General features: G+C 44.1%; 12 protein-coding genes and 2 non-coding genes across 22 annotated transcripts in view; 6 read left to right on the top strand and 8 right to left on the bottom strand.

Annotated features, from left to right (window-relative positions):
- The window catches only part of LOC141968179 (argininosuccinate lyase-like), a 9,445-nt gene extending 6,965 nt beyond the window's left edge, over nt 1-2,480 (top strand). For both annotated transcript variants that reach the window (XM_074922594.1, XM_074922595.1), the window contains exons 12-17: nt 373-457; nt 610-669; nt 942-1,025; nt 1,294-1,374; nt 1,621-1,727; nt 2,239-2,480. In XM_074922594.1, the coding sequence (XP_074778695.1) occupies nt 373-457; nt 610-669; nt 942-1,025; nt 1,294-1,374; nt 1,621-1,727; nt 2,239-2,389 (568 nt within the window). In that variant the 3' untranslated portion in view covers nt 2,390-2,480. The remainder of the gene's footprint in view (nt 1-372; nt 458-609; nt 670-941; nt 1,026-1,293; nt 1,375-1,620; nt 1,728-2,238) is intronic.
- A 1,603-nt stretch (nt 2,481-4,083) lies between these two features.
- GUSB (glucuronidase beta) lies at nt 4,084-17,619 on the top strand. Its single transcript, XM_074922914.1, has 12 exons — nt 4,084-4,308; nt 5,989-6,177; nt 6,636-6,817; nt 7,342-7,484; nt 8,000-8,187; nt 9,090-9,242; nt 9,979-10,157; nt 10,555-10,701; nt 11,867-11,951; nt 13,506-13,682; nt 14,241-14,376; nt 15,618-17,619. Exons 1-12 carry the CDS (start codon nt 4,084-4,086, stop codon nt 15,773-15,775), a joined length of 1,962 nt encoding a protein of 653 aa, XP_074779015.1. The 3' UTR covers nt 15,776-17,619.
- Nucleotides 17,620-18,137: 518 nt separating this feature from the next.
- On the bottom strand, nt 18,138-38,343 carry VKORC1L1 (vitamin K epoxide reductase complex subunit 1 like 1). The gene is made up of 3 exons (XM_074922944.1): nt 38,137-38,343; nt 24,599-24,708; nt 18,138-23,885 (listed from the first exon to the last, which is right to left on the bottom strand). Exons 1-3 carry the CDS (start codon nt 38,328-38,330, stop codon nt 23,659-23,661), a joined length of 531 nt encoding a protein of 176 aa, XP_074779045.1. The 5' UTR covers nt 38,331-38,343; the 3' UTR covers nt 18,138-23,658.
- Nucleotides 38,344-41,858: 3,515 nt separating this feature from the next.
- Nucleotides 41,859-44,264, top strand: CHCHD2 (coiled-coil-helix-coiled-coil-helix domain containing 2). Its single transcript, XM_074922712.1, has 4 exons — nt 41,859-42,028; nt 42,525-42,771; nt 43,347-43,503; nt 43,947-44,264. The coding sequence occupies exons 1-4, from the start codon at nt 41,979-41,981 to the stop codon at nt 43,955-43,957; spliced, it is 465 nt and encodes a 154-aa protein (XP_074778813.1). The 5' UTR covers nt 41,859-41,978; the 3' UTR covers nt 43,958-44,264.
- Nucleotides 44,265-45,692: 1,428 nt separating this feature from the next.
- PHKG1 (phosphorylase kinase catalytic subunit gamma 1) lies at nt 45,693-53,455 on the top strand. Its single transcript, XM_074922788.1, has 10 exons — nt 45,693-46,084; nt 48,478-48,611; nt 48,901-49,076; nt 49,379-49,433; nt 50,047-50,112; nt 50,332-50,495; nt 51,082-51,172; nt 52,158-52,311; nt 52,402-52,527; nt 53,141-53,455. The coding sequence occupies exons 2-10, from the start codon at nt 48,529-48,531 to the stop codon at nt 53,390-53,392; spliced, it is 1,167 nt and encodes a 388-aa protein (XP_074778889.1). The 5' UTR covers nt 45,693-46,084; nt 48,478-48,528; the 3' UTR covers nt 53,393-53,455.
- Nucleotides 53,456-54,223: 768 nt separating this feature from the next.
- On the bottom strand, nt 54,224-59,557 carry SUMF2 (sulfatase modifying factor 2). 4 transcript variants are annotated; one of them, XM_074922792.1, is made up of 9 exons: nt 59,498-59,557; nt 58,718-58,874; nt 57,620-57,734; nt 56,983-57,027; nt 56,617-56,767; nt 56,010-56,065; nt 55,488-55,572; nt 54,818-54,983; nt 54,224-54,462 (listed from the first exon to the last, which is right to left on the bottom strand). In XM_074922792.1, exons 2-9 carry the CDS (start codon nt 58,852-58,854, stop codon nt 54,357-54,359), a joined length of 861 nt encoding a protein of 286 aa, XP_074778893.1. In that variant the 5' UTR covers nt 58,855-58,874; nt 59,498-59,557; the 3' UTR covers nt 54,224-54,356. The 4 variants fall into 4 exon arrangements, with proteins under 4 accessions (XP_074778893.1, XP_074778890.1, XP_074778891.1 ...); XM_074922789.1 differs by lacking the exon at nt 59,498-59,557 and adding an exon at nt 59,250-59,431; XM_074922790.1 differs by lacking the exon at nt 59,498-59,557 and adding an exon at nt 59,245-59,430.
- Nucleotides 59,558-60,656: 1,099 nt separating this feature from the next.
- On the bottom strand, nt 60,657-67,594 carry LOC141968403 (T-complex protein 1 subunit zeta). Of its 3 annotated transcripts, XM_074923027.1 has the most exons (14): nt 67,421-67,594; nt 67,055-67,118; nt 65,862-65,996; nt 65,049-65,222; nt 64,791-64,894; nt 64,009-64,119; nt 63,510-63,669; nt 63,165-63,247; nt 62,656-62,752; nt 62,085-62,232; nt 61,630-61,763; nt 61,411-61,513; nt 61,186-61,258; nt 60,657-61,013 (listed from the first exon to the last, which is right to left on the bottom strand). In XM_074923027.1, exons 1-14 carry the CDS (start codon nt 67,552-67,554, stop codon nt 60,941-60,943), a joined length of 1,593 nt encoding a protein of 530 aa, XP_074779128.1. In that variant the 5' UTR covers nt 67,555-67,594; the 3' UTR covers nt 60,657-60,940. The 3 variants fall into 3 exon arrangements, with proteins under 3 accessions (XP_074779128.1, XP_074779131.1, XP_074779129.1); XM_074923030.1 differs by lacking the exon at nt 65,862-65,996; XM_074923028.1 differs by lacking the exon at nt 64,009-64,119.
- LOC141968524 (small nucleolar RNA SNORA15) lies at nt 64,261-64,396 on the bottom strand. The gene has a single exon (XR_012634888.1). It is a non-coding gene; the product is annotated as a small nucleolar RNA SNORA15 (small nucleolar RNA).
- On the bottom strand, nt 65,384-65,515 carry LOC141968525 (small nucleolar RNA SNORA22). The gene has a single exon (XR_012634889.1). It is a non-coding gene; the product is annotated as a small nucleolar RNA SNORA22 (small nucleolar RNA).
- A 3,977-nt stretch (nt 67,595-71,571) lies between the features above and the next one.
- Nucleotides 71,572-82,852, top strand: PSPH (phosphoserine phosphatase). Of its 2 annotated transcripts, XM_074923199.1 has the most exons (6): nt 71,572-71,876; nt 77,808-77,966; nt 78,657-78,791; nt 80,259-80,404; nt 81,182-81,330; nt 82,668-82,852. In XM_074923199.1, exons 2-6 carry the CDS (start codon nt 77,827-77,829, stop codon nt 82,776-82,778), a joined length of 681 nt encoding a protein of 226 aa, XP_074779300.1. In that variant the 5' UTR covers nt 71,572-71,876; nt 77,808-77,826; the 3' UTR covers nt 82,779-82,852. The 2 variants fall into 2 exon arrangements, with proteins under 2 accessions (XP_074779300.1, XP_074779299.1); XM_074923198.1 differs by lacking the exon at nt 71,572-71,876 and having other exon boundaries at nt 77,703-77,966.
- A 3,750-nt stretch (nt 82,853-86,602) lies between these two features.
- On the bottom strand, nt 86,603-101,961 carry NIPSNAP2 (nipsnap homolog 2). The gene is made up of 10 exons (XM_074923197.1): nt 101,825-101,961; nt 97,246-97,385; nt 97,122-97,167; nt 94,275-94,369; nt 92,233-92,303; nt 91,692-91,832; nt 91,242-91,273; nt 89,916-90,010; nt 88,999-89,082; nt 86,603-88,197 (listed from the first exon to the last, which is right to left on the bottom strand). The coding sequence occupies exons 1-10, from the start codon at nt 101,908-101,910 to the stop codon at nt 88,133-88,135; spliced, it is 855 nt and encodes a 284-aa protein (XP_074779298.1). The 5' UTR covers nt 101,911-101,961; the 3' UTR covers nt 86,603-88,132.
- Nucleotides 101,962-102,121: 160 nt separating this feature from the next.
- On the bottom strand, nt 102,122-107,649 carry MRPS17 (mitochondrial ribosomal protein S17). Of its 2 annotated transcripts, none has more exons than XM_074923105.1 (3): nt 107,586-107,649; nt 106,181-106,327; nt 102,122-104,914 (listed from the first exon to the last, which is right to left on the bottom strand). In XM_074923105.1, the coding sequence occupies exons 2-3, from the start codon at nt 106,301-106,303 to the stop codon at nt 104,624-104,626; spliced, it is 414 nt and encodes a 137-aa protein (XP_074779206.1). In that variant the 5' UTR covers nt 106,304-106,327; nt 107,586-107,649; the 3' UTR covers nt 102,122-104,623. The 2 variants fall into 2 exon arrangements, with proteins under 2 accessions (XP_074779206.1, XP_074779207.1); XM_074923106.1 differs by lacking the exon at nt 107,586-107,649 and adding an exon at nt 107,187-107,206.
- A 1,405-nt stretch (nt 107,650-109,054) lies between these two features.
- LOC141968197 (merlin-like) lies at nt 109,055-131,651 on the top strand. Its single transcript, XM_074922635.1, has 19 exons — nt 109,055-109,156; nt 112,205-112,453; nt 113,950-114,067; nt 115,782-115,907; nt 116,233-116,355; nt 120,015-120,098; nt 120,844-120,912; nt 121,133-121,215; nt 122,451-122,526; nt 122,969-123,106; nt 124,803-124,877; nt 125,655-125,768; nt 126,216-126,338; nt 126,907-127,124; nt 128,021-128,123; nt 128,830-128,957; nt 129,558-129,708; nt 130,391-130,600; nt 131,616-131,651. Exons 2-19 carry the CDS (start codon nt 112,446-112,448, stop codon nt 131,649-131,651), a joined length of 1,983 nt encoding a protein of 660 aa, XP_074778736.1. The 5' UTR covers nt 109,055-109,156; nt 112,205-112,445.
- Nucleotides 131,652-135,463: 3,812 nt separating this feature from the next.
- Nucleotides 135,464-136,635, bottom strand: LOC141968347 (C-C motif chemokine 13-like). The gene is made up of 3 exons (XM_074922934.1): nt 136,550-136,635; nt 135,937-136,054; nt 135,464-135,563 (listed from the first exon to the last, which is right to left on the bottom strand). Exons 1-3 carry the CDS (start codon nt 136,620-136,622, stop codon nt 135,464-135,466), a joined length of 291 nt encoding a protein of 96 aa, XP_074779035.1. The 5' UTR covers nt 136,623-136,635.
- Nucleotides 136,636-137,252: the final 617 nt, after the last annotated feature.

Raw genomic sequence — 137,252 nt, forward strand, 5'->3', positions numbered from 1 at the left:
CTGACACAGCATTAAGATTTTGGCAGAAAGGCAGCCTTAGGGTGAATATCCCTCAGCCACAATCACTTATTTCTGATTCTGGTAACTCAACCAAGTCTGAACTCAGCAGACACTCCTCCCCAGCAGCTGCTGGCAGAGAGAACTTCCTCTTCTGCTGGGAAAGCCTGCCAAAGCCCGCCCTTGGCTACCCAGGGTTGCAGCCCTGGCAGATTTCCTGTCTCTCAGGGAGGCACAGCCACACTCTCTGAGCTCACAGCAGCGGTCCAAAATCAACACATCAGTTTTGGAGGGCTGGGTCAGTCTGCTGCATGACCCGTGTCTGTGTGGACTGGGGTCTTGCTCACTGTTACACTCCACACACCTTTCTTTCAGCACTGGCAGCAGCCTGATGCCTCAGAAGAAGAATCCTGATAGCCTGGAACTGATCCGCAGCAAAGCTGGACGCGTGTTTGGACGGGTGAGCCCGCAAAAGAAAGAAGCGTGATGGGGAAGCTGCTCCTACCGGGGATGAAGAATGTTCCTCCTCCTTGGCCCCTGTAAAGCCTTAAGCTCTGCCGGGGCAGTGTGCTTCTCTTCCTGTAACTAACTGCCTCCCGTTTCTCTCTGCAGTTGGCTGCTATTCTCATGGTTCTCAAAGGACTTCCAAGTACCTACAACAAGGATCTGCAGGTAAAACAGGTCTCAGTTTTCACACCATCCCTCTGAGCAGACACCGCCATCTTCTGCTCTTGAGCAGTCTTCCACCACCTCTCCCTGCACAGCCCCTGCTTGGGTGCAGGATGCAGGGAAGGGGCTGAGGCACGGCGTGCTGCCGCTGACACCCCGGCCGAAGCAGGAGCCCCTGGACGATGCCGGCTCTGCTGGCTGGGCTGCTCAAGCCGGTGGGTTTTTGGGATGCATCAGGTTGTCTTACGGCAATTTCCATCCCTGTTCTAACGCAGGAGGACAAGGAGGCCGTCTTTGATGTTGTGGACACCCTGAATGCTGTGCTCCAGGTTGCCACTGGAGTGATTTCTACCCTCCAGGTAAGGCTCCAGCCTCTCACTATTGAACACGGTTGGGGTGCACGTTCTGTGAGTAACACAGTAAAAGGGCTCTAGACTTGTCCTTAGATGAAGACCCTTCAGTGGCTCACCCATGTTTCTCATTAAGGTCTCCAGTGTCAGCTGTTCAGGGGGTCAGAGTGTCCTTTCAGAGGCAGTTCCCTTCCAGATGAAGCCCCTCACTGTGACCACTAACATGTTCCCAAGGAGAAGGTGGTGATAATGTCTCCCCCTGACTCTCCTTCTGCAGATCAACAAGGAGAACATGGAGAAGGCACTGAGCCCTGAGATGCTGTCTACTGACCTGGCTCTCTACTTGGTTCGTAAAGGAGTAAGTATCAGAGGGTCATTTGGATCTGTGATTCCTTTGGATGCAGAATACTGCTCAGTGAGGGCCTGAGATGAGGCCTTCTGTTCTGTCCCCAGGTGATGATCATTCTGGGTCAACAAACCTGGATACACATGACATTGCCCTAAGTGAAAACAAGCCAACCAAAAAGACAGCACATCCATTTTTTCCTTTGAAAAACACCCCAGTTGCCTGGTCACTGACTGCGGCCTCTGCTTCTCACTGCAGATGCCATTCAGACAAGCCCACGTTGCCTCTGGGAAGGCCGTCCACCTCGCCGAGTCTAAAGGTGTCACCATCAATAATCTCACCCTGGAGGACCTGAAGAGCATCAGGTTCGTATCACTATTATTGTGCCATCACTTCCCTCAACAGGCAGGTATCGGCCTCCCTTTGTATGGGGCTCCTCCTGGTGCCCTTCCCCAAAATGCCTGGGCCGGACAGCACCCCAAAATCCTCCTGGCCTGAATATCAATGCTGCTACTGCTGGGCCTGAAAGCACTAAAGGGGGACAACATCACTGCCATCAGCTCCAGCAGGGCCTGGGCACCAGCTCTTGGGAGAGACTGCAAGAAACTCACACCCTGGCCTGGAGGCACCAGCCCTCCAGAGTGAGTTTGCCTCCAAACTTCCTCAGGTTTCCCTTGGAGCTGACTCTTTGCTTGGCCACAAGCAGCTACTGTCAGGCACCAGAAGTGCAGAAGCAGGGCTGCAGGAGGCTCTTCCCCTTGGAAAAAGGCTCCGTCTCCACTCCCGCCCCCCGCCCCGTCTCTGCAGGCAGTGAGCATGTAAAGTCAGCCAACAGCACCCAGCACTCACTGACACCCCCTCTCTTTGCCTCCCCAGCCCCCTGATCGGCAGCGACGTCTCCCAGGTCTTCAATGTTGTCAACAGCGTGGAGCAGTACACGGCCATGGGCGGTACCGCCAAGAGCAGCGTGACTGCCCAGATCGAGCAGCTCAGGGAGCTGCTGAAGAAGCTGAAGGAACAAGCCTAGAGGGGAGGGGATAGCCCATGGATGCAATACTGCATGCCTATCACACTAATCTGAAGTTAATAAACACTGGGGTGTATGTAGTTCACTGAAACTCCTGTTTTGTGTATTTCTTCGTAGGGGCAAGATTGAGCTGGGCTTCCTCAGCCCTTGTGAGGCTTGGGGAAATGTTCACTGATGTGTGAACCTGGCTTAGGAGCTGGTTATGCAGTGTCAAGTTGTAGGGGCCTAGTAGTTAGAGAGCAGCAGGTATGTCAGTGCATGTGGTGATGGAGGCTCGTGTGTGTCCACAGAGAGACACCCTGTGTAACACACACCACATCCCCAGCTACCACTGCCCTCCTCCTAGGACTGTGTTTCCCTGCCTGCCTGCTGACAGGAAAAAAAGTCTCCTCTCCTCCTGGCACTGGAACTTGCATAGCTTTAGGCAGGACTTGGTCTGCAGGTCAACCCACAGGTCATCCCTACCCATCACAAAACCACCTTTGGCTCTGGTTTATGCTGAAGCACAGCCTTGCATGGTCCCAGGTCCAGCTCTTTCCTCTGTGGGACAGGTATTCTGATTTGCCTCCGAGCTAACTGGGACAGAGTATTTAAAAAAAATAATCCCTCTCATTGTATTGCTGTTGCCATCTTCCCTTCTGTCCTTACAGAAGTAAAATCAGAACAAAGACCAAGAAAAATCTTACTCGAGCAATGAAGTATCAGGAACTTCCTGAGTCCCCTACTGCTTTCTGTCATGTTTCTTTGGTTTAGTACATTTGTGCCACCTTCCAGCTAAGTTAGCTGGGGCAGGACCATCAGTTATGTACACTTAATTCAGGTGGAGATGTGACAGCAACAGCCCACACCAACAGATGCAGAAGAAAGTATTATCTCCTCCTCCCCAGTTCATAGCTCTTTTTTTCCTCACATAACCTTTTTTCCTTTTTTCTCATTCCTGTCAGTACCTTGACATGTCTCAGCTGACCAGACTTCCACTGTTCAGCATCTTGGGGGCCAGTGCTGTGTAACGTGGAGGCCTGCTGACTGAAAAGAGAAGGTGGTTTTAGGAGATTATCACATCTCAGTCTCTCGGTTAAATAAATAGTTCATGGTCACCAGTACTCCCCATTTGACCATCGACCTTTCCGATATGTGTCGCCAAGCCTTTCACTGATCTGCAATTGAACTAAGCTGTTGCTTCTGTAATTGAATTAGGTGGAGCAGGACTGACAGGAGCTGATTGTGCATGGAGGTGTGTGTTCTCATCCGGGACACAGACACAGGCTACAAACACGTGTACTGTAACATTCAGATCGGTCTGATGGCATTTCCTTCCTCCCTTGCCCCTGTGATAGTTTTCTCTGTCCTGCTTTATTCCTCACGAAGTCTGAGGGATGTGTTTTGAACAGAAAATGTTATCATGCTTCACGGAGGAGTCCAGAGGTGGTTTTCTAACGCAGAGATCGCTATCGGTGCTCTCTGCCACTTGCAAAAACTTCTTGTCCTCCCGCTTCAACAGGTGACTCTGAAAAGAAATAAAAGTAAGTAATCAAATGAATGAATGAATGAAGAAACAAACGCCCGATGCCCAGCACAGCCCAGCCTCTGCCCGAGCGTCCCCGGCGGTGACCGGCCGCCCCCCGCCGCCGCCCCGCTCGGCCCCTCCCGCCGCGGCGGGACCGCCCCGCGGCCGGGCACTGCCCACAACCAAGATGGCGGCGGGCGCGTCTGGCGGCGGGGCGGGCCGCGGCGTGGCGGGGGGCTGCCGCCTGCTCCTGCTGCTGGCGGCGGGCGCGGCGGGCGGCATGCTCTACCCCCGGGACACCCCCTCCCGGGAGCGGAAGGACCTCGGCGGCCTCTGGAGCTTCCGCGCCGATTTCTCTCCGGGCAGGGACGCCGGCTTCGTGCAGCGCTGGTACCGGCAGCCGCTCCGGCAGGTACCGCGGGGCCGGGAGCGGGGCGCGGGCAGGGGCTGCCGCTTCCCCGGGGCGGGGCGGCGCGGCAGCGGGGCGCTCCCCCCCGGGAAGGGCCCTCCTGCAAGCCCGGCTGCCCTTCTGCCCCGGGAGCACCGCTCCCCCTTCCCCCCCGCCGCAGCCTTGCGGGGCGGCGGCTCTTCGCCCCTTCCCCGCCCCCCGCGAAGCGTCTCACCGCGGTGCGGAGGTTTTTCTTCAGAGGCTTCGAGTTACCGGCCAGGCTCCGACTATCCCGCTTCTGCGCTAAAGCCCGAACGGCTCTGCGTGAGCCGCAGGGACCTTTCGCTGCGGGGGAACCCCCGCGCTGCGGCAGCAAGGCTGCCTCTGCACGGCGGTTAGCATAAACCAAAACACGCCTGCAAAGGGCGCTCTTCAGTTATTTGTTCCGAAGTAGCTGAGCGCACATAAACAAGTTGTAGTGGAACCGAAATCCGTTAGGAAATTAACACCGTTACCTAAAAGAAAGAAGTGATGTATTCTATGCATAAAATGTCTGTGTCCGTCTTTTCTGGTTTAGCCCTTTGGCCGGTTTTTTTTTTTGGCCGAATTATGGAAGAAGAGCTGACAGGTGCTGCGCTGCTAGAAGTTTTGCAAAAAGAGACCAGAGCAGAGGAATCCTGGAATATCCCCCCCCGCAAGGGGAGACTTAGATGTGTACGTTCAACCTACTTTAGACATCAGAGAATCCCTCTGAAGGAGATGCACATTATGGCCATCCCAGTCAAGGTTTATCCTCTATCAGATACTAGAAACTCCACTTCACCGTCCAAGGATTTCCCTGCTAGGGTTTTCTGATGTCTAATAAGGATGCTGAGTTCCTCTGCAGTGCGGGTACAGTTCAGTGCTGAGTCAGCCACGCACGTGATGCTCACCCCTGGGTGCTCAGACCTTCCTCGTTCCGCTCTCTGTGGAAAGGCTTCCCTAGGAAAGGGGAAGCTGCTGCAGCACTTCGTTTGTTCAACATCACGAGCACAGGAGGTGCTAAAAATGAACAGCTCTGCTTTGCAATATCATCCGGTTACCTCAGTGTTAAATGTATTACAACGCTGCCAGCCTCTATTCCTTATATTAAAAATAAGCAAGTGAATTGACTCTATTGTAATCCGAAGGAGTCTCTGTTGCTTTCAGGGAGTGGGAAAGGTTGGACTCATCCCAGACAGTCTCCACGGACCTACCCTGGAGGATATGGCCCAAAATGTCCATGACTCTTGTCACCCTTCTTCTACAGCTCTGACACCACAACACCAAACAGCTAGAGCTGTGCAGGAAAAACTACAGTTTGTGGGAAGTCCCAGGCTGAAACACAATGACCTGGGCATTTAGTTTTTTCCCCCTCACTTTTCTGATTCTGCTATATCAGAGCCATTAATAAAATCAGGAGAGGAAAAAGATAAGAGCAGCTTCTTCCTGTAGGAACAGGCAGGTTCCTGGGCCTGGTCTTAAGCAGGACTTTGTATAGGACCTGTGACATACCACGCCAGTTTCTAAACAGGTTTTTCCAAGTATTTCTGCTTGGCAGAGGGATTGTAGGACTGTCAGTGGAAGGGGACACCTCCAGCAGTACAGGTTGGACAGCCAAGATGTAAAATTGCTTTTTTTATAATAAATGATCTGTTCCCTCCCTTTCTGTGCAATTCCTGCCAGACCGGTCCTGTGATTGACATGCCAGTGCCTGCCAGCTTCAACGATATCACTCAAGACCCCAGCTTGGAGAACTACATCGGCTGGGTTTGGTATGAGAAAGAGGTGCAGCTTCCTCTCCGCTGGCTTCAGGATGACCTCAACACCAGAGTGGTGCTCCGTTTTGGTAGTGCCCATTACTACTCCATTGTGGTATGTTGCACAGGAGATTGTCCGTGTGTTTCCAAAATCCTGCTGCGCTAAAATCTGTCCTGTGACTTCTTCAGCAAACACATCTCTGCCTAGATTTTTTATCCGGTTGCTATTTTCTTAACGCTTGGCTAGTTTCCTCGAGTCAAGAACTTGGCCAGGCTTCCCAAGCCTCTCTTTTCTGATCCTCCAGTATCAGGACTAGTAACTAAAACATTTCCTTGCTACAGGATCTGCCAAAAACAATGTCTCTCAGTGACACTTGCTTGTACGTGACCCAGACCTAGCTCCCAGTTATGGAAGGGCTGCTAGGTTGATCCCTCAAGGAGTAAGAGCCCAGGAGGTTCGGTGTTACTGGGAATCCTGACTGCCCTTTGCTGGGCTCCTTCCCTTCTCCCTGCTATGCTTGCTACAAAAACCCAGTAACTGCTGCTTGGGCTCACAGGTGTCTTTTCTTGCAGTGGGTCAATGGAGTGCAAGTCATGGAGCATGAGGGGGGTCACCTCCCTTTTGAAGCAGATATAAGCAGCGTCATCCAGGGCAGTCCAGGGATCCCCTGCCGCATCACTGTCGCGCTCAACAACACTCTGACACCCCATACTCTGCCTCCGGGGTCAATTCAGTACATGAATGACAAAACAAGGTGAGTTGCTAAAGCTCTGCGCTGCTGAGCTTATCCCAGGGATGAGAGAATGGGAATTTATTCAGCTACTGGTTCATAAGACCCTCCAAGCAACTTACAAATCATGGGATTGTATTTATGGTGAAACTCATCAGCTGAGCAGGGAGGAGTTCGAGTTTTGGTGCCATGAGGAATCTGCACTGAGTTATTGCGTCTGTTTTATACGCAGGACGCTGAGGTTAAGTAATTCACCAAGTTGTATCAATGGCAGATTTGAGAAGCTTGAATTCAGCTGGAAACTGCAAGTACCAGCTATCCTAAAGGATCAGACCTCTTCAGACACTAGATGTTTGTTGAGTGGTAGTCCCCTTCGGTGTAGCAGCAGTAGCACTACTGAAAGATAGATCCATCCTGTTATAAAGACTATTTTACCAGCTGGCATCTATTATTACATGACTATTTTACATTGCTAGCATCCATATGCTGCCTTTAGTCCTTGTGTAATGAAGCATAATGCAGCCATTTCTCCTGTCTTGCTCACTCAGGTATCCCAAGAACTATTTTGTACAGAACATCAGGTTTGATTTCTTTAATTATGCTGGAATCCATCGCCCGGTTGTGCTTTACACCACTCCTTCTGTCTACATAGATGATATTACTGTGACAACTACTTCATCAGAGAGTGTTGGTAGGTCCAGAACAATTACAGCAGCTACCTCAGGCCCCAAATGGAGATGACAAGGGCAGCAGAAAAAATATCCTGCAAAAGTCTGATTGAATTTGTTTCATAGTGGCTTTCTCTTCAACCTGAGCTGTTCTGTTGCACAGCTCAGCAGCTGCAAGAATATGGTAAAGAGTTCAGAAGCAATAAGAAAAAAAGTGCTTGCAGGAGACTGCTGTTGAAGTGAAAGGATGATCAGGTGTTTCTCGAAGTAGAATTTCTCAGTAAGGGCAACCTTCCTGCCACTTAAAGCAGGATTATCTCTAAGAAACAGAGTTTTGTGACACACAAATCTTTCTGGAAACTCCTGGACCTCAAGACAGACAGGTTGTTCTTCTTACATTCAATTCATGCCACTCCGTTGTTGTTCTACATCTCCCTCAAATTTTAATGCTGCTGTATGTGAAAACCCTTCAACATTTCTTGCATATATTTTTTCCTTTGCAGCAGTCTCTGATTGTCTTTTGTTTCCTTTGAACCAGCAATGGTGCAATACCAGGTGTCGGTTGTTGGCAGCACACACTATTCCTTGTCCCTGAGTTTACGTGACCAAGAGGGGAAGGTGGTTGCTACAGGCGATGGGCCAAGTGGAGAGCTAAAAGTTCTGAACCCAAATCTTTGGTGGCCTTATCTGATGCACGAGAACCCTGGATACCGCTATTCCTTAGAGGTAACAGTGACATTTCCTTTCTGTGTGCATTCCATCTGACGGTCTAATAGAGTTAAGGAACTGCCACATGGCCCATCCTCCCTACTCATCTTCTCTCACGGATCCTGCTCAGGCAACCAGAGTGGCATTGCTAATTATGCAGTAATCAAATCAAGCTTTGACAGCTTCCCGGGTGCTGAACTGAAAGGCTGTCAGCGAGAAGAAAGGCACGCCTGGAGCACGTGCATGCACTCCAGGATGCTTGCCTTTCACATTTAGGGTCAATCCATCCCCTGCAAAGGACTGTTTGAGACAGTACAGGGGAGGAGGTATTGTGAAAGCTGAGAGTAGAGTCTCTGAGGAGCAGGCTGCTAACCTCTTCCACATGCTTTGCTATGCGGTGAGCTTTCTTCCCACTCCCAAGACAAGAGTTCAGCTTCAGTAGCACGAGCCTGGAAGACTGTGAGTTAAGGATGCGTAGTGACGTTTAGGTGCAAAAATCAGGGCAGATGAGCTGCTGTGAGTTTCCAGGGGCTCAGGTTCATATCTCTTGTGAGCAGATGACATTTCAGTCATTGCCAGGTATCAAGGTGCAGGGTGGGAGAGGTGTACTGCTGTCTTGCCTAGGGGGATGAAACGGCATGAATGAGTAATGGGAAAAGACACCGAAGCTCTTGGGGTGAACAAGTCCCAGAAGGGTCATCCAGGGTTCATTTCCCATCCTTCAGCCTCCCCAGCTTGGATTTCTATTTTCTGTTAAGTCAGACCTTGCTCCTTTCCTGAGGACCACAAGAGGTGGCTGGAGGAGCAGGGCTAGGAAATGGATGGGAGGTCAAGGTAGCCCTTACAGACGAGGGCAAGGGAGGACCGGGCATCCTTGCAAAGCCCATCATGTCACTTGTGTCTCCCCCTTGAAAATCCAGGTGAAAATGCAGGCACAGGCAAACGGGGCATTGCTGGAGGATGTGTACACACTCCCGGTCGGCATCCGCACCGTCCATGTCACCAGCACCCAGTTCCTCATCAACGGCAGGCCCTTCTACTTCCATGGCGTCAACAAGCACGAAGATGCAGATGTAAGTGTGTGGTACCCACAGTGAGGGCCCTAGTGACACCTGGCTTCATGCTGCTGAGGCAGCACTCACTCTTGACTCCCCTCTCCACTCCAAGGGGCCGTTTCCTCACACCCTTCTCACAAGCTGGGAGCTGTTGCGGGGAGCTGGGGTGAACTTCTGACAGCATTAAAGGGACACTATGCCCAGCCTTGCTATAGTCGTAACATCCCTCTCAGGGCTCACGGGCAAGCCCGTGTTTGCTGGCAGAGGAGCTAAAATGACCCTCCGGCCATTGCTTCCATCAGAAATAGCAGCGCTCAGGTTCCCCACGCTGGAAAATGCTGGGAACAAAGTCTGTGGGGGGGAGGTCTGAGCGGTGGCAGAGCTGCAGGCTGAGCTGCTCTGTCCCTGCCCACGCTGCCTGCCAGGCCACTCGCCTCAGGAGCAGCGGGCACGGGCTCTCCTCACAGGCAGAGTCCTGCAGGTCCAGGATCCTCCTTCACCCTGTCCTCCCCAGCCCACTTCATGGGTAACACCAGAGGGAGGGAGAGGGAGGCACCTCTCCGAAATGCCGGGCAGCAGCAGCGCCAGCAGAAAGGCAGACACTGCTCGGAGAGGTGGAGCAGTCAGCTAGGAAGGGTACCCGAGGCTGGAAACGCTCTGGGAGTGAGCAGGGAAGCGGTGGTGCCCCGCTAAGGGGTGAGGAGAAGCCTCAGCCCGGCAGTGTGACAGGGTGCCATGTCTCTCTCCCCCCCAGATCCGTGGCAAAGGCTTCGACTGGCCCCTGGTCATGAAGGACTTCAACCTGCTGCGCTGGCTGGGGGCGAACTCTTTCCGCACCAGCCACTACCCCTACGCTGAGGAGATCATGGACCTGTGCGATGCTTACGGCATTGTGGTGATCGACGAGTGCCCAGGAGTGGGCATTAAAATGTCGTAAGCAATTGCTCAAAGGACCCTTCCCCTTCTTTTTATATTCATCCCTGCTACACAATCCCCCTCCCGTCCCACAGCGCCTGTTGTCTTGATAATGGAAGTACTTTGCTCTATTTGGAAATCAGCCTGTTGCGCCACGTGTGCCTGGTGAGGTTGGGCAACCGGAGGGCGTTTTGCCACATGGCCATCACGTCATTCAGTCTGGCTCAATTAATGAGCCCAAACCACAGCCCTGAACTGTGCAGCAGGCTTTGGGGTAGTAGGGCAGAAGCCATATTCAGTATCAAGGCTCAGCTGTGCTTATACACCCCAGAGACTTGAGTTTTCACAGGGAAAGACAAAGGGGATGGATTTTATACCCTCACCTCACCGGGTCTCACCTCCTTTTGTCTTTAAGCGAGAGCTTTGGGAACAAGTCCTTGCAGCATCATCTTGTTGTGATGGAGGAGCTGATCCGCAGGGATAAGAACAGGCCATCGGTTGTGATGTGGTCAGTAGCCAACGAGCCGGCATCGGAGCTGCCCCCAGCAGGTTACTACTTCAAGTAAGTGCATCTGCTTTTACAGAGAGCTGAGGCTTGAATCTTGACAAATGATGCATCTTCTTCCTTTGGGATAGCACAGAGAAGTAGCAAAGAGAGGGCAAGCATTTTTTTGAGAACCCTGAAACAGTACCCACAGATACAAACTAAAAGTGTAACTGCTGCATGTGTTGAACTGATGCTCAGAACCACACAACACTCTCAGTTTGTTGTTTCTGAACCAGTAAGGCTCTGCAAAATTACCATGAGTCCACTTGGTCTGAGCATCTCTTCTTGACGTAAGTAAGGGTCAAGCAAAAGCAGACCTGATGGGAACAGGATATTCCTTGTTACCAGTGGAAGATGAGTGCTAAATTATTTGAAAATTGCAGCAAAGCTGTAAAATAATAAGCCTTTAATTCTGAAGATGAAGTTCTTCAGTTAGTGCTAGTTAGTTGGTCTGCAGGGGATTGTGACAGCTCACTTCAAAGCCACTGCTTCGAGTCCCTACAGACTCCTTGGTTTTATTTTTAAAGAGATTTGAGCTTTGGCTAGCCAAGAGTCATTTCTGTAATGGGGTAGCAGCTGTAAGTGCATTAAGATGTAACTGTGAATTTTCATTCTTCAGAATGATCCATCACCCTCCTGCAATGTCGAGGTAGCAGCAGAGCTTGACCTTCCCCTTCTCTCTTATCACTTTCATTCGGAGTTTTCTCAAAAGCAGCCAACCTGTGACTGCTCTGCCTGCTGTGGTGCAGGGCTGGGACCTTGTGCTTTTGTAGGAACACAGCCCGAGAGTTATTCAGAAACCTCCCATTACCTTTCTTTCTTTTTTGTCTTCAAAGTCCCTGTCCCAACATCTAAGCTGCTGGCACCAGCAGACAAATTAACATGTCCATGTTTGGAATGCTTCCACTCTGGTCTTTATTCAGGTGGGACAGCAATCAGCTTTGTGGCAGACAGTCTCCTTGACAAGATATTTATACTCCTACAGAACTGGCTAGAATTGCAGGCGCTTTATAGCAGATGATCACTAAGCGTCCTGCAGTATTTAATTAAAAATACTCTGTCTGCTAAATCAAAAGCAGTTCCAACTGTTGAGGGGGGGTGGAAGGACAGAGAGATTGGGCAAATGGGGCTGTGCTTCTCCAGAGTGGTGTTGAACTCTTGCTTTACTGTTTGCAAACAGGACAGTGATAGCTCACACTAAAGCTCTCGATCCCTCCAGACCAGTAACCTTTGTGACAGATGTCAATTACGCTCTTGACCATGGTGTAAGTTTACTTTATTTTCTAGCTTTTTTTTAAATTCATACATCAAATTTCTTCTTGTCATTTGTTTTACAGTCCTTTTCCCCCCACCTCCTCAAGTTTACTGGAGGTATTTGACAGGGAGAGGCAGAAGAAAACTTACATTTTTGTTTCTAGTGTAAAGCACCTTATCCTGTAGTTTTAGTCCAGCTGAAAAAAAAGAATACCTCTAAGCGAGAACACTGCTTTGTCCTGCATGAAGTATGCAGGATCAGACCCCTGGATGCCATTAACGCTGTCATACTTCACTGTTCCACTGATTGTGTTTACTAATGCTCAGGATTTTCACTTGCAATTAAACCAAAGCTTAAACCTCTTTAAAAATGCTAACGTACCTTCTGGAAGTCTAAATGAAGAAAGCTTTGCTTTAATTCCTGCTTTAAACTGCTCTAGATCTTATTTGGCAGATGTCTGTTAACGCTGAATAATCTTGAAGCTCTTCCAGCTTCATAATTAAAGTCCTAGAGCTGCATAAATAGCCAACATGGACTTTTCTTGCATGTCTGTGCCTTAAACTGGCCACAGCATGAACCAAGGATCTTTAACATGCATGCATTTGTTTTTGGAGTAGTTCCTATGCAATTTCTAATTTTTCAAGGTGGCTTTACAAGATTTGTCACTACTGTACAACACTTCTAGCAGGTGAGTGTGTAGGTACATGATACTACCCCATCCCTCTTACAGGTTATTCTTTGTATTTCTTTCAAGCTGTCCTACCATTGGCAGGAATGGCCTTCTGTTCCTTGAATGAGAGGTCTGTTCCTTGCCACCCCAGGAAAATAAAACTGCTGGCCTTAGTTTAGAAGGAACCCAGCAAGGATCTGCTCTTGGCTATTGCTGTTTCATCAGGCACACACAGACTCTGACATCCCATCCCCACGAGCTTGAGGAGACACAGGAAAACAAAACCAAAGAACAGATCTCATACACTGATGTGATATTAGAACTTTTTTTCTTTTATTACAAAACATGTTAAGAGAACATTGAACAAGTTACATACAACATCACTTTATCTTTAGTGGGCTTTGTGCCCTTTTATCATACTGTCCATGTGGTAGAAATGGCATATAACTTGCAGAATGCTTAGTCTTTAGTATTGCACCATCGATGCACAAATTTAGTTGCTAGTCAAAATATTTGACCACTAACTTGGTAATCACATTCCAATACTCAAAAAAAGTACATCTAAAATGTACCAGCAAGCCAGAGACATCTTGGAAATTCAAAAACTTCTAATAAACCTGAGGATGAAATGGGTTGATTTTGTCTTGTTGCTGTGACTTCCTAAGTCCGTAAGAAAAATGCCAAATTAATATGCTATTAGCTTATTAAATTTATCCTGCCTTCTTTCTGGGAGAGGTGTCATGTTGGGAGGACCTGAGTGATGGGGGAAAAGACTTTATTCTATGTGTAATAAAACTGTATTCCATGAAACGAACCAAAAGGAGGATTTAGCTTTATGAGTGAGTCGTCTACTTCGAGCTCTGTGACAAAACACTCTCACCTTGTTTTCTGTAGGCTCCTTATGTGGATGTAATTTGTGTAAATAGCTACTTCTCCTGGTATCACGACCCAGGCCACCTGGAGGTTATTCCACTACAACTCACAACACAGTTTGAGAACTGGTATAAAACCTACCAAAAACCCATTATCCAGAGTGAATATGGAGCAGACTCGGTTCCTGGACTTCACAGTGTAAGTGTTATATATGCCCTAGATGGAAAAAAACCACTGCTCTTCTTACAGAGTCAGCAAAATTGAACTCAGAGAGATGGGTACCATTGAGCCTGACTTGTGAGTGTCAAAAAGACTCCAGAATTTTAATCCTGCTCCAAGGAAATCTACTGAAACCTTTGACTAAAAGCACTGAGCACTCTGAAATCTGTCCCTTGGCATTTCTAGAAAATGCTTAATTGGAAGAGAGGACACTGGAGACTAGACATTCATTTCATGATGCCACCCTGCACAGAAGGGGGTGGCACTCCTAGACCTATGGTGACAAAACACCATTACCAAGCCAAACCACAGACTCCCCCCCAGGTGTATCTGGCATTGTATTCATATTTTATGTGCATTTCCCCTTGTAATTTCAGTAGTTGCTAATTGTCACTATATAGCCATTCTTAATGCAGCAGCAATGAAAAGACCAAGCAACTATAAAGCTTGTCTTCAGGAAGTAAATAGGAAGTTAACATATGGAGCCTTTGCTGAGATTAACCTTCATTCAAGGCCACCTCTTTTTTCTGGCTGTAGGATCCACCTCTTATGTTCAGCGAGGAGTATCAGAAAGCTATGCTAAGAGAGTACCATTCTGTTTTTGACAAAAAGAGGAAAGAGTATGTGATTGGGGAGCTCATATGGAATTTTGCTGACTTTATGACTAATCAAGGTAAGCTTATATTCTAAACAACTCTCCATCCTTCTTGCATGGTTTATGACACACGAAGAATACTGTGCTGTAGGGTAGGACAGAAGGGCCCTCTGCTTACCAAGACAGAGCACAGCTGGTTTCTATGACAAAGTCTAGCATGACCAGAGCCAAGAGGGGATGTCCTCCTGCACTTAATGCATATTCTCTCTCCCACTTGAGCTCTTAGATGTCCCACCAGGAGATGACACAATGTGCCAGGGCAGAATGCAAGGGAAGCTTGTGAGCAGACCCAAATTACTTCCATTTCTTGGCCATCCTCAATTCAGTCAGCTGTTAGGGATGTGTCTCACTTGCTTCATATTTCATCTACAACTGCCCTTAGTAACAGAGCACCTTAAATAATGTATTACTAACTTGGTATAGAGGTTTAGCAATAGAGGACCAGATGCCACACTGGTAGACAACAGTCTATCATGACACTCCATCCACAATTAATAAATCAGTGCATTTGCAAAGTATGGGGCATTATTTAATTTACAGTGCAGACAGTCACACAGAAATTAAACTGTTACAACTCAGAAGGAGACCTAGTAAGGAACCAGTTATGCATATGCCACCTGTAGTGAGTTAGGGTGGTGAACAGTCAGCATTCATTTCAGGCAGAGAAACACCATTCAGAATAATCTGTAGAGCACCAGTATAAGCATTAGAAAGCTAAGTCATCACAGAGAAGCAGTCAGAAAAAGAATACCATTTTCAAATAGGAGGATGGAGAAAACGTAGACAAGTTCATATACACGTATGCAGTTCCATGTCTCTGCACGTTGCAATCATCTCTTCTAGTTTCCTATGAAAACTAAAACAGGCAAAAAGGCTACAGACACCACTAAAGGACAGTACAAATAGCTAGTAATCAACATTTTCACCATCAAATTTCAAGGTGGAACTAATGGCAGAAGGAGTATCTGCTCTAAATATAATACTGATCAAGTTAATGGGCACACCTGAAACAACTGTCATCAACTTACCAGTTGTAAATACAATGAATTGCAGTTATATTGCTCAGTTACATCAATTAATCTTGCCAAGCTGACACAAGTTACATCTGCCACGTTCCCCACTGTACCTGACTACGTGTAGAAGAAAGTGCATAGGTCTCTTCCTCCTAACCTGATTTAGTACATACATTGTAACAGTTCACAGTAGAGGATTTAAGAGCATTTTACATATACTTGCTTTATTTTATAACTTCTCTACAGGGACCACACGTGTTTTGGGGAACAAGAAAGGAATATTTACCCGCCAACGACAGCCCAAATCAGCTGCATTTGTTCTTAGAGAAAGGTACTGGAAGATTGCAAATGAATCAAGCTGTCTTCCTCCTATAATAAAATCACATGCCCTCTTTCTGAAATGAAATCAATAGGTGTAATGGCTGCGTACTATGCTGAACTTGTTCATTAAATTTGTTTAAAAAATATTTATGTCTGACTCAAGTCTTGCAAGTCTAATGCAATTTCTAGTCCACCTGAAGTAGTTACTATGATACAAAGCAGATCAGAAACACTAGTTTCCTGTGCTTAGCCCATGTCTGTAGGCTTCCTGTCTCCAGGTAGTAAAATGAATATTCAGAGTTTCAAGGAGCTGACGTTAGAGATCCTGACTGAGGTATCTTTTTATGGCAAAAAAAAAAAAAATATTACATGACACAAATCAATGCTGAAGACTTAAAAAATAAATCCAAGTTACTCTAAATAAACATCACGTCCCTCCAATGCAATTGAGGTTTTCCAGTTATACTCCCCTAACAGTTACACTACTGAGATCACAGCACATTGTCCACAGAATTACCAAACAGCACAATTTATATAGCTTCTCACACTCAGAAAGAATGTATGTGGCTGGCTGAGAAATTCTGAGAGCTCACAGCATTCAGGAGGTCTGTGAACCACTGCTTCTGTGAGGATACCCAGCATACTCCAGTACAGTATGGAATTCATACTACAGCAGCAAGGTGGAATACGTTAAGATAGGTAGGTACTACATCAATTTAACTTTGTTTAAAATTATTTATTTTACTCACAGTACCAGAACTGCCGCTATTACATGTGGTTTTACCTTCCAGCATGGAAGGGCTTCCTTCATATTAAATTGTCACTATGCACTACAGTAATAGTAGTCTAGATGCTTTGTTTTAAACTTTTTTGATATTGGCCTGAAGCATTCAGGGGTAGGGCAATGTGTAAATTAATGCGCACACAATACTTTAGACAGTAATGTAGTGTAGTAACATCCCTTTCAGGCTGCACACCAGTCTTAAAAGGACACTGAAGGCCAGGCTTTAGCCTGTAACACATTATGCCAATACTCACAGAAGAGTTCAGAACACTTTATTTGCAAACTTCTTATTGCAACATCCCAGGGTTGTCCCCAGAGCAGCGTCACCTGTGGCAGAACCACAAAACTGGAGGCTGCCTACTGAATTTTGGAAGTTGGCACAATTATGTAGCTTCATTATTCTGATTCACAGATACTATGTGAAACCGTTACGATTATTTTTTCTGCAACTGGCTCTTCTGCTAGTATCTTAAGTGACCAAAACATCTGCCAATAGAGAGAAAATATTTGCTCTTATGTCGTGTGGTGGCCAAATCTCTTTTTAGATGTGGTACATTACAAACCAACAACACCTTCCACACTGCCACATGTAGAATAAGGACATACATGTTGACTGCAGACTTCAAAACAGTTTTTGAGTTTTTAAGGAAAAAAAGAAACATACTCTCAACATTCCTTATACTGTGTTAGGTCTGCAGATTTTCTGTATAACTGAAACCCGAGAATATGAAAGTCTATCCACAGTGAAAAAGACACTTGCTCAAATGTACCGTGGTAGAAGAGTGAACACCATATTTAAGCCCACTACCAGTGTTTGAAAGTAATTTCAATTTCTCAATCTAGACATAATTTTTTTAAAAAACCCATTTTCTTCCCCATTTCAACAGACATGACATACCAACAGCTGCCACATCAAAATACAGATAAAGATTTGACACTGTTAACTCATTAAGAACTAGGGCTCAGATCCCTGTGATAACACACAGGGCTTGTGGTTGCAGAAGAGAAAGCCATTACTTTCAGTCCAACAAAACAGACGCAAAGTTTAATATCCACACGTATGGTAAGCACACATTTCAGTGTCTTAGCTCCTGCTTGTTCTTAACAGCTCAGTGCAATTGGAAACCCAAGCCACCTATCCAACCCCTCCACAAAAGCTCCCTCCCTCCCTCCCCCCAATCCAGGAAAACATACAGCAGTTTCCAGACACTTTGTCATCTTGTTGGAGTGGAGTTAAAGCAGACCTACAGAACCAAGAGAAGCAGGAAGGGATAAAAATAACATACTTAACAGGGGTTTTTTTGCATGTTGCTTAAAGAACTGTAAACAGTTAAAGCCTCAAGTCAACGCTGCTCAACCTTTACACACCAATGTGCACACAACATTCATCAAGACACAATGAAGTTGCAGAAACTCTATAAACTGGTATCTCTGAGGACCCAAGTGCTTTAACCCTTCTACTGCTAACAATGTCTTTGAAAAAAAAAAACAACAAACCAAACCACAACTTAATACATTTCTAGAAACAGAATTACAGTACTGACTTTAAAAACAGTTTCTAAGGCTCAGACTGAGTCCAAAAAGGCCTCTGATTGGGTTCATTCAAGCTCTTACGTTTGGACTGCACGAATGCAGCATAAGAATGATTGCAGCAAGACATCCACAGGTAATTTCTACATTTATTTTTTATACCAAAAAGTTATGTGCAACAAATAGAATTCGTACATATTTACATTGTTTTACCTGTTAGCAAAATTGTATCCTAAACCTCCAATAGAGAATCTCTCAACTTATATTGATAAAAGGAACATCTGCCCAGTGACTCCACTTAAATGGATGTTTAATTTGGAGTTTGAAGCACTAGTAATAAATAGTTGATGGAACATACTATACAGAACAAACACCTAATATTTAGGCCATGCTTAATACAGTTTTATGGTAACAGAATACTTCATCTTTTCTGGACCAGTTTTGTCTAGATCACATTTAAACAACATTGGCAGAACCAAAGCTATTCGATCTCTCTGACTTTAGCCCACATAAATTAGGAGCATCAAGTGCTGCCTGAAGCACCTCACCCATCATTTTGAACAATCGAGAGACTCTGTACAGCAGAAGACAAACGTGTACTACAGCATCGTGTTGGGTTTGTGTGGTGGGGTTTTAGGTAATGGGAGAGGGGCTACAGCAGTGGCCCCCTGTGAGAAGCTGCTAGAAGCTTCCCCAGCTCTACGTCAGCCCTGCCTCTGGCCAAGGGCGAGCGGACTGGTGACGGTGGCTGCACCTCTGTGATAACGTATTTGGGAAGGGGAACCCGGGAGGAGTTGCTGAGGGAAATACCTCTGCAAACACCGAGGTCAGCTGAAGAAAGGGGGTGGTGTGCTGGAGTACAGGCCCCTCAGCCCGTGGGGAGAGGGCAGGCTGTCCCCTGCACCCACGGAGCTCACCCGAGGAGCAGGTGCCCTCCTGCAGCCCGTGGGGGGCCCCACGCCGGAGCAGGGGCTGTGCTGGAGGAAGGCTGGGACTGGGAGGGCAAACCCTGCTGGGGCAGCCTGTTCCTGGGAGGGCTGCACCCCACGGCAGGGACCCGTTCAGGAAGAGCTGCAGCCCATGGGCAGGACCCACGTCACAGAATTTCACAGAGGACTGTCTGCCGTGGGAAGGAGCCCACACCAGAGCAGGGCAAGACGGTGAGGAGGGAGCAGCAGAAACAACAGGTGACAAACTTGGCTGTAACGCCCATTTGGGGAGGAGGTAGAGCAATTGGGAGCAAAGCTGAGCCTGGGAAGAAGGGAGGGGTGGGAGAAAGGTGTTTTCAAAACGTGGTTGTATTTCTCACTGTTCTACTCTGTTTTGACTGATAAATTAGAAGCGGTGGTGGTGGTGTTCAAATTAAATGGATGGATTTTTCCCCAAATTGAGTCTGTCTTTTGCCCATGACCATAACTGGCAAGTCCCTCCCTGTCCTTGTCTCAACTCCCAAGCATTTTCTCCTGCCAATCCCACTGGGGCAGAGGAACAAGTGGCCATGTGGCACTGTTGCCCATTGGGCCTAAACCACGAAGTCCTTTTTGACACCCAGCGTTGGGGCCTGAGGAATTTGAGATAGGGACAGTAATTGGAACAGGTAATGGGCAAAACATGGACTGAATGGGCAAAACATGAACTGAAGCATTAGCAGAATAATCAGTTCTGCAGGTTGCCCTTCTTAAATACGTTATCACAGAGGTGCTACGACCGTCACCAATGGGCCTTGGCCAGAGGTGGGGCTGACTTGGAGCCAGGGAGCTTCAAGCAGCTTCTTACAGGAGCCCCCCTGTAGCTCCCCTCCTGCTATCAAAACCCTGCCACACAAACCCAACACAGGTATGCACAAATCTCCTAATCAGAGATTTGTTGCCACTTTAGATATCAAAAGTGGTAGGGAATGTTTAATTGGCCTTAGCATTGCAAACACTTTACAGTAAGAAACTTCCAAGAACATTCATTTCCTAAACGAGACTTGAATTCTTCGTTGGCCTTAAGAGTAGCAAGTACCTTACAGTAAGAGGATTTCAGGAATGTTTAATTCCTAAGCAGATTTTGGATGAGGATCTTTTGCCTTTCCTACTGGCCCCTCCTGCAGAACTTTTGAGAGCCAAAGAGGGGGAAGGAGGAGCTCAAATTCAGAACCACTGTTGTATATTATGATTTTTTTCCCCCTCCGTTCTCATGAGTGTTGAAACCACAACCGGAATCTGTATAATGCCCCCCTGTCCCTCTGCCAGGCCAGGTATTATTTCCTAGCTTTTTACCCATACTCTTGTATCCTCAGATTTCTCAGAATTTGCCTTCAGATTTGTAAGGGTCAAATTAACGCCAACCACACATTTGCCATGACATCTGTTTTGGCTGGAGGCAGGCAGGGGGGCAGTTGCATGAAGCACTCCTCTGATTTCCATCACATCACTAATTGTAACCTGAGCCATTTTACTGGAAGAAATATGCTGTTTCTATCATTGGGATCAATGAGGAAAGAGTCAAAGAACAAAAAGGTCCAAATTTCTACTGCTCATATTATTTTGCCCTTTATTCAGGCCAACTGCCCTTCTGAAGCACAAGAGAGAAAGTAGAAGAGTTAGGGCCATTTCTAGCAAATCACTTCCAGTAAAAAGTAACTGCAAGAAAAGCACACAAGACAAGAAAGTTCACAATTAAGGATCAGATTTGCAAGTCTGTGCACAAAGTGTAGCTGCAAATTCTTCCAGAGACCAAACTCAATTTCCATTTGATCCCTATGTGCACACAAACAAGGACTGCAGACACAACTGCTGAAAATCTGGCCCTAAACAATTTTACTAAACAAACTGAATTAACAGACTATGCCCACACAGACAAGCACAAGACACAGTGAAGTTAGTCAACACCTATACTTTCAGCTGATGGGGCTTTTTCCTCTTTTTTTGGTGTGTACTACACCCAGAAACTGGACCAAGTAATCATTGATTATACTTGTCTCCATTGCTGCTTGTTCTGAGATATTAGCACTGCGACTAACCATTTCAGGCAGCACGTGTTCACCTCTTCCTTGGATGAAAAAGATGCCTTAGTGTAGATCACAGGAATGCATCAAAATAAATCTATACAACATATTAAACAGTGATACTGCCTCAAGGCTTGTAAGAGAACAAAGTAAAGCCTTGAGGGACCAGTTTAACATCATTCACTCCCCTCATATCAAAGTTCAAGGCATTTGAGACAGAACTCACCATCAAGACAAGCTTTAACTATACTCTGGTCAATACAAAATGCATTTAATGAATTGTTGTCTAAAACTGTAGACAAGAGGGACAAGTAATTTAGTGTTACATGCAACAGATGTTACTCATACCACAGAACTCTACATAAAAGCAGTTTCCACCTACATCCTTGATACAAAGCAGAAAATTATTTCAGTAGTAATTTAAATACTATTTTGTGAATTCAATCTAAAAATTCTATCTTCTCTACGGAACACTGCATGTTTCACAGTCAAGTTTATCCTCAGCAAATTAGTGTTTATAATCCACTTCGCCATACAACACAAGTGTCTCTCTGACATTCATGTTGAAGAAAAAAATCCTAAAATTAGTTAAATTAATTCTTTAAATGGGCAGGGACACCTTCCACTAGGTCAGGTTTCTCAAAGTCCCATCCAACCTGCAAACACTTCCACAACTTCTCTGGGCAACCTGTCCCAGTCTCTCACCACCCTCACAGTAACGAGTTTATTCCTTACATCTAATCTAAATCTCTCCTCTTTCAGTTTAAAACTGTTACCCCTTGTCCTTTCCCTACACCCCCTGACCAAGAGTCCCTCTCCTTCCTTCCTGTAGCTCCCTTTATGTATTAGAAGGCCACTCTAAGGTCTCCCCGGAACCTTCTCTTCATGCTGAACCCCCCAACTCTCTCAGCCTGTCCTCACAGGGGAGGTGCTCCAGCCCCTGATCATCCTTTTGGCCTCCTCTGGACCCACTCGAGCAGGTCCATGTCATGCTTATGTTGGGGGCCCCAGAGCATAAGTACCATAAATGGGTACGCAGTTGGAATTCTTCACCTTTAGAAGCTGACAAGAGCAAAAAGCAGCACAGCACCAGTTACAGGAAGCAGCTGAACCTATACATTTTGGTGTCACAAAGTCTTGAAACACAAGTATTTTACTTTTCCGAATCACATCATCAACCTTCTATTGCATTGATTTAAGTTAACTGAAACAATATTGCTACCACTTCTCAGTCTAAAAACTAAGATAGATCTCTTAATACTCTTCTATCCCCAGCAAGTTTGCTGGGAATTTTGTTTGTTTGTTCATTTTTAAAGCAAGGACACTTCTGCCTGCCAAGTTCAACACAAAGTATTTGGTTTAAGATTTTAAGACAGAAGGCACTTTTAACATTCAGTCTTAGAATACTGAGTGCAGAAACAACAGTTACAATTTTGTTCCTTTGTTTAAATCTGCAGTTTAATTTTTTTTCCAATTAGTTATTAGAAAGAGCAATGATAGCATTGTATCACATTTCATTTTCAGGAGCACATTTACTTACTTATCCCACTAAGCAGATTGCCCTTCCAAGGGATCTTATACGTGTCAGGTCTAAAGTTCATTTCCCAATATAGCACAAACCAAAGATCCTGACGAAGATCAATTAAGTAACTGCTTCTTCAGTGCACTACTTGGTTATCCCACTCAGTGGTTTTCACTGCAAATTGAAATTCTATACTGCAGCATTCATATAACATCAAACATTAGTAACACTGGCTGTCTGACCGCAGTTTAAAAATGAAACAGCTCTGCATGGAAATTAAGTCCTTTCAAAGAACACTCTGATACACCAACCCCCAACCTGCATATAATATCCTGGTGGCAGCTGTCTATTGACCACATTAAGCTATTTTCATTCTGTACAGAAATTAACAAAGTTGTGGTTTAATGAACATACTTCAGGTTTCAGCTTTAATTCCATTTTCATTACTGGAGACAAAAAAAAAAAAAATCATATAAAAATGGAACAAAACCCAACCGTCATTCTTGTGAAAGCACTAGCAGTGAGTGCAGCAACACGGTGTTCTCTACAGAGGTCACTTCTTCCATCATGTCAGTCGACTATTAGCTGAACACTGACAGCTCTTAGGCTAACAAAACTGATTGCACAGTGAGTTCTCCAGGGATGAAACCAATATTTCTAATTTTATTTACAGTATAAGTCCTAGTCAAATCTAAGTCCATCAGCTAAAAAAAAAAAAATACACATACTGTAAACATGGCAACATTAAATATGGTAATGCTAGTCTAGAATATTTAATGTCATGACCACATCTTGTTATACCTGAATTTATATACAGGATATTTTATAGCAAGTGTTACCCACTTCATAAGTGGAGGGGGAAGAGAGAGAGTCTGTTTTGCTGTGGCTAAGACTCCTTCAAAGTAAAGTTAAAGCTTGTCTTTGATTGTATTAGAGCTTTCTTTCATAACCACATTTAAATTGAAGATTAGCACAAAAAAAAAAAATTATCTAGGGCCCCTTCAAATTTATAATTTAAAATTCAGTTATGATTCTTGGGGAAAGTGTCTGATATGGAGAATAAAAAATTACTGCAAAATAAACTTAATGGAAGTTTATTTTGGGTCTTCAGACTGTCAGTCAAAAGTTCAAACAGGCGTTATTCCTGTTTGGGTTGGAGTTGCTGTTTCCAGGCCTCGTTCAAATAAACTAGTCGTTTGTAGTTGATGATAAAGAGAATGAAGTTCAGCAAATATGTGATGACGCAGACAATGCAAAATTCCTTCAGCACGAAGTACAGAATGTATGCCAAGTACAATGACCCTACTACAGACACTATGGAGGATGTCATGAGGATTAGAGCTGCTACTGCACTTGCTGTCATACCTGCAACAAGAGAGAGAAAGTTACTACCACTGCTCTCATTCCCCCCTCCACACAAAGCAAAAAGTCTAAGCACTCTAATTCACACTGAAGGCTACTTAGCAAGTTTGTATTACATAAAAGTCTGTTTAAAATACCATGAGTTCAAGATGGCTGACAAATCGCTATTTGAAGGGGAGCTTCTAGGTTCTGTACGACAGTCCTTTGATAAGAAGTATGTGTAGTATTTACCATCTTCCGTATTCCTGAGTTATGGGAAAGTTACAGGTTGGTCAAGTTATGTCTATCAATATTAACAGCTTTATAGCAGACCATATAGTTACAAAGAAATATGCATACATTACAGTTCATGCGCTTTTTTTGCCTGCTATCTCTTTTACTCCTGCAAAACTTGTAAATTCCATTTTTATTTCCTCTTTTCTATTGTGCAATCCAATGCTAAATATATTTAAGTGAAAATACCAGTTCAGCAACTGTCCTTACACTTATACTATTAACACCAGAGCAGGAGAAATTGCAATTCTCTTGTTATCAGTTGGGTTTTTAAGCCATTTGGACAGAGGTATCATTAGACTGGTGCTAAAAAAAAAAAAAAAAAAGGATAAAAATCACATGTGTTTATCTGATCTCTTGCAGATTACTCTATGTATAACACACTCCTCTTATCACCAGTGATCTATTATATACTTCAGGCTCTAAACTGGATTAATACTTACCAAGTAGCATTTGTAGTATATAGAACACGAGTCCAAAAACACTGTTTGACTGATTTAGTGCACTGTCCTTTCCAAAGATGGAACCCAACAGACCAAATCCTCGACCCCATCTGTAAAAGAGTGAAACTAATTAACTTGTATTTGGGCACCTATTGCTTTACATCAGTATTTTCAATTCATCACTGTTGGGGAAAAAAACCCCAACAAACCCACACATATTTGACATGACCAGCGCAGTCCTATATGAAGTTCAAGGTTATCTTAGAAAACCAAGCAGCTTGCGACAGGGGGTGCACTAGGTACAACTTTATCCCACACATTGCTGATTAAAGTTATTTGACACACCAGAAACTATGAAGTTCACAGTTGCAACCTCACCAAACACCACGTCTGCTTCTTAGGGTTGTAGTTTAAAGCTCTTTCGTCAAATAAATACTTCCTTCCTCCAACGATAGCTTTAGCAGTTCTCTCCACCACAGTAAGCTGGGCACATGCTCACTATAAAATGGTACAACTTGGTAACTAGCTGGTACCAGCACTGCCGGCACTTACCTCGCTGGCATCAGAGCAATCAAATCAGAACATATGTTTACACTTCAGCTGCTCCTGATCAGTCTAACACCTTCAGAGGAACCCAAATCTGTCAAGCAGACAAGCTGGGGATGGTACCATAATAAGAGTCACAGACCTCATTGTGACATTTGGAACTAGCACCTCAACGACAAAATGACTTTCAACTTTTTAGTGGTAAGGTAGAAAGCAGCACAAGCCCTACAAAACTGCTGCTCCAATAAGGAGGATAAAAGATTGAATTAGCAAATGTAATTGTGCTAGAAACCATTAATTTGATGCCCTAAAGCAGACCGTGCCATTATTTGTAACAGCAAAGCAATGACCATATTTATTAGTGTCACTTGAAAATATGAAGAGAATTATTCAACGTGCAACTTAATTCACTTACAAGAGAACATTAGAATATCTGCCAGTACATCCTTGGAGCATCAAGTCAAGCACTACATAGATGTAAGGAGAGGTTCACATTATCAGATTAACTGTCACATAACTATGTAAAAGCAGCACAATTCCTCACTGCTGTTGCAGGAAACGCTAGCCTGCTACATTTATGCCAACAGAAGTGCAGTTTCTGAACAGTTTGTTGTGCTAGAGACAATGGTTCTACTAAACCAAGACACAACACAGGTTTGCTCTCTGTACACTACAGGAATGCTGCTGATATACTTCGTGCATCTGAGAGCAGTGAAAGGCTACCACCACCTTACAAGCAGTTTCCTCACAGAAGAAAGGCACCACAGTAAGTACAATTTAATACCATCTCCAAAATACTTCATAATCTCACAGCAATATTTTCAAAACCTATTTGGACTAATCATTTTAATTCGAACTTAGTAACTGTCTGCAATTAACTATTATACCCAAATCTTGTGCTCTTCTCCCCAGATAGCAGAGAATTAGGTACCAAATTCCAGAAAGCATGTTTACTACATAAACAGTAAAAAACCCATGCTTTCAACTAGTTTGGTCTCAAATCTTGTGACTGAAGTGAAACTTGAGTGCAAATATAAAGCTTCAAACCATCATAGAAAAGGCTGACATTTGCTTTACCATGGGGACAATGTCTGGCATCCCAGAGCTGTGAAGGGTCAGGAAGACACCAAGTCAATCGCTGGGAGGAGCAGTGCAATACTGCCTGGCTCCCTGCAGGGCAAGTTTGGGGCCATGCAAACTGCGGGGACCAAGGCTGGTGACACGCTCCCTGCGGCACACGAAGGCAAACAGTCCCAGTGAGCCTACAGCAGCTTGTGGGCAGAGCAGCCTCAAGGATGGACACCAAAGATCTGGAAAAGCAGCTGCAGAGAGGCGAATGCAGCACTTCACAGCTAAGGGAGCCACGCTTCCAAGAGGGAGGGATTTAAAAAAACCACCAAACACCGTGCATAAGGAAATACTATAAAGTTCCAAAGAATCTCAGTTATGACAAAGCTTTCCTCACAGAGAACTGTTTATTTTTTAGCCTTACTTTGATAAGATGGCCACAGCACATGTAATCTCATGATGTCCAGCTATCAATGCAGTATTAACGAGCCAGAAAAATATACTAAAGCTATCATAATTTTGCCTTTAATAGGCTATTTTTATTTTTCTGTGTTACCACATTTAGAGATGCTTCATTTTACTATCCACAGACACAACTTATTGTTCTAGTCTCCAAGTGAAAATTCTTTGTTGGGTGACACTAAACTTTATTTGAAGACACTCAGGCTTTCCTTACCAAGAAACTAAAAAGCATAACTCAAAGTGTGCCTAAGTCTGGTTCTACATTAGCCTGGCTCAGAGTAACTGCGAGATGCTAATTCCTACCCTCCCTGTCCTAGCTGTATGCTCTCGCTTGTTCTGATGCTCACAAGATCCTGCTGCGTTTGAGAGGGAACTGAAGCTTCAAACATCAGAAACTTCAGACTACAGAATCTGACCCTAGTTATTCTGCAAGTGAATAAAATGTTGCTAATGGAAAGGTAACAAGTTCAAGCCCTTCCTGACAGTTAGTGTCCTCAAGTAACTTGTTCATAGCTGCAAGGTCAGAGCATGGTGAAAGCTTTTTCCACATGCAACAGTTCATTAAGTATCTTGTTGGCCTTGTAGCAGCTTTAAGTACATCAAGTATTAAATTTCAGTCTATGCAGCAGAGCTCTAGTCTCACATCTTAGCCCACACCCTTCAAGACAGCTAAGAAGCCTGTGGTTTAAGACAAAGCACTTTTTCCAGCCTTATAAGGTTTGAAGCGTGAGGAAGTTTTCTGCATCAAACTGAAAAGCAAATTATTTAGACTTTATGTATTTCTATTTCCACCTGATTTCTCCACTAAAGAAGCTAAATAATCTAATTCTAACAAGGAGGTCCCAAAACCCACTAAAATGAACAATGAACTAAGTAGTTTTGCAGGCAACTGGAGGTGTTGTCCCTCAAACAGGGTGTGTTACCGGGTATGCAACAGCCAGTCTCACACCCAGAGCCAAGACACCAGTTTATTCCATAGTTGCACAAAGAAGGGTGCTGGGGGTAATTCCACAAAGCTGGCAGTCTAAACAAAAGAACTTCAAAGTATTTATACACTCCAAAATACATGATTACATAGTTGCTATAATAACCACTGGCTAGTTACTTATCACTTCTATCCCTCATTGGTCAGTAACACACTCACTTTGATTTAAAGTTACAGCGAGTTTTTCATTTTCTGAGCAAGTTCAAAAGGTGCATCTTTATTCAGGCAGGGATCTCTGAAGCAGTGAGTGTGATTTTTACTGTTATAATGAGGATAGTTCTTCCAAAGGACATTCTAATCGCTACTTAAACTGATTTACATTAGACAATTTTAACGAGCTTCCATGTTCCAGGATGTTTCTCTTCAAGGACAGTAGCTCCTGATTAGAATTCCTTACTAATTTTTGTTGATGGTTTGAAGAACAGACTGACCCAGCTGATGTGTCTAATCTATCCTTGTATTTGATGAGAAACATTTGTATGGACAGTAAAATGTACTATATATCCTTGGGTGTGATGAGAACCATTTGTGCTGCCTGCAATGTGTGATGAGAAACAGATGTGTAGTCTACAGAGGAAGGAGGAAGACTGACTATGATAATCTTCCTTCTCACACCAAAAGCATGCAAATCATACCTGGGTTATAACAACTTTGAAAGTCTAGAAACATATTGCAAACAAAGAGCGGGAAGAAAGACTGTAGTCCTAATATTAGCACTGAAGGTTAAATTTTTAGAACAATGTCACAATATTATGCTTTGGTCAAGAAAGATGTTCTTTGTCTATGTTAAAGCCAAAGGCATCCCCATCAGAACAAGTCAATAGTCGCCTTTGAGCAAGGACAGCCTGGCGCAACTAGACCCTGAAAAGGGGTCATCACCACCTTGGTAAGCAAACTCAAGGTCCATGTATCCCTCACTGAACTCCCCTCATTATAATACTAAAAATCACACCGACAGATCAAGAAGACTCTTGCTCAGGTGGAGACCCTTCCCCTGAGCATGCGTAATAATAGAAGTATTGTGCCAACAGTATTAGAATTGTATGTAAATTACTAACCATCATAGAGAAGATGGACTTGGAAAATTGCTAACTCTACAAGTTTTGTGTATAAATGGAAAGTCCCACTGGTGTGCTTGATTTGTGGGAAACCACTGAGCACCTAGGCTTGCGCAACCCTAAAATAAATATGCAATGTCTGTCTTGAGTGTGTGATTATTGACCTCTTGCACATCGGGAGGCGAATCCGCTTTTCAGACAATAGAATAAATTCCAAGTAATAAAACATCAGTAAAAAGGACTATAAACTGCTCAGGAACTTGCCTTTCTTATACAGAATACAATTTACAAGAACTATTGTTAACTCAGATTAATTTTTTTGATACAGAACACTATGTCAAACGAACTACATTAAGTAGAGTTGTTTGCACAGTGAGATAAAAGCATAATCCAACATCACCAACTTCTTCCTGGTGACTTATGGCTCCCCATCCATGAAGCAGTCAAATGTTCTGTCGTGAAAATCATGCTGAAATCACGCTGCGTGATTCAGAGCACTATGACAAACACATGTGGCAAGCCCACTTTTGCCACACCCGAGTTTCACTCCTATAAAAAAAAAGGCAATCTGAACTAACTTCAAGGAAGTTTTAAAATAAATCTTTAGACATCTTCCTGTATGTTTCAAGCAACTCAAATTCCCTCTGTTCAAGATGACAGCCTGTTTCACTTATTTGCAGGTACAACTTCAAATGTTCTTTGAAAAAGTTTTCAGAATAGTGATTCAAGAAATCCAAGACAAAGTGTTTAGAACTGTTCATGTAGTTTCCTAACATCTAAAATTGAATACTACAGTGGCTTGTAGTCCAATGTGCACTTCCTTTTATCAAAAGGAGGTCTTGAAAATCATTACCCACCCTCTAAACGGTGTCCCTCTTGGTTTGTGATATTTAACAAGGCTCAGAAGTGTTACATTTTTAGAAGTTTAAAGCAGTTCAAAGAAGTTAAAAGCATGCACTTGACACTTCTTAACAGGAAGACAGGAAGAACTGAGGTCATTTTGATCCACAAGTGACATATTTCCAGTAAAATCTTATACTGTCATTACCTCTTTTGAACAATTATGAATTGTTCCAGAAGAGCATATTATGGAAGTACACTTTAACTCTAAACATTTCACCATCATTTAGCAGAGACAATACCACTGGCAGAAAGACAACCAAGAGAACCTCATGCAGGACACTAGTATCTCAGCCATTTTAAAGGGCAATGTCGCAGTTTGAGCCCAGAGGGCAATGGAGCACCAGGCAGCCATTCACTCACCCGCTTCCACCAGTGCTGGGAAGGAAAAAAAAAAAAGGCTCAGGAATGGTGATAAGGACAGTGAGGGGTTGCTCACTCATTTAACACAGTCAAAAGTCTGGCTTGTTAGGCGAAGAAAATAAGAACATCACTTTAATTCAAACACTAACAAAACCAACACTTAACAGACAGAACAGGACAGTGAGAAGCTATCTTAAAATACCTCCCCCACCCCTCCCTTCTTCCTGGGAACAGTTTTGTTCCTGATATCTGTACCTCCTTTCCCAGTGGCACAGGGGCAGGGGGTGCAGTCAATCCACAGCTTCTTCCTCTGAAGAGGCGGAGAGCACTCTTCTGCATTATTCCCCCTGTTCCATGTGGGGTCCCTCTCATGGGAGACGGTTTTCCCCAAACTCTCTCTGCTGTGAGTCCTCCCCACGGGATGCATTCTTCTTGAGATGCTCCAGTGTGGGTCACCTCCACAGGCTGGAGTCCTCCCAGCACCAAACTACAACAGTGGGATCATCTTCTTCCCTCAGAGCCTTGGCCTTCTTTGTGTGCAGCTGCCTGCTCTGGTGTGGGGTCCTCCACAGGAGGGTCTCTGCTCCTCCAGTGACCCCCATGGGTGCAGGGGGGTGGCCCTGCTGTACCACCATGGGATACAGGGGGGCTCTCTGCTCCAGCGCAACTCCCCCCCTTCCTGTCACTGACCTTGGTGTTCACAGAGGTGTCCTCGTAACTCATCCTCAAAGTGCCCCCCCACCCAGGTTCCCCTTCTTAAATATGTTATCGCAGAGGTGCAGTCACCATCGCTAACAGGTTTGGCCTTGGCCAGAGGTGGGTCCAACTCAGGAGTCAGGGGAGCTTCGAGAAGATTCTCACAGGGGAACACTGCTGTAGCCCCTTCCCATACTACCAAAAACCCCACCACACAAACCCAGCACAGACAAGTAAGCAACCTCCATGTTTAACAAGTTAAAAGTTGTAAGAGTTACCAGTATCAGCTCAAAAAGCAACGTAATTCTAAGGCTGCTAAACACAGCAAGTCAAACAAACAAACAAGTAAAATGTATTTAGGCAGGAGTCAGATTATCTCATTCACCCTCATAAGAAATGCAACACTTTTCTCTAGCCAAGCACCCCAATTCTGACAGTTACCTGCAGATGTTTTTAAGAGCTTTTACAAAGAGATCATTCCACAAGATGCTCTCCTTGACCTCAATTATCATTAAGAATCAGTTTAAGAAACTTCCGAACTGGGTATTACCCACATCAACATGCTCAGTAGCCTACCTCGAAGCCTTCCTGAACGTACCTAGATGCTTTCTGAGCACATACTTTTGACCTTCACAACATCCTCTGGCAACGAATGCCAGAATCACATCACCTCAACTTCACTTGGCAATCACTTCTCATGTCAAGCAAACAACTAGTTACTGTATATTCATTTTAACACGAAGATACTAGATGAGGTTAAGTTCAGCTAGCTTCAGTCCCATGTCCCTGACATCAGCAAACAGATGCCCTGAACAAAGCACACACACCTCCCAGTTCACATTCTAGTCTCCTAAATGTCTAGTTGAAAGTGCTATCAAGTCCTTCAGGAGACCAGATTATTATTAAATGGCATGTATGATTATATTTTCAGAGAACTGTAAGTAAAGAACTCACATTTTGTCTTCAGAGTAGTAGCAGATTAAAGCCCCTCATTTCAGGATTGTTTTTCATCCCATAAACATTATTTTGTTATCAACAGCAAGCACCATTTACCACTTTGTAACCCCAAGGAAACAATAAATATCATTTTCTAAGAAAAGCTTACACTTGACAAGTGATGTGCACTTCTCCTTAAGTGTCATCTGACTTCTGAGATAAATTAGGGTAGAGAATGAAAGTTCTCAAGAGGGGAGTACAGCTGGTCTGTGCTCACACATCGCCTCCAGTGAAAAGCTCATACAAAGGCCAAAGGATCTGGAGCATTTAGTTGCAGCTTCTTTACAGACTCACTAGAAGAATTTAGATTAAGCTCAGTTCATGTTTACAATGTTGCTTAGGCTACTTTAACAGTTTTAATAAAGGAAAAGCCTTCAGTTAGAAGCCATGAGAAAGACAAAGAGATTAAAAATTTCCGTCTGTAGACTTGCTCAAAAATAACGATACATTTAATTTCATGTTTAAATCTATTAGCAGTATTTACCATAAACAAATGAGATTTTGTTCTATATAGCCTTCAGCTCTACCTCAGAAACAGTCCAAAATAAAATCTCATTGTCTAGATCAGCAGTCTCAAGCAGACAGTGGTTAATTATTTTATAGCAGTCTTTACAGAAGCACTGATTATCCAAGCCAACAGCATTGTACTCCTTCTACATAATCTACATAATTGTATTCCTTCTACATAATCTCTTCTATTAAACCATCATAAATGAAGCCCAAATTTGAACTACAGGCACTTTGTTAAATTTACTTTGTATCAGGAAAAACAACTCTCAGCCCTACTGCAAATTCCAGTCAAGCTAAAAATTATATATTTATGAAAAGCAAAACCACATGTTTGTGTATACACTGTAAGGTTGAAAAAACCAAAAAAGACTCATGTAGCTAGGGCACTGCTGTATTTTATGAAAGATGTGCCACAGTCACTACATACGATATCAGTCTGAAGTATTAAGTCATGAATTTTCTGTTAAAAAGACGAGAAAAAAAATAATCACTTGAACTATCAGCTTCTGCTGCTTTGGGAACAACTTGCTTTAGAACTAATGAAGTTGGTCTTCTACAAATGTTCCCAAAACACCTTCTTTCCCCAGCACATGGAATAACCTCCAGCTCCCTCGCAGCCCACACCCTCCAGCCTCTGCACCCTGCCTCTCCAGTCGAGTCTCCATTATTTATCAGTCCTGTCTGAGTCCTGTTTGCACATGTGCTGCCTGCCTGGCTGGCAGACCAAATGGGACCAATAACCTTAGCTCACGCAGCAGGTTTTTTTCCTTTCAGCAGAGGTATTACTCTGAGTCACTCTCCCCTCCCATTTGGCACCGAATCAGTTTCTATAAAACTTTAGTAACCTGCATCCTTCGTTAAAATTTGCCATTAAAAAAATTGAAAAATTATAAGTTATTAACACACAAAGGCAAAATATTCTCCAGAACCAGGCTAAAAAGCAGAATAATACAACTTCTCTTGGCCTCAAGTTGCTTGTGCTTTTTTGGCCCAGTATCCTTAGCTGTAAAACTTGTATCATACTCATCTCTACAAGCTATGTCAATTCACCATTGTCTTGAACCCGCAGCACTCCAAATCCTGCCAAAGCAAAGTGCTTGATGCACTAGATGGATTCTGTCTATACTGATTTCCCCCCGCCCAATCAACCTCCAAACCTTCCCTCAGACAGCAAAAGCAACCAACCCTTGCTACAGAATAACCGAAGCAGCACCCTTACATCTGCTATCTAACAAACGGCAATCCTCAGAAAGGAACAACCACCAATTTTAAATTACAGGACAGATTATAGCTGAGTCTCAGGAAGCAACATTTTCATGTAAACTATTTTGGTAGTCCACGAACCACAAATATGGTTCCTGTTGAATGACCAGCAGCTGCTCCACACACAGCAGTTTAATCAGATCCTTTCTACCTTTTTCTATACAGAATCAAAGATGCCTAACAAGAACGATTAACACGGCTCAGGTTAAAGATGTTACTGTCTAGAAAAGAGCAGAGACTTGCAAAACTAGTAAAATTTTTTTTAAAAGCACATGGGCATCATTTGTGTGCACTGGTTCACAAGAAGAGGCTTGACAAGCTTTTCCCCACTACCTGAATAAAGCTACTTTTACCATCTCCCATCAGTCACTAACAATTGCAGCCATCAACGTCAAACATATCTGAATGCTTGCTTGCAGGTACAGCAATACAAAAAAAAAAATGCTGGGACATCAGGAACTTACCATTAATATGAAAGATAACTGCTATATAATGTTCTTAACCTGGAATCAAGCAAACTTGACAGACATCAAGTTTACAGGAACTGCCCCACAACAGAACTGAATGGGAACCTGCAACATAAACATCAGGTTAGGGAGGAGGTCAGAGAAGTTTTCTTCTATGTCCCATTTCCTTAGATAATGGGGTTGTTCTTGTCAACTTGATCTCTGTTACTGTCTGCACTCTATAAAGATGCACCAGAACAACAGTTCTAACAAGGTGTGCCTCACTGGAAAACCAGCACCGGTCAAAGTTTTAATTGCAGTATCTTATAGCATAATTGCACACCCACTCTGCAGAGGAATAAGTTCTACACCAGCATAATTATACTCACACAACATAGCACTGAAGTACTATGTCACAAGACTAAGCAATTCAAACACCACTTTTACACAGGTTTGAATTCACTGCTTAAAATGACTTATGGAGGTGAGCAGAACAATACAATAATGCTACAGTTGTCACAGGCCACGCTTGGCAAATCCAGTAAAACAGCTGCACGACTGCACAGAGCTGCCCACACCACATGCAAAATTTTACAGACATACATTTTCAAGAACTGCCAGATGATTATTTTGGTGCATCCACTGGAAGACATAAGGCTGACATGCATATTAGACTGTCTCAGAACTGGCATTTCAGAGTGCCTCAAAGAGAAGATGACAATGCAAGACCTTGCACATTAGCATACGCTTCAGAACAGGGAATCCCTAAAATACATCATCTATCAAATTATATCTAGATGAACACAGATTCTTAAACTCTTCGACTCCAGAACTTCTTCAGTAAGTTAGCTAAAGATGTTAACCTAAATCAATATTGACTATTTCCAAACCTCATCACTTACGCAGCTGCAAATATTGCTAAAGATATACAGTGACATGTGCCCTTTGGTCATTCATGACAGCTATCTAAAGTCTGTATTAAAGTTGTTACAGCATTAGCACATGCCAAGCTACAAAAATTTCTTCAGAAAGAGCCATCCACTAATCTGCTCTGCAGGAACCGTAAATTAATCAAGACAGAAAGCAGAACCATATCAGAAGACCTGAAAGTCTCCCAGAGCACACAAAAGAACAATGTAAAAAGCTCAGGGTCTCTGCATTATTACTCATTTTAAGCCCTAACACTATCCATATTACTTGAAACTTGTCTATTACTTTAATTCCCTCTGTGAAACTATTGTAACAGCAGGATTTTTCAGGAACTGCTATTGGCAAGTTTCATTATAAATAAAGCCATTCCTGTCACTTAATTATTCTCAAATATAAGGGAACAATTCACTTAAAACATCTACAGCAATTGCCAAATGAAAATGTTAGATATTTCTCTAATATCTTCCCATATTATACAGGCCTTAGCTGTTGTTAAACTATTTCATGAACTTTCCCCGTGATAAAAGCTTGAAATATGCTGACCATTAATATTTTGAGTAAGGGATACTAGGAAGCTATCTTTCCAACATAATCTTCTGGATGAGTCAGTCTCTGATATAAGATTTTCCATGCTCCTCCCTGTGCATGCTTTACAACATTTCTGGTCTCACTGCTGTGCTCTAGAAGCCAGTAAAAGCCACGAAATACAAACCTGTCACCCAGTTAACTCAGCTAACCAAATAATTTGTGATTGCCAGTGTAATAGCTTAATGAGAAAAGAAACATATGAAAGTTAAATCTGCATTAGATGTGAAAACACTGGGACACAATATTTGAAACTCTTATCATCCCGGTAAAATCTAAATTGTAGTTAAAAGTTCCTCTTAGAAACCAATTTTCAGAGAAACTTTGGTAGTAATAACAAGGAATATTCAATTAGAGAGAGGGAAAGAGAATGACTGATGGATGGGAAACTGTGGCAACATGGAAAAGAAGATTATTTTCTTCCGATGTTATTCTTACTTCAAAGTTTAATAGCTTGCTCTCTTGTCTTAGTTCTAAAGCAATACTCCTTTTTTGTCTGTGTCCTGTACAGCATTGAAAGCACATTCTTCTCCAAATATGGTTTGACTGAACAGAACTCACACACTCCTTCTCCATACTCTTTTTACCACCTGCTCTAATTATCATAAGCTATCCTGACATTTGCAATACTTCAGTCTTTAGGCATGATTCTCCTAGCAACTACTAGTAAGACTTTAGTTCACTTTATCCCTAACTGTTTATATTATTATATAGAATTCCCGCAGTAAAGTATTTACAGGTCTCACCATGGTATACTCAACATTTCATTACTAACAAGCACTACAATTATCAAGCATTAGTCCGTAATTAGAAATATCTAATGACATAATTGGAATTATTTCACTTCAAAACATCCAATAAACATGCATTAAAACTATTACTTTAAATTTCCTGTCTCAATAGCAGCATTTGCAGTTGTAATAAAAAGCTAATGAAGGACCAATTCTATACAAGAACAGACTACTACAGAGCCTACTTAGGTACTTAAATCTCTGTTATTCTCTTTTTACCTCTATAGCTGTGGTAAAATTTAGATTACTGACAATACTCACGTGGTTTAATCTCAGTAACCTATGCATAATTTTAATTTATAAGTTATCTGGCAAGCTTATTGAAGTCTTCCTGTTTAGACTGAAATTTCTCATTTCAGGACACTTCTCAAATAGACATGAACAAGCACCTTCACAAACTAAAGTTTATCTGATGTCAGACAGAAAAGCAGAGTTAAAGCCCTCATTCCATCACAAGAGCCTCCTTTCAGACATGAGCAGATACACATCTCTTTGTAACATAACACAATCCCACTTCTGTCACTACAGAAGTGGTTTTAAGAATAAGAGTTGCCTGTATGTTTTGCCTAAACAATTTAACCAGCTTCCACCTTGACAGAATATGGGCATATTCTCCCCCACTGGCTTGTCATGATAACACAGCAAGTACCTTTATAAAGATTGAGACAGCTTTTATGCAGGTTACACCGAGGGAAAAAAAAAGTCCCAAGTACTCATTCAACTGAAGGCACTAACACAATAAAAACAAAAATCCTAATTTATTTTTATTTTTTAAAAAGAGGAAGAATTTAATACATGCATTTGCTCAAGAACTAAAATCCTCCCCTTCCCAGCTCTTTACTTGTGGATATCTTTGCATATGTCTTTATGTGCCTAAATATACACACACACGTACACATGCACATATATGTATATGCACAGAACAGTTTTACGATTTCTGGACAGATCATCTTATTTCTTTAGTTGAAATATGCTTTTAGGCAAGTTTCTTGGCCAAATTACAATTGAAAATATTTCCTGTACCACGTTTACACTGGTAAGTATAACAGCAGGTTAAGTTCGCACTTACAACTATGCAGCAGGTTAAGTCTTTTCAGTATTGTGATCCAATCAACTAGTTACTCGACAATAAGTCGAGCTAGCAGGATATTAAAATTTATACATCGACTCTCCTAACAGAAGTGATAGCCATTAGCCTTTAGAAAACAACCGCTAAAGTAATTACTGACAGGAAGCCTATAAAATAAATCAGGATTTGGACTGGGCTTTTGCAGCTGAGGCATACAAATCTCTCTTGAATTAAGCACTTCCTCTGTATCACAAAAGCAATCTTCTGTGCTGCCAGGTGACATAATAAAAACACAATTCAGATACTCCAATTAAAACAACCTAAAGCCATTCATCTACAATCGTACACGTTTATGTTGGCCTCGATCACTAGTCACACCTACAGTATTTTACTCTAACACGCATTTGCCACTAAAATGCCTATCACTCTAGTTAACTGCCATTGATTACAACACAAAAATTGCGGGTGCCTCACCCTCCAGCCCGCAGCGATCCCAAAAAAAGCCGTTGCCACACCAGCGCTCCAACGAAGGGGCTGCCTAAACCGGGAGCCCTGACAGCCCCCTCCTCGGCCTGCCAGCCCTGTGGCCCCCAGCACAGGCGCAGCTGCCCGGCCCGCTCTGTGCCCCAGGCAAGCCCTCCCCGAACGAGCCCCGGCCCACAGCCGCAGGCTCCTGCCGCCCGCACGCTCGGCCAAGCCCTCCCACCGCCCCCCTCAGAGAGCCGGCCCGGACCCCCAGCAGCCCCCGCCGCAGCCCCCGAGACACCGGAAGCAGCGTTCCGGGACCCGGCCCCGCCGCTCCCCGAGCCCCCAGCCCCTTCTCGCCGCGGCGGCCTGAGGCGGCGGCAGCGGGTCCCATCCCCGCCTCACCTGGAGGTGATGGCGGCGGAGCAGCGGACCCGCTCACTGAGGTCGCACAGGGCCTGGTAGTGGAGGTCGCGGCCCTTCTCCCGCTCCAGGTGGCAGGCGTAGAGGGAGAGCAGGATGCCGGCCGCGCACACCGCGAAGCGGGCCACCCGCTCCCAGCGCGGCACCGACACTCGCAGCAGGACGGGCGCCGCCATCTTACTCCCTCCCTCCGCCTCAGCCCGCGACGCGCGCCCGGCGCCAACAACGGCGCACGCGCGCCCACACCCCATTGGCTCGCTGGGCGGACGCGCCCCCCACGTCCCGCCCCACCGACGGCGCCGGACGTGGCGCTCCGCGACGACGTCATCAGGGCGTGGCGCGGGAGGGGGGGCGTGGCGCGGGAGGGGGGCGTGGCGCGGCGGCCAGTTATGGCGCCGCCTGGCGGCCACCTCGGCTGAACTGCAGAGCGCCCCCCCCAGCCCGGGTTGCCCCCCCCCCCCCCCCCCCCAATTTTCAGCAGGAAAAATATTTTTCCCCCTTTTTCCTGAGATCTGGGCGGCGAGGGGCGGGATCTGAGCTGTTCCGGGGAGTGCTACGACACCCGGCACGGCTGACGTGACCCTCAGGGCTGATGTGCCCCTTCACTACGGATGTGGCGATGTGTCTCAGGTACTCCAGTGAGTGCTCCGGGATTTTTCCATGATTCTGGAGAGAATGAGCCCAACTGCCGCAGCCTGCAGACACACAAAGCCTATCTGTTGCCTCCTTGTGCAGAGGGAACTCGCTGAGGGCCTGTTACATTCCCAAAGGTTACCCTGAGCCTTTCTGGGATGCATACTTTGGACAAGTGATATAAAAAGCGCATTAAAAGTTTTGTTTTTCTAGCTCACACCATAGCCTCGTGCTTCACCGGTGGATTTCCTCAAGCCTTGCTCAGCCTCATCTTTGGAAGAATACACTTTGCACTTGAGTAACGGGATTTCATCATCTGTTTCCCAGATCTAGGATCACATTCGTATCACCCCTCTAAATATAGCTGGCAACCTGTGAGTCAATAGCGCTAGTCAGAATTAGACGGACACAACCAAAGGCAATCAGGGCTGGATCTTCTTTCTTTCATATGTCTCCGGTTTCTATCAAAATTAGCATCGATACCTGTCTGGCTATGGTTTAAGGAACCAGCTATGTCTACCAACACAGAAGTCACCGAGTAGCTGAAGCTAAAATAATCTTTGCTTACTGTAAACACCCACCATAACCACCTTTATTGTGCTTTATTTTGAGGATGGCCACCGACTACTTTTTGTTCTTCTCTTCCCCACTTCCTTGCATGCATATTATTGCTGGGCATTAGCAGATGGAAGAGTGAGTCAGTACAAAATGAAGCTCTGCAAGTTTTCCCAAGGAAGGCAGGAGGACAAAGCACAATGGCAGCATTCATACCGCCAGTTATGCCATCCGTGCCTTCATTGTTCTGCAAAACAAAACAAATTCAAAGAGAGATGTGTTGCAAAATGACTTCAGCAACCAGAAAAAATCCCTCTGCCAGAAAAAAAGGGAAATTGAAAACCATTAATTAAAAAGAGTTGAGAAAACCATTCATTAAGAAATTAGGTTTTTGAACTCTAGCTAGCGTATAAACTAAATTAAAAATCTCCTGCCTTCTGCTATCAGTGGGAACAAGAGAAGAGGGACAATGGGAAAGGAGTGAAAATGCCCAAGATAGAAGGGGCAACTGAAAAAAATAACAGATTTTAATAACAGCTGCAGGAAAAGAAACTACCCTATCTCATATGTTTATAGCTTGGCCCTTAAGTAAGATGAGGTCTCCTCAAAGCTTTTTTTTGTCAACCAAATGGACACCATAGGATGTTTGGCCCTGGAAGCATCACCCAGGCTGGCAGCAGCGGGTGGAGGAGCGGAGCTGAGCTCTGCCCTGCCCTGCCTGGCTCTGAGCAGTCCTCTCTTACTCCAGGAGCTATCTGTGGGCATCCTGGGCCAATCACAGGAGAGAAAGTGCCAAATCTGAAGTGAATTTCTTACTGTCTGTCTGGAGTGCAAAACTCATATTGCTTTACAGACATTTGACAAAACCCCAAACACAGAGCTGCCGAGGAAGCAGCCAAAATGGAGAGAGGCCAAGAGTAAAATAAACCAAAGATGCCTGCAGACACAAACTCCTACAGTAACACCAGCAGTCTGAACTTACATGGATGCTGCTGTTCTGATTATGATATACAGTTTATCTCCTAATAATTTTGACATTAACAGCAATGGCTTTTCTGACTAAAGTTGTGCTTTTGGATTACCATTTCTATAAAAACTCACAATATTCACACTTTCTTCATCAGACAATAGTTACATCCCCTTACATACAAGATATTGAAATGCCTGGTTTTATGCAGTTACCTTCTTAGAACTGAAGAATTCTAAACAAGCAATTTTTTGTCACAATAACAGCTTTACAATGAAATGATAATGTTGCAGGGCAGCAATTACATTTTGGGGATGAATGTGTGTATATGTACTCTAAAGGATAAGAAGGCAGGTTCTTGCTTATAATGGAAAATGGAGTTGTTCGAAATTTCACTTTGTGTTGAGCCCAATTTGGGAGTTTATTAACTCATCAGGTCTAATCCTATGTATGTTAGTCATCTGGACTCTTTTCATTCTTTTCAATGGGGTTTTAGATCGAGGAAAAAAATTAAATACTCATGTGCTGTATTAACTGAGTAAACAGGGATCAGATTTTAGCAGAACATTTTTACCTCTGGTACATCTGGACTTACGTAGTAAACTTTAGGGACTATATTTTAATTATATTCCAAGTCGTATGACAGAACATGCATCCTTTGCCTTATCATTATTGAATGATTAATGTTTTGGTAAAACTCTGCTAAGGTTAATAACTCATGGCAGGTTCCAGAAATCATTTGTTTTGCCTAAAGAACTCCCTCTATAAAGTGCAGTGAGTGCACTTTATTATACAGCTCTGGATCTAGTTATCGTAACTACACAGTAGAAGACCTGACTTTCATTTATTCTCTTTCATTTGCTGTTTTTATTGTGTTCCCCTCCCTAGGCTATGCGATACATGTTTTCAAACTGCCTTTCACCAACTGTCTCCACACTTCCCAGTCTTTTTTTTTTTTTTTCCCCAAAAACCAGCCACCTTCCAAACCCTGATTCAGGGGTGCAGAATTCCGGGGACAGCTGAGACAGGGTCAAGCCTTGCTGGAGCGACCAGTGACCGTGGTAGTGTTAATATACATCCTGTGTTACAGCTGCTGCGTATAAAGATAGCAACGTAATTAATACACTAATAAATTAAATTTAAAAGCCATTCCTCAAAATACAGCGTCTCAAAACACAAACCCGATGTGCACACGCCAGCCCGTGCAGATGACCTTGTGCGTGGGGCTGAGGGGGCAGGAGGAGCCTTGGCTCCTTTCTGGGGTGATGGCGGTGCGCTCCAGCCTTCTGGGTGAAATCCAGCAATTCTGCGGAAAGCTGCAGGGCGCTTTGGAGGCTGCCTCAGGGTGCCTCGCACGCCGCCTCTGCGCTCCTCCGGGCGGGAAGCGTTTCGGCGCGGCGGAGGGCCCGTTCTCCCCGCAGGGACCCGCCGCCATGGCGCCCGCGCGGGGCCGTTTCCCGCTCCGGGTCAGCGGCGGGAGGCGGGCGGGGCAGGGGGCGTGTCCGCCCCAAGCCCCGCCCCCCAGCGCGGCGTGACGGCAGTGACGCGGCGCGCGCGGCGGCTGTCGGGTGACCTTCAGAGGCGGCGGCGGACGGGCCAGGCCGGGCCGTCACCCTCCTCCTCCTCTTCCTCTTCTTCTTCCTCACCTCAGCAGCGCCCGCTCGCCGCGATGCCGAGGGGTGGCCGGAGCCGCACGTCCCGCGTGGCGCCCCCCGCCAGGTGAGGGCCGCTGGGCCCTTTCTTCCCCACCCCCGTGTAGGCCGCAGGCGGCAGCGGCCTGTCCGCCATTCCGAGGTTGGGTGACGCGCCGGGGTGGGGGTAACGGACATGGCGGGCGGAGGGGTGCCCGGCTCAAAGCTCGGCTGCTTTGAGCTCGGTTAGCGGAGCGGGGTTAGGCGCGTGGCGGGGCCCGGCCACCGAGTGCCCTATGTAATCAACCCCTTTTAAGTTAGACCTCATTTCCCGCGAAACGGCGCAGTTCTTTGGGGGGTGAGAGTGCTGCCAATCTTTAAACCAGCCAAAAATCAGCCCGTAAACCTGGCCCTGTTGTGCAGAAATCACTCGCCAGACTATTGAGTTTACCATTGAGTCTTCGCCATCGACGTGCAGGATGTAACAAGGAGGAACTGTAAATGCTCATCCCCTACAACCAGATGGCCTCGGCCCAGTGTGAGTTTAGAGTGCTGATGAGAGGTTTCTCTTTATGTCCTTGCAGTCGGGCACCACAAATGAGAGCTGCATCACCGGCACCTGCTGCTCGGGCACCTGTCCCAGCAGCAGCACCAGCTTCTGCGGTGGCTGCTCCTGCACCGAAGCAGCCTGGTCTGATGGCACAGATGGCTACAACTGCCGCTGGAGTTGCTGTCGGCTCTGCTGTAGGCCATACCATAGGTCATGCGCTTACAGGAGGGTTTGGTGGAGGAAGCAGCTCTGAAGCCGCAAGGCCTGATATTACTTATCAGGTAAGAGAAAGCACGACTGGATGCCAATTAATGAGGTGTAATTAACTTAGGACATCATTTATATTTAGGCTGAGGTAATGGCTGTAGATGTAGAGACCACAGAGATCATGGCTGGGAAAGCTGGGGTAACTTAGCAACTCAGTCTCTAAGGTAACTACTACAATCTCCATGAGGATCTTAAAAGTAGTTCAGAGAGATGCATGAATAACACGTGTGTGTGGTAGGGTGTTGTTTCCTGCTGTAGTACCCCTCTGATTCAGACAGGACTTCTCTGTTCCAGGTCTGATGATGGTAAGGTCTATTGCAAGATCTTTCTGCTCAAACATTAAAATAATGCTTTTACCTTGCCAGAGTTACACAAGTGTTTGTAACTTACAAAACTGTTCAAAATGTGTTGTGCCACTGCTGGAAACGTATTTTGTACTTCACGCCATTATTTGTTTTCCATTTAAAAAGTAACTCAACATTTTGACTAAAACACAGGGAGGAAATACACAGCGAGCAGTACTGGGGTGGTGTGGCTTCGTAGGCTGGAGCTGTGGAAAAGGAACTTAGGGAGGTGTCTGCCGTTTCAGGAGCCCCAGGCAGCTCAGCCTGCCTACCAGCAGCAGCAGCAGTTTGCTCCTTGCCAGTATGAAATGAAGCAATTCCTGGAGTGTGCACAGAACCAGACTGACCTCAAGCTGTGCGAGGGCTTCAGTGAGGTACTGAAGCAGTGCAGGTTTGCTAATGGTAAGTGGGAACTACTAAATGAGCTAAGTGGTAAAATTATCATGGGAATTTCCTGCTTTTTTTTCAAACCACCCAGTAAAGAACCGGGGATTGATACAGAGCACATATACTGAAGTCAGTTAAAACAAGTTGCTGTTTTGTTGGGCTTCCTGTTTTGGCCCTGTACTGTAGCTGGAGGTGAGGGGGGGTGGAGAGAGGATGAATTGGCTGCAGCTTTTGTGCTGGTGCATGGACCGAAGCCAAGTAGGAGAGGGGTGGCAGTGTTCTTGGAGCATCAGCATGGCGCTTCTTTGGCTCCTGCCCTGGGAGAAAGGACTACAGAACGCTGGTGTTGGGGTGGACTGCTGCAGCTCAGCACACCCCAGCTGAGGGGTGGAATAGCACCTGCCATTGAGGGATCCAGACCTTAGTGCAATTAACTGTGATAACTTCTTACCTCACAGGTTTAGCCTAAGCCTGCACAGAGCAAGATTGCTGAAGACCATCTTACAAGAACTGACCGATGAATGAAAAAAAGCTTCAGTAATAAAGTCTAAATCTGTCTGGTATCTTGTTAGTTCATATATTCACACTGTTGTCCTTGTGGCTTGATTCCTGCCATTGCCGCTACAGATGTGATACAACTTACAGCAGCAAATTAACTTAGCACAAAATGAAAGAATGACCAATAAAGGAGAATGACCTAATTTGTGTTGACTGGTTTGCTGATTGTTGTGTTGAATGTAAGTGATAATAGTGTATAAATAAACTCTCTAGAAGTACCTTGCTTTAGTGGGCTTTGGAGTTGAGTCTGAAGGGCGAGCATGCGGGAGCTGCTTTTGGCAGGCTGGTGCCCAAAGGGCTGGAGCGACAGGAGTTTGGCAGGAGTTGAGAACCGCTCGTAGCTCAGTGGTTACCTCTGCTCACCAGCTAGCTCCTGCTTCAGCGTTTGAACCCCACAGGCAACTTCTGCCGGCTCGAGTACGCCAGCGAAGGCTGTACCTGGCTCCATGCCATTCTGTGTGCAGCAGGGCTCGGTTCCCCAAGGGCATCCTGTCGTACTTTATAAACAAACTCTATATTTGGATTCAAGAGATTCTGAGAAATTCCTTCCCTCTGCTCAGAGAATCTGCCATTACCTGAACAAACCTATGCACCATCAAGCAGAGATAATACAATCTTTAAGACTTGCAGTTCCTGCTAACACAAGCCAAGACCAGGGTTTTTTTCTTCCTCCATCTTGTGATAGAAGTTGTGGACTGAAACACAAGGAGGTAGCCCAGCTGCCCACGGGTGGTGAGGCCTTTTCCTCCTCGCACCTGCATTAGGCAAGTGACAAAGCTGCTGCTGCCACGCGAATTAAATTAAAAAACCCTGACATTTAAAATTTACTGATGCCAAGTGCAAACCTTCCCATTTTCCATCAGAGGGAGCAGCCAGCTCATGCCCTGCAGAGTGAGCAGCCTCCTGCCTTGTAAACCTGTGCTGCCAAGTGCTTGGGGGTACCGGGGAGGCATGTTCACGGGTGGGGGGGTGCTGGGGAATAACCTCACACCCAAACGTGCAATTCCTGTTAAAAATACTTTCATAGCATGACCTGTTTTTCCTGAACTGCTTTCGTGCTGCTGGGTATTCTGCCTGTCCCCGATAGCCTTCATCTCTGATCCACAGTTCCTGGAAGTGAAAAGATAAAATCAGTATTGAAAACGGGGAAGGGCTGCCCCAGGCATGGGGGATGAGGTAACAACTGCCTTTCCTGGTGACACGAGAAGCTTTGCTTCTGCTAATCAAGGTTGAAGGGGTTTCACCGTCCTGGAGAAAAAATAAAAAATAAAACCAGTTTGGGCCAGAAACACCCGTACTGGGCTGCTGCAGAGTTTGCAGCCGACATCCCCATAAACGCTCGTCGGGAGCGGGCAGGGAGAGGCACCGAGGCTTTGGGGGAAGCACAACGCCGCCGGTAAAACAATTTGCAACTCGCAGTGGTTGCAAAGCAACGACCCACGCAGGAAAGCCGGGAGGAGGAGGAGGGGGAGGAGGAAGAACGCGGCCCAGCGCGGGTCTGGGCGAGGCCAGGGCCGCCCCGCCGCCCCTCCACAGGCAGCACCGCCGCTTCGGCCCCGGATCGAGCCGAGCCAGCCCCGCGCAGAGCAGGGGGATGTGGGGGGGCCCCGCTCCTCCGCGCCGCTGCGCGGCTCTTCCGCTCCCCACCGCGGCCAGCCCGGCAGCCGCCTTCCCCCGAGGGGGGGCGAGGGGGTGGGGTGTCTGGGGCTCCCCCCATCACCCACAGCCGGGTTACCGCTCCCTTCCAGCCGCGGCCCTCCATGCCCGCCTGCCAAGTGTCTCGGCGGTTTATTTTCGGCTCGGGAGCGGCGGGGCCGGGCAGCCCTCAGCGAGCGGCCGCTCCCCCGCGCCCAGGGCCCGGCCCAGCCCGCCCCGGGCCCCGCCGCGGATTCGCGGTGCCTGCGGCGAGGTGAGGCCGGCGGCAAGCCCGGCCCTGCCGGAACCCGCCTGGGGAAGAAACCGCCTGCAGGAGACCGTGCTTTAAGGATTTGGGAGCCGGCGGGGGTTTGTAGCGACGCCGCAAAGCTTGCTTTCAGGGGTATTTTAAGCGTGATTTTTTGTTTTGTTTTGTTTATTTCTTATTCGCGGAGCACGCCGGGGCTGCTTCCCCGGGCGCTGCGGTGGCTCCTTCCTCGGTTTTGCTCGCCCAAGCGGGAGGTTTCGGTGCGGGGACACCCTCCCGAGGGGGGGTGTCTTGCCGGGGGTGCTGCTGCGGGGCTGGGGGCCGGCACCAGGCGGGGGTTTGGGGAGGGCGGCGGGGGAGGGGGGGCCTAAAAACTGACTTTAGCTTGGGCTTTCCAGTTTTATCTCCATGAATATTTGCATGTTATTGAGTATTTAGCAAGGCAAACCTTTAAACCCCTGTTGCACAGCAGCGGGCCGGGCACACGCAATGTCCAGCGCCGGCTCCGTTTGCTTTCCTCCATCTCTGACTCAAGACAGAAGCTTCCCCCCCCCCCAACTCCCCTGACCCCCTTTCCCCGCCCCCCCCCCCGCCCTCCTATGGAGCTCGTACAGCTCTGATAATAAAACCGCTTTATCCTGTTCGTGCTCTGTACCAGCTACTTACATAAAATCAGGATGTTTTAAACAAACTCCTGGGCTCTTCCCCCCAGGAGGCAGCTCACAGACCCCGGGCTTCTCCTGGCAGTGCTCTGCAGATGCTCCCCAGCCCTTCCCTACACCACCAACCCCCAGGACTTTGATTTCAGCTTCAAAAAAATCAGAGTTGTTGGTTCTCCACCTCCTTGGAGATAGTTTCTTTTCGCTGCTCCCTGTTCTGCCTCTCATTTCTACTTTCAGCCCTGAGTTGGTTTGGCATCGCTCATGATATTTCCAATGGCTAAAATTTTTATAAATTAAACCAAACTTACAGCTGTTTAGAAATGCTCCAGCCCTCATTAGACATCCCTCTCAGCAGCAAGAAGAGACAGACAGCTAAAACACAGCATCAGTCCTTATAACCAGGTCAGGACAGATACACTTTGATAATAAGATTTAAATGTACTTAAAGGTGCAAACCTGACTGGGAGCATCCTGGTAGAGTTATTGCCACCTCAGAGAGAAGGGCAAAGGAAAACCCCCAGTATTGGGGCTCTCCTGCCCACCTACTATCCCTCCCCCAGCAAGAAACTGTTGTCCCAAAGTGACAGTTCTGTTGCCCAAGCTTCTAAAAGCTGCTTTCCACACTAACTGTTTGGTCTCTGTGTACTTTTGTGGACCAGCTGGACCCAAACAATTGGGGTTTCAGCAATGCCAGGTGCAGGAACAAGCTGAGGACATCCAGTTCCCAGGGCTTAAAGGGAAACGCTGGTGAAAATTAGAGATCAGGACTACTGATTATTTTTCCCCTCTCTATCACAATATTGTCATACTGCTCCTCCTCCAGCAATGGCAGCACATACCAAAAAGACACCCCAAAACCAAAACACCCAAAAAAAGGAAAAAAGAAATGGTACAAAAGCCTTTCTGGAGTTTTGGAGGCTGTTGACACATGCGTGTGTGTGGCCGAGGAAGCTCGTTCACCCTCTGTCCTCAGGCTGGCGTGGCCCTGGCTGACCCCACACAGGGCTGGCTGTCCCCAGATACCCTGTTCCAGGCCTGCACCCTGACCCACTGAGCCCCCCCACGCCACTTCACCGACCCTTCCCACCCAATTTCCCTTCTTACTGCTTTTCCATTCACTTTAAACATAATTTTTTTTCTCTCCTTGTTCTCAGCCAAACCGTTCCGGACAACTTTGTCATCTTAAAAATAATAAGGAAAAAAAAGAAGGAAAATTAAAAAAAAAAAAAAAAAGGCAAGACAGATTTCAGGGCTTTGCAGGGGTCTTTGGGTGTCAGCGTGGGGTGACATTTCTGGAGGCTGCTGGTGGTGCTGAGGATCTTTGTACCTGCTGTGCCAGCACCACCTTGCTACTGCACGCTTTTGTCCCCCGGGTGAGCTTAAGGTGCTTCCCCTGCCAGTGCTCTCCCTGTGCTCTCCCTGCACAGCCTCGGCGGGAGACTCAAAAAATGAGTTAAATTGCTTTCCCCAGTGGGAGGAACTGGGAGAAGCATGGTGTAGCCTTAGCATGTGGTAGGAGCAGGAGGATGATGCCCTGCGAGCTGGGTGCAGGTGCTCTGCAGGAAGGGACGAAGTTTTGAGGTGCTGCAGCACTTCCCAAACCCTGGGCCCCAGCCAGGCTACGGGGGATCCAGAGGGATTTCTCCTGTTCTCAGTGGGATCTCCACTGTGTCCTGAGTGCAAAGCTTTGCTTTTTCAACCAGTGAAATACCGTCTTTGGTCCGTGGTCCAGGATCATCCTCCTCTTCCTTCTCCCTTCTCCTCCAGCTCAATGATTTCCCCTGTGGGGGCAATTGGGGACGGGGCAGGTCCCTGCTCCTGTCCTGGGTGCAGTGAGCACCCATCCTTGCTCTTTTGTCCTCGCAGCCCCTTTCTGCCACCAGACGAGCCTAAAGTGCAGCCAGACAAGAGCCGGAGATGACCAAGGAAGAAGACCTACCAGACTGGAACTCATCCAAGGAGTTTTACGAAAAATATGAGCCGAAGGAGGTTTTGGGCAGGTAAAGCTTGGTTTTGGCAAACTGTGGTTTCATGGACTCCAGTACTCGATAGCAACAGTGTCCTCTGGGAATCTGATATGAACAGGTCCCGTAACAGCATGGGGTTAAAAATAGCATGAAGCAGCACTTTCCATCAGCTCAAAATCTGTCCCACCAAGACAGGGTCACAGCGTGAGACCCACTCATGTGTGAAAATACCAACCAGCCCAGGTGTCGATGGCACGGCTGCAAAGTCAGGCTGGATGGGGAGTAATGGAAACCCCCATCTTGTCTGTGTTGTCCCGGGCAGGGGGGTGAGCAGCGTCGTCCGTCGGTGCATTCACAAAACCACCCAGCAGGAGTATGCAGTGAAGATCATCGACATCACGGCAGGTAACATATCCCCCAAGGAGGTGCAGGAACTGCGAGAAGCCACCACTAAAGAGATCGACATTCTCCGGAAAGTCTCAGGCCACCCCAACATCAGTAAGTCAGGCTCTGAGCATCAGGGCAAGGGGGTTTTGTGCCCCATTTATTCTTCAGGGTGTCCCTGGGAGGGGTTTTTGCGGTGAAAACGCAACGCAGGGCACCTGCATCATTTTCTCTACGTTGGCACTCCTACCAGCAGTGCCCATGCTGCCCAGGTTGTCTCCCAACCAAAACACTAGTGAAGATCAATTCATTATTTCAGTTAGCAATTAGATAAGCAATTTTTAGTTCCTGTCCATTTAATTAATGGACAGGAACATGCTATACGCTGTGCTCACCGCCCCTGTGTTTCATTACAGTCCAGCTGAAGGACAGCTATGAATCCAGCACCTTCTTCTTCCTGGTGTTTGACCTGTAAGTACCAGCTTGCCCATCACCATCTCCCCAAGCCCATTCCCACTCTGCAGGTGGCCGCTAGCCAACACTTGCCCCAGCTTTTTATGATCCAAACAGGGCAAAGTGGGGGCACAACCAGCTCTTGCTTAAGGTAGAAACGAGCCTTGATCGCTGTGAGTGAGCTCATTGCGGCCTCACCACCCCCAGTGTTTCCTCCCTGTCAGCGGCTCGGCACTGCTCAGGTTTCCCTGTAACCTTTGGTGGGAGCTGTCAGGCATCCCTGTGGGTTATTTATATGCCCGGGGGGACCAGGGTGCGCGTGACGCCGCAACTCCTGATGCCCAGGCAGCACGATGGATGTCAGCGGAGAGGGGATGGCATCGGGAGAGCCCTGCCCCTGTCCCATCCAAAACCTGCCCTCTCCAGGGATAGATTTTCCTCCTTCTGTCTGATGTTTTGCAGCAAGACAGAGGCATTTTTACCTTTTTATTAACAAGCTGTCATTTTGTGCAGTGGCTGCCCTGGGCTGTGAAGTGGCAGCAACCCGCAAACAATCCACCCCAGGGGCTCGGGGCTGGTTTGCCATTGCAGCTCAGCCACTGCCTGCCTCTGTTTTCTGTCCCACGTGCAGGATGAAGAGAGGGGAGCTCTTCGACTACCTCACTGAGAAAGTCACCTTGAGCGAGAAGGAAACCAGGTAAGACCAGCTGCAGATGGCTGAAAATCATGCTGCAAAAGCAGAGCATGGGTTCAGAGGACAATGACATGGCACCCGTGGGCAAAACAGCACTCTGGGCTGTGCCCCTGTGCTCAGATGTAGGGGTTGAGCTGCATGGTCCCCGTCCTTGTCCCCATCCCTGGGAGCACGGTGCTGGTGGGTGTTTGGGCTAGGAGAGGTGCTGTCACCCATCCCCAGGAAGATCATGCGCGCGCTGCTGGAAGTGATCCAGTACCTCCACTCCATCAACATCGTCCACCGGGACCTGAAGCCAGAGAACATCCTCCTGGATGACAACATGAACATTAAGCTGACAGACTTCGGCTTCTCCTGCCAGCTGCACGAGAATGAGAAGCTCAAAGGTAGGAAGATGCTGAGGTGGAGGTGATGCTGGGCTGGCCCATGGCCACCCTGTTGCTGCAGTGTCCACAGCAAGTCAGTGGAGTGTCTCCAGCCCCGCTGGCTCCTTGGGGCCAGTGTTGCTGCTGTGGGTGCAGACTGGTGCCTGTGAGCTTGGGGTGTCCTCCTGCCTGCACGTGAGCCCAGCTCTGCCTGTGCACAGCCTCCACACCACACTCCTTGCCATGAAGAAGTTGGTGTCCCTTAGGAAAACCATTCTATTCTTCCCACTTCTTTTTTCTTCCAGTTGATCCTTATTACCCTATCCATTTACTGCCCAGCATTAAGGTTTTACCCTAACTCCTACCTTGCACAGAGCCACATATCCAACAATGGGCATCCCCATTGCTCTCTCCACTCACTTTTTAGCCACTATAATTCACCAAGAATTCACATAAGATGCACGAGTTGCAGTTCCTCCCGGTGAGCACCATCACTTCAAAAATCCCACCTGGGATCCAGGCCCCCTTCACGGACTGCTCAGGGGTGGGTGGGGATGGCACAAACCCTCCAGGGTGGCTCAGGGGATGCTCTGCCCTGTCTTCACAGAGATCTGCGGCACACCTGGCTACCTGGCCCCCGAGATCCTGCAGTGCTCCATGGATGACGAGCACCAAGGCTACGGGAAGGAGGTTGATATGTGAGTGAGACACCCACCTTCCCACCTCGCCCCTCGGGCTGCTCCCAGAACATGTGTGGTTTGAGGCACAGTGTGAGTTGTGCAGATAGGGACTCATTTTGAGTGTTTAGAAGGAATTAAATGGTGCACTGAAAGACAAGCTCTGGGGCTGCAAGGGGCCAGCTGGGTGACCAGGAGGCTCTGGCACAGAGCTGGGGGAGAAGCAGCCTGAGGATGAGCCCATTTCCCTTCTTTGCCCTGTCAGGGAGGAGGGAAAGCAACACTTCAACACTTTCTGTTCACAAAAATCAGCTCAGGCTGGGCTCCAGGACACAGGGCTTTTTAAACACACCCTGTAGCCAGACATGATCCCAAGGCAGCCCCTGAGAGAGTAGCCAGCTCAGGAAAGCCCATCAGAGCCCTGCAGGGACTTTGCCACCATCTCTGGTGACTTCAGGCTCAGGTCTGCAGCAGTCAGAGCTGTGACTAACAACTTGAAACACACCAGGGCATTTCAGCACCTTTTCAGTTTAAATACACCTCTGCTAACTCCTACACCAGGACGCTTTGCTAAGGCTGCAGCCTTAGCCGAGACAGCCCCATAGCATCCAGCCTCGCTGGCACCACCATCTCCCTCCCCTAAAGAAACCTAAGAAAAACCAAGAAAGACAAATATCTCCAACTCACAGCTTCCTCCTGCAGCATCCAGGAGAGCAGCTCCACATCAGCTCAACCCAAAAACCCCAAACCCTTCCCCAGCAGCAGCAGGGCAGCCTCTGCTCTTCATTATCCATCAGGGCTAACAAGCCCCAGCAGCGAGCTCAGTCTCTCCTCATCAGACACCGTGCAAGGCAGATTCCTCCTGGTTTTCCAAGGAGGCAAAGCCACATGTAGCCCAGCATGTCCTGGCTGCGGGGAGGCACTGAGCCATCCCTGGGGCGTGGGTCCGGCTGGGTGCCCCCGGGGTGCTGCCTGGGGCTGGAGGGTCTGGCTGGGCTGCCCGCAGGTGGAGCACCGGGGTGATCATGTACACCTTGCTGGCCGGCTCGCCTCCCTTCTGGCACCGCAAGCAGATGCTGATGCTGCGGATGATCATGAACGGGGACTACCAGTTCAGCTCCCCGGAGTGGGATGACTGCTCTGACACCGTCAAGGACCTGGTAGGTGCTTGAGGATGGGAAAAGCTGGGGTGAGGCGGGGGGTTTGCAGACATCAAGGACACCCCAGGTTGATCATGTGCCCTCCTGCAGATCTCCCGGTTCCTGGTGGTGGACCCGCAGCAGCGGTACACGGCCGGCGAGGCGCTGGCCCACCCCTTCTTCCAGCAGTACGACGTAGAGGAGGTCCGGCACTTCAGCCCCTTCCGGAAATTCAAGGTGAGGTTGGGTATGGGGGTGACTCAGTGCCCCAACCTGGAGGCCGGGAGCTGCAGGAGCAGTGGGCTGGGCTGCCCAGCTGAGCCAGGAGAAACTGGGAGTTCAGGAAGGCTGGTGGACGTGGGCTTCGGCAGGATGTGGCAGCCTGTGTGGAGACCCTTCTCTAAGCACTATTTTGCTTACTTTCTGGTACTTCCTAAGGGCTTTTCCACAGAAGATGATCAATAAGAAAAGCCTGCCTTCCCTGCAAATCATTAAAAAATAATAATCACCTTTAAGGGGAAGTCAATGAGCCTGACACCATGTGGGCGCATCAAATGATGCGGAAGTTGATAAAACACAGCAATCCTTTCCCTTCCTTATAAGGCATTAGGGCAGCTCAGAGTACCCGAAGCGGTATTAGGTGACACATTTTAGGCTTGACCTGCAGTTTTGATGTTAAGGGCACTTGGAAAAAGCCCATACTGCCTACATGGGACTCAATACCTGTGCCAAGAGTTGGGCTCTCTCCAGACTCCTCCACACCGCAGCCACGTGGGATGCACTGGGGCCGATCCAGTCCTTTGTAGGACTGGCCATGAATTAATTCCAACCTGTTTCCCCCATGCTGCAGGTGATCTGCCTGACCGTCCTGGCCTCGGTCCGTATTTACTACCAGTACCGGCTGGTCAAGTCAGTCACCAGGGAGCTGGTGGTGCGGGACCCATATGCCCTGAAGCCCATCCGCAAGCTGATCGACGCCTGCGCCTTCAGGACCTACCGGCACTGGGTGAAGAAGGGGGAGGCACAGAACAGAGCTGCCCTCTTCGAGAACACCTGCAAGGCCATTTTGCTGACCCTGGCAGCTGAGGAAGGGCTGTTTTGATTGCCGCTGCGTAAAACGATGAGCTTGCTCAGAATTAAGGCAAGTAAAATCTTTGAAAACCAACTGGTGATATTTTTTTTTGCTTTTTCTCGGAGATACGGGTGGCCTCAGGTCAGGTGCAAATGCAGATCCATCAGATGGCTGTGATTTTCCCCTAGGGTGTGTCCTGCTGTAAGGGATGGGTTTGGAGAAGCTGCGTCTGGACGGCTCACCCGGCCCCGGAGTGGGACCCTTTTGGGGGAGCTGTGGGTGGAGGAGGGTGAGCAGTGCCCAGAGGGGGTGATGTCACCCACCCATGTGCTCAGAGCTGCTGGTCCCATCCACCACTTTGGTGGCAGAGGTTGTGCACAGCTGGTTTGTAGCCTTTATGCTGGTTATAACCTGGGAGAGGTGGGTTACTGGGTCGTGTTATCTATGCACTTAGAATTGAGCACACTCATCATTTTGCCAGTGCTCAAGGGTCAATAAAGGTGCCTTGTTTTACTTCAGAGAAGGCTCAGCAGATGGTACAAAGCTGGGACTTCTCAAGGAGATGGGGACAGACATACAAGTCCCCTTTCCAGGAACGTGCCCCATTGCTCGACCCCAGCAGCTGCCCCTCATGGCAGCCCCATGGTGGTGGTCACCAGGGGGGGCTGCCAGTGTTTGCTCGATCCAGCAGGGGCTGGAGGTCAGAGCAGCTCTGGCCTGGTCCCACACCCATGCACATCTCTGCCTATTTCAAATGGACACCAGAAGGAGGGCAGGAATACCTACCACACCAAAAGGACATTAAAGACAAACCCCCCTGCCTGCCATTCCCAGTCACTGCTCGTGCCCAGACATCCCAGCACAGAAAGGAGTTTTAGCTGAAAGTATTTATTTTTCATTTTTAAAACTGTCTGGGTTTAACGAAAGTGACTGCTGGGGGTTACTGTTCATCTCCACAGGAGAAAACGCCTTCAGGTCTTCCCAAGTGACCTCCTCAGAGCTCAGGTTTGGTCCGGCTCTTCTCGGCCAGGACAGGCAGAACGTCGGCAGCGCAGCGGAAGCTGAGGTTGTCAGAGGCAGAGTCTGGCGTGTTCCCCATTCTCATGGGGCGGGGGGGGGGCAAAAAAAAAAGACCCAAAATTAGGGATCCTTCCTAGTTAACACTTGTATCATTTAATGTGATCCTCTGTAACAGACTAGAAACATCTTCCATGGCCCCTGAGTAACTTCACAACAAGCATCTCATTCTAAACACTTGATGGAAAATACACAGGGTTTGAAAAGCAATTAAGAATGTATTTATAGCAGTAAAATTTTTACCAGTATTTGCAATATGCTTTCCTAACTGCTTCTCAGAAAAACTGAGTAGGAAGAAACAAATGTCTTTTACAATAAAACCCCCTCCTTCTGCAACCAAGCTAGGAGAAATCACTGCAAAACAGTGCCCAGACCTACCTGGTAGTAACACGAGCTTTATGGTTTGCAGACCCATCTGCAGTGTCTATCCACGAGGCACCTCTCAGGACCTGCATGTTCTGAGCACGCTGCCTCGATGACAGCCCTGGGGTCAGGTACTCGGACGCAGTCCACTCCCAGGTGTTCCCCAGCAGGTCATAGAGCCCTGACACACACATGGTTTTGCATCAGGATTAGGAGAGCACGTGTGCAAGGACTGCAGAAGCACTTTGGTGTATGGGAGGGGGGGTGAAACATTCAAAGCATCACTGCAAGAGCATGGTTTAATTGTGAGACTGGGAACCAGGAACTCTTCACTGTATTTCAAACTGGCCCCAGTTTACAACTGGATCTTTAAAGCCTCCCATCGTTTCCCATCCCAAAACCACGTGCTTGGGATTTTCAGGTAAATCACACTGAAGTGCAAAATAACTAACTTCTAATTAAAAGCAGGGGCTGGTTTGATGCATTGAAGAGCACCAGGTGCACATCAGCCAACTTCAGTAACAACCATCAATGCTTTTTGCTGGGCCCAGTTATTCTGTCAAGATGCTGATGTCATCCCACATCCTATCTGAAAGTCTGCCCCAACTGCTGGATTTTATAATTAGCATTAATTTAGGAAGCAGATGCCATCCCCAAAACCAGGGTGGGGATGCTCACTCCATACCATAGTTGTTCTGAGGAGGGAACGCTGCCACCGGCGAGACGCCGTGATAACCATCTTCAGCCGTGTCAACCCTTGGGAAATCGCCCTGTGGGAAGAAAGGTCCCTCCGAGCAAAGACCCACCGTGGAGACAACACAAAGTCCTGCTCTTCACAGGACCATGTTACACTTGAATAATGGAAATAACTCCCTCTTGTAAATTTAACTTTACGCAGCATTTCTGGCTGCGAGAGGAGATCAACCATCTAAAGTTCTCCCAAGACAACCTCCTTTTCAGACAAACTTATGTATGACTTTTTGGAAGCACTGAAATCCCAGTTTCCCAGGGAAGCTGGGCTGAGTCTGCTCCCTCTAAGGATATTTTGGATAACCCACCCGGAGCTGAATGTCATACCCTGCAGGTACATCTGCATTGCTTCCCAGGACCACACAGCCTGCTCAGGCAACCACGCACACTCTGCAGTTGAGTCAAACACCACCCTCAGAAGAGCTCAGTGTAGATGGGATGATTTTTAGGATCTTACCTGCCACAGATTTGTACGGTTTGGCTGAAACTTGTTTCCCCAGGGATACACCCTTTCTGCCAAAGAGGAAGAGACACTTATCACCCCTGTGTCAGTCCAGCCTCTGCATTGGCCTATTTTTAACCAAGCTTTTATGATCATGCTTTTCTGCTCAGCTCAGGACACCGAGAGGTGTTATATGAACAGGACTAGTCAGTTTAATCCCTGCAGACTGCCAAGAAGGCAAGGAGAGACAGAAATCAGCAACAGCTTCCCATTTACAAACCATCACTTGTGCCAGGGAGTCCCACGGTGCCCCCAGTGATCCCAGCAACTGTTTTATGCCACCATCAATGGGTGGGGGCAGGTGGGTCACTCATTGCCCCAAACCCAAGAAATGGTATTTTTAGCTAGCAGAAGTGCTTTGTTTAGGAAGATACGTTGAGACCATAGATAAGCCACTTCTTCCTATGTTGTTATTATTAATTTGACTCTTAGGTCAAAAAAAGGTGGTTCAAGCTCCCCAGATTAACCTCTGAAAACATCCCTGGATGGAGGTTTAGAACTGGTAGAATTAACACTACTCAGTGCCTTGGTTTGGCAAAAGGTCAGAGCTCATGGTACATACGCTCCAGTCCTCCCCTGGCAGCAAATTCCCACTCTTCCTCTGCCAGGAGCCTCTTCCCTTTCCAGGCACAGAATGCCCGCGCATCATTCCAGCTCACGTGCAGCACCGGGTAATCCAGCCTGTCCTTTATGCTGGAGCCAGGACCTGAGGGCTGCGAGGAATTGCATCAAGCAGATTTTAATTGACTTTATAAACTTTTCAATTAAAAAGGGAAAAAAGGACTGAACAGGCCAAGGCAGGGAACATGCAGCAACCAGAAATGCTATTTTTTTTCCCCCCTATTTTCAGTCAGTAAGGTTCAGCACACACCAACACATGCACGCTCCCAGCACACAAGAGGACTCACCACACCTTATTTTTACTCACCTGTCGCCAAAAAGCCTTCTCGATGGGCAGCCACCAAGGGGCAGACTGGGAAAAGAAGCGACACCAGATTAAAGCTGAACTGGCGACACCCACCCGACACCATCCTACAGCAGTGTGCCTAAAGAAGAGCACTTATTAGTCTGGAAATGGTGAAATGCTGAGGTTTGAGCTGGGTTATCATAGGCATTTTGATAGTGCTTTCCAAGTGGAAACACCTGCTTTTAAAAGTGAAAATAGATCAAGAGATCCATGCTGTTCAGTTTTTCTATTTTAAGGTTTGATTAATAAAGTACTTTGAAATGCGCTTTGTTCTCTCCCAGCTCACTGGAGCATTCCATGAGTCCAGTCTGACAGTGTTTGGAGAGGATGTAAATCAACCCAGGCTCAACCCTGCTGTTAGTTTCAAAAGCAAAACAACCCAAGACTAAAGAAAACCCACTGAGTATAGCCAAGCTCTATGCTGAGAGGTAACTGCTACTTAGTGGAAAAGCAATACCAGCAAGGATCTCCCCTCCTGGTTTTGTTTATTTTGGGGTTTGTTTTTTTCCACTTAAAACAGAGGTCAGACAGGGATGTGATCAGAAATACCATCTCCATCATCATCACTGAAACTCATCGCCATGGGATTTAGATTTACCTCCAGTTTTTGGGTGACTTTTTTTTTCAGCTCTTCAGATACGAAATCCTCAAAGACAAAGCTCCAGCCAAATGCTTCTGCTTCTGTTTTGTATTTCTTTTCTCTAACAAACTCCCTGGCATAAATACAACATGCTCAGGCGTCTGGTTAAGAGTTCTTCAGGAGTTCCACCACCACATACAGCAATCTGCACACGCAACAAGTTCAGAGCAAGGCAGAATGTACACGACCTACAGACACCCTACATCTGCAGAGAGTCCCAGCTCCTCCCTGACACAGCTCCAGTTGGTTTGATACAGATTTAACAGATAAAACAGTCTTGTTTGCATCTGTACACAGATCTGATAGTTTTTCTGTCACCTGTGCAGGTAAACTCACCCAGCACTCTGGTCTTCCATAAAATGAAATATTGCACAGATCAAAAATCCCTTAAAAGCCACTAAAACCTATGGCTGCTGTTAGTTAAATGTCCCCAAAATGCAAAAGAATGGCACATACTGCTGAATAATCTCATCCTGCTTCTGTCCCAGTCATTTTCCAATTGCCTAAATTCCCATTACTGGGTGTTTCTCGGCTGTACTGGTGTGTGGAAGTGTTGGCTCTTTTTAACCTACTAGGGCTCAATCAGGCAAATAAAGGCATTTCCATTCCCCCCCCCCTTGTGCATTTATTAGCACGCTGTGCAAGGGCTTCTACAAAATACATGGAGTGGCCCAGTGTTTACAAATGGAAATCCAACCTATAGGAACCTGAAATCTGTAGTACAGCCCTATTAGTAAGAAAAAGCCACACACGCAAAAAAGCTCGCTTGCATGGAAAAGAGGAAAAGGGGAGGAGGGAGAAAGAAGAGAAGAGGAGGAGGGAGGAAGAAGAGGAGGAAGCACGTCTGCAAGCTACACTGGTAAAATGCTTCAACTTGCACCCGTAGTGCTGGTTTATTACTGACAGACACATTTTTTTCTAATGAAGGTGCTGGGCACACCCAAGCATTGGCTTTCAAACTCAGAACCAGCCCCAAATACCAACACCCCATCCTCCCTGCGCCTGCCCAAGCTACCGAGACCCCACGAGTCAAGGGGCCCAAACCTTCGCTCTTACCGGAACTCCCTGTTCGTGACGGGGTATTTGTCGACAGCAAAGGGCTTCACCGTCACCTCCCTGACGGGCCCCTCTTCATTCCTCTTCTCCGGGGAACTGAACCCCATCCGAAACGTCCCACCAGCCAGCTGCACCATGCTTTCATCCTTTCCAAACGCTAAAAGTGAAGAAATTCAGTCTGAGAACTTTCATTTTAAAACACAACCGCACAGGCCTGTGTGCATTATTTGCCAGAAAGTCATTTTATGTACCGGAGGTAGGGTGCGATATAGTAAGTGATTACGATTAGCACTTGTACAGGTCTGCATTTTTCTGATACCAAGCTTTAAATATTTTTAAAAGTCCCATTTTCAGTGTCTCTCTTGGGGAAGGAAGGGCCTCCAGTCAGGTGAAATCAGCAAGGCAGCTCCTTTAAATTAAGGGTTTGCTGCAGTTAGAAGAAAGGGAACGCGCTCAGGGAAAAACCGAGTGATTTTTAAGGCCTCCCCGCAACAAGCCAAGGCAGAGGGACCGGGAGAAAGCAGCACCTCACCCCGCCGAGCGCTGCCCAGCAGGCAGCAGCAGGCCAGCAGCGCCGGCCCCAGCCCCAGCCCCATGCCCGGGGCCGCCGGCGGCAGGAGGGGGATCCCCGGCGGAACCGCCTGCTCTGACCCCGGAGAGCTGCGGGCCGGGGAAGTGTTTCCGGGCGCTTCGCCCCGCGCCCCGCCCGCCCCCACGCGTGGGGGTTCCGGCATTGCCGAGCCGGAGGCTCCTGAGGGGCCGGGGTGCCTCCGCCATTACCCTAAAGGTTGAAGAATATTTCGCCTCCGCTTCTGAGGAGCCTCCTGCTGCCGGGACAAAGCTCTCCCTTAAGGCAGTTCAGCGTTTCACATGTCAAAGTGTCTTTCTGCCTTTTTTTTTTTTAAAAAAAAAGTTGCTTGTCAGCCAGCCGGCCCCCTAGTGTTGAAGGTTAAAATTTTAGGACAATGTCACAATATTATGCTTCGGTCAAGAAAGATGTTCTTTGTCTATGTTAAAGCCAAAGGCATCCCCATCAGAACAAGTCGATAATCGCCTTTGAGCAAGGACAGCCTGGTGCAACTAGACCCTGAAAAGGGGTCATCACCACCTTGGTAAGCAAACTCAAGGTCCATGTATCCCTCACTGAACTCCCCTCATTATAATACTAAAAATCACACCGACAGATCAACACCCTTGCCCTGAGCACACACAGAAGTATCAGCTGTATTCTATGTGAATTACTAACCATCCTAGAGGATGGACTTGGAAAATTACTGTAAAGTCCCACTGGTGTGCTTGATTTGTGGGAAACTACCAAGCACCCAGGCTTGAGCAACCCTAAAATAAATAAGCAATGTCTGTCCTAAACATGTGATTATAGACCTATTGCACATCAGGTGACAAACCCACTTTTTGGACAACACTGGGACTAGGGAATGAGGCTCCTGCCTCTTAACAAAACCCAGCTGGAATTAGGGAAAATGATCTAAGACTGCAGGAGTCTGTTCCCCTCCGATAAACCCAACCACCTCTTGGCAGGATGCTTGAGCTGAAGATGCAGTTCTGCCTAAGTCTGGTACAGCACCAGTTGTCCACGAATCCTTTAAGACAGCAGGAACAGTGTTGAAAAGCTCCCAGGGTGTTACCAACATGCACAGAGTCTTTCACCACTCTGCAGTAAGTTAACTCCTTTTGTTTGTTATCAAGTACAAAACTATGAACTGCTAGGCTCAATCTGGCTTTGTGATGAAGAAATTCCAGGCTTGAGCCCACACTACTCCAGCAGCAGAGCCTGTAGCAGTGTTTTCAGAGCCCTGGTAAGTATTGGAATCAGGGAGAAAATCCAGCAGGCAGAGCTGGGAGCCAGAAAGGGCAACTGGAGGCCTGTCAGCCAGCCCTGCTCCCAGAGGAACGGTGTTTTAAATAACTGACACACATAAAGCAGAGAACTTAACAGTTTATTGGGTAAAAAGGAAAGCAAATTCAGTTGTACACATCAGTGAAATTAAAAATAAATAACTGATTTTTAGAGCCAAATATCTGATTAAGATGCAAATGTTTTGAGTGGCCATGTTCACCAAAGAGGGGCTGCTTGTTACACCGAAGTAACTTCTGTTGCTGGGAAAATCCACCCCAGCTGAGAAAAGAGCACCTGGGGGGATTTCTTCAACATTCCCTGGGGCACTACCAGAGCCATCCGCCACGGACAACAGCAGATCCAACTCAGCCTTTAAGAGAGGACATCCCAGCTCGCATAATTTCATCCACCAAGAGAATGTTGCTAGCGATCACCGTGCTAGAAACGTTAAATAAATAATGTTAGAATATCCATTTTGACATAGTTAGTAGATGACTCAGCTTCATTTCTGCCTTTCAAGACAGTTTCCTCTATGTGGGAATCCCTCAATTCCACATTATCGTCAACAATCAAACACCCATCGGTAAAGTGAAAACAGCGTAACATTTACCATGAATGAAGCAGTTGCTTTTTGACATTGTAATTATCCCAGACTCCAGCTGCTGCAGCTACCATTGGCTCACCTACAAAACAAGTAAAATAGTCTTTAAAGTAACACCTGCCAAGGCATTGAGCACAGCTTTTTATGAAAACAGGTACAGCTTTCTGCATTCAGAGCTGAGCCACAGCAGTTTCCTACTACAGCATCATCCCATTTATTTTAGAAAGTTCTTACCAGTGTTCAGATCAACTCCGGTGAGCTGTCCCGATTCCGCGTGTTCTGCCTGAACCTTCACCAGAGCTTCCTGGGGATCGTAACCGGAGTTCTGAGCCAGAACCTTGGAGAGAACAGAGACACCGTTTCACGTCGTTGAATTAAAAAGAGACCTCTAGCAGAAAAAGCCATGGGTCTTAGCATGCTTTAAAGCCACTTTTATTCAGGCTCTCCTTATACCTTAGGTATGATGAGCAGAGCATCAGCAAAAGCTTGAACTCCAAGCTGGGCTCTTCCTTTTACGTTAGGTTTATGCTTAACAAGCGCATTAGCTACGGCCACTTCTAGTGCACCTGCTCCTGGAACCACACACCCTGCAAGGGAAAACTTGATACTGAGACTTCAAAATAAGCACCTATTCCCATTTAAACAGTTGCTTTTTAGTGCAGTTTTATTTCTTCTCTCATCCTCAGAAAGACAGCTTGTCTCTAGTCAGGTAAGTACTTACACAGTTATCAACTACTTGTAAAATACAAGATCTAACAACAGTAACTAAAAGCACTTCACACTGAAATACGCTTAGCTGGGTGCCTAACTGCACTGGATTATCAAGGAAGCCAATACAAAATTCATGAATTTTGAGAGGAATTTCACCAGAAGATCCTTAATTTCACTAAACAAGAGTGGAGACTTACCATCCTCAATAGCGTTTTTAACAGCACGCAGACCATCTCTTACTGCATCCTTGATTTGTGTGAGCGTATGCTTATTGGGTCCCCTGATCAACAGGGTCACAGAGCGGGGGTTGTCGCATTTCTCAATAAAGGTGTATTTCTCTTCACCCTGTAAAAAACAGGGTTATGTATTCATGTCACACGTTTGCTTAATCAAAGTATACACATAATTAAAAAAAAAATAATTTAAGAGACACTTTCAGATTCAGTTCTGCACCAACAGCACTTCACAAAGTGATGAGAAGCAGAACCACCTCATTTCCATTTTCTCAGTTTTACAGATATTAATAATGAGCACAATATGGAAACAATGGGAAAATACATTATGACAAGAGCAAATATCCAGGTAGCTGTTCACATACAAGTGGGCACTGGGATGTGAAATGCCACCAGCCTTTATTCATGCTCTACTACAGCTCTTAGAAGACTTTAAAAAAAAAAATCCTTGGACAGACACATCAAGACAAAGGAAAAGCTGGCACCAAGTGATGCGTATTTAACCTGCCTTCAGCTGGAAGCTGGTTGTACTCACCAGTGTGTACTCGTAGACAAGCCCTGCGTGTCCCAGACAGTCAGGAGTGAGATCCTCCACCGAGTTCATGGCAGTACCACCACATGCAAGGGTCAGTCTGAGGGAGAACACACCCAGCTTAGCACCTGCTTTGTATTAAGTAAAATGTGAAGTCACTAACGTAACAACAGTATTTCAGCATGCAGAACACCACACTTTCTAGGCTTGGAACAGTTTGCTTCTGTTCATGAAAGAGCTCTTCATAGAAATAAACCTGTAGAAATAGTCTCCTCTATAGGTGTCTACATTTGGAGCACACTGACAGGTCTAATTCCTGCACCACCCAGTGCACTGTACAAAGCATTTCTATGCTTTGCACAAACTGCCCTAAGTTACCCCAGGAAGAGCTGGATAGGTTGAAATGGACTTTTTAGTGCACATCCTTAAAGGTGGATTCAAGCCAGACTTGACTCACTGTTCTAGTTTGGAAGAGCAAGTTATTTTACCCCCTCCTCTCCCCAGGAACTGACCTTTCCATGTTCCTCCTTTTAGCTCTCCGCAAAGCAACTATTCCCTCTTTTGCAAGCGCATCCAAGGAAAATGGGTCAATTCCCTAGAAACAAAGAAAGTGACCATCAGGATAAAGAAAAGGCTAAAAACGCCGTCTCTCAGTCTGACACTAATGAGTAAGTTCTTCCTTGGGGCTCAGAGAAGATCTCATGTAAGATCTGTATGCATATATTTAAAAGTACATCAGCCTAAATTTAGCTATTTCTGTCTGAAGAACCGTACAAAGAGAGTCAAATAGTACATGGCTTGCCAAGAAAGCCAGCATTTCAAATTAGTTTTTCTAGTTAGTTACCCCTTCATCTCACCTTCTGGTTGATCACAATAAATCCTTTATCTGAATCACCACAGACTCTTTTTTTCAAGTCTATGATTTTGTTCACTCTGTCTTCAGTGAACTTTCTTTCTGCTTTCACTAGCTTCTCTCTCTCTTCAGCACTTTTATAGAAGAATCCAGAGCTCACCTCCCTGAAGGAAAAAAAATAAATGAAAAAGCAGTAAGACAACTATCCTCTGTGCCAAAGAAATAAATGAAGGGAGGACTTCCAGCCTTCCTTCAACAAAACAACAAAATAAAAACCACCATGAGAAGCTCTGCCTCTCAAAAACATTTACTCAGCCCCCCAGCTCCCCTTTTCCAAAAAAGGATTGCAGAAGGAGCATCACCTCTTCCATTCCACTTTCCATACTACCAAACCTCACTCTGGAAGTCTACACAGTCTTCTGGTTCTTATTTAAGGACACCTTAAATAAAAGTCTTTAAGATGGGATCATTTTCTGCTCCTCACCTTGTTGCCGAGTACTTACGTTTTCTCATATTCTAGAGATACATTGCAAGTAAGAACATAAGCGTCTTCCACTCTTTTCTTCATGTCAGGATGACGAGCACCATGATCCAAAACCAGCCCTCTAATCAGCCTGAAAGATGAAAAAGTATTTTGTCTGTGAACGTACACTTACAGAAGATACACATTTCACAGAAGTGCAGACTAGTCAAGAGAGCTGACAGTGCAACTGGTCCAACACGAACTGCCTGTGCACTTGCGTTGGGAGTAAACAATATGTATCCCACTTCCAAGGACATGCTCGTTCTCACAGGAAGAGCATACCGATCAGTGTGAAAAAGGAATTTATTCTGGCATAGTGTCTGACTGCATTAGCTACTGAGGAAAGCTAGTGCAGAATTCATCCATGCCACTGAGGTAAATATAAAGCCTATGGAATATCCAACTACATGACTACAATCCAGTTTCTATTTACTGAATGAACAGATATGTGCCTAAAACATAATCAAGCCACCAACATTATTATCAAGAAAAAAAAGTATTTTTTCAATGTTGTTACATAAAAGACTACGCCAGAGTTACTCTTTGCTAATTCAAAAATCTCTTGGCAGGGAATCAAGTTTAGTGACGGGAAAAGTGCTGCTGTCTAGATAATTTGTGGCTGAAATCTGTATTTCTGCCTTATAACTTTTCTAGCAGTACCTTTAGGACACTCAAGTTCTTCTAAGAAGAGAAGAAAAACCCACAGACTACTCAAATGTCAGGGCACCATTAAATTGAAGCTCCAGGATACTTATTACTTACATTGTGTCCGTTTCTGATTTGTGCTTCATCTCCATGATCTCTACCATGTGGAGGTCAATAGGCTCATCTGGTTTTCTGACTGTCAGAACAGAATCTACTACAGCCTGGAAGAGAGGGGAGGGGAAAAAAGCCCCAAAACAACCATTAGGCTATCACAGTGCAAGTTTACTTGAATGAGGGGTGGATGAAAAGATGTGATCACAGCACTGTAAAACTTGGACCTCTTCACCCAAGGAAAGAAGAGACACATACGCTTACCTCTGTTAGGATGTCAGCCAGCTCAGTATGAACTTTAGTACGGAGGGATGTTCTGGCAACATCCATAAGGGTCTCCCTGTCCATTTCCTTGGTTACTTTGACCTGCTCCAAAATTTCAAGAGCTTTTTCCTTTGCAATCTCAAATCCTTCTGCTACTATCCTTGGGTGCAAGCCCTAAGGCAAGGGAAGAAGTCATTACACAATGGTAAAAATGTTAAAATGGTAAAAATGTTAAAAATGAAAACAAAATGGTACTTTTTCACCAACAGAACCCGAGGTTTTAACATTCCATGGAAAGTCAAAACATAGGGAATATGCATCCTACAAAGACAAGATGATGTACTGTCCTTCTGAATACATATAAAAGGAATGCAAATCCTTCCAATGCAGAGGAAAAGTACAGATTATTCTAGCACAGAATTGAAACCAAGGGAACTACAAAGCACACTTGGGTGTTCACTGTGCAGTACAAACACCTATTCTGTAATTTATCCAAAATACCTATCAGGGAGGATCTTCCTGTTAACATACAAGTAAAATAAGTGTTTTAACTCACACAAAACAGGTTAACAGCAGGTATCAGACAAAACCTTATTAAAAGTTAAAGTATCCACAATAAGTGGTTTTGATTTTGAACAAGTTTTAAGACTTCCTCTCCAGCTTTTCCCCATTTTGCAAGTTCTGTGATGCACTCACGTTAAGCAGAAATATATATTCATGTTCGTGAGTATTAAACATTAAACAAAATGAGCTGAATGGCCTCAGATGAAGCTTCTGACTTGTTCACCTACAAAAGAAACACCGCATACATACCTCAGAAATATAGAGGTCTGCCTGCTTTAGGAGTTCACCAATGATCAAGACGTTTGAAGTGGTACCATCTCCAGTGATGTCATCTTGTGCTGTTGCTACTTTTGCTATCAAGGAGGCTGTGGGGTGTTGTATTTGCTAAACAAAAAGAAGCAGCTGAGCAGTAAATCTTACTGCACTGGTACAGGAAGCAAGCAGTCTAAAAATCAGCTAAACGAAGTATTTAAGGACTAGTTGATGTTTTCACGATTCATGTCAATTCAGTAGGTTTCGATAAATAACAGCAATTAACAATCACTTTGACAATAAGTTAATTGAATTAATCCATACACTACTATTTTGTCCCCCTCAGATTATGCATCTACACAATAACGCTGAGTGCTAAGAGTCAAACTAGTCCTCAACTCATCATGAGCTTGACAGAATCCTTTTCTCTTTTAGGCAAAGGATGCACCGTCACAACTAGATTGCTGCTGGCACTAAAACCAGCATGTTTAAAGCTAATTTAGGAATCTCTGCATGATCAGTGCTGCACATACCCTAATTGGCTTGTTAGTGTTTGGCAATTTATTATACTCATTATTATGAAACTAAAGAACATTAAATCAGTTGGTTTCTTGCCAGGTCCTCTGCTAAGATAACATTTGGTGTTCCAGCCTTGAGCATCAGGCCTGTCTGGCCAAACTTCACAACCACCACACAAGCTTAGGTTACTTAGAGAAGTCAGCCTTTAATAGAAGGAACACACACACACATCGCTTAGTATCTCCAATGGCTGTCTGAAGCCTATGAACCTACACAACAGTACCCACATTTAAAAACGCTGGTGTACTAGAGCAAGATAAAATCCAGTGGGACCGTTTACACCGTTGTTCAGCTTTTTATCATTATTTTAAGTACAGAGGGCCAGTTATCATTATTTCAACAGTTCATGTTTCCTTTTAAACAGCAAAGTTAGCACACAAACTTCATTCAGCATCTTCAAAGCTGCACTTACTTTTTTACCTTCCTCCCAAGGGACATTTTGCCCTCAACTGCACAGGCAAATGCACAGAAATGTGGGCTGGGGGCAGCAGGGGACGTGGTCCCCTCTCAGCCACAGACACTCAAAGGCAATACCAGCAGGCTCCTGCCTCGCTAAGACCCCTCACGGCTCCCCAAGCTTCTCACCGCCGGGAGGCCAAGAACCAGCTCACCATTTCCTGGAGCAGCACGTTGCCATCTTTGGTCAGCTTGATGTCTCCAGCCCCCGACACCAGCCTACGGGCGACACAAGGCGGGTTAGCAGCCCGCCACCCCCGGCCCCGCCACACGTGGCCGGCCGAAGGCCCGCACCGCTCCCTCGCCATTCATTCAGCCCCACCCGACGGGGCGGCCTCCCCCTTTGTTCCCCGCCGCATGGCGGCGGCAGGAAAGTCGTCCCGGCCCCACAGGAGCCGCCGTCCCCCGCCCTTCTCCTCACGCTTTCCCTCAGGCCGCCCGCGCGTTAAGGCGCCTGCCTACACCCCCCACCCCCTCCCGCCTTCCCCCAGCCCCGCGGGTGCTGCGGGGGGTTCTCTCACATCTTCATGGTGCCCTTGGGGCCCAGGTTGGTCCTCAGCACCTCCTGGAGCCCGCGGGCCGCGCTGATGTTCACGGCCAGCGCGGCCTGGGCACGGGCCACCTCCGCCTTGGGGTTGAGCGCCTTCACCGCCATGGCCGCCGCTCCGCTGAGCGCTGGGCCCGGCCGCGCGCCGGGGCGGGGACGGCGCAGGCCACGCCTCCCCGCCCGCCCCTTCTAGAACACTCCGGGGAACGCGCGCGCCCATTGGCCCACGGCCGAGCTAGCCGTATTTCTACTGGCTGCGGCGCCTGTCGCTCCGCCGGTGCGCTCCCGCCCGCCTCTGCGGCGCCGTAGGGGCGGGGCGCGCTGCCGCGGGGGTGAAGCGGGAGCGCGGCGGCCTGAGGGGCCCGGCGGTGCGTGTGCGAGCGGGGCCTTGGAACGGGCGGGGTCGCTCGGTCGGTAATCCCAGCTGCTCATGTGACGGACACCCCCCCCCCCCTCCGGCAGGTTCACAGAACCGTGAGAATAAATAATTAAACCCGGTGATTTAACATTAGATCGATAGAATTAATAGTTAAGTGGACTGGATTAATAATCAAAATGATTCTTGGTAAAAATTCAGAGTCGAGGTTAATCAAAACTTGTCTTCTCTTAATGCAGGAGCTGCCGCGTGGGCTGCTGGGGCCTGCTTAGCTACTGCAGCACAGCCCTGCACACCCAGGCCTTTCCTGGGCCTGAACCCTTCACAAGGCTTTCAAAGCACAGGGAATGATTTATCCCAAGGCCACACAGATGTTTCCTGTGAGGCCTGTGGAAGAAAACCAGAAATATTGTTGAAGTCAAGGCAACCTTGATGGGTGCTGGAAGCATTTGGCCTACATGGTCTGTAAGGCCCCAGTCCCTGAGGCTGTGAAACATTTGCATCTTGCTGGCTTCGGGCTCTGAAATGGAGGACAAGTGACAGTTTCCCTTGAGAGGAGCTTGAGACGAGAGCTCCTGCCATGGTTCCTTACACACACCAGAGGCACAGATCGCATCAGGTTTGGCTCCCACATTGCCCCATCTGGGCTTGTACCCCCAAACACCCCTCTGCTACATCTGAGCAACTGTCAGTATCAGGCGTGACACAACTCTCTTGTTATTTCATGTTATTTCATGAGGAAGGTGCCTGCTTTCAGAATCATGGCCTGTGGCTGCAGGGGTGTGCCATGGAGATCCAGGACAGTTTTCAGTGTTCCTGCACCTTCCTCTTCTCCGGAGGTGCTAACCCTCAGCAAACAGGGACAATTGGCCCCACGGCCAGGATTTTGTCACTATTTGGTACAGAGAAGAAAGACAGCCTCCCCCAACGCTCATCCACCAGGTGTGAGGATGGCACAGGGTATATCTGCCCCATTCCATCCTACTTTTTGCAGCAGGGAGCCCTGGGTGCAGCCCTGGATGATGGGCTTCAGCAACCCACTGTGGTGGTACTGAGCAGCACTGCAATGGGCCGTGCATGGCGTCATACCACTTCGTAAAGTCTAAGCCTGCTGTTGGGTACAATTTTGTTGCACAAGCCTTTTGGGGGAGCTTGACCGAAACAGTGAGTGTCAAGTGTCAGGGCAGACTCACTAGCCTTGCCGGTTTTGGCAGTAGGCTATGGCACCTGCTGGGAACCTGCTCTGCTGCTTTGGGTGAGGATCTCAGGTTTCTGGGCAAAACGCCACACTGTGCAGGAGGACTCCCATGCATGACCTGTCAGTCTGACTTGGCAGGTCAGGAGGGGACTGCTGCTAATATGCTTGGGTTGCTGTTTTTCTAAATGTTTTAGATGGAGGTGGTGTTTGAACATAATACAACACAAGTTTGGATCCCCTTTGTTTAGCTGAGCAGTGCATATGTCTTGTGAAATTTTAATGCTGACTTTTTAGTATAGTGGCTGGGCTTTCTGTTCTGTTACTGTAATCATTAGAAATAAACATTAAACATTGCAAAATGCAGGAAATTACACCTGGCATTTCATAATTGGCTCAGAAACTCTCCTGTTAATGTTTAGTCTTCATTTTTGCTGGGATGCTACTGGCCTGCTGAAACCATAACAAAACACACCAACCCTGCCCTGAGAGGCTGAGTGCTTTGATGCAGTGCCTGGTTAAAATACCTGACTCCCCAGCTCTGCCCTGGATTCTGCAGCCAACAGGTCACACACAAATATTTTTCTATTCTTGCTGCTCAGGTTTGTAATTTTTTTGCCTCAATCCTCTCTCAAGGCTGTTCTCAGCAGAGGGCGGCCTTGTCAAACCCATACGCATACCAGTGGGCACATTGTATTTTATGTTTTCCTTGCTGCTGTTCTGTGATCTGTGTGGGTGATGTCCCACAGAAATGAAGGAATTACCTCTCCTAAACACCTGCGATGTGTGGGGCTGGCTGCTGACAGTGATATGGCCATTCCCCAAGCAGGTTCAGGTTTGTGAGGGGAATTATTACTGTGGGAAAACAAAGCAGTCATTCTGGGAAAATGTAGTTTGAAAAAAAAAAAAAAAGAGAAAACCATTTTCAAAGATATTCTAGTCCTTCATGTAGGTGGTCTCTGCTTTTTGTACAAATGAAGAGGGTTTGTAGTCACATACAAGAGTTTGGTGCTGTGCTTGTATCGATAGTTACACACGAGCTGTGCTTTCCACTCCTGAACATCCTCTTAAAGCTTCCAGGCAGACCTCCCTGTGTTTCTTTGCTAGATCACATGTCTGAGGATAGTTATTTTATAGTAAGGTAACATTTCTCAATAGCATTTTCACATTAAATCTCTATTTTGCAGCATTTTACAGACATCAGGACAAGTTTTTCTTCATTTTTCAGTCTTAGCTGTAGTTGTTGAACTGTTCTGCATATTTATTTTTAAGGCATAGTAAAAATACAGGGCAGATGCTTACTAGGCCTACATTGTCCTTTGAAATCAATGGATTTACAACAACTTACACTAGATTAGAATCAAAATATTTAACTGAATTAAACTAACATATCTGTTAAACTAAGCCAAATAAAGGGACTATCATGAAATATTCAGCAGTAGTTCTCTTAGTCAAATCATGCACTGCTTATCTTGGCAAAAACACTTCTGAGATTCCCAGTAAAAGCCCTTTTCCTTTCATCTTTATCAAGACCTGTTTTCTTTTAACCTTATTCACAGAAATGATTTCTAAATCTGTTTTAAAAACATACTGTTCTGCCACGACAAAACTAACAAACAGGACAAGACTGAATGCTGAACCATGTCACCAATTTTGCAGCAAAGTGGCTCGGTACCAGCTTTCCCTGACACAAGAAGTTAATAATAGATGCTCATGTTGACAAATGGTCTGGTACTGAGAACTTCTGAAAAAACATAAAGGACGAGATGGGAGAGGCATACAAGGCTATTGATTTTAATTAATGCATGTAATTTTGAGGGGTATTACTGCCAGAATGGCAAAAGAGATCATGCACAGAATGTGACTGGTGCATCCAGTGGTGCAGAACAGTCTTTCAAGCCGGGCAGCAGTCATAAGACTCCTATCACAAGTGAATGAAAGGAGCTAAATCAGCTAAATCAGGTTTTCTAGACCTTGAACCAAGCAACCGGCTTCATAGTTCTGGACTGGCAGTCTCCCATTTCCTAACCAATGTCCACAGTAATGTCTGAGGGAGCCTCTTCTGTGGGATGCAAAACACAAGTACGGACAGGTTTTGCAATTTTTCTGTTGCTTTTAACAACATTGCATTTGGGGAAACAAAAGAGAGCCTTCTTGTGAGCAGAAGTTTTAATTCTGCCTTCAAAGCTTTTGATAAATTTTGATTTTTCGTGTCTGTAACACTGCACACTCTGATGCACCGAGTAACTGCTTCGACCAAAATGCAATATTGCCATCTTGACTCACAAACCCCTTCATCTCATCTACAGTGAAAGAAAAGTGTCCCTGCCTCACCTCTGATTTCACGCCAAGAGAAACTCCTGACTGCTGCTTGTCAGAGCGCCTCCTCGGCTCTCGTCCCTCGCCCTCCCACGCTGGCGCTCGGCGTGGAGCGAGGCGAGTTTGCCAAGCCTCGTCTTGTTCTCCACGCCTGTGGCACAGGCTGGCTGACGGGCCAGCGAGCTCCCCATCATCTAGTGCGGGGTCTGCTCCCTGCCAAGCCGTGCCTACCCAAGCTGGGAGCGCCCCAAACTGGGCCCGAGCGGCTCCTCCCCCGACGTAGGCAAGGTTACACCTCTCCTCCCTACGCCTGTCAGCGAACAGCTGGACTTCTCTGGTTACATGTGTGCAACCATTTAAAAAAAAATCCAGGCTGGCTTACTCAGCAGATTATAAAAGAGTGATTTACAAAATGCGGCTTTCTTCCAGATCAGCCCGTGCCGTTGTATTTATGTGACTGAAGGTCTCAGCTGATCCCTTCTTTTCTTGTGCAGCCAAGAGGTTTGCAGCAGCAGCAACAGCCACGGCCAGTACAATACTGTAAGTCACTGGGAATGTTTTTTTCTCTCAGTTTGGAAGGGGTTGGCGTTTGTTGTATCAGATCCATTACACTTTTTCTAGCATAGAAAATGAAGAGTATCTTCTGCTGGGGCTATGACTGGGCTGCCCTGTAAGATGCAGCAGCAGTGTGGTGCCTCTTTTATAAGAGCAGCATGAATGAATGATGCAATCATGCAGGGGGGAAGCATCATCATTTTGTCAGGACAGGCAAGAGGGGATTGGAGAGTTGGGAGGTGTGTATGTCAACATTCATCAGGTTCCTTCTACTCCTATACAACTACTTTTTAAAAGGTGCTTAAATTCACTGTTAGGCACTGCTGTTCAGATACTAGCGTATAGCTCCAGACAATCTCTTAATTTGCATACAGGTTTGTATTACTACCTTTAAAAACTGAACAGAAACCCAGGAAGTAAGAAGCAAGTTTAGTAAGGTTAAGGACTGAATCTTTCTATTCTCACACTGAAAACTGTAGAAACTCACAGTTATGTGTGGATGGGTTGAACTTTTCAAGGGTAGTACTTGCACAGATATAAACAACAGCCACAATTTGCTTAAATATAACTAATCTGCCTAAGTGTATCCCCTTTCCTCTAAAGCTTTCAAAACATATTGCCAATACTGAGAATTAAACCTCAGCATAGAAAAATGGTATCACTATTATTCCCATTTTACAGACATAGGACTAGAAACAATGAGGATTAAGTGGTCTGTTTAAACTAATACCCTGGAAACACTCTTGTGAACATTTTTACAAGCGGGACCACTCCTGTAGTAGGAACAGGTCCTGAGAAAAATTTCAAGAACTATTTTCCCCAAATCCCTTAATCTAATCAGCAGCTTCCCTTCAATGCAACAGAAACAGTTTAATGTGGTTGTGTTTCTGTTAATCTCAGTCCAAATTTAATGCAATGTTATTTTGCTGTCAGGATATATCTCAGAGTGTGTCTCAGTGAAGTGTTCAGTCTCACCTTGCTAAATGGGAAATCAGAGTCAGAAACTGTTTGCAAGCTAGGAGTGATCCATTTTAAAAGATATTTTAAGGAATATTTCATTAAGGTTCACTTAATCTTCATTTTCTCACAGCAATAAATGTGAACATAATGCAAAATAGCAACATGGCAGCACTTCTGAAAGCTGAACTAAGTCTAGTCACAACGAGGATTTTGACATCTCATCAAGATCTCATCAAATTTTACCAGCTCCAGAGCACCTGGAGTTCTGAGTACCATTTACTTGTTCCTTTTGCATTTTATGTATCAGATACTGCAGATGTTTCAGTTTTTCAGTGTGGCAAGTGCCCTTCTTTGAAGGGTCAGCAAACATAAAAGATTTCAGTTGTTTTCCTTTGACATGTGGTCTTACATAATTCCTGTGCTTGCTTCTGTGACTCCACCCTCTCTGTTACGAAACAGAACTATTTCTTGTGGAAATGCCATTTTTTTTCCCAAATTGCCTAATGAAGTCCTTCATAGTCTGGAGGCAAGGACATCTCATGGGAATTCAGTTTTCCCTTGTGATTTCCTTTTTCTCCATCTTACCTTAAGTTTCACCTTACCTCTCTCCCTCTATCACTCTTATGTCTTCACGAGCCACTTCTTTGCCCATTGTTTCTTCTCTGTTCCGTTTTCTTCTTTTCAGCATTTCCCCACAATTTTTTATTACCATACCTGTTGAAATGTTTGCTGCTTGGATGCTTTTCCATCATGCAAATAATAGGATAGGAATAGATTACCTATCTGAAATTCAATGGCAGAAAGATCAGAGATATTCCACCTGTGTTTTTCATAAGGAGACAGAACTCATTATCTGTGAGATTTTTTTTTACCATCTAACTAAAACATTGATGCATTTAAGCAATCAGATGCTCCCTATTTCAGAGTAATTAATCTCTGCCAACTGTAGAGGCCTTTACCACTCTGGAATAAAAAATGGCTGTTCTCTTACTAAAGCTGTTAGAGATTTGCCCCTAGAAAGGTTTTTACACAGCTTCAGTTCTTTGTGTTCATGTTTCCAAGTAACACCTACCTGTGGACAAGCTACAGCATCTGTTCTTATTTCCTACACTACTTACCCAGAGGTGAATTCCAGGCAGCTTCCTGGTGGATGACATACCAGGACAGCCCAGTGAAAATTCTGAAAACAAGGAAAGGAACAGAACCTCACCTGCTTGTATTTTCCCCACTGCTGTTGCCCATTACTCAATCACTAACAGCCTTGCCTCACACTCTCACCAACATTTAGTGCTGGGAAAAAAAAAAATCACAAGTTACTGAAACTGGCATGTTACCCTTTGGAATGGCATTTGCCAGCCTCTGCAGCTGATGGTGACCCCTGGAGCTCTGCCAACAAGGGCAGAAGAACCTTTTTTCAATCCAAGTGAACCATATTTAACTCCCAAAATTTGCTTTTCCCACCAGCAAGACTCCCTGCAATAGCTGAAGCTTCCTTCATAGGTTCTCCTCTTTGCTCCTGTATGAGCTTCCCTACCTTACAGTTCATCACAAGTTCTCCAACATGTGTGTTGATGATACATTAGCCAAAACCAGGTCTGTGTTTTCCAGGACTCAGTGCCCAGCTACAGCAGAAAGATTTTAGCAGGTCACAGGCCAGGGGAGATGAGGAACTACTGATGGTTTCTGCATTTCAAACCACGATTTTTCCCTTCCAACTTGTCATTCTTAGGTGCTATAAATCACACCTTGAAACTCTTTTCAGGGTTATTGCATGGAACAAAGGGAGGACAGGGTTAATTCCAACCATGGCTCCAAAACTGGTATCTGTAATTCTTCCCTAACTTGTCTATTTGTCCATCAAAGCGCAAAGTTCACCACAGCGGTGGCCTCATCTTTGTAAGGAGCATCCAGAAGGGAAAGGAATATGGGAACTGTGGATACCAGAGAGAAGGAAAAGTTAGTATCTCTTCCTTCCTGCTCCCAAGGTGTGTTTCTAGCGATAACATTTTTCTCAGAGAGACTGAAACTTTGAAGGCAGGTATCCAGAAACATATTTCAGGTTCTCACCAAGAAATCACATCACGGCGCGGTGTCCCCACACAGTGACATTGCATCACAATGTGGTAATGTTGCAGCCTCAGGTTAGCACGAGGCAATGGGATGGCTTTGCATAATGAGTCCGTGCTGGAACACCGTGACACAAATGTAACGCCACAGTGATGCAACAAGTTTGTCCAGTAGAGCAAATCTTCAAAATTGGCACCAAATCCACACCTGAATTTTTGGTGGACTTTATAGTAGGCTGGAAAAAATTAACACCCTGTCATTTAAAAAACGTTAGTGGATGTTGTGTTGTTTTTTTTTTAATTCCACTGCACAAATACATCTAGCCAATGGCTGTCAAGGCCTGCCCTAAAGTCAAAGCCCTCCTGCTCAGAAAATCAAAATCTTCCACTGAAAATACAAACACAGTGCTGTGGAGCCAATGTCAAGTCAAGGCTAACGCAAAGTAAACTTGGAATTCACGTGTCACCTGTCCACTCACTGCTGAGTCTTAGCTCAGAAGCAGTCTCTGTCAGCGGGAAGTTTTTATGTCTGTGGCCTCTTAAGAGAGGTTTCTCTCTCAGCTGTGGCGATGGCATCTATTTCTTATGTGTACAGTGCAGTCTTTATAGAAAAATACTAAAAAAACATGTGCTGTCTGCAGCCAGTAATTTTTTAATGAATCTTTTAAGGCTGGTGCAGAGTTTTACAACATGTCCATGCCAGGACAGCTCTGATGCCCCAAGAGCAGAGACCTGCCCAACTATAGTTCAGTCCTTGTTTCTGCCCTTCCCAGTAGTGGAGTTTGTAAAAGCCCTGTTCTGGAATATCTTTGTTTTACTGCGCACCCACTCACCTTTGCTTTCAGGCACGCTGGGGAGGTTGAGCCCAGGCTCTGTCCTACCTTCCCACACCTAAACTGAATACGCAGGGGGGACATATGGCCTTGGTGATACCTGTTCTGCAATTCTCAAACACCTGCTAGGCAGAAGAGCCCTGAGGAAGCTACTGTGTCACGTTCCTGGCCTGGTGCAAAAGCCATGAACCCATGAACAATTTTTTTCTGATTACCTGTAGTAGTGTGTTCACACCAAAAAAATGAAGAATAGCTCGAAAGACCCTCTCAAACAGTACTGTTTCATGGCTGCCTTTGGATAGCTTTGCCTTTAATGTGACTTGCTCTGTTTCTTGATATTTCATAGCTGCCTATTTATTAAACAGCGATTATCTCTTACAAATACAGCTCTTAGCTGTTCACAACAGGTTCCACCACTTAGGTTTGGTGGTTTCATTCATACACTTTTACCTTTCAGTGAAGGACTGGAGTATTCTCTTTTATTCTATATACATGAACAGATAAAAGATGAGTCTGTGTTCTATACATTTTTTCAGTGATTATGGTAATTTTTCATAAAGCCTTTTCTATCCCAATATACACCATATGGTTCCACCAGTCGTGGGAATAAAACCAAAAGTTCCCTTTTCTGCTTTGACTATTAACTGTTTATCTGGGATCTCTCGGTGAGCACACAGAAGTCACCTCAGGAGACAGCACTGGCACTTACCAGGTGAGATCCCTGGATCACTCCTGTCTGGCAGTGAGCTACAGCAGTACTGATCAGCTCCTGTAGTTTTCCACAGCAAGGTACATAGTGACCATCTTTTCCATCTTCACTGGATGCCTTTTGTATCTGGGGGTGCAAAGTTTATCCAAAAAGGGTGAAAAATAAATGTTTTGTGGGCATCTGTGTGTCTAAGACCTCTCACCATCAAAATACACATGATATACAGGAGAAAAATAAAATAGCTTAGTGAGAGGAAAACAAAAGATGAAGGTATATAACACAATTAATTCTATAACATGCTGTTTGACAGTATTTTTTCCTCTATCCCAGAAAAAGAGAGCACCTACTACCCAGATCAATTACACAAGACATGTTCTGAGGGACATCTAAGAGATTAGAAGAGACAACCAAACACCTTTTCAAAAATCTGGGAAGTGAGATAGATAGAAAGCTGTTATTTCTGTCTAAATGTACAGATTGGTAAATAGTAAATTCCCTTATGAAAGGATGAAGCACAAGATGAGCAAGGTAGAGTAAGAAAACACTTGACTGACACCTCGTGCTTCTGATCTGCAGAAGTGCTCAACATATTTAGGTGGACAGATATAAAAGGGAAGAAAATAAACACTCGTCAGGCATTGTTACAGAAAAAGTTGTGTCATTATGTGGTATCTTAATGGGTTGAGTGAAGATCTCAAAGCCCAAGACTTTAATGAATTTTATAAAAGAATAATTCCCAATGCTAACAGCCAAATCTTCTACGCATTATGAGAATATTTAGTTTATACTAATCAGGACACAGAAAAGGATTTAAGCCATCATGATTTAGTAACCACTCACTGATAGGTTTAAGATAGTTATGTCTACTGCAATCAAGCAAATCCTTAAGGGCTGGGTGTCTTTTACCATCTCTTGGAGCAACTTAATTTGACACACTAGACTGGGTCTGATGTAAAATCGAGATCCTTCTGAGCAGTGAGGGCAAGACGAGACAGAGAACTGCAAGTCCCACACAGCAGTTGGCAGTCTGATGGTTCAGCAAATGCCAAGTATTACAACCTTGAACCCCATGTGAACATCAATGGGCCGAGCCTGGAGAGAGCAAATCAGCAACTAACCAAAGCTCCACGGCCCACCTGTAACGTAAATTGGACATCAGTAGGCAGCAACAGCAGAGAGCAAATCAGCAACCGAGCCAGGCCTCCACCACTACTCACACTCTTTGATAAAAGCTGGCTACCAGGCTGTGCTCGTCCCTACTTGCAAGAACCAGATCAGCTGTGCCAATGGCTCAAGACGGAGTGCAGTACTGTCATTCAGACAAAGACTTTATCTTGTCTCCTCACAGTAAGAAGGTTCCTAAAAGGATGGCGTCCCTCTTGGAGATGAAAGAAATCTTCCGCACTGCTGATGCAGTATGCTTTGATGTGGACAGTACAGTCATCAGGGAAGAAGGCATTGATGAACTTGCGAAGTTTTGTGGAGTAGGAGATGCCGTTGCAGAGATGTATGTATATTTGCTGTATGCTTCATAGGAACAGTAGTAAAATATAAGCATGGATAAGGTTAATCTGTGACAATGAATTTACAATAAGGATTGGTTCAACTCCATCCTAGATTATTACAGTTTAAAAAGGATTTCAGGAATAGTAAGTGGAATTAATGCATAATGAAGTAACTTCTTTTGGAATTGTGAAGCCACTCAGCAAAACTATACTGACATAAATTCTTTAATGTTAAGTTTCTTCAATAGACTAAGATCAGACCGCATCATTAAACTTGGATAAGCACTAGCAAACCTTATTGAGACAGAGGAGAGGTGTCAACTCTCTAACACTTCTCTGAGGCTGATGTTTCCATTGAAGCTTGTAGCAAAAGTTCTGTTGATTGCAGAGAACAGCACCTGAGCTGCCCCTTAGGAGTACTGGTCACAGTGGCTCAGATGTACTCACAGAGGGAATGCAGCCGTTTTCCTCTGCCTCACTGGTTCTCACAAGAGCTCTGATCTGTAGAGATCTACCAGTGGTTGCTACTAATCTTTTCAGTGTACCATTCTTTGCCTTTACCATGTAGATATGGTGTAACCCACAATCTATGGCCTTTTACCTTGGTCCTTGTCATTCTTCTTTAACTATTTTTGGGAGAAGCCTCAACTTGCTAAGTGTCACTGATTTGCTTTCTTTGGATCACCATTTAGGACGCGCAGAGCTATGGGTGGCACTGTGACATTCAAAGCAGCTTTAACAGCACGACTAGGGCTCATACGTCCATCCTATGAGCAAGTGCAGAAATTAATATCTGACAACCCACCTCAGCTAACACCAGGAATACGGTAAGAATTTCAAATGATCTAACAAAAAAGTTGTCCAAAAGCACATAGCATAAATCAAAATTCTATCACATCAGTGAAACTGTAAGACCATAGAGCTGGTTTTGATTGCCATCCTACTCCACTTCCATTTATTTGTGTGCAAAGCTTGTATGAGGATCTTATAATGGCTTGAGTCCATGTCAAGGGGCTAAGCATCCAGATAAAAAGAAAACATTCTTAGGTATTAACTGGTGTTTTGGCTGGCAAGCTCAAACTCTGGCTCACGGATTAAATGGGCATGGAAAATAACCTATTCAAATCACATGTGGTTTTTGATGGGCGTTGGAACTGAGAGGAGATTTAATACCCAGTATAAACCACTGGCTTGATCTATGCTGCAATTATATCACCTCTCTCTTACACTTCTGTGTGCAGTCACACCCCTGGACACACATATCTGTGCATTCATTTATCTTTGGGTTTGGAATAAACATTAACTATTTAAACTGAAAAGGTGGGGTTTTTTCCTATTCAAATTGTTTCAAACAATTCAAAATTTTCTACTAAAAACTTTCCACTACAAAATCTGGCCATAGTTCCAAGCCTAAAATATTTTTAGCACACGCAGTAGTTTAAGATGATACTGTGCTTGTATTTTCTTCTTGAAATGAAGCACATGCTCAGCTTTTGCTGTAGAAGGCAAAGCTACACGTAACTACAAAGAGAACATTGTTTCCTTGTTAGAATCACATGATTTTCCTTTTCATTCCTTCCCTTTCTTCTTCCTTTTCTGTGTAGCCTGCTTTAAACCTTCACTTTGCTCTTTAGTATTTAGCATTTCTGCTGTTACTGCTACCACTTCTACTGCTCAGCACTGCTGCATGCTGATCTTTCTGCTTCTAAAGCCAAATCCCATAAAACTTTTAGCTGCCTTCAAGCTCTATTGACAATAACTGGGTCCAAAAACTTCTACTCTTTTTGAATCCCTTTCTGTAGCTAGTCGCCTCTTCTAAAGATGGCAGCGCCTGGGGAACCAACTCCAAGTTAGAAAATGTTTGCACTTTGCATACTTTTCAGCCCACCTTTATCTCTCCCACATTCCCTACCTTTTTTCTGTATTATAATTTTCTTGCTTCATATCAGAAAAAAATCTGAACTGGATCTGCTCTCATTTCTTCAAGGAACTAACGTGAACAGTATGGAGTGTAAAGAAAACATTTCTGGGGAGTGCTTATTTTTGAACAACACCCGTTTCTAGATGTGATGGTTTTGTTCAGCTCTCTTCAAGCAAGGTGTACATACAAACTTGCACGGGAAAGAAGGAGAAGCTTTGGGCAGCAGAGGTGGATGGAGCTGGAAAGCAGCACACATCCTAACCGAGCTAGAGTAGCACAGTGTGGGCAACCTCATTTAGGAAAGATGTATTTTAACTTGTTATCCTTAGATGCTGCCAGGCACTCACACTTGGTGACTGCTCTTTCTTCTCAGGGAGCTGGTGAGCAGGCTTCATCAGCGAGGGGTCCAGGTCTTTTTGGTCTCTGGAGGGTTTCAGAGCATCGTGGAGCACGTGGCCTCGCAGCTGAACATTCCAACAGCAAATGTCTTTGCCAACAGGCTGAAGTTTTACTTTAATGGTGAGATTCCCTTAAAGTATCTTTCATAATTTTTGGTTCAAACTGTCAAATTTATTGGGCTACTGATACTTGTCCAGCCTACAAGACCTCATTACCAATCCAGCTAGCTCCAAGCAGGAAAACTGCAAGACCTTACCAAAAACATGAGTTCAGGTCATCTTCCAGGCATGAGAAACAGAGCTGTAGCTACTTTTTAATTGCAAGTTGTGCCAAAGGTAAAACATGTTACAGTTGCTGACAGCAGAGTTTCATTTTCTCTTGCTTCTTCAAGTTAAAAGAGTTTATTACACTTACCTGCTTTCAGAGGCAAACTTCACTTTCAGTGACTCTGAGGTATGTATGGAGACCGATGTACTTTAGTAGAGCTGCTCTGGACTTTAAGCTAGTGTAATCAAGCAGAACTGTAGTTAGTGAGGTTGTTTCTTACTCAGTGCTTCATACACTGTCTATACATCATACTGGATGCTGTTTTTGAAATGTTTACACCAGAATGACTGGCCCAGAGTGACTGGGAATGGATTTATAACACTACCCATACAGGGTTTCTACTTTTGTCTTAACATTTCAGCTCTTTGCAAATATCCCCACTGAAGACTGGGATAAAATGCTAGTTTTTATGCTTGCCTTCTAATTATTTTTTTGGGATGCTGATACTGTGAGGCTTACAGGACTGCATGTAATTAGCGGTTTTATGAAGTAAAGATCATAGACATATCTCTCTCTTCATTTTCAAGAAAATATGTTGTGTGTCTAACTTGTCCTTCCATGGTGCTCTAGGAGAATATGCAGGATTTGATGAAACACAACCAACAGCTGAATCAGGGGGGAAAGGAAAGGTTATTACTCATCTGAAGGAACAGTTCCACTTTAAGAAAGTAGTTATGATTGGAGATGGAGCTACAGACATGGAAGCCTGTCCCCCTGCTGTAAGTATTAAAGAACTGGAATTCTAAATCCCTTTTGAGCAAATGCTTTGGGGGGGAAAGAAAAAAAGAAAAGGTGTGATTTGAAATCTTTATAGGACTTCAGGGAAGATCTGTAGCACTTCCCAGAGCCTGAAAGAGATCGGTGTACGTGTGTAGGCAGTTTTCCTCCAGAAAGCCTGCATCATGCAATGGTTGATAACCCTCAGTTCAGACATCTCCGTAACTGTGTCACCTCTAAGCCAGGATGCTGGCTGAGTCTAGCAGGACTGTGTAACAGTTTAGAAGTCTGCCTCAAATCAAGCTGGTATTATCACCCCTGCTTTTCCCCTCTATGTCTCCACAGTAAGTGCTTGCTTCTGTGCAGAGGTCTTACGCTGCCAAGATCCTGGTTCTGAACACTGATTAATGGTGCTCAGCATGAAGGTCTGGCACAGATCTGGTGCACATTTACACGACACTGGCCTAGCAAGAGGGTTCATCTCACTGTACAGTGGTAACACCTTTGAAGAGTCAGCCTTGACAGAGTGAAGTAATAAAAAAAATAAATAGACAATTTTTATAAATTTCACAGAGGAGAGATCTTAATTCTGTGTCCCGTTTAGCGCTTTTCTCTATATAAAAGTACCCCAATACCCCTTCTTTGCCAATGCAGAGAGACAGATATCCCAGTGGGTGGAAATGCACAGGAACAAATGCTGAGAGCTACTGCTGATGCGAGTTATGACAGCTGGCCCCTTACTGTTAAATATGTGCATGACCAAAGCTGCTTAGTATCTGCTTAATGCTTTCTACCTAAAGGCAAAAAAGCAGCAGTGGAAATTTTAAACACTGCACTTTCACTGCAGACGATCTTCTAAGATGTAGAAATGGTGATTGTTCCTGGTTAATGATTGATGAGATGGTTAATGTTTACTTTTGGTATCTATCAAATGAGGTAAACAGAGTTAAGATAAACAGTATAGGGATAATTGTGAGATGCTGCATGCACGTTCGAACATTAACTCATTCTTGAATAGGAAGGCCTTATGTTACCTCACATTTACATCAGATTTTCAGTAAAATCTCAGATCTGAACAATCTTGAAGTTATGAGACACCGAGACACAACTGTCCCAGTGGGAACAAAACTCTGATAACCAAAGTGGTGCAGAATTAAATTAGTGAAGTTCCTGTTAATAAATATGAAAAATGAACATGCAAAGTAAATTAGGGGAAGAGGCACAGAGGAATACCATAATTTTAAAATGCAATCTTAAAAAAACCCCTTAATTGCTGAGAAGCTCCATTCCTTACATGGGTCTGCAAGATTACATGTGCCCATTCTTTCTGTTTTGCTAGGACTGCTTCATTGGATTTGGAGGAAATGTTATCAGAAAGCAAGTGAAAGAGAAAGCTAAATGGTACATTACTCACTTTGACGAACTGCTAAAGGAACTGGAAGAACGATAAATTATACAGTAAAATAATATATTTAACAACTATAAATCCATTATACAATGCAATTAAACATATTTGTTTGCAAAGTCGTGTTCTGGATTTCTTAATGATTCTGGGTGTTGGGTGCCCTCATCTCTGGTCTGAAACTTGTCTTGCAAATAGCACTATTCCACTCAAATTTTTTTTTAATGAATTGTAAGATTTTTTTAAACATCTTTTCCACGGTGGAAGAAGTCAGTTGATTATTCACTCACAAGTGAAGACCAAAGGTAGAAAATTATTAATGAAGTCAAAAACACCTTAAAGGATTGGTCCCTGGTCAATATTGCATATCTATTGTTTCAGAATCATTAAAGTTAATACCTCTACTTATTTTGGGTGGCAAAAGAAGGGGGCCACAAATGAGAAGTTTGTCTAAATAATAATAATATAGTCTAAAAGGTAAACAGCATGGGAAGTACTTTCCATCCCAAAGAATCTCAGGACTAGTTTAAACACTGAATAGATAGAAAACATTACTAAGTATCTCTGATTTTAATAAAATATGGTTACAGGAGAACCTAACCTAGCATGTCATTTGTTACTCAACATCACTGTTACTCAACCTGTAGTCTGAAAGACATGAGATGCATGCAAATCTGAGATATATGCAATATTCATCAGTGTCCACCCAAGCAGCAGATTTTTAAGGCGAGTGATATAGTGGTTCCCATACTTTATTAAAATAAACTCCAAAATGGCACTTTTGTAAAATGGTCACACTGTTTACTTAACTGTTTTATTTATTTAACAATCCACCCCCGTCAACCTATAACTAGATGGAAGCTAATTCATCAACCTTTAAAAAAAATAGTCTACTTATTAAGAAAATACTAAGAAACTCTAGCCTCCTCCTCTGCCTCAAGGGTTGATCAACCACCCTTAAACTGTATGTGCTAGAAATAAGTCTAACCTGTTCTAAGTAAGTACTTCTCTGAGCTTCAGCTAACAAATCCTAGTTTCTTAAGGACTTGTCTTTTGTGGCTCCAGCATCTGATCCAAGAGGGTCCTTATACACAACACACCTGATAAATGCTGCCTTTTTGTCAGCAAGCTCTTGGCAGCTCTTCTGTCTTTTTAACCAGCTTTGCTGACACATCATGGTATTTTTGTTTCCCTGACTTACAAAGAATCTCACATCTGATAATGTGAAAAGCTTTGCTGATGTTAAAATATATGTGACATCTTCCACTTCCTTCCATCCACATAATACCATCACAAGAGAAAGGTGGGTAGATATGACATTTGTTCTGGAAAAAAAAAATCTCTGCAGGCTTTTATCTTCTGGGTGCTTACAAACAGTCCGAGTACTTTTCTGGAAACTGAAGATTAGGGTGAGTGCACTAATTGTCTTTCATCTCACCACATATTTCCTAGATGGGAAGAGAAACAAGTGATGTGCCTACCTTCCAAAATGTCACACTGTCTCCGCAAGATAATCACCGCTTCTCACAACTTGCACTAGATTTCCTTAATTTAATAAGATTAAATCAAGGTGCAGTGAAAGAGCTCCTGTCCAATTGTTTAAGCATCACCAACAATTAAAAAAACCCACCAGTTCTGTCCATTCTGCAACATCATCAGAAAGGATACAGGGGAAAGAGGCGTTAACAAAGCCCCGGAGTGATGAACGGCAGCTCTCAGAGATGCCATCTAATGTTTTTGGCAAAAAACCTGAGGCAACAATTGCCTGAAGTTACAACAGAACTTACATACTAGAGATGTAGAAGGGTTAAAAGAAAACAAATCCAGAAACAAACTTCCGATGGCTTTTTAGAGAAAAGCAGACATATAAAACAGCTATACTGAATATCTGTATACAGAGTTAAAAAAATTTCACAAAAGCCAAGACAGACAATAGTTGGCAGGCTGCTCACCAGAAATCTTCTGGGAGCATTAAAGATGATCTCTTTTAAATTCTTCCTGAGAAAAATCTCAGCCAGCTCCAAGGCCAGCTCATGTACAATCATGCTTTTGTTCAGTCAAGACTGCATGAGTAGAACAAGTATAAACTCCTGCTCTCATTCAGCGTGTTCCCCTTCAATTCTACAGTTATGAAGCAGAAGTGTTTCTGTTTGCTGGTTTTCTATTAATTAAAAGGCCACTAAAAAAAAAAAAACAAAACCTAACATCCAGCTAATCAGCTATAGCTACAGGCCCGAATCCTACAATCACTGACATGTGTCACTTCAAGTATATGTAATTTCACTAATGCCACAGTCAGAAGGCAGTGGAGGAGGCTCTGTGCCACAGAGATGTTAACATTCACAGCAGTATCTTCTGTCAGTCTGTGTGCTATGGAAACAAGGCGTCGTGCCAATGATTTCACAACAGCTCTTTAGGTCTGACTGGTTTGAGAAAAAATACCACCCCCCTTCCCCTGCGCAAATATCAAGCCTGACCTCTAGTCCAGAAGGTACCAAAAGGGTTATTTAGCTCAGTGAGTGGCTAAGCTCTTCTGTCTGTAAAATACTGTGAAAAAATACGAGAGAAATAACACAGTGTGAGGGAAGTTTCAATGTTACAATCAAGCTGACGATTTACCTGAACATGTCTCATCACAGTAGAGCAAGGTCTGGAGAGCAGCACACATCAGGCAAGTAATATCTGGTCTTCAGGTGGGTCTCCTGACTTAGAGGATGGGGAGTCACACTGCTTCACAGAACGCTTTGTATTTTAATGGGACTATTTAGGGAGGTAGAATTGCTTTAAGTTATATATTCAATTTGCACAAGGGCACTTCTTTGCAGTTTTTTTCAGGAAGACTACAGGACAACTAAACTTGAGTTTTAACTTGTCTTCAATACAGTGGAACAAGAATTGGTAATTACCAGAGACCCTTCCAGACACTGTTCCCCACTTTCCAGCCATTGGAAAGTGACTTCAGTTCTGAACTCTACAAATTCTGCTCTAAGAAATGCTGAAGTATTGCTAGTCAAAGGAAGAAGGCAGACTTGGCCATGAAATTAAGAGGAAAAAAAAAAAAAAAATCACAACAGTTTTTGCAACAAGGGAAACCAACTTTAGAAAGGGCTCAGGCAAAGAGAAGCAAGAAAAAGATTGGCACTGCTTATTTACCTACTGTGTTATGTTCAGCGAGTTTACATAGTTATCTGTAACTAAAATAACAGGAACCAATCTCTCTCTGATGACAGCCAGAACATGAGTTTGAAGCTCAGAACGACAGGAGGCACATTCATAATACACAACTAGTGGGAATTCATCTTAGGTAGCATTTAAAGACCAAAAGAGATTTGTGCCCCATGATGTCACCCTGCAGAACATCCATTTATTCCTTAGATTTCTTCTTCATGAAAAACTTCATGGTCCTTAAACAACAAGAGCTCTGCCTGACTGAACTTAATTCCCGGTGATCCTAGCTCAAGGTAAGAAACACAGACTGCATCAGGACCCACAACATCCCATAACTCCAAAAATGTTTTTTCACCTTTTGTCTCTGAGATTACTGGCTATGAGGGATAAATTACAAGGACAATTAGGAACAAGAAATATGGGATGATACTGGGAGAATTAACAAGGACTGGAAGCTGATATTGTCATCCTTTTTTTTTTAACTTTTGCAGCTAAACAGCAGTCCCAAAAGTCTGTAAAAATGACAGCCCCAGATGATAGTACTGCTTGTGACTGATTTACAAGAAGGAACAGCTGAAATGATTTACTTGGTCTGCTGAGTAAGCCAGCCCGAGAACTTGAAGCTAATATATAGTACAGAATTTTCCTCAGTACATTCCCATAATCAGTTGACAACAGGGGGAAAATATGAAAACAGACAAGAATCAGATAAAACATCGACTTTGTTCAAGATGAAATTCAAGCAAAGGCAAGAGCGCAGTGTATTTCACATAGGAGGAAAAGAAGAAATCAGACCTGAAAAACTAAGTGCAATTTGTGGAGAAAAATCAAAAGGAAAAATATTTTGTATTTATCACAATAGATAGAACACTAGAACACTCAGCAAAATGGGATGTAATGGAGATATTGTAAATTCATTTTGGGGAAGGAGAGCAGAATACTGGGGAATGCTGTCTCTGACACAGAGAAGTGATATTGGTTAACTAAGCTGAAATAGTCTATGCAATTATTAAAATTTTCTGTAATAAACACTTCAAGATGAGAGAAAACGCAGATGGTGCAATACATATAAGGTGCCAGTAGAATGTGAAAATTAAAAGGATTTTACTGACTGGTATGTTCTTCCTGAAAACTCGTTGAAACGTACAAACTGGACATTCAGTAACTGATTTGTACATTCAGTATGTTACACTGATTCTTGTAGCCACTTTAAAGAGAGAATATTATTTTCACATACAGGATGTTCACATAATTGCAGACACCGAAAGTGTTGATACATTCTAGTCTAAGAGTGAAACCAAAATAGAACTGGACGTAACGGTACAGCGCTTTCTGCCAATCCTACTGACTCAACATGCACCAGTTTCACACATTGATTTGTAAGCACCTACTGTACAGTTAGTGAAACACCCAACCAAGCATATGTCTGAAGTCATGATTGCTTACTAAATTAAACCCCTTTTCCTCGACTTCCCAGTTGTTTATAGAGATAAATGTATTTAACTGAACCACATTCCCTGCAGAATGTTCAGACAACCAAGTCTTGTCAGTGTCTCTTCAAAAACTGTATGTCATACTTCACAAAATTAATTTCAGGTGTAGATATCTACACAAATGTGTGACTAGTTTCAGTGGGCTTCAGAGTCTTTGCAAAACCGAATGCCCTGTTCTCTGACTATAAGCTATCACCTGACAAACAGTATCATCCTCCATTAATGACTGCCTATTTGTAAATTAAGAGCTACTTACTGATTTCAGGCCTGCTAGAACAGCTACATGTATTTCAATGCAATCTGAGGGCTTCAGAACTTCTGATTTCAGAACTCCCGCATTTGTTTTTAAAATCTGCAGTCATTATAATGCTACACAAAGCCCACAGCAGCTGTAACACTCCATTCTGTTGCTGTTACTGAACACTGGGCACTGTCTGTGTAGCAGAAGATATTAAATACTGTAGGTCATACTTAACCTGAGGGGCTGTCTCACAGAGGAACTCACATGTCTTTGTACTCGTTTTCAATTAACCCACCTTTTATTTACAGCCCTGTATTTCTTTTTTCTCTGGTACAATCCTAAGAGCAAAAGGTCATTAGAATCTGAAGAAAAGAGGTTTCTTTTATAAGCTCAATACAGTACTTTTATATTTCAGACTATGATATACAATGTATACCATATATTAATTTAAGACAAATACTTGTCACTGTATCTATGTAGGCACAAGTAAATAAGTGATTTTACTGAAGCGGAGAAATCTTCAATGGTATCATGATTCTGGACTCCATTTCCTGAATAAGGGGCACTGAAAAAAATGAAGACAGGGTTTAATTTCACTAACAGAGATCATTAGCAGTTCTGCACAATCAATTTGAACAGATTATTATTGTCTTCAAATTACTCTCCCAGCTAGTGCATGCCAAGTCACCAGTAACTACCAACATTCCTGTAACTGAAGCACACTAGTTTTGAGAACAAGTGATTTTTTTAATATAATCTGTCTGCTCCTTTGAAGGCGAGTAATTTCTGTTCCTTTTCACGATAATGAAAGTTATCTTACATTTTTCTGGTATACCTCCTTTGAAATGTACCCTATGGAACCAAAATCTGATGTGCTTTGCATACTTTTGTGAGTTTTGTTATAAAAGCTATCTTTGATCTCAAAGATCTCCCAGCTTCTAGTTCCAAAGTCTAAACTCCCTTTTCAAAGGAATGCATTTAACAAGGCTCCTGTATTTCATTGAAATATTAGAGGCAAAAATTTCATATAAATTTCACTACTGGCTCGCTAAATTTTTGGTTACAAACGTAAGCATTTACTCAAATCTGTTCTTCTACAGGAGAGATGCTTGTATAAAACTTTACCATTAATAAAGCATCTTTTCAGCAATTAAGCAACTTTCCCAAGTTTGTACGATCAATTGCAAAATTCACTTTACAGCTTAGTGAAAAGTCCCTCCTTTCCCTTACAGTAGCAAAACTGACATGCAGACACACACACACCAGAGATGCAAAACTTCTTATCATTGTGAAATGTACTGAAGAACAAAAATGATGGCATGCACAAAAGTCTACCTCCAGCATTCCAATGAAGTTAATAGGTTACCTGTGTAATAGACTAGTTCATCCCAGCCAGGTTTATGCCATGCAGCATTCCTTATATCTTCTCTGGTTTGGAGATCTTTGTAAGCTGGTGAGGGAAAACAACAAGCACAAAGTTTAGAAGTAACTCCTTTTCCTTCTACACATGAAAAGCTCCCTTAAAAGTATTCTAGTGTGTAATTAGGAGGCTGAAAACACTGGGAAGGAAAAAAGACAGAAGTTCTCCGCAAAAAGGAAAAGCTCCCAAACCAACGCAAACAGAAGGAACTGGGGAAGAGAATGTCTTAGACACAGGTAAGACATATAATGCAACAGAGTGCAGTTCTATGTGAGTGGTGTCAGATTTCTAATGCTTGAATGTAATATTCTGAATTGTTGAGATACAAAGATAATGCTGTGTATTTTATAAAATATTAGACAATGAGTTTCTTCAAGCTAAAATAATCCTTACATGTGAAAAGCAGCTAAGTATTTGTGGAGACTAACACACAGAGAAAGCCAAAACACTGTGATGCAATAACATAAATAAATGCTTGACTTTCCTTTTGTAGCTGTGATATATGTGATGCTTGAAAGTAATCTGTAAAAACCTGTTAGCATGAATGGGGATGGAGAAAAGAGACAGCAGGATATGGCTTGTCATGTTTATGTTATTGAAAGCAAGTAAGTAGTCCCTAATAAGAAAGGGCCATGAGAAATTGTTGATGGAAACAGAACAAAACAGGAATGTTCACTGCTGCTTGTTTGAAGAATAAACTTACCTACACAAAAAATTAAGAAAATCAACACTGTTGATGGAAAACAAAACCACACTTTTTTAAGACATTCCTTTGCCTTTTGTAAAAACCTTGTCTCCTGGGCAAAGTCAACAGTCTGTTAGGGGCTGATTCAGTGAAAAAAGAGCAGAGAAGACAAATTTACCCCAAAGGTGATGAACCATATACAGCTGCCCAATTTGTGAGAAAAATCCTCCAACTGCTTCATTATTATCTTGTCGGAAACGAATTGCACGAGCCCTACAGAAGAGCAAAGCAGCCATTAAAACCAGCAGATCTGGGTAGGAAATAAGTGATAATTGAAAGGAAAACATAGCTAAAAGGAAGCTGAAATTTTAAACAGCATTTGCATAACACTTCAGCAATTAAGAAAAAAACCTGCAACACTGATTTTCAGCACTAAGTAATTAAAATATACCTATATATCTTGTTAGATTGAGTTAAAATTGGAGGCCTACAGTTTCACTAGACTGTGCATTAATCATTTCTCAATGTTAGATTCAGTATAGAGATAATTGCTGGAACAGTGTAAAGTGGCAAGCTATTTTTATAGCAGGGTCTCCTAAAACTTGAGTTTCAGTCTTATGGTCTCTGCCACACTCATTTACCACAGATTTTGTGGTAGTGGACCACAATTTTTTTATTCACACAGAATATCTGTGCAGCTGTCCTATGCAATGCTCCATGATTTGTTGTGTAAAGAAGGTCAATATTTCTCTTAACTATAAATCTGTTATGTCTTCTAAAACGGACTGGCTAGCACTACAGATATGCCTATTTTATAAAAATTCTAAATTCAATTTACTTTATTTAAATTACTGAAATTAAATTAATTATATCATGACAGTGACATGCCTAAACAACCAAGTCCTTGCCTTTGTCAAAATAATGGAAAACTCAACCATTACAACTTCAAGGAGAGTGAATGTAAATTGAAAGAAACTTACACAGGTTTTAAATAAGACAAAATCAGAAGCATATACTCAACAGAAGACTGTCTCAAATGCTTTTAACCTATATATTAAAAACACAGATGTGCTGCTCGATAGCTTTTCAAGAAGCAATTTGACTTTTAAACATTAAAAAAGCCCACATTTAGCCCATCTGAACTAAAAGTAAGTCAGCTTCTAGCGGCCTTGAGAAAGAGCAACATCATCTCGAGGAGTTAACTGTCACCCTTCACTAAGCAATGCTTTCTGCTGAAAAGAAATGGTTTCTGATATATTGCAGCAAAATAAAGGGTTATGTGAAGGAAAGCCAAACCAGAGCCCGCCATGTTTGCACACAGAAGTCCTCTTTCTTTCCTCAAAGCATAAATTAAGTGTCAAAGAACTACCTTACAACTAGTGTAAGTACAGAAGCAGGCCATTAACCGGCTGACTGAAATGCTTTGGTACCATTCTGCCACTTCCATGATTTTTACACATATATCTCTCAAATAGGAGAACGCAAGTGCTAAAGCAACACTTACCAGTAATTTCCCCACTCAATCATTGTTCCAGGCTATGAAAACAAAACAGACTGTTAAAACTGTAGTTTAATGAAAGTTAGAATACTTGGACAGTTTCCACAACATTTACATACGGAAAACACTCTGTATTAACAAAATAATTTCCTTCAAGTGATAAGCATACAATAATCATCTGTAATTACTGTTTGCTTACTGGATTGCTTCTTAGTCATTTGCCTGAAGTTTCCTTCAAATGAAAACACAGGGTTTTCAGCCCTGCAGGTACTAGTATTCTGTTGGAGCTTGCCTTTATTTTGGACCCCACACTTTGACAGCAACAATGACTCAGACATCAGCTTTGATAAGAACCAGATTTTTAAGATGAGGCCTGTTTTCCATCTACATTGTATAAACACGCTTTGAACATTTTATAACAGCACAGAGCTTAAAAAATAAAAAAATTAAACTTACTCTAAGTTGATAGGATCTCAGCTCATAAATATTGGGCCCCTCTCTGGGAACAGGTTCATTCCAGAAACTAAACTCCAACAGTAATTGGTTCTTGCGTGAGAGAAGCATGTTACCTCTTTCTTTGCGAAACTCTGTGAATTCCTAAAAAACAATGTGATTGCTGTCAAACTGTGTATTATGCTTCAACAACAAAAAGCAGTAAAACATACGGTGGCTTAGATTATTCTTTTTTAATGCTATCTTGGGATTTTGGGACATTGACATCCTTTAAACTGTAAAAGCATCCAAACTCCCCTGGCATATTTGAAAATTTCAAGTGGCATGTTTACACAGCACTAAGTCTAAGTGTTTCACAAAGTATTCAGGTATTGAACCCTGTTTTTTCTGAGAATAAACCCTTTTCCAAAGAGGTTTCTAAGTTTATACAGGAAGTGATGAGATATTGAAGTAAAAGCAGGTATCCAAATGTGCAGGTTTTTGGTCTATTCTTTGTTTTCTTCTGAGTAAAATAAGCAATTCTAACAAAATCAGTTCATTTTACCTTATTTTGACGGAGTTTACTCATGACCTCATTGAGAGCTGGATAGCCTCCCTCATATCTCCACAGATGAACTGAAACAGAAAAAAGGAAGCTTTTTTAGGAATGTCACAGCCCAGTGCTAAATCTTATGGAATATCACAGTATAAAATGCCCTTCATATTACAGAATTAGACAAAAATAGAAATCAGATAATAGGTTTAAAATAGATTTTCATTAAAGAAAGCACTACACATTTGAACATTTTAAAAATAATGCAATCATCTGCTTTCTGAAAAGCATTCTCAGACAATTTTGCAATCTACCCTGAAGATAACAGGGACATTTCTGAAAGGACTTTTTGTTGCCATGCTAGTAAGAGATGATAACTTTACATGACTGTAGTTGAAATTGAGATTCAATTTCAGAGGAAGACTTAATTCCAAAAATATGTTTTATACCAATTTCATCTAAGAACAATAGAGGTGTAGACTTTTTAGTTCAGTAAATTATTCAAGCACAAAGAGGAACACAATTTCTGTAGGATATGAAAAATGATGCGAATGTTATTTTTGATGTAGACATTACATTAAAAAAACAAAAGTAACAACTGTAGCATGTTCAGATATCATTTGCTAGGATTTTCCCCATAAAAACAATTTCAGAGCAGGTATCTCCATTTCATTTTTTTCAAAGCACTCTCTCTTTAATAAATCATAATAAATCCCTTCAATAAATCATAACAAGATTTACTTACAGGTACTTAATATAGCAAGGCAACAATATTTCACCTCAGAGTCACAAAAGCTACTTTCTCTCCTCTAAAGCAGTTCTGTGCTTTTTCCAGGACAGCGAACTGGAGAGTAATGTAAAGCACTTCACTATGATAGCAGATTCATCCAGTGCGCCTGCTTCTGCTGTCTTATCCCCAGGGCAAATCTGATATATCCACCTAATATTAACACAGCCTGGGCACAAGTACTAAAAAGTCAAAACCCCCCATAATCTGCTTTATTGCACTGACAGAACTGTTGCAAAAACATTTTCAAGGCAGGTTATGGATGCAGTTACAGATACAGTCTGTTAATACTTCACAAAAGCAACGAATGAGACTTGGCTAAGATGTGGTCACTTCAATTGTCTTCATGCCCCAATTTCCCTTCAACTTTCAGAATTGTTTCTCAGACATTGTTTGGTTTATCTAATGTTATTTCTTCACATTTGTTCAGTGCCAATATTGCAATATGCTGTGAATGCAGGAAAACCTGTGTTTGCATTTTTCAGTAACAAAGCAATGACACCGATACTAGCACAGCTGTAAGGATGGAGCTGCGTAACAAACTACGTAACAAATAGCAGTACACCACTCTGTATTCGTGGCTTCCCATTCCTTCAATTTCCCAGGGCCTAGGAAATGTTCCAGGTTTTCTCTCTACACTGCACTCTTTGTAGTTACCTCTGTAGCAGCTCTTCAGTAATTTCTAATTCCAATATATTTTCAGTCTGCATAGTTAGGTAGTATCCTTACATGAACGTGAACAGAAATATTTTTACTTTCCTCCAGTAAAGGCCTAGCTTACTGTTGAGTTTACAATGCATCATTTTTTCAGATGGTGTGAATGATTTGCATGTCATTATCATACAGCAATTACAGTATGAAAGTCTGAATAAAGCTTTTATACTGGCCAATGCAAGATAAATTCTGTCTTTGTAAGCCTTTGCCTTTACCCTAAATATTCAGGAACATGATCTGTGCCCGCAAAGTATTACAGGACCACATTTTACAAGCGTTTCCCAAAACTGTTAATCAACCACCTGGAAAACATGAAACTGTATTAACAATACAACAGATTTTAGGAATGAATGCTTTACTGTCAAACTCAACAAGACAAAGAGCAAGCACTGTAAATGTTAATATGGCTACTGATAATTTTATGCACACACACCCTCACTGTATACATTTGCTAAAGGTTTACTGTCAACAGAGATGATTTAAAGAGAAGAAACCTGCCAAGCACACGTTTCACTTGTATGGTTTTACATTCTGTTGTACTTCTATCTCCTACCAGCCTGATCTTGCTCTCCGTACCACGTGTTCCAAGTCCCCACCAGTGCACATGGGTAGTGTTTTTCTTCATGAATCTTTGGCAGCACCTCTTGACTTGAAAACAAGGAATACAGACACTATTTTGCATTTCCTTCAGGGAGGCTACAGTTGATATGTATAACAAATCACCACACGTTTATCATTATGGTATGAAAATTCACAAGCTCTACTTTTCAGAAGAGAAAGCTGAAATACAAAAATCTCCTACACAGGGGAAAGATAGCTACAACACTGAAAAATTAAGATAAGTGTTACCATTTCTTAGACTGTATGACAAATACACAGCATGGTAGAATTCTGATGCAATACATTATGTCTATCACCCAGAAGGTTACCCAACACATTAGGAAAATAAGCATCAATCAGGATGCCTCACAGAAAATGAAGCCTAACTACATGAGTGATTTGCTTTAGGAAAAGCTTTTCTTTATCAAGGGCGGTATAATACACAAAAAATAGGAAAGGACAGTCTTCTGTACCAATTACAATGCTATTAATTCAGTTGAGCTGAATGAATAAAACCAAGTAGTTTCATAGTATGTGGCAATACTGCTTTCTACAATTTCAGAAAGTGGTCTTAGTTTGAGGCAACTTACCCAATAAAGCATACAGTTAAACTGCCTTACAAATACCTCCACCACAAAGTTTCTGTTGACTATTTCCAGTATTTCTAACATTTTTTCAGACTTTGAAGTGGCCTAAATTAGGATTAGGAAATTAATTTTTACCGATTGCTGACTCAGTTAAGACAGCGTTCATTGCACTGTACTTTGATGAATAAGTTAATTAGTCTGGTTGAACTTTGCATTTTAATATTTTTCCCTGAATAACTACCCCTCGTACTCAGTCTGGCCCACGGGCAGTGAGTCTCTGCACAACATGAAACCATAGGAAGTAGGCTGGTCTTGGGCTGAGAGTCATTAGATCTGAGTTTTCCTCTTGATTCTGCCACTGACTTTCTAGACAGCCTTGAGCAAATCTCATTACCAATTTGCACCTCAAGACTTCTCACTACATAGTGTAAATAATATGACAGACTGACTCTCCAAAGATGTTTCACCATCAGTTCATTTTTGCAAAGCATGAGATCCTAGACAAGCAGCTTTAAACACGAATATTAAATTATTACAATAACCCTAAAACATATTTTGTTGCAAATTATAGAAAAACCACCCACAGAATACCTTATGAACAACACCTTTTCCTTTTTTAAAAGTAACTGTTCCTAATTCTTCAGAAGAATTAGAACTTCTTAAACACAGTGATTCATGAAGTACTCTCATAATTATGTCTTAGTTATCTTATTAACACATGATGACTAATCATTATTCTGATTTGATACTGAGTAAGAAATTAACCTGTTCATCTTTAATTTAGGGAGAGGAAGGAAGGAAGTTCAGAGAGGATTAGTTTTTTTAATTGCTCCATTCTTAGGTTTTCTCCTTTCCTGAAATACTTCAATTTGCTTTGGTGTGGAAAGAATAAATCTACCTACACATACTTCATCAGATTGCTGTCAGCAGTTTCTTTCTTTGCTATTGTCTCTTTCCTTGAAAAGCCTCTGCTTTCCCTCCACATTTAGGTAGCTCATGAGGTAACACAGAGAAGTGGTTCCCTATTCTGTATAATTGGACATGTTTATATTAAGCTTTCAAACAGCAAGCTGGCTAAATGCTAATTGTCCTTCTCTGCGTATTATTTTTTTAAACAAAAAAAAAAATCTAAAAATACCTTATGATTGAATGTTATTCTAGTGGATTTCTATGTTTGTATAGCAGGGAAAACTGTTTTGGGTTATCTAGCCCCATTTCAAAGGTGAACACATGAAGGCATAGAGATGTTAGCTGATCTATTCATGGCTGTACAGCCAACCAATAACAGAGTTGAGGCCATTAACTGGGAGTTGTGAACTCCTTTCCCCACCCTGCAGTCCAGCTGGTATTCTCACTCATTCTTTATGCTAAGCATGTTTTATTTAACTGACAAGATGATCACTGTCAGTGAGAAAGCACTGCTGTTTTGAAACGTGTGAGGCTCACTACGTTTCCAAATTTAAGCATCCTGTTCTTGAAAAGGCAGTTGTGCTGGCTTCAGAGGAGTGTTTATGTAGGCAGAATAGGCCTAATTTTTCTACAATTTTGTTCTTAAAGTAGTAATTTTTTGCTAATTCATACATGTTATAAAGTTGTAACTTTTTGGAATACCTGTAACAGTACTGCTCCCTTTGGAGGATTCACCCCAATGCAAAGATTCTAGTCAAGGATTTGCATAGCTCTTTAACGGTAGATTACTTTTGTAGAAGGATATAGACGAGCTGAGAGAAAATCAACCCCTGGGTTTTTAAAATCTCTTCAGAGTTATGCTTCAATTTAATACTGGCATGTAGTTTCACTTACCAGTGCTCTCTCCCTTTCTTGTATGCAGACAATCACCACTACATGGCAGCTGGAGTGGGACACGCTAGCATACCAGATCTACCCACACAGACCAGCAATTGTAAGACAACTAGGGGAAGGGGGAGAGCTGTTCCAACAAACATCTCCCATGTTTTCACAAAATGCATCATCCTACATTGCAGCATGCATCCTACAATGACACCTCCATGATGGAAGGCAGGGGGTGAATTAAGCAAAGTATCTTTTGCCATCTCTCTCCGAGAACAGCATGATCTATATAACAACATACCCTGAAAGCAAAAGCAGAATTTTTCCACCTCCCCTCTAAATAATCATATTTGCCAATTTTCAGAACAGCTTTGGATCAAATCAACATGTCTAAAATGTGAAAACATAATAGGCACACTTACCAAAGCTTGTTGTAGGCCTCTAGACATTCTGGTTTTACATTGTGAACTGAAACAACAGCATTATGTGAGAAATGCAGGAACAGAATAAAGAAATGGTAATGTTAAATATAAAAATATCACTCACTCTGTAGTTTATACAGACTGCTGGTCTCTCTTTTGGCTAGAAGGTTGGAGTGAGCATCTTTCCTTGGATCGACTTTGCGAACAAACAGCGATTTTAACCAACTGTCTTCACGAGGTCTGCTAGCTGAAGATACCAGCCCCCTACATATTAACAAGCACATTATACTGTCACTGAGCATGTCTTGAAAACGCCCACAACGCAGGGAAGATAGGCACAATCAAGTTTAATGCAAACAGTATCATAACACACAGTTACATACATGTCTGTTACTAAACCTTTACACTGAGCCACTTCCTAGAAAGGTAAAGTTCTTTCCCCACTGAGATTTACCCCCTCACAAACCGTTTTACTAGATACAGAACTGAGCAGTTAACCATACATTATCCACTTTTATTCTTTGTGCATGTGGCAGGGAACAGGTGGATGGCTGCTTTTGCTGCCTATTTATCTTCTTTTTAATCAAGCTCAAGGAGGCTAGGTCTGTCCCGATGTACACAGACAAGAGTGAAAAAGAGCAAAAAGACTGTGCGTAAGGAAAACTTTGTACAGTGTAAACAGGAAAGTAACTCCCATATGTTCCTATGTTGTTTAAGTATAGCTCTAAAAAAGGAAAAGTTAAATAGCGCATCTTTCAAGAGAAAAAAATAGAATGCAAGTCTGACTTGGGAAAAGTTACGAGTGATAGGAAACAAGCAGCAATATTTCAATTCCAAATTCTGGCAACTGTATCATGTAGGGCTACAGGTCCACATTCTTTGATCAACATTCACAATTTCCCTTTCTTTGAAACAGAACAAGTTCACCATCTCATCTATATGCAGTTTCTGCAAGTACACTTCCAAAATAACACCACTTCCCTTCACACCACAGAGTACACAAAAGATTACAATTGATAACTGTGCTTTTCAAAAATTATGTTAAGGGAATTATTCTTCTCTTTTCCAGCTGACAGAAGACCCTCAATCACCATGAATTGTGCAGAACGACAAGAAAGCTGATGTATTTAACTGATTCTCTACAATGTATGATAGGGGACCACCCCAAGCTCAAATGTTTTTTCTTCTTTCTCTTAAGAAGCAATTCCTTCAGTTTGCTTCTTTTTGATATGGGGTTTCTGATGAAATACTATTTATCTGACATACTAAAAACACAGCACTACAGTTGGAAATTTAAACCTTATCCTTCCCAGAAGTCAACTTTTTACCCTTAATTACCAACTAGGAGATCCAGAAGATAGCTATCAATCTTCAGCTATAAAACTGTCTTCCAGATCTCAAAAGTTTGTGACAGTCATTCAAGGTAAAAAAAAAAGAAAATATCAACTTCCTTTGGGAAAAATCTCTTAATGAACACAGCTGTCTGTATTACACAAAAGTAGTTCATGCCTGCAGTGTTTTTCAACAATCAACCTTTTAGTGCCAATGTCTGAAAATAACAGAATGCACTGGTTCACCCTGTCGAAGCAGGATGGAGGAAAAAAAAAAAGTATTTCACAGCAGAGAAACAGTAACAAACAGAAGAGCAACTGCAGCTAAAATGACCTTCAAAGTTAAGAAGTAATTGGTAAATACCTTATTGGTGTATTTATTGAAAATGACGCCTTCTTTGGCCCTAGGCAAACACAGAAACATGTTACTGTGCTGAAAGCTAAGCAGCTATTCCTAAGAACAAGCATCTAAAAGGGCATTCCACGATAAGGCTGTTGCTAGAGTAGAGGGTACACAGCTGTCTGGAGTAGACAGATCTCTGATCTCAGCTGGGGGAGGCCTGGTACAGGTGACTGCAGTTGTGTTGTCACACCTACATGAGGCCACCGAAACTCAAGCTGTCCCAGATGATATGGGGTAAACCCCACCTAATAAATCCAAGTTGTTTTGCTGTTTTAAAAAAGCTCCCTTAAAGTTAGCACTAATGCTCACTAGATAGCAAATGGGGCTCTAGGAGACAGAACTCAACCCCAGTACTGCAGTGCTCATTTTTTCAATACAGATCTGTAAGCTATTGCCATTTCTTCCCCTTCATTAAACAGAATTAGCAAACTAACATTTACAACACTCTTCTAAGAGGATTATTGTTTGTAGCAAATTTTGAAGATGAAAGAGACAAATAATCATTGTTTTTTTTGTGAACCAGCTTTATCAGAGCAAGAGCAAACTGGAGTTATGGGGATACCACTGCCAAGCAAATTCCTTTGCTATCAGGAGACTCTCGTGACTTGAATGTTAGACTGCACCTAAAACTGGAGGTATATTTAACTTTCAATACAATGAAATGAGTAATACTTTACATTTATGTAAAATCTTTTACCCAACGATTGTAAAGCTCCTCACGAACAATGACTAACAAATCATGACTATCCATCTAAATATGCACTTTATTTATACTAAGGAATGGTAACAGCTGAAGTTTATTAAAACAGATAGTCAGCACACCCAACCTGAGATGCTAGGTTCCTATCTTCAAGCCATATCCTTAGAGAAGCCTTACACTACTGGTGTCCTCGTAGATACCCACCAATCAAGAAGCCCTGAAGTGAGTGCTGGTTCACTTGTGTGGGCAATATGTACCCAAGATCAGCTCTGGAGGAGCAGGGACTAAATTCATGTCTTTGGACTTCCAGTTGTGAGCATCAACCATGAATTAGTTCAAAACTAATCCATCATCCAAAAGATCTACTTTTAAGTAGCTTAACATTATGCTCCACAATATTATAACACCTGCTCCAAGTAAACCAGATGTTAGATCCAGATTGTTCCAAACCCCAAATACCACTAATGAAAATGTGAATATACACACAGAATGAATGTAGATATGCTATATGGAATTACCATCACACACTTCACAATTTTTTATTTTCTGGGAACAATATTTATTAAAGAGAGTCTTCATGCAATCTTTTAGGACATTGGTTGACTTTGCTAGCAAGTTCTTATCCTACAAGCATTACCTATGGGCTTAGCTTTCTTGCTACAAAGATTGGGCTGTGAACACAAAAGAACACTAAATAGCTTGCTTAGATAAGAATGATGGTGAAAACACTTCTATCCCACTTAGCTTCTGCTTTAGTACAAAATATAAACTGGGTGGGAGATACCAGGTCAAGTATTTAGACTTTGTGGAAACCCATGTCTGCCTGGAAGAGAAAGAAAAACAACTTGTCAAAAAAAACCTGAGAAAAACTTGTCAAAAAAACCCCCCCACCTTTGTCAAAAAAAAAAAAAAGAAAAAAAACTTGTCAAAAAAAACCCTGACAGTTTTTGATCTGTGGTCTAAACATATGTCAAAGTTTATTTGAAATGAAAAAAACCACCAAAACATGCACATAAAATCTCACAACATATCCTCTACACAACTCTACCCGTTCCTGTTTTAAACAGCAGCTTGCAGTGATGCCTTTAGTCTTCACAGGGGCCACTGCCTGTTCTGAGGCTTGAGACAGCAGCTTTCCCCATTTCAGAGAAAGTAAGGAAAAACTGTGTGTAGACCCATCCCAGCTTGGCTGCTTCTGTGTCTCTAACACCCAGGGAGCGTGTGTGTCTGCTTCCTACGCCCATGACACACGTGTCCACACCTGTGCCCCAAGAGCTGTGTGTGTGCACCCCTGCCCCCCAGGAGGTGTGTGTGTGTCTGACCTTTCACACATCAGACATGTGAGCATGCAAATGTCTGCACCCCAAAACCTGACGGATGTGCTTGTCCATGTGCCCGGTCACCTGGGGGTTGCAGGCACATCCACACACGTCCCAGCTGCTGTGTGCAGTGTGAATACAGGTGCCCTGACACCCCAGGGGTGCACAGACGTGCTGGGGCCCATGGTAGCTCTGCATCGTGAAGGCAGGCAGATGCTGGGGTGCTCAGCCATGCACCCTGACACGGGGGGGAAACACGGCTGTTGGGCAGGGGTGCAGCCAGACGCTGAGAGCGTGGGGTGGGCTGCACGGCCCGACAGCGAGGGGGGTGCCGTGTGTACAGCCACGCACCCCAACACCAGAGGCCACGAGATGCGGGGCGGCCACGCACCCTGTTGCTTGGTGGAGTCGGGATGCGGAGCAGCTGCACACCCTGATCTTGGAGGGGTATCTGGGTGCTGAGCATCCATATACCTCAACAGCAGGAACACCCGTGTGCGGGGTGAGCGCGCAGCCCGAAACCCGGCGATGCGTGGCCGTGGGGTGCCTGTGCACCCTGCCGTGTCCGTGCGGCCTAGGCCGGGGGGGCAGGCGGCAGCGGGCACCGGGCCCTCGGCGGGGCAGGGGTACGGCGCGGCGGGGCAGCGGCGCGGCCGCCATCCCCACGGAGGGGCGGACTTGGGGGAGGGAAGGCAAGGGGCTGGCCTCGGGGCCCATGACCTTGAAGGACACCCGGAGCGAGTCGCGCTCCCCGCCCCACGGGAGGGCCGCGGGCCCGGCCCGTCAGCTGCCCCAGCGAGCGGGGCGCCATTTCCAGCCAGGAAAGGGGTGGGGAGGGGGAAATGTACGCGGCGGGGCGAAGGGAGGCACGGGGTGGGTGGGGGCGTCGGCTTCGTCTCCAGCCTCGCTCGGCGGCCCTCTCCCGCCCGCCTCACCCCCTCAGGGCTCACCTGAGGGCCAGGCCGCCGCCGGGCGGGAGGCGCGGCACGGCGCTGGCTCCCGCCAGGCTCCGCCGCAGCAGCACTCGCGCCGCCATCTTGCTCGGGCCGCCTGGGCCGGGGGGGGACGGGGCGGGGGTCCCCCGGCCACGCCCCCCGCGACGGCGAAGCCTCAGGTGCGCATGCGCGGACGGCCCGGCCCGGGACCCCCCCCCCCCCATCCCCGGCTGCTCAGCCCTGGGGGGGACCCGGCCCCGCTTTGGGGTCTCGCCTGCGAAACGCTAAGAAAGAGTGGAAGCATGTGTTGAATCATGGGCAAAAACTTCTTATAATAAGTTTTTCACGCACGCATAGTTGAAATGTTTTGGGTTTTTTGGTTTTTTTTCCCCACTGTCCCACTGTTCCGGCTACAGTAAGTCTTTAATTTGGCTAAAATGGTGCTGTGTGTTAGCATCAAATCCTTAAAAAGCTTTAAATTAATACCAAACTTATAATTAGGCTGATAGTTACAGGACAGTTCTAAAAGCAAGCAGCCAATAAACATAGAAAACAAGTTAATGAGCAAATCTTGTCTTTCTACATCACACATATGAAGTTTGTATTATTTCACTATGCAGTTCCCATTGCCATTTTATGATTTTTATATCAGCACTCTCTACGAGTAAATCTAGCCTCTGATTTACTCTTACATGCATTGCGCTTTAACATCAGTACTTTGTGGTGCCTCTTTGAAAAACACTTTAACAAACACTTTAATCTACAATTGTCATCTTTTTTAAAACAAGTTATACTTCACACTACATATTTTTAATCACATTTTGATCTGACAGCATGTTGAGTTCTTGAACAACCCTCCAGGAGCCTACCTGTAAAATGAAAAAACCTGACAAGCCTCTGTGATGGATCAACCCTAGAAAAAAGAAGACATTTTCACAGCTACTCAAGAAAAATCACAGGAGATACAGGGAAAGATTTACTTCCCCTGTTAGATGTAGATGCAACACATTACCCAAACAGGAAACTCTTTCTATATCCTATAAACGTTTTATGTCTAGTTATTAGAACACTCATATCCCAAGTACTGAGGGTCAAGTTCCTTCACCGCCTGCCCAGATACAAGGCAGGATACAATACATTCCTACAGCCCTGGGTCTGATTTCTCTTAATCTCTGCTAGGGATGAAGTTTCACATTTTACATTCACTTGAGCAGGAGTCAGATCTCAGGTTTCCTTCTGCTTTGAGGAGGTCCTTAATCAGCCAGCTACAGTTACTAAGTAATTTACATAAACCTAAACCACTTCAACAAACATATCAACAAGAATAACCTACTGCCATATATTTAAGACACTTCCTCAAAGTCAGAGACCATGGTCACATTATTGATTTACACAGAGACATCTGAATCAAAGTAACTTGACATCTCAGCTTATTGATCTGACACACGGGACAGTGCTTGAGGCCTAGCATTCAGAGCAGTATTTTTCAGTTTGAAGCACGTTTTCCATTCTTCCTGGACCAAATAATTTGCTGAGTTCAACTGGACTTTGTTAGGAGTTTGCAGGCAGCTGAAACTGATTTTGTGCAGGTGAAGGAAGTTAAAGGGCACATGATTTACACCACTCTGACAATGGAGGGGAATACAACTGATAGCTTACTCGTGTAAACTGGCTCCGTTTCTTGAAGTAAGGTATCTTAGGTCAGAGGACCTCTGTTCAGATACACCTCTTTTAGCTTCTGATCTTAAACAAAGACCAATGACATAAGTAGACACTTCAAAAAGGAGTTCTCATCACTTTAATATACCACTCTCTCCTCCATATAGGAACAGGGAATACTATCTCCACAAATGCTGGGTTTTGAGGCAGATGCCCCTTCAGATCTGAGTGAAGAGTCAGCAACAGAAGGCTGCTCTAACAGCTGCACACTGAGTTTGCTTGATGTTCTGAAGACAGGACACAAGTTCTCCAGAGCTGCAGCAGGATAAAGCAATCTTTAATCATTAACTGCTATGGCCCTCTAGTTTCATATTAAAGTAGCAGCAAATCAGTACCTGTATCTTTCCCAAAACATGTTGGTTTTAGCTTTTCTGATGAGTCTAAATCTAATAACCATCTTTACTTCTACCTTTTTGGCTTTGTATTCTCATCAGTTTCTATTTCCTGCTGGCAGATCAGAGATCCATCTCTCCTAGAATTAAAACCTCCTTTGGCCAGGTTACAAAGGAACCATGTTAAGCTACCCAAAATTTTTATTCTCACCTTACTGCCACTATAAAGGCAAGTGGCTCTGTTTTTGTTAGAGATTCTGAAAGTCAGAAGGTATTGCAATGTGGTATGACTGAGACTGTAAGAAGAAATAAGGACACATGCAGGTAGCTGGTTTTAAAACTCTACACTTCCTTTCAAAAAGTTTAATAGCATTATCTTAAGTAATCCTACAAACCACAAAAGACTGTCTGCAATACAGAACAATCAAATAATATAAAGATGCTCCCACCAAACTTAAAGATTACATAAAGTTATATTCTTGTCTTTCTCAATACAGAAATCATTCTAACAGCTGGCTTTTGAAACTATCAAGGCTTGGGGTAAAACTACATGCAACAAGATGAGTGTTAACACTAAACTCACATTTTCTCTAATTTAAAGATTGGAGGTGCCTATTAATCTGTAACATCTGTTCTTATAAGCAACTATATTTACTATTTATTTTGACTACAGATTTCACTGAAACATTTAACATACAACAGCAGGGCCAAACATCCCTGACAGAGACAAGCTGAAAAGCCCTCTGATGAAATATCTTCCCCACTATTTGTCTGTTGAACAAACTTTAAGTTCCTGAAGTTTTTCACTTAGATAGGTAGTATCTGCCTCAGTCAGATTTTCCGAATCTGGCAGATTTTCAAGGAATCTGGTTCCTGCACAGGGCTTTCCTGTTATTGGATCTATGACATTTCCAACCTTGAAAACAATTTCAGCCAGTTCATGTTTCACATGTTTGCTCCTTCGCTCAGGCAAAGCTTTCAGAAGAACAATGTCTCCAACAACACACTGCTGCAATGGATCATGGGCAAAATAGGTTTTTCGTTTGTTAAAGAACTGTAGAAGGAAAAAAGGAAACCTTGGCATTAGATTTCAAAATTAAGCAATTGGCAAATATATAGTTAATATAAACCAAACTGAAATTCACTAAGCAAAAGTTAAGTCTTATATTTTTTTCCAAATGAGATTTGGTTTGGATCATGAAGAGAAATGCAAGTGTGCACTCTACTGTTTTTCCAAAGAAAGCACAGCACTACACTTCCCTGACAGTCTCTGGTCAGGATGTTGTTGTCAACTGAGCCTGCAGAAAAGGAGGTGAGGAAGAAAAAGCCAAGTACAAAAAGTTGTTCATAGTGAACATGTGGATACAGGTAAAAATAAACTCTTCACTTAACATAGGTCACCTTTCCTAGCATCACCACTTTCCACTGGCAGAAAGCTGCAGTCAGTGCCACCTTCAAGAGAGCTGCCTTGGCTCTTCCAAGCTGAATGACTTTCCTGTCCAGTCCACAGTTTGAGAACTGATATTAATTCTTATTCATCCTAATATGTCTAAAGTTCATCAGCCCTGAAATCAGTGGGGTTTTTAGTTTGTCATTGGAGAGTTTTCTTGCTCAATTCATTTTCTTTCATATAAAAATGCAATATTTATTCTTATTGGAACAACAGAATTCAGAATCTTTCTTTTAAGAAAGAAGTCAACCAGTTCTTCTACTGCATAAAGTATTGGACTGGGATCCACAAGACCCATTATCTAATCCTGACTCTATCCTTAACCTTCTGGTCACCAAAGGCAAGTTATTCCACCTACATTGTACCATGGTTCCCCTATCTAAAAATGGAGAAAATACTAATTTTATCCTCCCTGTTTGAAATGTATTGACAAAAAGTGATAAACACAAAGCTCGTATAACACAACACAGAATCAAATACTAAGTATGCTTACAGTTATTTGTACTGAAAAACTACTACAAAATTGATTGTCAAGTTTCCAAACCAAAGCATACTCCAAATCAATACGAAAAATTAAATCTAAGGGTGAAACAGCAAGAAGTTACCTTCTCAACTGAGACCAAATGAAGTGCATTAACAAAGCACTTCAAAGAAATATATTTAGCAGATAATTTATAATGAAGTGTCCTCACAACATACTGCTTTGCATCCTTTGAAGTCATCCCCACAGCCAAATCATTCTGCAAGTTCCTTAAGGAGTTTGCATTGTAAAGAGGTATCAAAAATTCTATCATAATAATATTATAATAAAACATTCCTCCACAAAGTACAAAAATCACCATGCAGGACAAGATGTTAACCAGCTTTTACCTTTAGTAAGTAAGGATCTAGCACAAGCCTTGTCACTCTCACTTTGGCAGTTTTCTGCATTTTGGTTCCTATTACTTTCCCTACTATCCATTTTGCATGGACAGCTCCACGTGGTACAGACATTGTTTATTTATGGTCATCCAGTGCCTGGCAACAAGCAAGCAGACATGTTATTTTAACAAAAAAACCATAACCAGTTTCTGATCAATACCAAAATATGATTTCCATTTCAGACTAACAGATTAGGTCCTTTTGTTGGAAAAGCAGGGCAGATAGTAGCAGTTCAAGACTCCATATATTGCACTACCTCAGCCTTGTTTTACAATATAAGAAGGGATATGAACATGGGCCCATTACCAGGGAAATCTAATTCAGGATGGCAGTGAGGATGAGACCTTCGGCCACAAAGTCCACAAAATTCCTTCGAATCATACCAGCTGTCACATATACAATACAGAAATGTGTAGCTGTGGAAGTTAATATGAATTTAACTCAATACTCCAGCAGCTGATTCTGCTGGAGACCTGTTAATCAGGTCTGTATATGACCAGAGCTAGTCCAGAGAGCAGCCTGTAACTTTTATTCAGAAAGTCACTCTGTGTATCTCATTATTAGCTGAACTGATGAAATCTAAGTAGGGCAATAAGCTTCTCAAAGCATAAATGGCATATCAAAGAGTTGTCTGACCTACAGTAAGCATAACCACTTCTGAGTTAGTTTTTTCCTCTAAGTAATTATACTCCCTTATTTAATTAGGGAAAGCTTTCCACAGATAGTTAAGCATTAGAGGACTTGAACCAATATTAAAACTAATGAAGACTAATAACATTTTCTTCTCCCACCCAGCTATATATTGTTAAGCACAACTGACACTTGTTGAATTCTCCACCTATCCATTTTGTAAGATTGAATGACAGCTGCTTTAATGTTGCAACACCTCAAAAGAAAAATCTAGGGATACAGAAGCACATCCATAGGGTGAAATGCTTCAAGCAGCAATGCTTACTTAGGGTTGCTTTTATCATCCCTGACTCAGCTGTATGACGCGCAGGGCTGTAGGAGAGTCAGTCAGTGTGAGGCCCTCCTGTAAAACAGGGCTCACCACCACCAGCTACACAGTGACCAGGCCGGGGAGAGGCAAACGTGTACAAAATAAGCACAAGGGAGCTACCAGGAAGGCAGGAGGCGGACAGCTAAGCCGGGTGTCTCTCACAGCGAAGAGGAAGCTCGCAGAGATCAGGAGCCTTCCGCCCACCTCAGGCGGGTCTCCACAGCCCTCCCCGCCCGGCCCAGCCTCAGCAACCACCCCACCAGCAGGGCCGAAGGGGAAGGCCCAGCCTCGCAAGCACCAGGCCTCAGCCACGAGCTCCCCGGCCCCACCGCGGACGCCCCCAGCCCCGCTCACCGGCAACGCCGCCGCCGCCGCGCCTCAGGGGCCTTAAAGGAGCGGAGCCGGAAGGGGCGGGGCCGAGGCCGGAAGAGCCGCGCGGCAGCGGGGCGGGGCCAGCGGCGGGGGAGGGAGGAGCCTGGGGGGATTTAAAGGCGCAGGCACCCGCCTCCCACCTCTAGGAACGGTTGAGGGAGGGTGGTGGCGGGGCGAGGTCTGAGGCTGCTTCAGCGTGCAGGAGCGAGACCAAATCCTGTGGGAATGCGGCTTTTTTACTTGCTTAGGCGACAGGGGGCCCTACCTAGGCCTGTAACCATGGAAGATTGGGGAGTGGATGCTGGCTGTGAGCCTGGGCCCTCTTTCCTCAGGGAGGCCCTGTCAGAGGGGAGACCTGTGCTTCCTCTGGTGCCTGTGGGCTCATGTAGCCGGATTCTGCTGCATGTTTGGTATAAGTAATTGATTGGGTGGTGCCATGTTCAGCAGCAAGATGTTGTGCTGTGGGGCTGGACACAATCCACAGCAGGCCTCAGTCTGGCAGTGCTGGAAGAAGGTGAGGCAGAGGTGTGAGAGCTGAGGGACTGTGTTACGCTCTGAATTCCAGGGGATGAAGCTGACTGTCAGCACAGTCTTTGGCTGTGGGGTGTTGTGAAATGCCTTCTTCCACCTGCTGTTATGTAAATGAGTCAAATCTTGAAGGATTTCCATGTAAATTTTAAGTAATTCTAACCTGTGTGAAGTGAGAGCTGGCCTGTTGCATTTGCTTAGAAAATCCGCTCTGTAAATGTGTATCTAAAATGGAGTGTTGAAAAAAACCTTATGAACTGAATAATGTCAAAAAAATCTTGACATTGCTGTTGCTTTTGAGGTACGCTGGGTAAAAGAACTCTGATTTTGGGACAGCACTGGCAGCTCATGAGCTTGTGGTTTCTGTTCCTATGACTTCAGGCTGAGGCCATCCCTGTCTCATTTAAAGGTGTTCATTTATCTTCCGCTGGCATGTATTCTGGCAGCTGCCCACTTTTCAGGCTTGTTCTCTAGGCATTATTGTCCCATCATCTTTCACCACAGGAAGAGGGCAAGTATGGAATTGTATTTACTTAATAAGACAACACTGTGCAGCTTCCTTTTTTAAGGTGGCTGGGTATAGTGCAAACAGGCTATTCTTTGTGTGGCTGGAGACACTGCTGAAATAGTTTGATCAAATGCTATCAGAGAAGTTATTTGGAAGTTCATTATCAGGTCTTACAGACATCCAAGTCAAGATTCATGGGTTTCTCTTACGTTAGTGCATTATTGCTTGAATTACAGTGGTGAGCAGTTGGGAGGAGTCTTGCTGGCACAGGCAGGAAATGGTTAAGAGCCTTTCATATCACCTGGGAAAGCAATTCTTTGATTTTTCAGAGGGCGCTAACATGCTGCAGTTCATAGGAAACAAAGGAAAGGGGATCAAGTATAAAAGTTGTTCTTGAATTTTATTTTCAGTGGCAGAACTTATGAGGGCTGGATATTGATGTCAGCTGAAAAATACTGATTTTTGGATTAAAAATAATTTTTTTCTTCTCATCTTTGTCCAGCAAATGATCTGTGAGGTAAGTCTTGATACCAACTAGTGACTTTAGATACCTTCTTTTTAGACTGAGAGGTAAGAAAAACGTTTGTCTTGCTGACCCATTTTAAAGCTGTGAATTCTTTGCTTAAATTGTTACTTGGGCAGGGAGTACAGGCAGAAGTGTGAGTCAACAACTGTAAAAAGCCCACAACGCTTTCCTGTATTGTCTGCATTCAAATTGCTTGCATTAATTTCTGAGCTGAAGTATAAAAATTCAAGAACCAGGAGAAAGATAATGAATCAGGGGAATTTGCAATTAAGAGTTTCAGTAAATATTTCAGCAATGACAGGAGACTTTCAAATTGTGGTAGTGTCTATGTTAATACACTTTTTCAGTTGATGCTTCAAGCATCTTCTGTTGGTGGCTCTTAAAGTACTTCCTAAACCTTGTTTCTTTAAACCACGCTGCATTCCCAGGGGTTTTATGTTTCCAGCTTGTGTAAAAACTTTGCTGGTAGATTGTACAGTTGCTGGTCCTGTGCTGCTCCTTAAAGGCAGACTGCTTTGGGGGGGTATAAGAGGGGTCTCACCTTAAAATGTGCTGCTGGCTTTTTGTCTGTGTGAAAACAGATGCTTTTTCACTTGAGTGTGATTGGATGGTAATAGCTCATGCATAGTTGTCGCTGAGAGCAAGTGCCATGTGAAGGGAAATCTTTATATCCTGTGGAGAGCCCTACAAACCATCCATTCACCTTGGAAATGCTAAACTGAAAGTAAATTAAACTCTCACTCCTGGGAAGGTTAATTGCAGCTTGTTCCTTTATGTATTTCTATGCCTACGTACTGGATTCTGGTGAATTTATTGAGGTTTTTTTGGGAATGCTGATTTTATTTTCTTTCCCTTTCTACTTTTCAGTTGATACCCACACCTCAGATACCACTTACTGTATCTCCCATTTCAGTAGTGTGCAGCACAGTGGTGTAACGCAGCTGCCCATCTGGTGCTGTGATATAGATAAGCATCAGTCCTTGCAAGAGTCACCTTGCCAGTTCTTCTTGATATTGCCTGTTGTTCCCAGTTTCCCTTGCACCCCCACATTTTGCTCGGGTGCTAATTTCTTGTCAAGAAGGGGGAGGACTGTAATCTAGTCAGGGCTGGTAGTTGTCAGCTCTTTCATCTTGAACATGAACACCCTAAAAGGCAGACTCAGGACCATTTAGTTCCTGCAAATTATATTCCTCATCCCTGTGTTTCTGTTCCCCTCATCAAGCAAACTTTTGTCATCTTTCTGTTGGTTTTCCTAAGGTGCAGGAGAAGCTGTGGACATTCACAGCTTCTGAACTATCTGTTCCCAGATTCGGGCTGGACGGGAATCTTTTATCACCCCGCCCTATTTTGGATTAATGTGTTATTTGGTAAGGTTATGACATGCTCTGATCTATTGCATTTTGCTGCTTCTGGGTCTTGAGCTTACATCCCTGTGGCAACTGCAGAAATAAATCACTGGAGCTCAGTGACAGAAACTCTATCTCGAAACACGTTGCGCGTGATTCACAGTTAAATGTTGCTATTAGGGATCTAGAGAGTGAATTGATTTTGCATTTAAACAAGAGATTGCAAATCCAGATTGTCTTATTCAGTAAGATTTCTCTTATTTGGAAAAGTTATTTTTCTAAAAACTTGACTGTTAAGTGCTTTTGCTTATGTTGTCAGTATCTGACATTCATTTAAGCTATTCAGTGTGAAAACCTCTTCTATTTCTTTACCAGTGCTATTGATTAAAATGCGGTTTACATTTCTTGGGAAAATTCGATATTCAAAAATGTCTTTTCACTGTGAGTCAGAATGTACTTTTCCATGGAATAAAAATTCTGGAAAGGAAAAAAATGCTATTGGAAATGTTGAACAAATTATATTGTCATTTCAAGCAGGTTGTACAAGAAAAAAGAAAGCTCTTCAAAGTCAGAATGAAGGGCTCTGGTGTTTCTGACATATTTTGAGAAAATGAGTACATTCTTCTGCAGTTCAATTTTATCTGTTCAGCGTTTTCCATATGAAACTTTTTGAGAATGTTCTGTACTGGCCTTAACTCCAAGTTCCTGTTTAATTCAATTGGCTGTTTCAAATTACATATTAGAAATGAATTATGAAGCTTTTTCTCCTTTGTCTTCAGCCATTGGTGTTTCTTCTAGAACTATTAGAAGTGGTTGTTTCCAGAATTTCATAGTAGTTTTCAGTTCTTATGCTTTAACTGCTGTATCCAATGGTACAATTATTTACAGTAAATCTCTGGTTTTGAAGAAAACTGGACAGGAAAGACCTTTGGAATGTAACAGGTTAAAATATAATTTTGCTGTTAGCTGTGTTGCAGCTTGCAGATTAGAAATCAAAACATTACTGGAATAATTACTGCTGGTTTGGATGCCTTCACATGATTCTCTCCTTGTCGGTATTACTGTGGTCACATTACACCATACTACTGTGGTCGTTTTTTGGTTTTAAATATTCCTTTCCCCTTAATTGAAAACACTTTTCTATGCTAAATAGAAAAGGATCTGAGCTCTGCTCAGCAGTGTGCACTGAGGTGTTGCCTAAATTATAGAGAAAACACACTTTGTGGCAAGATCTGTTTTTTCACTTCTTTAAAACAATACTCCCTGAGGACAAGGGGGTTCCCTGGGGGCGATGGGATTTGGGCTCTGGACATACCTAACCCTGAAGCACCCTGGCTTACACTGATTCTCACTAGTGCAGACTGGCCTCTCCTGGGACTGGTGGCAGGTACCAACAGAAGGACCAGCTTGGGCAGTCTTGAGGGCATGTGTTTCCCTCCAGTCTTGTGGAGGGAGAAGACACTGTTCCCTGTTTTGGATAGAAGTTCAAAAAAATGAAAGTTTCATACTATGCTTTTCCAGCATCATAATGTTCTTATTGTTAGTGAATTTTTCTCAGTGTGCAACCTGTTTGCAGTTTAATTAAGCTTATTATTCCTTGTCCTGAGCATTGTGGTCATGAAGAGCTGATGTTATAATGTCTCATCACACTTGTCACTTCTCTGTACTAACCAGTACTTTGATTTTACTGCAGATGATTTTCTAACCCTTGGACCTCTCCTTTGGATTCTCTCCAGTTAGCCCATTATCTTTCCTGAAGTGTGTTGCCCCAAACTGAACAAGACTTCAGCAGAAGCTTTACCAGAGCCAACTGGAGGGAGAGGACTCCTCAACTGGTCTCAGTGGTGTCAGAAAGATGAATTTCTTCCTGAGCTGTTCTTCCCCACTCTGAGTTGTCTCAAGTACTTGTTCTCAAATCTGCTGCTGATGTCCATATGATTTGGTATATAACTCATCTGTTCTCTGCTTCAATTTCCCTCCAATTTGAAAAGAAAAACTTCCATATACACATTACCTCTTATTTAGCTAGCTTGAAATTTTTGGATGAGGGGCATATACAAAGTAAGTGGAAAATAATCAGTACATTTGCAAGCCAGTTTAGAGCTCAGCAGAAGCAAAGAAAGGGACAAGATACTTTACAAAATCCTGGAAGGTACAGACAAATGGAACTTTTCAGTTGAAACTAGAACTTTATTTTGGAATTCCTTAAGGAGAGATTGGAAGTCTGCCACACTGTAATAGTTTTATATTGTAGGAAACCAAGAACGCCTCAGTCTCTTGTTGACCTATATAGTTCACAGATACTAACTAGATTGTGCAAGTCTGAGCTGTTCATTTTATAAAGTAATAATAAGAAGAAAAATTTACAGGCAGGCTGATTTCCAGTGTTCAGGAATAAACATCTGAGAACTGTGTAGTGCAGATTCACACTATTGTTTAATCCCAACTTTCAGTGTTTGGTTTGAGTGGTATCCACAAACCCCTTGTGGCTGTGGAAATGCATGTCTCATCGGTTTTCTTCAGTTGATTACATTTAGAATAGAAGACTTGTAAAGGAATTTTCTGTAGGCTTCTGTAAAATTAAATTCAATTCACAAGAACACTACTGGGAAAATTTCTGTTCTAAATAACATTCATCATTGTGAATTAGTATGCTGAAGAGAACACAGTAAATTCAACTTAATTTCATTGCATATGTTTCTGTCATTTGTATCAGTTCAGGGAGGTAGGATCTCATGTAAAGAAACTCAGTAGGTTAGTTGCTCAAGGAGCCATAACTGATAAAGGAGGATTGAGTTGGATTTGATACTGTAAGGTGTTGCTCTGCCTCATGTAGTGCTCTACTGTGCATTTTACAAGTGGAGCTTCCACTGATGCATTTGCTGTTGGTACATGCCACAGAGACCTATAAGAAAGGAAATTTTGCTTGGATATGTAAAAGGGGTGAGGAATGTCATATTTCCGTTGGCATTATTCAAAAGCCGGGTATTACTTTTTATGAAACTGTAAAAATTCATTCATTGCAGAGTTTTACTGCAAGAGAGTGCTGAATTGCAGGGACATGGGTGATTGTGTGGAGCATGAGGGCTGGGTTGGAGCTTCCCTAGGTGTCCTCAGCCACAGTGACAGGCAGGCCCCTGGTTCTTGCAATGAAAGTTCTGGATGATGTTCTTTCTAGTGCTGTAGGAACCCAGTGTTTGTCGAGGTCTGAGGAAAGTCAGGAATGACATTCTGGAGCAATTTATTTTAAGGAGCAAACTAAATTTAAAGGTGAAACTAAATTTTTTGTCTCAACATCCTTTCTTATTGTCTTGGACAGAAAAATGTATATTTAAAGGCAACTTTATTCTGCAAGTTTGGACTCATCCTACTTTGGAATCTAGCCAAGAAACTGTTACTAAATTTCCAGCCTTAAATGTAACACATATTCAATTTCAGGTGTGGCTGTCCCCATAAACTAAAAGATATGTCCATCCGAGGCCTGAAGAAGAAACAACCGAGGACTTTTAAAGTCAAAATTATAACAGTGGATGCTGAAATGGAGTTCAGCTGTGAGGTAAGAGTCCTCAGCACAATGCTAGAAAGATGGAGGCTAACCTTTGTATTAGTAAGATATAAATTTTGGAAGTTTAGATTATCAGTTCATAAATGGTCTTAAAACTGATCTATTATTTTTGTAAACATTGGATTGCTTAATCTCAGGGGACTGTTCGGAATTTAAAGCTGTTTCTGTGAAATCCGTTTGACTGACACAGCTAAATTAGCAATAGGCCTACTTTCTTAAGAATTCCAGCAACATGATGCAGGGCTTGTTTGTAAGTATATCTACTTTTCCACAAAAATTATTTTTTCAGAAGTGATGCAACTCTTTAAGACACTGCTAGCTTGGATAAAGAAGCCTAATCAGAGCTGGTCCTAAGATGTTGCTTATAAAATAATTACTAAAATGATGCTTTTTTGTGCAGTTGATCTGGCACATTCTCTTCAGATTTGCCATTTGTAAACTCCAGTTTATTTCTTTAACTACTACAATGGCTGTTTTTTATCTCTGGACAGAAAAGAATGATCAAATGAAAAAGCTTTTCTTTTAGTTACAGCTGTCTAGTAAATTGGATAGAGAAATAACTGCAGAAAAATATGGAAGAAAACACAAATAGCAAGTGACCAATTGCTAAATGAATTGGGTTGCACTATTGAGGAGGCAGAACTGTGCCTGATTAATTCCTAATCATCCAGCAAAAGCAAAAAAAGACAGCTACTTTGGGAAGAGGAATTAAACTGAGATGCCAGTGGAACTGGCAACTCTAATGAGACTTGCCTGTCCTGTGGGGCATTTATTATTTTGTTTACTAGGTCCCTTAGAATAGATTAGTCACAAGCAGTGCTCTTCTGTGACTTACTGATCTAAAGTACTTATAGGCAGAGCTGTGAAAATAATTTAGAAAAATTGATTCAGAGATCAGTCCTTGTTAACAAATTCAGCTTAATATATTCCTTCCTTTGCCCTCTCCCTTCTCACCAAATATTGCTCTCTTGCTGTAATTATTATTGCCTAGAAGTTGTTGGGGGGGTTTTTTGCCATTAAGTTTTTAGTGGCTGACCCATGCAATTAGACAAAATTATCTTTTTAATGTGTAGCCAAATAGAAGAAACAGATGTGCAGCCACTTCAGTGAAAAAATGAGGCATCATATGTGTGAATTTCAGGACCTTTAATCAAAGTTTGCTCTCTGTGGAGCCAGGCTACTAAATGATTCTAGAAGACAGCCTCCTGTTTGTTTAAATCAAAGTAGCATAAAGGCTTTGCTTGGTGCCACTGAAATAGGTGAGGTATGTGAAAGATGGATTTGCTTTCACTGTTTGGCATTTCTACACTGTGCCCTCACACTCCTTTTATTTCCCCTGTCCTTCTCTGTCTCTAATTTGTATAAACTATTGAATAAGTTTTTTACAAGTATTAATAAAGCCTTGCCCTGTTCTAGGAAATCAATAGTACAGTCATCATTCCCTGCGCTCATAAAGTGCTTGATGCTGTGCTTAAATGACTACAGCTGCTCTGTGAGTTCCCCCAGAGGAGAGGAAGGGGAGGTAGAGCATTGTCACTATTGCACCTTTGCTGTAGACAGCAGTGGGCATATTTCATTGAAAAGCTAAAGGTGAAATAAGAGCTCATAGGAGAGAAAGGCAATGGTAGCCTAGTTTGCTTGACTGAAATGTAGCAAATTCATTCAAGACATACCTGTTTTTCTTAATTTTCTCTTTCCCCTTTAGATGAAGTGGAAGGGAAAGGACTTGTTTGACCTGGTGTGCCGAGCGCTTGGTTTAAGGGAGACTTGGTTCTTCGGCTTGCAGTACACAATAAAAGGAATGTGCACCTGGTTGAAGATGGACAAAAAGGTATAGGAAACAAAATAAGTGTGGCAGTTTTCCACTTAAGGAAAGATTTACTTTTAACACAGGAGCTAAAGAAATGTTACATGCCAACTCCTAATTTTAGACGGTATAATTTTTTTAACAGTGAAGTTCATTGTGGTGTTTGCTTCTGTCAAGTTTGGCCTGAAGTATCACACACCAATTGCCACTATATGCACTGATTGCTATTAGATTAAATCTCAGGATTGTCCTTCCTTCTAAAAGGCTGTTTTCTGATTTTCCTCTGGAATATTATTTTGAGATAATTATGTACTATTTTTGCTGCTGATTTTATTTTATCTGTAAACAGGTTTTAGATCAAGAAATCCCCAAAGAAGATCCTATTAGCTTTCATTTTTTGGCTAAATTCTACCCAGAGAAGGTAGAAGAGGAACTATTACAGGAAATTACCCAGCATTTATTCTTCCTTCAGGTCAGGAACAGTTTTTAACCATGAATTCCTTCTGTATTTACCCCAGTCCTTTTGTGTTGTCTTTGATCTTGTTGGCAGCTGTTAGTCTCAGAACAATTCTGCTGGCTTCAGTTGTATCAGTGTCTCTAAAGAGCTCATTTTTATGAAATATAAACTTCTCTCCTGACTACTGTGGTTTTGTGTACTAGTAAGCTGAATGTTGTTTGCTTTCTGCATGTTTTTGTTCTCTTGATGACTTCTCTTACTGCTTGTGCTAGGAAAGGGAGTTAAATTGCTGAGACCTGTAGTTTCATGCAAAATGACCTTTACACCTAGCAGTTTGGGTGATAATTCCACATCTGGGTATTCCAGACTGGTTTTGCTCCTATAGTATGTGTTAATAAAAAAAATCCATGCAAGGCTGTCACTGCTTGAAGAACTGTGAGGCTTTTGCCCTAACTGGTCAGTGCTGAGAAGTATGAAGTGAAGCCATCATTTCTATCGGCTTCAGAAGTTATCTTGAGGACTGTCATCTGGTCTGCTCTGGCTGCAGCTACATTAGATGAAGAGAGTCTCAACAGCTGCTTGTCATCATTGTCTTAAACCTGCTGGTGTAACCTCTTGTGTAACCATTCCCTAACCTAGTTCTTTCATAATGAGCAGAATTAGAAGAGACCTGTTATTAGATGTACATGCTGTGTGTGGGAGTGACTACACAAGCAATTATGGTTGCAGTTGTGAAGGTGGAGAAGAGGGAAGGAATGGGGATAAGCAGTTGGGGACAATAAGCTTTTTCACTTGTATCAGCTGCAGATGGAACAACACCTGTGACTACAGCCTATCCCTGAAACGAAAACTTGCAAGTTCCTAAAAATAGTCCAGGTGGTTACTGGGAGATCTTGTTGTGTGCGACTGTAGAAGGCACAGTCACTAGAAAACAAGGATTCCCTAACCTGTCCTTAAATCTTCCATTTTGGATTGTAGGGAAAAAAGATCGTAGAATTTGATAGCCATTCTGAAATACAGGCCTGTTCATCTAGCGAGTTTCAAAAGGAGTGGAGCAGCATGCACAGCTATGACTCAAACAGAACATTCACCACAATGTGTGATTCTTTTAAAGACAAAGTCTGGAGACATCATGTTGTCTGATAGGCCCTGGATGAGAAGTGCAGTTCTCTTGGTGTGGTGATGGTAGTCTTCTGAAATGTCCAGACTTGTGCATACTGACTTCTGCCAGTCAAATTAGCCAGTTTGAGTTCTCTTCCCTACCCCATTGAGCTGGATGCCTGCTTCTCATGCTAGCAGAATAAATTCCCAGCCCTGACATATCCTCGTTACAGACAACAGAACCCAATTCAGCTCTGCCATAGCTGTTGCAGGACAGCAGTACTGTGCTCAAGAGCACAGTTGTTAGCTGAGTGAAAACAGCTTGGTCTGTACACTATGGTGTTTCTTACAAACTTACAAATTTCCATGAGATGGAAGCCATTAAAAGAAATAAAATTAACTCCATGCATGTTCTATTAGCTTTGCAGAGGTAGCTTGCTTATTTGCCACTTGGTTTTCTTTTGTCCCAGAAATTGTTAGCATTCTCTTAGCCCCATTTAAAATATAAAGGAGCAGATTCTTGGAATACAGTGTTTCTTAATCAAAATAAAGATGTGTCAATCAGGAATAGCCATGCTCTGGCTCCGTAGCTGCAGCAACAGGCTGTAGCTGTAGGAAAAGGTACAGAAGCATTGAGTTTTGGATGGTCACTTGTTGGTCAGCTGTTTGTTCCAATGTCAGTGACATCCAGCTTCTCTTCAGACTTGCTGTGGAGTGCTCTGCAAGTTACAGCCTTCTGGTGTGTTGCTTTATCCTGGTAGCTTTCAGCAGTATGTGTCTGTGCAAGTAGGTTGGATGTATGAAATAAATTCATTCTGCATCTGTAAACAAACACAGTAAATACACTTGTTCTCTGAGGAGGATGTGTTAATGAAGTAATGGGAAAATGCTGTTGTTCCAAGGGTTAATATACTAACTAGAACCTCATCCAGAACCCTTAACCACTTGGCAGTTTGATTTGTAAGCTAATTTTGGAAAGGAATGAGAGGGACTCTTTTTCCTAGTCTTTTTATCCTGATTTTTTTCACTTTTTTCTTTTCTTCTTGAACCTGCCTTGACTAGCAGGTATGCAATTAGCAAATTCTTCTCATTCCAAGGTAGAAAACCAAGACTGAAACAAATTTGAACTTGCAAAGTTTCCTGACTGTAAGAACTTAAGATCACACCTGGATGCTAATAGGAAAAACATGTACAGACATCTGGATGCCTACAGATATCAGCTCTACTGAGTATTCAGACCTTTACAAATTAATGTGGCATAACAGCTTTTTACAAAATGTGTGAATAACTGTAAATGACTAAAGCTAAATGTTGTCTGTTTAAAGATTAGGTAATTTGCTCCTTCACAAAATAGTATAACCAAATGTCCGTGTGAGAACTGATCAGAAAAAAAACCCTAGACACCTATGGGGGATGTATCTTAAGTTGTTCTAAATTCTGAAACATATGATTTGCACCATGGAATATGAAAGTTGGAGCTTTCCAATTTGGAAGTCTTGTCTTTTCATTCTTTCCATTTTATCAGCTTAGAAAGAATTTTCCCTGTACTATAACTCAGGTTCATATATCGTGCTCACCAGAGACTAAATTTAAAAGAAAAACTTTCTTGATGGTTCATTTCAGTTCAGAGTACTTACAGTGCCAAAGTATATTTGTAAAGATAGCTCAGTGCTATCTCAAGTAATTTTTTTTTGGAAATGTTAAGACTGTGCATTATGCGAAATTTTTTGTATTGTGCGTGTTAGTAGGCTAAACACATTACACCTGAGAGGAGGATTTGTAAAGATTAATTTCCCCTTCCCTCTAGGTTTTCAAGTAAAAATTATGCAAGTGATTTAAAAAACAAGGCACATTTTACAGATTATTACACCTCTGATCTTGATAGCACCATGAGTGTTGAAAGAATCTTTACCAATTATACTAGGCTTTTATTTTTAATAAGCCCCTGTGTTTGTTTTGCTTAGACCACTGTAACTGAATAAATTAAGTGCTCTATTAGTCAGCTTCCCTTTGTGGGGTCTCCTTTATTCTCTCATTCTGCAAAGTTTAAGAACATACTGTTAAGGTTTTCAGTATGTCTCTTTAGCAGTGTCAGACAGCTGGATCGACCTGAACAATCAGGTCTAGTTGGACCTGCTTTGACTAGATGACCTCTAGAGGTCCCTTCCAACCTAAAATTCAATGTTTTAAAGCTAACTTTTCCAAAGCAAGAAGGAAAAAAGAATTGTTAAAAGGAATGAAGTACAGACAATAAAATTCATGTTTTACAACACATTCTTTTTCAGGGCTTCTTATATAAATATGTGGAGACAGCTGACTGGCATTTCTATGAATTTAGAATTAAGATATTTTAACTTTCAAAAGTTGGTGTTTTGGGTTTTTTTCCATTAAATGTAATGCTAAGTAAAGGCTTCCTGTGTTTCTGAATGCCATTTTATTGTTGCTGTTATTAATTCATAATGATGATGCTTGGTGCCAAGTTATAGTCTGGGCATGTCTAGTTTCATTTCAAGCCTGACATAAGTCCTGATTGTTGAGATTCTTTAACTTGCTCCCTTTTTCTCTTGATTTAGGTTAAGAAACAAATACTGAATGAGGAAATCTATTGTTCTCCAGAAGCAACAGTTTTACTGGCTTCTTATGCTGTTCAGGCCAAGGTTTGTGCATAGTACTCCTTTTTTTTTTTTAACCGACATACATGGTGATGTGTAAAACACAGCAATGTTAAAATTTGCTATTAAAGTAGGTCATCCTGGGAGGTACAGGCACAGCTAGAAAAATAAACATTAGATGCCACTACAAGGATTTTGGTATTATATGCTATGCTTTTGCAGTTTAGGGAATTTTTTTGGACCTAACATTTTAATGTAATCTTTTTTCCCAGCTAGAATTATTTCCTGTTTTAAAAAAATGTCCATGGATACAGCAGGTGCTGATACCAGAGCTCACACTGGAAGGACATAGTATCTCTCAGAACATAGTTCACTTTATGCCACTGAGAGCCAAACTTATACAGTGGCAGGAGGTGAACGCAAGTTCTTAGCAGGGCTGGACCTCTGCAGCAGCCCAGGCTATATGCAGTAGGCTATAGGAGTAGGGGAGCTTACACTCCTGAATGTAGCCTGTGATTCAGAGATTCCTTCAGATCTGCTGCTACTGAGAACTGCAGGCTAGGACTGGAGTCTAAGGTTATAGGCCACCTTATGGCTGTGTTGGAGCCACATGCATAGCACAAAGGCTGAAAGTAACTTCTGTGGACAGTTCAGATGGAGAGAACCTGTTTGTGTTACCCTGTATATGAGAACCAAAACAAAGTCTGTCTCAAGCAATTGTATCAAACTATGTAAGTAACAAGTTCTTCAGTGTCCTGCATCTAACAAATATTTTCTTTTCTTGGGACAGTATGGTGACTATGACCCAAATTTTCATGAGCCAGGCTTTCTAGCCCATGATGAACTTTTACCCAAAAGGGTAAGTCTTTATTCTGTATAAAACCAAATCGTTGAATCTACTCTTTGCCACACAGGTATTGCTGTGGGATTAACCAGAGCATTAGATATTGTTTGCTTTTACCCTGAACTTGGCAAAGTGACCGAGCTGTGAACTGCATTGCTGCATTCACATTGTTTGGGGGAAGCAGTACATGTATTTGTATCTTCAAAGGAAACCAAACTCCTTCCTTTCTCTGTAGGTCCTCAGGCAGTATCAGCTGACAGCAGAGATGTGGGAAGAAAAGATTACTGCTTGGTATGCTGAACACAGAGGTATCGCCAGGTATTGAAATAATTTAATTCTTTGGAAATCTCATACATTTCAGTAACTGGTTATTTGTTATTCAGTGAAATTTTACTTTTGTAGGGTGAGCAAAAAAAATACTTGTTTGCAAGATGTGATGTTAATAGATTAATTTATAACTAAGAATACAAACACCCACTCATCTGGGGTAAAAAGTGTCTTGTGTAGGGCTCCAAGTGCTTGTAAACTGGACTTGCTTTGAAGTGAACAGAAAAGCTGAGGGCTCTTGCGGAGCTGCTTGACCTAACGTATCTAAATCAGGAGTCCTGCCTCATCAGAGTTCATGTATACCAGCAGAGAGAAATTCCTGTAGAAAGTCTGTGTTGTGTTGAATTTGCAGGTAGTCCTGAGAGTTCAGCCTTTTAATTTAAGGCTGTTAGCTACCTGGGAGTTACTGGCATGTCTGGCCTGTGGAGCAGCTGCCTTTCTGGAGCCATATACCACACCAGTCTCACCCTAGAATAAAATGAATCTGATATATCTTATATCTTGTGAAAATCATGGCACAAAAGGGTGTCCGCATACCTAGCAAGGGATGAAACCAGTAAAGATATGCCATCATAGTTCCAGGACTGACTTTTGGTGCTAGTCCATGTGGACATTCAGCTACTTCAAGACATTCAGCATGTATGGAAATGCAATTAAACAAGAAGTAGGAGCTGTTGGCACCCAGAGGCAGCCTTTCTGAATATTTCAGTTCAGTTTCTCTTTGGCTGTTCTAGATGCTTTTTAGCACTATTTTTACTGAATATTTTCCTCAGGACTTTCATGCCTCACCTTGAAAGAACAGTGGGTGGAGATTCTCATCCTTCTTTGGCCTCTACCCAAAGCTCTGTTTAGAATTTGTTCAGGTCTCATTTCTCAACGACCTCTATTTCCTGAAAGAAATATCCTCAAGTCATGGAAAACAATGGTAGGGTAGGTCTCCAAGACATAATATGATGGAGTGGCAAAACTAACACAAGGATAAGACTGGACTTGAACTTTAATAAAGATTACACTATACATGATTCAAAATAGGTACCGCTTTATTGTCTTTATTCTGTAGAGATGCTGTTTTTATTATCTTTTTTCTATTGTTTGAGAGTAAGAGGGCAAAATTAAGATACAAAGGACCAGATAGTCTGTTCTGTTCTAAGTGGGAAATACAGAGTCAGCTAGGAGAGAAAGACTGGAAAGGAATCTTCAAGTATAACCATGGCTTTATTCTCTAGGGATGAAGCTGAGATGAACTACCTGAAAATTGCCCAAGACTTGGAAATGTATGGTGTCAACTATTTCCCAATTGCTGTAAGTGCTTTATTTAGCAGTTTTCAGTTGCTGTAGATGATGGTACTGTCCTGTTAAAATCCTCCAGGGAGTCTGGATGTGGGACTCTGACTCAGACTGCTGCTCTTCTCTGCTGCTGGTGGGCTGTGGACTGATTGTCCTGATTTTTACTTGCCTGCTAAATAAGTAGGTGAATAAAACAATTAATCTTAATGTTTGACCATCTGACAAAAGTCTCAAGTACCTCTGGGTATTTAATAGGAAGAAAGAAAAAGTTTGAGCTGCTATAGTCAACCTAGAGGACTGGGTTTATTAGCTAGCAGTGACAACATTCATAGTTTTTTGCAGAAACATCCATTTCCTAAAAATACAGATAAATATCAATGTGTTAAAATAAGTGTGGTTCTTTTGTGTTATTTAATGTTGCTGTAAATGGCATTTATTGATATCTATTGTTTTTTAGCAAAATAAAAACCATACAGATCTCCTACTTGGAGTTGATGCCAAGGGTATTCATATCTACAGCATTAATAACAGGTTCTCTCCGAACAAGTCGTTTGAGTGGAGTGCTATCAGAAACATTTCCTATAGTGAGAAAGAGGTATGATGGCTTTGATATATTATAATTTTTATATGGGCATGGGTGTGGACTGGGATTCTTGGAACAGGCTGAAAGCTGTCTCTGTTTAAATAATTTGGGGGAGAAGGGGAAAATCATAGGAAGCTTTGTTACAAAAAATAAAAAAACAGACCTGCCTTTCAGATGCACTGCATAACCTTGGTTCCCCTAGGAGCCAGAGGCTGCTCTGAGCTCTCTAAACTTTGAGCTCTCTATTCTGGTTACTTCCCTACTGCTTGTCCTTTGCAAAACAAGTGTGTTGATCTCTGAAAAACATAGATATTATGAATGCCATCGTGACTAGCTTCTTCAGTTATCTCAGCAGGAATTAAATGACCCATGAACACTTAATGCCATTTTCATGTGCAGAAACTGTCCTTGTAGATGAGGTTTGAAGCACAGTGGCAAGAGGAGACATGCAGGAGACATACATGTTTTTCTGCCTAAGTCCTGCCAGTTTGCCAGTGCATGATTTCAGTCTTCAGCACAACCTTACCCCTGCAATTTCACTTGTGATTTCAGAGCCTATCTTTTAACTGTAGAAAACAGTGGGGAGTGGATGAAATTTAGTCTCATTACAAATCATGTGGCTACAAAGAAAGCTATAATCAGAAGAACAAACCCAGAAAAACTACATTGGTACTAGAATATGTGGAATTTGTCAGCCAAAGGACAGCATAGCCTGTTCCATTTTCTGTGGGCCTTTTGAAAAACACTGAGGATGAGATTTGCTGTTTGGAGGTAGATGTGCATACATTAAATCAGGCAGGGCAGACTACGGGAGTTCTGCCTCCAAAATGTTTTTGCATGACATTAAACTTCCCCTTTGGTCTATGAATAAACCGCTTTAACTCCCTGTTATTGGGAAACTGGGCAGCCCTGTATTAAAGCTTCACTGTATTGAGTGACACATTCACAGCCCTGCTCCTCACAAGGCAATGCATTCAACCAGTTGTTACCTACAGGGTGAAACGAGCTGTAGGACATTATGATCTTGGTGACTCAGATGGCCCAAAATTATACATTACATGGGAAATGAATTATAGGAATAGTGTTAGCTCACCCATGAGTCACAGAAAACAGGATCTTAAAGAATGGAGCTGTATTTTGTTATACAGCCAAACTGAGCACAACATATGAAGTGAAACAGTGTGTACTGATCTGGCAACATCAAAGCCCTTCGTGTCCTCTGGAAAGAAAGCAGGAGCTCCAGGACTGTTATCTGATGGTCAGAAGAACAAGTCCTTCAGGTCCTTGATAAGTTTTGGTTGCACCTGCAATGACTTGTATTCAGAGAGGTGTTTGACATCTCCCTGACTTTAAGAATATGACTTCTGAGGATTAGTAAGGTATCCTGTTTTCTGGATAACCAATATTTGTTTGTGTTCTTAGTATAGTGTGCGATGCACAGGTGGTATTATTATGGTAACCACCATCCAAACTGGCACCAGAGTGGGTCTGCTATGGGAGCAGATGAGGAACTTGTGTAACAGCAGCCCTGATTCTGATTCTTTTGAGCAAAACATTTTTGCATCACTCTGCCCACATTTGTGGCCTAAATCACTGCTTCCCTGGAGAGAAATGGAGATAGGCTAAAGTTTGCATTAGCATTAATAGTTTCAGCTTTGGTTTTTATCTTTCTCACTGTTGCCTTTCTTTTTTTCTTTTGCCTGTATAGTTAACTATTAAACCTCTTGACAAAAAAGCAGAAGTCTTCAAGTTCTTTTCCTCTCAACTCAAAGTGAACAAATTGGTACGTGTCCTGCTTTCCTTCTTTAAAACTGAGCCTGGTAATACTGATATCTGACTGAAAAATATTGTTTGTAAAATCTATGGAGAGGCCAGGGAGCATTGAGTTTCTGCATGTGTCTTCCTGAGGATTGCTCTGCCTGGGAAGTCAGGGTACATATGTTTGTCCTCTGCAAAGGGGAGATGATGGGTGGAAAGCAAGATGTGGAAGACAGCCCAAATCACAAAGGGAAATCCAGGTCCTGGGAGGGGAGGATGTAGCATATGGGAAGGTGCAAAGCCAATGCAGCATCTGCTTGTCTGGCTACTGTGGGTTCTGAATCAGCTGCTATCTCTCCTCTTCTGGGTGAAGCAACAAGGAAGGGACCTAATCAGCTGGCTAACTGTATCATCATTGATTGCTTCCTAACACAACCATCACAGGGACTGGGTCACTTCTCAGTAAGCTTGTGGAAGGGCCATCACAGATAACCGTTCCCACAGCTACATTTTGTGTACTCTTGACCTAGATCTATTGCCTGTTCTTATTCAGGAAAATGGAATCAGAGAGGGATAAAGGACAGAAGGAACCACTCATCCTGTTATGAACTTTTCTAAACTATTATGTACATGGGTATGAGCCTGTCCTGGGTGCTGATTTTCTCAGAGAAGCAACTGTCAGCACTTGTGCTGAAGTCAGAATTGTCAGTGTCTGTCCTGTGAGGCCAGTGTGGGGTTCTTTGTTCCTCTGGCTGGTGCACAAGTACATCAAAATCACATTTGCTTTGCTATTCCTATCCAGATTCTGCAGTTGTGCATTGGAAACCACGACCTATTTATGAGGAGAAGAAAAGTGGACTCAATAGAGATCCAGCAAATGAAAGCACAAGCCAGGGAAGAAAAAGCTAGAAAAAAGGTAGATTCTTTCTGCTTGTCTGTTATTGGAAACACGGATTATTATTCCAGCTGGTGCCCTTGCTGTCCATGCATTGCATCAATATGCGTGTGTGGGAGGTGAGAAAGTGCAGCAGGATTGAATGTGGGAACAGCTCTAGTGTGTATGCAGCATCGGAGGATGTAAGTAATGTTTGTGAAACTGAATAGGTGATTACAAAGATTTGGGGTACATAACAGATCAATCCAAATGCTCTCCCAGCAGTCTGAAATAACCAGTATTACCTGTCAGAGGAGTGCAGAGCTGAAGAGTGCAAGCAGCTTCAGCACTGCATCTCTGGTAAATAGCAGTCCACCAGCTAGAGAGCAGTTCATTCTTCATTAGATTCATTTGTGGTGCTGCCTCAGGCCCAGATGAGATTCTGCTGCAAACTGACAAATAGAATGATATTGCTCATTCTATTTCCAGATGGAGAATCAAAGGCTGGCCAGGGAGAAGCAGCTCCGAGAAGAAGCTGAGCGAGCCAAAGAAGAGCTGGAAAGGCGTCTTTTCCAGCTGGAAGATGAAGCCAGGCAGGCCAACGAGGCCCTGGTGAGTAGCATATTAGTCTGAATGTTCTTGTGCTTGATGGACTTTCTTGGTTTAGAAGCTTTTTTTTTTCTTATGGTTCCTGTGAGACATGAATTATGACTCAGGCAAGGCTGGAGAGTTTCTGACCACGGGTGGAGAGGGCATGCTGGAATAACTGTGAAAACTCCCATCTGCCATAACCTTCATTTGCTGTGATCCTTTTGCTCCCTGTATTTGGTTCACAGTAATTTCTTCAGGCAAAGAGGGAAGAAAGAAAGTAACCTTGGAGCTGAAACTGAGAGAAAGGCGCATGGTACACTGGCAACTGAAGGGGCCAACTTCAATTTTTTGTTGAAGTCTTTGTCCAACTCTAAGCAAATGTGCTTCCTTGTTTTGTAGAGGTGAGAGGTGGGAAGTTAGGGAATTTGGAGCAGAGGAAGAACACCAGGTCCTACAATTATGTTTACTATACTTTTTATTTTAAGGAATTAATATTTTATCACTTGATCTTTTGGGGAAGGATGTCCTCTTCCTGACTGCCTGCAGGGGTGATTTTGCAAGGTAATTAAGGAAAATTGTCTCCTCTTAGCTCCGATCTCAGGAAGCAGCTGAGTTGCTGGCTGAGAAAGCTCAGATTGCAGAGGAAGAGGCAAAATTGTTGGCCCAGAATGCTGCAGAAGCTGAGCAAGAACGACAGAGGCTGGAGATCACAGCTCTGAAAACCAAGGAGGAGAAACGCCTGATGGAGCAGAAGATGCGGGAGGCAGAGCTGATAGCAGTGAAGCTGGTGAAGGAATCTGACCGGAGGTTAGAGTTGCTTGAGTGGGGTTATGGTCCCTAGTGGGATGCCTGGGTGGAGAGTGCTGCTTTTCTCAGAGCTAAGCCCATGAGGGAGGGATTGTTCCCAAAGCAACACTTCAGAGTGACTATGCCTTCTTGTATCTTGTTTGTTCCACCTGGTACCAGTGGTTATGATGCAAGTCAAGAATTTTATAGAGGATCAGATGCAAGGCTTTAGTGATGTTTAGTGTTTAAGATCCAGAATACAGAAGCAGCACATTCTTCTTAGCTAGGTAGCTAGTGCTCTTTTGATAACACTATCTAAATTTACCCACCTGTATATCCTGTGAGTTAGGAGGCTGTTTTTTTCATTCATCAGTACCAAGTGATGGTCTCTTGTCCCTTTCAGTTTTTTGAGAAGTGTAAACCAGGTAAGCTTGTGTGGAATATAAACCACTCTAAGTGCTTGCATGTTCCATAACACTGTGCTGTCTGAAGATGCAGAGCAGACCAGACCAATGTTAATAAAGGATGTTTAACCTTACTATTAAGGGCCTTCTGCTTGTTTTAGGATACTGCCAAAAAGCTTGTCAAAATAAAGAGCAGATATGTTCCACCTCTCCCTACCTCAGGGAGGATCTCTGACAGCCGAGAAAATCTGTATCAGCAGGTCATAACTGAGCCCATGGAAACTAGGAGTAGGAAAAAACATGTTAATTCAGCCAGTTTGTGCAGGATTTCTTTGAAAGCATGTCATGCTCTGTCCAGTTAGTTCTCTATGTGACCATCCTACCACAGGTGTCTTTGGGTAATCACAGTAATGGATCTTGTACTCTGGAAGCTAATGAAGTGCATAGCTCTGAAATCCATATGTTTTATACTGGAAATCATCAACCATTCATGTCAGGTTATTTGTCTTACAGAGCCAAGGAAGCAGAGCATCTGAAACAAGATCTGCATGAAGCCAGAGAGGCTGAACGGAAAGCAAAGCAGAAGCTCTTAGACATAACCAGGCTTAATTATCCTGTAAGCTTCTACTCTGCTGCGCACCACTTCATATTCATGGATAGTCAGATGTTGACTGCATTTTTGTAGCTCCCATCAAGCTGAGTAGTGGCTGGGGGACAAACACCTATGGAACCACCTGGTGCCTGAATACAGTGTAGCTAGGATGGAAGTTGTATTTGTTTGGGGCAGTGGGTCAGGATGTTAAGAAAGGTAAAACAAAAGTTAAAAACAGGACTGGTGTTGGGACTTGGGGAGCAGAGCTTCTTGCCTGCATTCATGCCTAATACTGACTCTGTGCTGTCTCAGGTGATACTTTGTGGAGGTGGCTGTGGTGAGCCAGCTGTGTGGTCCTGGCATGTGAATTGCCTGTGAGTGTCTTTAAGGCAAAGCAGATGAAGCTGTCTCCAGCAAGAAGGCAGAGCTAAAGCTGTGTGCCCCAACTCCCTCTTCTGCTCCAGTCTTGCTGAGAATGGATTTCCATTCTCTGAAATAGGAACAATGCAGCCAGGATACTCCTCTGCCTTTGGATTATGTGGGATGTAGACTTCAGCAGTTCATCTGGGGCCACTCGTAGAGGGGAAGGGCTGCAGGAGCATCTGTGTGTCTCAGAATCCATGGGTAACTTATGAGATGGCTTGGTATGGCATTCTTACAGAAGCTGGGAAGATAAACCCAAATTCAAACAATCAGATTTTACTGACAGTGCTTGTGTTGTCTCTTTCAGCACATGGTCAAGTACCCACAATATTCACCAGCTGACACCAGAGATGCCAACTTTGACAAAGGATCCATAAAACTGGATTTGAAGGACATTGACCTAAAGAGACTTTCCTTTGAGATAGAGAGAGAGAGGTATCAGTATTCTTGTGGTGTAAATAAATGGAAATGTTAATAATGGAAAGTACAGAAAGGAAAAAAAATCTCTGGGAATTACAGTTCATCCTTCTAACAACTCAAGATGACTTCCTACTTGTACATACGGCTAGAGGCCTTTTACTGAGCTGGTGTGGATTATGTCTGGGTAAAACTAGCTATTTACACAGAGAAAGAGTGTTTTGGTGGCATTAAGCTGTGACAAGTCTGGAACCCTTCTGTCTTGAAGAGCATTATGTCAGGGACAAAGTACTTTGCCGGAGTAGCAGCATGTTAGAGGACAGAAGCTTCCCTCTAGTGTTGAAGTATGGTATCGCTTTGATCTAATACTTGAGAGGGTTTTTCTCTGGGTCTGGAATGAAATGCTTGGTAAAATGGTAGTAAGGTGTGAATGCTGAAGGGTGGAAGTGAACCCCCTTCTCACTGGGCCAGGGGAGTTAGGCCGACGTGTGCCAGACTTCACTTTCCCTATCAAAAGACTAAAATAAAACAAAACTTCCTCTCTCCTCTCTCCACACACACCTGTTCTTGAGCTATATCATGCCAATAAGTTTCTTGTCTCCAATGTGTGGACTACAGGCTAGACTACTTAGAAAAGAGCAGAAAATTCGAAGATCGACTGAAAGAACTGAAGTCTGAAATTCATGCTTTGAAACTAGAAGAAAAACAGTCTGGGCTTTACTCTCACTGGAATGAAGTCCTGGGATCCTTGGATCGCTCTTTAGGAAATGTATGTACCCTAAACACCTGCCTGACACTCTTTTCAGCATGAACCATAAAAAGGAATAGTGAGGGTGTGCCAAAGGTAGTTGCTGTATTTCAGTTCAAGGCATGTGCTTTAGTACCCTTGATAGTAAAATATTAGAGGTGTGAACATAGACAATGAAAATTCATGTCAAAGTAAAATCCAAGAAGTTTTTCCTGGGTGGGATACTGGTACCATAAGCAAAAAATAATCATCTTATTTTACAGGTTATAATAGCACAGTAAGGGTTTAAGGTTTTGGAGCAAACAAAATTGTTGTAACTTAATAATACATTTAAATGTAGTTCCTCATAGTTTGCATCACATTCTCATTCATGTGCTTTGTGGTTTCTAAAAATCATAAAAGTCTCGGTGTATTATTAAGGCATTGAGGAGCTAAACCCAGATTTTCATCATAAATTTCTTATGTGTATAAACACTCCAGCTTCTTCCTGAACCAGTGGAAGAATAGGGCTGGTTTTGTCTTTCCAGGTTGTTCCACATGCAAAAATGGCTCTGAGTCAACAGTTTTGGAGAGAGAAGGGAGGCTTGGAAGAATTATGAAGGAAGATGGCTTTTATTTTCAGACTATGCATCTGATGTTCTTTTTGGCTTGAGTGTTGATATAGAGAGGGCATTAAACTTCCATGTGTTCTTTTCTTTTGAAGACTCCATCATGGATGAAAACCTTTGAAACTGGAGATTCATTGGATATAAATCTTCAAAGACCTTTCTCTGCTTACTCGTTAAATACTACAAGCAGCTGGCCTTGTACCAACAAAATTCAGCACACGGTGCCAGTAGAAAAGTCATCTTCTCAAGCAAATTCCTTGGTTGCTAACAGTGTGGGCACAGGAACCAGAAAACAGATTATAAAGGTAATCAGATTTGTAAGTAAATTCCCAAATGTTGACTAAAAGTTGAGAGGTAAAGAATGTCTGGCTTTAGGGACCTGTTTTGTCTGGCTCTGACACAGCCTCTCAGATGAGGAGTCAGTGCATGGCTGTTGCATGAGTTTGGAGACTAGGCATTGGCACACCCTTTGGGACTGTTTATAACTCAGTTACCTGTTTTTTCTCACTTATGATCTAAGCTGGAATGCAAAGCTGTAAGCCTTAGTAAATGAAACAGATGCGCCTATGCAGTAGGAGGTTCTGTGTTAAATTTTATTTGTATCAGCCAGGCTTGGAAATAAGCATGTGCTCCCATGTATAGAGAGCTTAAAACATACGTGCCTGTCCTCTGGTTTTAAGGGGCAGGGAGTAAGATACCAGTAAGTGCCTAGACTTCCAACAACAGTTCAGTTCTCTTCTAGTGTGTTCCCTGTCAGAGTCCCAAAGAGCTAATGAGCTGGGTCTTGTGAAAAAACAACCTGCTTTTAAATAGCACTGGAATGGAGACTCTAGTACGCATTCAAGAAAAACTGTAAGGGCAGGGCAGTCCTGAACAGTGGGAAGGAAATCAGCTTTCTCTTGGTGATGCTAATTGTGCAAGGCATTGGAAGTGAAGAAAGCTTGGTGTATTTGCTGCTGGTTTACATGAAGAAAACTGAGGGGTTTAGGATCAGTTAGAGGCTCTAGTATATAACATTGAAGACTTGAATCTTCAGGGTTTTGTGCTTAGAACTAGAAGGAACACAACGGAGTGTAACAACAGATGAGGAAGCAGCTCTTTCTAATGCAAGTAACAAGCAACTTTTATAACTAATTTAATCCAAAGAGCAAGGGTAAGGCAAATATGCTTGTTTTAAGAAGAAAGAAAAAGCTATTGCAGAAAATCTTGCAAAAGGCTGTGGCGTCAGAGGTAAAGGAAGAACTGGACCAAAGGGAGTTACTTTGCTTTAGTGTACGAGTTCGGGGCAAAACTGATTTTTCCCATTTGATTTACTTGTAGGTTCAGCAGCATGACTCGGATGTGATCTACATTTGAAGTGTCTCGTTTCCTTACCAGACTGGTAGAACCTGATGGCCATCTTTCTGGCTGCTGCAAAATGCACCTGTACAAGGAGGACGCTTGCACAGCTCTGCCTGACAGTCAACAGCATAAGAGACATGGTACTGTAGTCATGGTCAGAGCTGTGCTGTTCAGCTTCTGAGCAGCAAACGTAAGCTGGGAGCACTAAAACTACCAGTCTCAAATGGCTGGTGTCTTTGGGTACAATGGTAAACACAAACCCAGAGGAGTTTTGTTTACTACTTATGCACTTTTGAAGAAATTCTTTATACTTTGCTAAACTTTCCTCCCTCAAGAGGAGTTTTTACACGCCGACTCATCAATGTGGTACACTTACCTTTCTATAAAGGATGCTAGGCAGCAAGTGTCCAGGAGGTGTCTGAGATGAGAAAATTGTATGTGATCTTGGTGTTTACCTACATGATAGACTAATTCTGGTTTGGTCCATGGGACATGACTCCCACAGTGCTGCTCAACACTTTAGTGTTTGCCTGCCAAATATTTTCCTTTTCCTCACCAAACATTTCTTAGTTTAATTGATTTGCATTTCTCTGTGAGAAATCTCAGCTTTTAATTCCAGAAGTGGACATCTTGAAATACCTCCTCATTCCTGGGGGAATCCTTTGTTTGGAAAAGCTTCTGTTCTCTCTACAGTTTCTGACTAGATCAAGTGCTTTTGCCACTCCAGCAAACTTCACATACATTACCTTGTTTCCCAGTCCTGTGTTATACAGCTTCCAAATTAGAAAAAGACAAAAGATGCTATTGTGTCTGCTGAAGCTGGACCTCTCATGGAAGAGGTGCATGCAGCAAAATGCCTGCCTCATTAGTAAAACCTACTTGCATTTTCTGGTTTTGTGTGTGTTTGTCTGTTTCACCATAAATCTTCAGTCTGAGGACTTCTGGGGAAGCAGCCAATGTGCAGCTGTAGCTAAAGTATTAGCAAAGTTGAGCATGTGACATGTGATATAAAAAGGAATGTTAATGTTAAATATCTTGTTCTAAAGGCTAAAATTAAGAAAAATGTTTGATAAAAAGCTTTGATTTCCACTTGCTCGTAGCTGCTTTGAAGTGAATCCTATGTCAATATGACAACATTAACAAGACAAGTTCTAAGGACAAATGCCCAAATCTCCTCTGTACCCAGCTGCAAGAGCGAGAGCCCAGGGGGGCAGCATCTCTGTGCTCAGACCTCTACCAGTCATGATAGTTACAGGGCAAAATGCATATAACAGTGACTGGCAAAGCTGTGTCAGCCTCTAGAGCAGTTGCTGCCTCTGCTGTGCAGAGGGAGGGGAGTGTTAATTTGCTTCACACCTCATGTTGTGGGGAAAACCCTCTGCCAGCCCTTAGAACTCACCCACCCACTGTGGCAAAGGGACCAGAACAGGCCTGTCACTTGTGTGAAGTTTCTTGAAAATGAGAAGTAATTGAAAAGCTAAATGTTTTGGGGCAGGTTGAACAGTCTTCATCCACATGGTTGCCATCTTGCCATGGCCACAGCCTGGTGGAGTCTCTCACCAGCGCTGGTTGGCCACCCCTCTGCTCTTACAACCAACACATCTTGGCTGTCAATCTGATTTTTAAGGAGCTTGGCCTTTTCTTCCTCAGCTGATGTGCCAGGAGCATTGTGGCCACCTTGCACTGGGGATGCTGGAATCATCCCACAGGCATGGGGCCCAAACACCCACTATCTTTTTCCAGAGCTGGGGGAAAACACAGGCTCCCATAGCTTTTAAATACTGATGTTAAACAGAGTACTCATCTTTGTAAAAACTTAATCTCATCCTATTGCAGCAAATAAACATAAAAATAGCTAAAGCGGGCTCAACTAGTCTCTGGAGGCAGGGACAGAGTCTTACTGGAAAAGGCTGGGCTAGTCTGCCTCAAATTATTTAAACTCTGCCCACTTAAGCCTTTTGCAGCTCACTAACCCCCTGCAACCTCTGCAGAGAGACAGGGAACCAGCAGTAAGGGAGAGATGCCCTCTGCACCCTGTGTTCCTGCCACATGCCCAGAGCTGCCTGCGGCTCCTTCAATGCTGGGTTGTGTCCATGGGAAGGGGGGGCCAGGAGCCCGATGGAAGCCATTCCTGACCTGTGCTGCGCACCCAGCCTTCTTCAGCAGGAAAATGTCTTCTACTGGGCTTATTTCAGTCAAATGGAGCCTTTGAGGATAAGGAGAGGGCTCATGCTCTCCAAACAGGGACGCTGGCCCCCAGAGGTGGGAGAGCAGCCCTGCAGGAGGGGCTGGGGGAGCCCAGCAGGCTCAGGAGGAGGCTCAGAGCCTGTGGGGCTGGTTCTCAGGGAGTGGCTGCAGGACAGGGGCAGGGGGGCTTTGGGTGTTCTGCAAAGAAGGACAGGGGGAAGGGGGCTCAGACAGTGCTGGGGCTGCCAGCCCACAGCTCAGGAGCCTTTGGTGGCCATGGGGCCCGTTTGTCCCCCAGCCCTGGAGCTTTCTGCTGTGCTGCTCCTGTGGCACTGACCAGTGCTGCTCCAACCTCCGGGAAGAAGCCGAGTGGTGGGAGTGCAGTGGCTGCAGCCACATGGGGAACCCGTGAGGGGTGGGGCTGGGGTGGCACAGGGTCCCCAGGGCCCTGTGGCCACCACAGCCGTGTGGGACCTTGGGACAGGCACAGGGCTGTGACCTAGGGAGGGAATGTGCTGTGGGCTTGTGGGGCTCATTGTGTCTCTGCCCTGTGCAGTGGCCCCCGCTGCAGCTGGCCCTGACTCCAGCCCCACCAGCACAGGGATCCTGCCATAACACCCTGGCTCCCGGCACTTCAGCTGAGTAACGAGAGGCCAAAATCCTCAAAGACCACCGAAGAGGTGCCAGCTGTGCGGGTAGGGGGACAGCCAGCCAGCCCTGGGGAGAGAGACCCCAGGCTGCAGCACAGGCTGCGGCCACACTGGCACTTGGAGTTCCTCAGGGAAGAGCCCTGATCAGGACGCGGTGATGCTGGACTCACCAACATGGGCCTTGGACAGGGAACAGCTGGCCCCGAGACTGACCGAGCCCTGATGGGGTGGGTGAAGGCTGCTCAAAAAAGCATCTGTGTTTTCAATTTCTTCTCATCTTATAAGAAAATAAACTTGACACGGGTGACAGGCCTGCTCTGGTCCCATTGCCTTCCTTTGCCGGCCCCGTCACCACTGCTGTGGGGGGACGGGCTCTAGGGGCTGTGAGAGGGTTTTCCCCATGACATGAGGTGCTTCCCGGCACAAGCAGGGTCACCCCCATGGGTGCCCATCTCCAGGGTGTGGCTGGAGCTGAAGGACTCTGTTAAACATCCCAGCACCTCTCCTCCTGCAGCCAGTCCCTTGATCTCTCTGGGAAAATGCCAAATCAAATCCCCCCAGACCCAACTGAGCTCCTGCTGCCAGCCTGCGCCTGCTTTATCCCTCCTCAATCTGCATCCCCCCTGGCAGGCAGCTGCCCAGGGCAACCTTCAACCCCAGGCTGGGGCTGCTTCCTCTTGGGGAGGAGCTGGGGGCATGAGCCTTGGCCCTTTGGGTTTCCCTGCCCTCCCAGGGCCTCCTGGGCCATTCCTGGGTCCTCACTGGGAGGCTGAGCCCTGAGGTGACCCCGCTTCTCTCCCCCAGGTTTTACATAATCTCACTCCAGCTGCAGGTCAGGACAGGGCATTTTATTAAACGTGCTGAGAGATGTACAGTAGTGGTTGGAAGGGGGGCAGCAGGGGGGATGGAGCCAGCTCCATGACTTAACAACACGAGAACATACAGATAATTATGGGATGGGAACAAATAGAGCTGATGTGGAAGGCAGATTCATGTAGAGGTATCGTTCGCTTCCTTCCGCTGGAGGTAGTCCTGGAACCATTTCTTCTTTGGGTCCACGCAGAACTTCTGCCCCTTCAGCGTCTCCACACTGCGGGGGAGAGGGGCTGCGTTAGCTGGGGGGATGTGGGGTCCAGCCATACCCTGGGGCTACCCCACCACCCAGGGGATGCCTGCAGCAGCTGCCCCCCCCATCCCTCCAAAATGCTTTTAGTAATCTCTGAAACCTTGTCTTCCTTCCCGTTTTTCTGGCTGGCAGCTGAAATGAGGGATTTTGGGGCTATTTGGGATAAAGCCGTGGGGAGGGATGTGCATGTGAAGAGGCAGCACAGGGCACCCCCAGGCACGGTGCCCTTTGTGGGGGGCTTGTTTGGAGGAAATCCCCGAAGGCAGAACAACCTGCAGGGACAGTGGGTGAGGAGTGGAGTGCTGAGGAGGGAGGAAGGCTGGCTGGGGGTACTCACCGCACAGCCCTGTGGGAGCAGTGGGAAGGTGTCTCCTGGTAGCTCTTGATGAGGTTGTCTGGGATTTTGTTCCTCAAGAACATCTTCTTGTAGCAGCAGGCGCCGTAGAGGCTGCGGACTGGGAGGAGATGAGAGGGGTTGGTTCTCTCCCACACCTGGTGTGAGGGGGGGTGGGTGGTGCCCCGAGGGGGGTGGCTGCTCCCTTGGGGACTTTCCTACTCCCTTCTGCTACAAGGGGTCTCCTCTCGGGGGGATGCTCCTTGCTTTATCCCGAATAGCCCAAATATTTAAGGGAGGCTTCTCCATCCCCTCTCACATCTCCGGTGGTGCTGCTGAGTCCCCCCCTCCCCTGCCTGCAGGGGTTATTGCTCAGCTCCCCAGCCAGGGTGCTGGGACCAAAGCCATCCTCAGGACTATTTTTGCTCTTTTTGAGCAAGACTAGGGCAGCCCCATGTTCGGGCAGCTGCCAGTGCCCCTCAGCCCCCCCAAAACCTGTGGCAGGAGCAGGAATTGAAGCTCTTGCCCCCCTCCCTAACCCCCCGAAGCCTGTCAGCGCAGGAGCTGAGGACAGTGCTGGGGCAGCCGTGGGGAAGAGCTCAGCGTTGGTACTCACAGGAGGCGCTCTGGCTCTCTGTCCAGAGAGCTGCCAGCAGCATGGTGAGCAGGGCCAAGGTGGAGACCTTCATGTCTGTCCCAGGGCTTGGTCAAGGTCAGCAGCTCTTGCTGACCCACAGTCACCGAGAGCTGTCTGCCTCTCCTGCCTGCACCTTGGTGTGATATACCCCACCCAGCCAGGCTTTCCATGACGGCTCGGGACTCCCCCCAGGAAAAAACGGCCTGGAGACATTGATAAAGGGCAACTAGTGAATGGAAATTCCTTCTCTGAGCTCCTTCAGCCCCTGTGGTACCCAGGGGCTGCTGGAAAGTGTGGTGAGTAGCTCCACGTCGCTGGTGATGCACTGGGGCCGGCAGTCTATTTTGGGTTCGGTTGCTGCCGCTGGCAAACCACACAGGATGATGCTCACACTTGCAAAAGCCCTGGGTGAGTTTATTTTCAAAAAATACTCATCAGCTCAGCTGCGATGCATGTCTTGCAATTTTGCAGCAGAATGAGTGGCTCAGGAGTGGCCGGGCTTGCCCCAGCCCACCCTGAGACCCACTGCGGTGGTGGTGCCTGTCACAGTGCCTGTCACTGCAGCAGGGCCCATCATGTCTCCTTGTGGCGTCCCAGGAGTGTGGGCTGCCAGTGAGGCCTGACCAGGCACCCCCAAGGGGCAGCTCTGGTTGAACTTGGGCTGGGGGTCTCCACCTGCTGG

Source organism: Athene noctua, chromosome 19 (assembly GCF_965140245.1).
Source record: "Athene noctua chromosome 19, bAthNoc1.hap1.1, whole genome shotgun sequence".
Lineage (NCBI taxonomy): Eukaryota > Metazoa > Chordata > Aves > Strigiformes > Strigidae > Athene > Athene noctua.

Excerpts from the sequence above, each read along its gene's own strand:
- GUSB (XM_074922914.1), top strand. The coding sequence starts at position 4,084 with ATGGCGGCGGGCGCGTCTGGCGGCGGGGCGGGCCGCGGCGTGGCGGGG. Across the intron at positions 8,188-9,089 it reads GATACCGCTATTCCTTAGAG|GTGAAAATGCAGGCACAGGC; the intron begins GTAACAGTGACA and ends TTGAAAATCCAG. Across the intron at positions 10,158-10,554 it reads GGAGTGGGCATTAAAATGTC|CGAGAGCTTTGGGAACAAGT; the intron begins GTAAGCAATTGC and ends TTTGTCTTTAAG.
- VKORC1L1 (XM_074922944.1), bottom strand. The coding sequence starts at position 38,330 with ATGGCGGCGCCCGTCCTGCTGCGAGTGTCGGTGCCGCGCTGGGAGCGG. Across the intron at positions 24,709-38,136 it reads TCCGCCGCCATCACCTCCAG|ATGGGGTCGAGGATTTGGTC; the intron begins GTGAGGCGGGGA and ends ACTCTTTTACAG. Across the intron at positions 23,886-24,598 it reads TATACTACAAATGCTACTTG|GTATGACAGCAAGTGCAGTA; the intron begins GTAAGTATTAAT and ends CTCTTGTTGCAG.
- CHCHD2 (XM_074922712.1), top strand. The coding sequence starts at position 41,979 with ATGCCGAGGGGTGGCCGGAGCCGCACGTCCCGCGTGGCGCCCCCCGCC. Across the intron at positions 42,029-42,524 it reads CGCGTGGCGCCCCCCGCCAG|TCGGGCACCACAAATGAGAG; the intron begins GTGAGGGCCGCT and ends ATGTCCTTGCAG. Across the intron at positions 42,772-43,346 it reads GGCCTGATATTACTTATCAG|GAGCCCCAGGCAGCTCAGCC; the intron begins GTAAGAGAAAGC and ends CTGCCGTTTCAG.
- PHKG1 (XM_074922788.1), top strand. The coding sequence starts at position 48,529 with ATGACCAAGGAAGAAGACCTACCAGACTGGAACTCATCCAAGGAGTTT. Across the intron at positions 49,077-49,378 it reads CTCAGGCCACCCCAACATCA|TCCAGCTGAAGGACAGCTAT; the intron begins GTAAGTCAGGCT and ends GTTTCATTACAG. Across the intron at positions 50,113-50,331 it reads TTGAGCGAGAAGGAAACCAG|GAAGATCATGCGCGCGCTGC; the intron begins GTAAGACCAGCT and ends ACCCATCCCCAG.
- SUMF2 (XM_074922789.1), bottom strand. The coding sequence starts at position 59,313 with ATGGGGCTGGGGCTGGGGCCGGCGCTGCTGGCCTGCTGCTGCCTGCTG. Across the intron at positions 57,735-58,717 it reads GTCACGAACAGGGAGTTCCG|GGAGTTTGTTAGAGAAAAGA; the intron begins GTAAGAGCGAAG and ends TATTTATGCCAG. Across the intron at positions 55,573-56,009 it reads ACCGTACAAATCTGTGGCAG|GGCGATTTCCCAAGGGTTGA; the intron begins GTAAGATCCTAA and ends TTCTTCCCACAG.
- LOC141968403 (XM_074923027.1), bottom strand. The coding sequence starts at position 67,554 with ATGGCGGTGAAGGCGCTCAACCCCAAGGCGGAGGTGGCCCGTGCCCAG. Across the intron at positions 67,119-67,420 it reads CCCAAGGGCACCATGAAGAT|GCTGGTGTCGGGGGCTGGAG; the intron begins GTGAGAGAACCC and ends TGTCGCCCGTAG. Across the intron at positions 64,895-65,048 it reads TGGCTGACATCCTAACAGAG|GCTGTAGTAGATTCTGTTCT; the intron begins GTAAGCGTATGT and ends CCTCTCTTCCAG.
- PSPH (XM_074923198.1), top strand. The coding sequence starts at position 77,746 with ATGGCTCAAGACGGAGTGCAGTACTGTCATTCAGACAAAGACTTTATC. Across the intron at positions 77,967-78,656 it reads GGAGATGCCGTTGCAGAGAT|GACGCGCAGAGCTATGGGTG; the intron begins GTATGTATATTT and ends ATCACCATTTAG. Across the intron at positions 78,792-80,258 it reads CAGCTAACACCAGGAATACG|GGAGCTGGTGAGCAGGCTTC; the intron begins GTAAGAATTTCA and ends CTTTCTTCTCAG.
- NIPSNAP2 (XM_074923197.1), bottom strand. The coding sequence starts at position 101,910 with ATGGCGGCGCGAGTGCTGCTGCGGCGGAGCCTGGCGGGAGCCAGCGCC. Across the intron at positions 91,274-91,691 it reads TGAGATCCTATCAACTTAGA|CCTGGAACAATGATTGAGTG; the intron begins GTAAGTTTAATT and ends TTGTTTTCATAG. Across the intron at positions 89,083-89,915 it reads TATGGTTCATCACCTTTGGG|CTTACAAAGATCTCCAAACC; the intron begins GTAAATTTGTCT and ends TTCCCTCACCAG.
- MRPS17 (XM_074923105.1), bottom strand. The coding sequence starts at position 106,303 with ATGTCTGTACCACGTGGAGCTGTCCATGCAAAATGGATAGTAGGGAAA. Across the intron at positions 104,915-106,180 it reads TAGATCCTTACTTACTAAAG|TTCTTTAACAAACGAAAAAC; the intron begins GTAAAAGCTGGT and ends TTCCTTCTACAG.
- LOC141968197 (XM_074922635.1), top strand. Across the intron at positions 123,107-124,802 it reads TTTCCTATAGTGAGAAAGAG|TTAACTATTAAACCTCTTGA; the intron begins GTATGATGGCTT and ends TTGCCTGTATAG. Across the intron at positions 129,709-130,390 it reads TGGATCGCTCTTTAGGAAAT|ACTCCATCATGGATGAAAAC; the intron begins GTATGTACCCTA and ends TTTCTTTTGAAG.
- LOC141968347 (XM_074922934.1), bottom strand. The coding sequence starts at position 136,622 with ATGAAGGTCTCCACCTTGGCCCTGCTCACCATGCTGCTGGCAGCTCTC. Across the intron at positions 136,055-136,549 it reads AGAGAGCCAGAGCGCCTCCT|TCCGCAGCCTCTACGGCGCC; the intron begins GTGAGTACCAAC and ends ATCTCCTCCCAG. Across the intron at positions 135,564-135,936 it reads TGCTCCCACAGGGCTGTGCG|TGTGGAGACGCTGAAGGGGC; the intron begins GTGAGTACCCCC and ends TCTCCCCCGCAG.